General features: G+C 35.5%; 2 protein-coding genes across 2 annotated transcripts; both read left to right on the top strand.

Annotated features, from left to right (window-relative positions):
- Positions 1-24,269: 24,269 nt before the first annotated feature.
- On the top strand, positions 24,270-104,506 carry LOC134743567 (fasciclin-1). The gene is made up of 13 exons (XM_063677084.1): positions 24,270-24,509; positions 82,794-82,932; positions 84,414-84,592; positions 85,884-86,023; positions 90,111-90,207; positions 91,166-91,343; positions 92,473-92,633; positions 96,038-96,195; positions 98,371-98,461; positions 99,376-99,596; positions 99,871-100,033; positions 101,165-101,312; positions 101,898-104,506. The coding sequence occupies exons 1-13, from the start codon at positions 24,408-24,410 to the stop codon at positions 102,089-102,091; spliced, it is 1,971 nt and encodes a 656-aa protein (XP_063533154.1). The 5' UTR covers positions 24,270-24,407; the 3' UTR covers positions 102,092-104,506.
- A 6,816-nt stretch (positions 104,507-111,322) lies between these two features.
- On the top strand, positions 111,323-124,614 carry LOC134743350 (venom allergen 5-like). Its single transcript, XM_063676742.1, has 8 exons — positions 111,323-111,358; positions 111,846-112,045; positions 113,403-113,491; positions 118,984-119,102; positions 119,601-119,682; positions 121,671-121,852; positions 121,984-122,081; positions 124,467-124,614. Exons 1-8 carry the CDS (start codon positions 111,323-111,325, stop codon positions 124,567-124,569), a joined length of 909 nt encoding a protein of 302 aa, XP_063532812.1. The 3' UTR covers positions 124,570-124,614.
- The last annotated feature ends 13,885 nt before the right edge of the window (positions 124,615-138,499 follow it).

Genomic DNA, 138,499 nt, shown 5'->3' with positions numbered 1-138,499 from the left:
AAATCTGGCCCGATGGGAATTTATAAAAAACCGGCCAAGTGCGAGTCGGACTCGCGCACCGAGGGTTCCGTACTTTTTAGTATTTGTTGTTATAGCGGCAACAGAAATACATACATCATCTGTGAAAATTTCAAATGTCTAGCTATAACGATTCATGAGATACAGTCTGGTGACAGACAGACGGACAGCGGAGTCTCAGTAATAGGGTCCCGTTTTTACCCTTTGGGTACGGAATCCCAATATGTCCAGAAATGCTTGTTACAATACAGCCACGTTAATGAGGTGAATGAAACTTTCGTAGAATGAACCTATAGTAACATGTAGTCACGGCCGTCAATTGAATGTTGAATCTTCAATAGGGTATTCTCTTACTAGTCAAATCAGTTTCTTTTTAGGGTTCCGTACCCAAAGGGTAAAAACGGAACCCTATTACTAAGACTCCGCTGTCCGTCTTTCCGTCTGTCACCAGGCTGTATCTCATGTACCGTGATAGCTAGACAGTTGAAATTTTCACAGATGATGTATTTCTGTTGCCGCTATAACAACAAATACTAAAAAATACGGAACCCTCGGTGGGCGAGCCCGACTCGCACTTGGCCGTTTATTATAACTGTCAAAACGATTTGCTAATATGGAATAGAATTTATATGATACATTACACAATGACGTCACGGTCAACTCACCTGCTTTTTATATTTCAATTTTCTATCAGATTTATTAAATAGAACTTGTGTTAAAAATAACTGCTGTCTGTTTTCCTAATAATTACCTGGTACTTTATTTCATGCATGGTGTGAAATTATTTATTTAAAATACAGTCAAATCTTATTGTATCTTACGTGGGATTGGATTTCCCTATACTTAAATAGCTGAATTAATTTATATTAATTTGTTAATTTTTTGCCTTTATTTTTAACTAAGTCAAAAAATTGTAAAACAAATCTAATAGATGTGGTTTTATCTTATAGTTTCTGTCGTAGCATGAATGAAAGTTATTGTAGTGGAGATTGCCAGTTTGATTATTCCGTGACTGGTTGCAATTCAACATGTCTAGACAAGATTATATTGGTATTGGTAAAACAATACAGCCTTTCGTAGCATAGTACCAAATTCGCATAGTGCCAACGCTCGCATATATCCAAATACGCATAACTCCAATTTGGCAAACTACCAAGTTCGTAAAGTGACAAACTCGCAAAACACCAACTACGATACTTACCAACTTGTAATACGCATAGTACCAACTTCTCTACTGCGTACTGTACGTACGTACTGTTTCTTAAAAAAAAGCTTCTATTTCTGGGCGGTTTGCCCTTCGTGCATCTGAAGTCTGGTACCGGAGGGCGCGAAACGCCAAATGGCACTTCGCGAATTTGGCATTATGCTTAATGGTACTATGCGTTTTTGGTATTCTCAGAAACTGGTGTTTTGCGAGTAAAATAATAACATTTCGCGAAACGCCAAATGGCACTGCGAATTTGGTACTATGCTAGCAAACGCAATACAGTACAGGACTTTTTTTTATACCAAATATGGTAAGCAGTCACCGTATGTTGTGATATTTTACACTAGAATAATAATAATAATAAATAATGTGTGCGACTGATCTGTAGGTAGCTACTATGCTTATCAAGTAAATATACTTAGTAAATAACGACTAGACTTGGTTACTAAACGTTATCTTCCACCAGAAAACCGTTGTGCAAATTACTTGCACAAAATGACAACAGAACAAACTTTGCAACAAACTTTTAACAGCTAAATTTAACAAAGTACAAGTATAAACTGAATTAGATGTCATATATGTATATATTAAAGGAAAAGTGACGAAGCCCTCCAGTGGTAGGGTGGCCTAGGCGTTCAAGGCGGTGTATTGCTAAAGACGCCGGTTCGAATCTTGCTTTATCACTGGAGGGCTCTATCACTTTTTCTTTAATATATGACATCTATTTCAGTTTATAATTTATACCTATATAGTAGTGTGACTACTTAAAAAACACATCAAAATATTTAATAAAAATATTTGATTTGTTCCCAAAGTTGCGTACAAGTATTTTTCTATTTATAATGTTGGTTATCTCGTTAATGAAGAGTCAAGTTAAGGCAGAGAGGAGCTCGCGTCACAGCAGACAGGTGTGATATTCCAATCGCTTAGAAAACCCGCGTCAAACCCTCAGTGCCTAGCCAAGATAATCGTTGGTAGAAAACGCCAATCGAAACAAACAATGTATGGAAATAGTCACGTGACTTGTCGTAGCACCTGTCATCCCGGTACATTTATTAAATTCTATTCGTTTGGCGTTTGACGATGTATTTATGATTGTCATCTTGGATAGGCCCCAAGGTGATCAATATTTATTTACACACATTTTGCTGTGCTACGCCAGCAGAACATGCCTCTTTTGGGATACTTTTATTATATGGACTTAATTATATCTTTCATAAAAAGAAGGTGTGGGTTTAAGAAGTCACAGCTAAAGCGTTTTTTGAATACTTATAAAATATATATCGAATTTCTAAAAAAAAAATATTTTACTAAGGAATTTTAGTCGAATATTGCAATTGAACCATAACTAGCTAATTATACGCCCTTTTGACGTAGAAATGCAGAATTGCTGACTGACTGAGTCTTGAACTCGCTTGAACAATGGCAAAGAGCAATAACACGGTATGACGGGTCGACCGCGCCGAAATAACGAATTTTATGAACCGATGAAGTCTTTTGTCACCGCCTCGTCGGCCGTCCTTTGATCAGTGCGTGCAGCAAATGGGAAAATTGGTCAGCTTTTCGGGTTCACCTAAGCGTCCGGACTCTCGTTATCACGGTGAAAGACAAAAGTGATAATTAACTTGCAAATTGCTAACTTTTATTGCTTTAATTTGAGACGTGCAATTTAATTGGAGTAAAAGGTTTGCAACTAAAATAGTTTACTAAAAATAGTTTATATGACTTAATTTTTTTATCAATAACTAAAAGGAGTTTTTTTGGTTGTACCGGATATCATATTTTCATACTTATTGCTGATAAGTCAAAATCACAAAAATACCTATCTTAATAAGATTACCTGCTCATTCGTCCTGTTTTCAAACAAAAGGCAAACCTGTAACAAGATTTAAAAAAAACCGGCCAAGTGCGAGTCGGACTCGCGCACGAAGGGTTCCGTACCATTACGGAAAAAACAGTAAAAAAATCACGTTTGTTGTATGGGAGCCCCATTTAAATATTTATATTATTCTGTTTTTAGTATTTGTTGTTATAGCGGCAACAGAAATACATCATCTGTGAAAATTTCAACTGTCTAGCTATCACGGTTCATGAGATACAGCCTGGTGACAGACAGACGGACAGACGGACAGCGGAGTCTTAGTAATAAGGTCCCGTTTTTACCCTTTGGGTACGGAACCCTAAAAAACAGAAAATTGATTAAAGCCTTATTCATAAAAATTGGCTCAGTATAGTAGTTTCAAGGCTAACGAGATGAAACACATGTCATGACATACGTAGGTACCTATCCACTCACCCATAGGTATATCACCTACTTAGATCAAAACAATAACCATAACCCTTCTTTTAATAGTTTTAAACAGACGCAGATGTTTCTGCTTCATAAAAAAAACCCTAAAAATTAAGGATTGATTGAAACCCACCTACCTAGTTACGATGATCTGAAGTATTCCTATTTTCAGATAGGACATCACAAAAATCGTTGTTCTAGTTAGGACAAACAGTCACAACTTTAACCAATGCAATCTACGTATATCTCTCTATATTATATTTATGGACAGCTGATGTAACAAAAGCTTTATGACCACGAAGAAAACATTATGGTACATAACAAAACTGGAGTGACGCATCATGAATAATACATCCGATGCTCCCGTTCCAATTGGACTCGTATAATTGGAATGAAATCCATGACCCCACAAAAAGCAGCACCTAGGTACACATTGTGAACTGTACGATTTTTATTTTACTTATAGCTGGATTGTAATCGAGTGAAGTACAAAGTTAAAACAGAAATATTTTAGAGATCCTTACGGCTACCACGAGCTTGTCATTGACCTGACGTTCTTAATTAAAAGGTACCACATTGTCGCTTGCCATAAGGATTCTCTGACAGGTTATTCTTATAAAGATACAAGCAGATTTCGTCTTTATGGTAAGCGACAAAGTGGTACCTTTTGATTGAGAACGTCAATTATACGCTAGTAACGTCTGCGTAACTCACTTTCTATATATCTCGCTCGAGATGCATAGAAAGTAAGTTACGCACACGCTAGCGAATATTGACTGCCATAAGGCTACCTAAGTTTAAATCTCGATAATGTTAATCATTAAAGTGCCTGAGTTATGGATGTTTTTGTATTTGTTGTCTTGTTATACATATTCGTCGTCCAGTAACAACAACACGACTAGATTGATCTGTGTAAGAGTTTTCTATAGTCCCATATTTAGAGTAAGTCCCATATTTTTTTTAATTAATTTATAATTAATCGACATTACACTGTTTATAAATTTTATAGCTAAACTACTTAATTAATAGTATATATATAACTTGTGTAGTGTGTAACTTGTGTATTATTAAATGCGAGTACAAGAAAATATTCACATTAGTTTATCTTTAGTTCCGTACCTAAAACGGAACCCTTATAGGATCACTCGTGCGTCTGTATGTCTGTCTGTCCGTCTGTCACAACCCATTTTCTCCGAAACTACGGGACCAATTAAGTTGAAATTTGGTATACATATGTAAGTTTGTGACCCAAAGACGGATATGTAACGTAAATAAATGAATTTTAAACATTAGGGGGGTAAATGAGAAAAAAATCCCCCCCCCTTCCGAAACTATTGGGTCTAAAATTTTGAAAAAAATACACAAAATAGTTCTTTACCTATAAATCACAGGAAAACCTATTAGAAATGTGGAGTCAAGCGTGAGTCGGACTTAATTACTTAGTTTTTGAGCCCTACGGGTTTTTTAAAGATATTTCACTCACGTTTCACATACAAAATACATGATTTCAATTGTGTAATGTACGGAACCCTTGGAACGCAAGTCCGACTCGCACTTGGCTGCTTTTTCATTTCTACCAAGAATGTAATGTAAGAGGTAATACAATTAAAATTATTTGCATACAATAAAAAACCTTCATATATTTTCTTCATACGAGCAGGCCACTAATGATCACAAAAAACCGTAAATATTATATTCCTACAATGTTTCATTTCCTGTGGTATTAGTAATTTCTTGTAAACCCCGATTCTTTTCATTTCTGAATTTTTCCCTTAATTTCTTTCTTCATTAAGAATGCATCAGAGCGGATTTTTAGCGATTTGACTTTTTATTTTTACCATCGGTTTTTTAAGTAGCCTTTGAAATAAGCTGCTTAGTCTTCTATTGTGATAGAAGCAACCCATTTTAGGGTTCCGTAGCCAAAACGTCAAGAAAACTCTAACAGTTACTTGTCGCGTCGCCCAGCCAATGTAAATGTGACTTCTTATTTGAACAGCCAGTTTCTTTTTTATGCTACCTACTTAAAGTAAAGTGCGCAATAAAGGATTGCTAAACGTTTTAAATCGACTTAGGTACTTATTGCCAGCATAAATCTCGGATCCCGACGACCAGTCTAATCTAACGCCGAACGAGTAATATATATCAGCTTCTGTTCAGCCGATTTGTATTGCATTCTTGCAAAGCTGGCTTGTGGGAATAGTGATTTGCGAAAAATTGCTCTTCTTTCAAAACTTTCAATAACATTGTTTTGTTTCATTTTGTTTTTGTTGGGCATTAGTCAGGATGGAAACAGCTGAATAGCTTCAATTGGCGTCTCATATCTTTTGTAATACTTACCTACGATATTTCTCGGAACAATAACGAATATAAATGTGGTTCCCAAGATAAGATCGGCCTAGTTTGGGGACCACTGTCAAGTTTTCTGTGATGTAATGTTTTTTGCCTAATTAAACCTTTTTCATTTTTATTTTATTTTTCATTTTTTTTTCATAAAAAAAATGTTTAAAAACATTTAGATTAGGTATATACTGAATCAGATAAGGTTTTTTAATGTTCATTTAATGTGTAAGAAAAAATGTAGGTAAATACCAATCAACATTATTATTGATTATACATGTATATAAATTAACAAAATGTTACATACGATCAACAGCTTTGTAGATACGAGTAAAATGCAGGTCTATTGAAACTGTATCAATATTGTAACTGACGTTTTGACGAAGCGCTGGAGGCCTAACGGTAAGGACTTTCAATCCGGAGGTCGCGGGTTACAGTAATAACACTAATAACATATACTAATCTGTGGTCGCAGGTTCAAACCCCGGCTAGTACCAATGAGTTTTTCGGAACGTATGTACGAAATATCATTTGATATTTACCAGTCGCTTTTCGGTGAAGGAAAACATCGTGAGGAAACCGGACTAATCCCGATAAGGACTAGTTTACCCTCTGGGTTGGAAGGTCAGATAGCAGTCGCTTTCGTAAAAACTAGTACCTACGCCAATTCTTGGGATTAGTTGCCGTGACAACGCGAGGAAGAAGAAGATACTATGACGTTTTTGAGCCATATTTATACCCTTATAGGATTTACGCCCTTATAGCTGCAAAAGCCACCACGATCCAGATTTCCTAATCGGGGATTGTTCTTACTTAGTTAGTTAGTTATGCTGGGCATTTTCCGCAAATCGACATCCAATGTGCCTATTTTGCGTGAAACTAGGTAGCGCTACTCTAACCACCCCAGCTCCTCCACGAAGCCTAGCAAAGTCTTCAGGTTGCTAGTTGCCTCTTTTAGTGTGCATGGATTACCTAGGTATTTGCTCCTATACACTTCTACCTGTTTACAGTCTAGGAGAATATGTTTTGTTGTTTCTTCTTCTTCCATGCACGCTCTGCACATGGGGCTATCAGTTTTACCCATATTGTGTAGGTGTTTGTTTAGTGTGTTATGTCCTGTTATTAATCCTACTATTTTACGTAGTTGGCTTCTTGGTGTTTTCAGTAATATTTTGGTAAGCTTGTGGTTCAGTTCCGGTAGAACTTCTTTGGTTTGCCTGCATGTCTTCAATTCACTCCAGTACTTGTTGTGCAGTTGTCTGTGATGTTGTTCTAGCTGGTTGTGTATGTAGGATATTGGTAGAGGCATAATTGGCTCGGGTCCATATGCCGGTGTTTCTGAACCTTTCCTGGCCAGTTCATCCGCTGCATCATTTCCTCTTGACCCACTATGCCCCTTTATCCATTGTACTGTTACTTTGTTGCCTTCTTTGCTCACTTCAGTGAGGCTCCGATGGCATTCAAGTATAAGCTCTGAGGTAAGTTTGTCGCTGCATAGCGCTTGTAGTACCGATTTACTGTCTGACAGTATTAGTATGGTTTCGTGTTTCACTTGTCGTCTTGTAATAGCATTGCAAGCTTCTATTATTCCTACACATTCAGCTTGGAATACCGTATTGTGTTCACCAAGGGGTTTTGTGATGTGTATGTTCAGGTCCTCTGAGAAGACACCACATCCTGTCCCTTCGTTTGGTTTTGAGCCATCTGTTAATATTCTTAGGTTTGTTTGGTTTAGTCCTTCTTTCGGATCTTCTGTTAACGATATGGCGTAATCTTTCCAGAAGATCATAGTTTTTGGTATTTTGTCGATAGGCGCTTCCAGCATGGGCATTTTTGAGATCGTATTTTCATAGATCTTCTTGTGCGATGAGCTGAAAGATGTCCATAGGTTTAGATTCTTCAAACGAAGAGCTGTGGCAGCCGCTTCTTTCTGTATGTACATGTGTAGTGGCAGGAGTCCTAGCATTATTTCTAGAGCTGCAGTCGGAGTAATTCTCATGCAGCCCGTTGCAGCCACACATGCTAGTCTTTGTGTTTTATTTAGTTTGTCTATTACCTATTAAGGGGCTATTTATAGAAAAACTTTCAGCTTTTATACTAAGACGTAAGTCTGGCAGTCATGGGTCATGGGATCTTGTGCTATTATGGCGTTATTTGTAAACGCACTACCACCCTCAATTAGCTGTTAATCGTTTGTCATAAACTGTCATTTTGATTAATGTAAAGGGATAAAAAATAAATAAATTAATTGACGCTTGTAAAGTTTTATAAATAACAGGGTTAGTTGTTATAAAATATTGTCACGCTTTTTTGTGCTAACGGCAAATGATAAATAGGTTAATTTCAAACTCTATTCAGCATAACGCAGCAACATAACTCTATCAAGTTGTTGTGTCCCTTGAACGGAACCCCTAGTATACACTGTACATTTCATTCGACAGCGTGACGATCGTTAATGTACGCGTTTGCGTTGTCTTTTTTGTATGGGATTTTGAACAACGCGCCAAGCGGGACGTTTTGGAAACTCAAAATCCCATATAAAATGACACTTAACGCAAACGCGTACGTCAGACCACGCTACCGAATGAAATTTACACTAGGGGTACTGATCCTAATTTAGTTTGGCTCTAGTGTTAAGTCAGTGTCACGTCTCCGCTATTATCCTAACAAGATGGTTCTAATCTCAGCCTCCGCTGGAGCGATGTCCTTGCAGCTACATATCTGTCTATAAGCAGGGGGCGTTCCGATGGCGTCGCGAGTACGAGGAGCTGAAAGCTCAGCCAATCCAGTATACAGGATTGGATAAGTTTAAATGAAGTTTCATGAACAGAACGTTGCCTTAATGTACGAATGTATCCATTTCATATGCTCTACCCCGTAGACAAATCACCAAACGACTCTCAACAATCTGCCAGGAGAGGGCTCTCAGATTCTTTGGGCACATAATGCGATCGCCGCACCACAGCCTCGAACGTGACATCATACTGGGGCAAGTTGAAGGCAAGCGCGCTAGAGGAAGAGCCCCGGCAAGATGGTCGGATTCCATTAGACAAGCATGTGGTTCCATGCAGAGGGCAGCCCACATAGCCCTTGATCGCGTTAAATGGAGGGATATAGTTTTTGGTCACGATCCTCAGTCATGAGGGAACGACGAAGAAGAGACCCCGTAGACGCGGTTTCAATTACGCATATTTGTTACAGGCATTTGTTTATCCTATCGTAATTGCGCTTACCAAATCTGATATATGCGAAATTTTAATCAAATGAATTATTACCTTATGTATTTTGTTGCTAGGTATTTGTCAATCAAAAATCGATCATATACCAGCTTTAGAAAGCGCAACGACGCTATCTATCTGGTTTTTTTTTCGTTAATTTCAAGAGTGCATTCCTGAGCTTAAAGGTAGTAACTTTCTCAAAGACACCGGTATTGTAATTAACTCAATTTCGGAGATAATCAATAAAAAAAATCTGATAAGGCCCCATACGAGAGCGTGTACACTTGCCTTGGGGCCTGTTTACATATTGATTAGTGTTTAGTACGAGTTCATACATTTGCTACTAAACTTAAGTACCTCGGACGATTGATGTTCGAAATGACATTGATATGTCACAGTTTTCAGTTGTTTGGTTGTGTTAAATGTAATGCCCGTGTTAAAACAACGCTATATGCAACATTTAATAACTTTATATAAAATATTTTTTTTTGGAAATTAACTATGCCTTTTAGTTTTCTTAAAACCATACCCCGAAGTTAACGGAATTTAAAAAAACACGGTTAAGGGTGAACCCACCAGTGAATGAACGCCCCCCAGTGAATGAACAAATTCACGTTTTTTGTCTAAAATAAGAAATATAGCAATTTCTACCACTTGTCGTATTTTTTTCTTATAAACGACTTTATTTCCTATGCAATGGCAACCCCTGATAAATTTATTTTCAACCAGTTTGAATGTGACTGGCGTTTGAAGTTTACGTGTTTCTGGTTTTGAAGTTTTGTATGCAAAAATTAGATCCCAGATAAGAACAGTGTACGTTTGGAGCAACATATGAAGTGCTTATTTAATGTTTACCTGCACAAAGTTTAGTTATTTGGATAGATTAAGAGTTAAACCTTCTATAAATGCACACTTTGTCGGCGTATTATGCGATTAAGTCTTTATTTTTAGAGTTCCATTACTGGCTTATCAAATGTTTTGAAACCAGTAAATGAACGGTGTGTTCATTCACTGGTGTCGTCTAGATTTCTTTTTTTTTCTAAATTTATATGTAAACGAAATGGTATTGAGTTTGTTTTCTGTGATTCTGCATCTTCTTCCTCGCGTTATCCCGGCATTTTGCCACGGCTCCTGGGAGCCTGGGGTCCGCTTGACAACTAATCCTAAGAATTGACGTAGGCACTAGTTTTTACGAAAGCGACTGCCATCTGACCTTCCAACCCAGAGGGGGAACTAGGCCTTGTTAGGATCAGTCCGGTTTCCTCACGATGTTTTCCTTCACCGAAAAGCGACTGGTAAATATCAAATGATATTTCGTACATAAGTTCCGAAAAACTCATTGGTACGAGCCGGGGTTTGAACCCGCGACCTCCGGATTGAAAGTCGCACGCTCTTACCGCTAGGCCACCAGCGCTTTCTGTGATTCTGCATAGAAAAAAGATTCTGATTCATTCAGCCAGTATTGGAACAAACCAAATTTCTAGATTTTTCATAGTCCATTTACTAGATTTCACATGCCTATGTATGAACAGTACAAAATTTGGCTTGTTCATTCATTGGGTTTCTACTAATTCTATATATGAACAATGTAACCACGAACAACGGAATGAAAAGTCTATTATTTTAACCATTATTTGCTGAGCCTGACCTTTTTTCATCAAAATATGCACGTTGTTTCTTGTTTTAAATATTGATTCTCTTTTTCTTATTAATATGTAACAGATTTCTGTGTTATTGGTGAATAACCATGATTTTATTACATTTTTATATATTTAATATCAAATGGAGGGGATAAAAAGATATGAACGCTTTCGCTATACCTACTAGAATAGAGCTGGAAACGGGTTTTGTGTTAAAAATGTCTTTTTAATGCTGATTAAAAATATCGAAATTATGTTCATTCACTGGATTTTGCGGTATTCATTCACTTGTTTTCATGTTCATTCATTAGGTTTTTGGGTACTTTTTGATAAATAATGTTATAACTAAAAAACTATGAAAGTAATAAAAAATCGCAGAAATTACTTTCTTAATTATCAAATGAGGATTGATTAAATTGAAATTAATTATTCAAATTATTAATGAATGCTGAGAAATGATTTTTCAAACTTGGATAATTGCTTAAGTGTTCATTCACTGGAGGTGTTATCCTGTATAAATGCACGTGTCCTGACTGACATATCAACGCCAAACCGAAACTACAAAAGCTAGAAAGTTGAAATTTGCACACCAGGTTACATTTATAATGTGTACAAGAGATAAGAAGCAATTTTTAGAAATTCAACCCCTAAGGGAGTTAAAAAGCGGGGATGAAAGTTTGTACGGGGTTCAAGTTTTATTTTAAGGTAAGAATTTGAAACTAAAAATTCATCTTCTAAAAGGGCTAAAAAGGGGTTGAAAGTTTGTATGGGGTTCAAATTTTATTTTAAGCTAGGAATTTGAAACTTTGTTTATTAAAAGTGAAAAAAAAACATGTCAGCGTTTTTGAAAATTCATCTCCCAAGGTGGTGAAAGCTTGTATGGAGATCAAACATTTTTTCGAGTGTGGGACTTGAATCTTTGTTTAAAGGCATATTACAAGAAAAGTAATTTCAGCGTTTTTAAAATTCATCCCCTAAAAGGTTTAAATAGGGGTTGAGACCTTGAATACATTACAAATGCTTTAAAACTTTTACTGCTAACTTTTGCTGCATAATGTTCTATGCTTATGTAGAATGTATAACCACCAACATACAAATCCACGCGTACGAAGTCGCGGGCAACAGCTAGTATATGCATAGTTCTATCTAGCAGGTATGAGAGCGGGCCGCAAAAGAGTGATAATCCAAAACTAGTAAACTATCACATATCTATATTTATATCTATATTTTTAGTTCGCCTTTGTACACATTTACTGTATTCTCTCTGTGTTAATGTACCTACTTGTTTTGTGCAATAAAGTGTTTACTAATACTAGGTACTACTACCACCTATATTACCAACGAGCAGGCAGTTTTAGCAGGACGTTTCAGATTTGAAAGTCGAATGTGAGTTCTATGTGTGCGGATACAGGTGTTATCGTTTATACTACCTGCGAACTGCGTGCTAAGGTAACTAAAACATGAGTGCGTTTAACTTGGTCAAAATCTAGCTAGCCTCTCGTGTAAATAATTTCACTTTTGTTCTCGAGAGTTCAACTCGCCACGTGTAACCTTCAACTCAAGTTCCTCGTATCTCTCCAGTCAGTGGCACGCATTCTGGCGCCCCGCCAGCGGCCGGGTACTAACAACTTTATTATGCATTACTCGGCGTCCTGTGATCCTAAATAAGCAACAGTTCTCTTGCCAAGTTACGGCTTTACATTTTCATTAGATAACGCCTTAGCCACTAGGTATCGCCACGTGATTAACACGGCGCCGTTGTCATACATTATACATAAACTTTACTGTTAGACTTCTTTGAAGAATGTACTTATATCTAAACATCTACATTCCACAGAGTTGTTAAATGGTTAAAAGGGTCAAAACGCGCATATGAGTAATTTGTAGCCACCGTTTACGATCAAGGGGGATATAAAATATGCGCGTTTGCATCCGTCGTGGTAAAAAGGTGGTGTCTACCGTTAAGGTATCTAAGATAAAAAGGTGACTTCTCTTCTTATTTCAGCTCTTTCTAGGTTGCATATCTCTATGCAAAAGTGACTGCTATCTAATCTTCTAACCAAAAGAGAAAACTGGGTTTTGTTTAGGAATCAAGAGTAACTGGTAGTTGGTAAATAGTTATCAAATGAACTTTCATACACAAGTTTCAAGAGGGTCACGATTTTCGGTTTGAAAGCAGCACGTCTTACCGCTTGTTTAAAATTGCTTTGAAAATATTTACAGGTGTGTATTATGGAAGTTATTTAGATGTAATTTTGCGATTTTCAAGCTGTCACGAGGAGCCAGCAGCGGGAGAATGCCGCCTCGGGGTGAGATTAATTAAAAGATACAAGCAACCTTGTGGGCGACTCATGCACACGAGCACCAATAATGTTAGGAGAGAGTAGCTTCTGCCATCGGAAAACCTATGTTATTTTAATGCTATTTAACTTTAACTGTAATGAAACAATTTAATTTAAAGTGACTGTTCCTAGAGCCCTAAACCACTTGTAGATAACATAAAAATATGATTGTGCCCAATGTATCCAGCGTACCTATGTGATGAAAAATATTTCTGACTCAGGTACATATATTCGAGAAATGTATACATGCGTGCACACGGGTGGTGAAATATGGGGTAATTTAAAGTTAAGTATATAAAATTGCGACGTAAGAAGTTCAGTTGTATGTTGTATGCATACCTAATTATAAAGTATATTTATGAAATTCGCGAGGAAGGTATTACGATCCGCTGCTACGAGTAGGTACATTCTTCAGTTTAGGTACAACTTTACAATAATTCGTGTCTCCGACTTTACGAATGTTATTATTTTAATTACCTAACTAAAAGTCGGCGTTTCAGTCGTCGACAATTTGGTTGTAACCAACTTTCATTTAATTGTCTTCTATTTAATGAAACTTGGTGGATATTCATTATTCACGTTTGACATTCTTGTTTTATTTCGCAAGTCTTTGTATAAACAAGAAAGCTATTAGCAATGTGCCACAATGTTCGGAGAATATCTAGACTTGTTATGATTTAATTACCATTCGATGGTTGCATCGCATTGCTTCGCCTAGAGAGTTCAAATTAGAACCTACTGTATATGTAATAGAGTGATATGCATGTGTTATTGGTACATATTTTATGTAAAACAATTATAAGGTGAGTCGATTACCTTCTCAACCTACCCTGCAAGTTACCTACGTGAGTGAAAACTGTTGTGATTTCAATATACAGGACGTTATTTTAAAAATCCGTTAATTTCAGCGTTTTGCCATAATTAGATTTAATTTAGTTAGTTAATTAATATTTATTACATAGTTAATTTAAAGAAAGAAAAATCCTCATTTAGTCATTCAAATCGTTTTTTTTCATACAAATTAATTAAATCCTTCATCTAACGCTATTGTAAAACAGGCATTACAATTACTAGAATGAAATCTCAATATATTAAATCACATTTATAATCGGGTCTATCGCGAATTTATTTTGTTACCTTTATTTACCGACGTTTTGACACAGGTTTCACTGGTCGTGGTCGCGGCTAACTGATGTCCCAGCAAAATGTCAAAACAGAGATTTGTGTGACTACCTGACGAAAAGTGTATTTAAAGTTTGGGGTAGACATCACATTTTCAAATCACCCACTACACATAAATGTTAATTATTGTCAATAGTCCGACACAAAAAAAAGAAAAAAACAACATGCTCATGTGCTATCAAAAGCGTTGTAGACTTGTCTTGGTCTAATTTATTTTTCACGTTTATCGCAAACTGCAACTCGGCGGGCTGTCTAGACGAACTTTGACTTTCCCTTGTTTTAGCATAAAGGACTTTCATATCTTGACAGAGCGAAACGGGCGGTTGTTATACCTACATTATTCCTGTATAACCCGAGGTAATTATGAGACTAATGGATGTACATTCTGAAACTTAGTGGAAATAAATTATGACATCGTAGATACCTCTACAGATTGTACTGAACTCGACTAGAAGGTTGGACTCTGTGGCAGTTTGCCTTCGGCGCTCTGTAGGGCCGGTTAGCGGCTACGTTCTATAAAGTAGTGAAGACAGGGCGGAGGGTTATCGTAGCGGGTCTGTAGAGAACTGACTGGTCGCATGTATAATCGCTTGTTTACTAAAATGTAAAACAATTTCGATTTCGAAATGATTACATACTTTGTTGTATTATTATTGATGCTGAGTGCAACTGCATATTTCGGAATACTACAACTTTATAATGAGGGAAAAAAACACAAGGATTTTCGTTAGTCACCTGAAAGCTCACGGATGATGTTTTTCCTAACTCCTCTTCTTCTTCCTCCGCGCCTATTCCCGTTTTACTGGTTTTATTTTACGCCTATTGATTGTATTGGACAGAAACGAGGAATGCATTTTTTTACCGTATTTATAACGATATTATTTACTTAGTACGTTTCCGGGACTTTAATCCCGAAAAAATATGTATCGCAAGGTATCCACTTTATGACTTTGTTCTATCAAGTTAAGGTATTTATACTCTGCCTATTCCGATCACTGCTCATGATGCATTTGATATTTTTTTCGATTTGCAAGAATCATGTTACCAATAAATACCACCAGCGCTTCGCGTTCACAATAGATCTCATTAATTTGCTGTTATTCACATTGCATCTATCGCATCACCTGAAACGAACCAGTAGCGACTACATCGCAAAAAAGGAGATAACTTCAAAATCGTATTGTTTTTTTCCCGAGTAATATAATATAAGAACAGCATTTTAAACGAATCAATATTTGTTTGGTGCCCATTTATTTTCCTTGAAAATTTACTTTCCTTTTGAATGATTTTATTGACAGTATGTATTTGTTAATACTTTTTCTAATGTGGCAAGTAAGTAAGTAAGTAAGTAAATATTCTTTATTGCACCAAAATTATACATTTTACATACATGTAAAACTACAAAGAAATATTTAAAGAAAAAATAGAACCAGGTAACAACAGGCGGTCCTATCGCTAAAAAGCGATCTCTTCCAGACAACCTTACAAGTTTTTTTTTCTTATAGCGACAACGTTAATAAGCCTAATAAGCTGTGAGGTAGACTTTTCGGTAGATAGAAGGAGAAGGAACTGTTTTATATATATATATATAATATATTACATACATACATATAATATATTTACACATATATACATACATATATACATATAATATATTTACAACTTTTGCTTTATTCCCTTCCCTCGTAGCTTCTGCTCGTAATAACAAGGTGGGTCAAACACATATTCACACACATATTATTATCCTCGATTTTTTTATATTTTGACATCAGTGCAAATTTTATATCTATTATTTATATATATATATATATATATATATATAAACGTAAAAGTCCTGACTGACTGACTCACTTAAATCAACGCCCAGCCCAAACCGTTGGACCTAGAGAGCTTAATTTTTCACAATAGGTAGCTTTTATGACGTTAGTATCCACTAAGAAGGGGTTTTTCAAAATTCATCCCCTAAGGTGGTGAAAATGGGGTTAAAAATTTGTATGGAGATCATATTTTTTTTGAGTGCGGTTAAGTCCCGTATAAAGGCATAATATTAAAATACAAGAAAAGCGATTTCAGCGTTTTTAAAAATTCATCCCCTGTATGGGTTAAAAAAGGGATGAAAGTTTGAATCCATTACAAATACTTTAAAACTTCCTAGAAACGCATAATAGCCGATTACAAAAAAAAGTAAAATTGACGTTTTCGGAAATTCAACCCCTAAGGGGGTTAAAAAGGGGATGAAAGTTTGTCTTGTGGTTCAAATTTTATAATATAAATGTTTATTAATTATAATAAAAAAACAAGAAAACTCATTTCAGCGTTTTTAAAAATTAATTCCCCAAGGTGGTGAAAAAGGGGTTGAAAGTTTGTATGGAGATCAAATATTTTTGTGAGTGTGGGACTTGAATCTTTGTATAAAGGCATATTATAAGAATACAAGAAAAGTAATTTCAGCGTTTTTAAAAATTCATTCCTTAAAAGGGTTAAAAAGGGGTTGAAAGTTTGTATAGGGTCCAAATTATATTTTAAGCTAAGAGTTTGAAACTTCGTAAAAAGGTATTTCATTAAAAGAGAAGAAAGCTAATTTCAGCGTTTTTGAAAATTCATCCCTTAAGGTGGTGAAAAAGGGGTAGAAAGTTTGTATGGAGGTCGAACATTTTTTTAAGTGAGCGACTTGAATCTTTGCATAAAGGCATGTTATTAGAATACAGGAAAAGTGATTTCAGCGTTTTTAAATATTCATCCCCTAAAAGGGTTAAAAAGGGGTTGAAAGTGAATCTATTTCCAAAAAAGTTATTTCAACGTTCTTAAAATTCAACCCCTAAAGGGGTTAAAAAGGGGATGTAAGTTTGTATGTGGTACAAATTTTCTTTTAAGCTAGGAACTTGAGACTTGGTAAAAAGGGCATTATATTAAAATAGACGAAAACTGATTACTTACACCGTTTTTGAAATGTTTGTATTAATAGTTTCGGGAGCGAATTTTTTTTTAAAATAGTGGACTTGTAAATCTTCTAAGAGGGTCGAGAGGGAACAATTTTTTTCAGTTAGGGTCTTAAAACTTCGTAGTTTGTGAAAGACAAATTTCATGCGTTGTATAATTATTAACAAATTATTAACCGTCCCTACTGATATCTTTTGCTGCATAATGTTCTATATTATGCTCATATAACCACCAACATACAAATCCACGCGAACGAAGTCGCGGGCAACAGCTAGTCACCTATATTTATATTATTTTAAGCTTTTGTAAATGTTGCCTGTTTTTTTACAATATTTGCACGCCTGCATGCAGACTGAATGCACGGTTTTATTTTATCTTGTAGCACCTTCTCATAACTTCCAAATAAATTCTATGCAAATAAATTCTTTGAATCTTGAATCTTTTGAATCTTTGAATCAGAAAAAGTTCACGTCTAAAACAATACAATTTTACGACCCGAGTACATATTTATCAGATTTTTTTTATTTGTTAAGTAATGAAAAAAATTATGCCGTGAAGGGTGCATTAAGCTGAAAGCAGCAGAAATTAGCTTTTGATTCTCTTATTAACTTTGCGATGTCTACAGAAAAGACGTGAACGAGTTAACTATACAATAAAATGTGTATGACCCAGGTGGAACATGCAGCTAAAATAAAATAGCTATCCTGTGCTCTGTTAAAAGAGGCAATCACAGCTTCTGCAAGCACTCGTCGCATGATACGAGTGTCGGGATCCGGTGTCAAAATTCACGGTAGTGAATTAGGACTTCGTTGGAACAATCGTATTATGAGTACATTTTGACTGATTTCTTCACGCATGGCAAAATTCTGTAATAATTTAACATCCACGTTTATGGTTTTAATAACCATTTGAGTAAGTTTCATCCTGTAAAATACCTAAAAATAAGAAATGATTTATCAATATAATCGAAAACTTCCTTGCCAATTTTTGACGCATTTTTCGCCTCTTTTACGATGTCATTGTTTTTTATTTGATTTTAACTTGCATTTTTTGTCATGCTGCAACCACCTTATGTCATGGATACGATTTAAAAAGTCGAATACTCGGTTAAGTGAGAATATATTTATAAACAAATTTACTTGTAGGTAGACCGTAGTTTCTTTTATGTAAAGAGATATACGCGAACTTTAATCCCCAATGTCACTTGATTAATCTTCGACTACGTAGAACTTTGGTAGTTTGTTCAAAGGTTGGTAGGTTTTTATTTGCCTATTGTGACACCAACGTTACCTAAAAATATCGCTTGAGTTTTAACTTATCGCATAGCAATTTTATTTTGTCCTGGAGTCCCATTTTTATTTTTGTTTCTTGTTTTGAAATTGTTACCACTACTGGTCCAGAAATGTCACTTTTGACAGCTGACAGATCAAATTCATAACAGTTTCAGAACCAATAGGGGTTGCTTGTCACCGCCATCTTGGTGATATCGAGTCGTGATTAATTTCTTTGTTTTTGCTCATTAACGTTGTTTAAAGTGTAATACTGATAGCTTGTTATGCTGTAAACTAATGTGGAAGTGTGCGGATAATGAAGAATTAATCTAGATACGAGTTTATCCACCGTTGTGGCGTCAACGCCAAGTAGCCCCACGTGGCCCTTGTAAAGTCCAGCTATTAATCTGCTTACAAGAGCTAATAAAATCACCGTACACTGTCTTGTACTAACCGTACAATTTTAGCCAGTATTAAGCTTCTAAAATACCTTGATACTAGCGAAATAGTCCCACTGGACTGAAGCCATAGTTTTAAAAGAATGAATAAATGAATCAGAACCAATAATAAAAATCTGAATCCGGCTCCTGTGCTATTGAAATAATTAAGGCATTTTAAGCAGTTTAATGCTAGAATGCTGATAGAATTCGATTTATGTTTTTCTTATTTTATTATTTTTCCAGTTTTCAATAATGCTTGTATTGAGCACGGAGTACGTGAGCCTCCTTAAACATAAAATTTGACTACGAGTTTCAACGAAAGATAATTAATGATAAGCTATTATATCAAATTCTGATGTAGTCTTATTATAATTCTCCAATGGTGCATAATGAGCTTAATGAGGCACAGGACAGGAGCTATTGTTTGATCAATGGATTTTTCGACAACTTCGCAGACGAAGGCCTTGGCGGTTTAATTTGACATAATTAGCTCGCTGTTTGCTCAGTTATCCGAGACTTCCGGGAGCTTCAACATCGCTTCTGCCAACAACGCTTCCGACCAACGCGAGCTTTTCGATCGTGTAGACGGTGATTTGCCAGGGGCCATTCTCAAAAAATATGTCTGTCGTTTAAATGGTATAATTACCGCGACCCATATATTTTCATACATAATGTATGAAAAGAGTCGTGGCAATTAGACGCAACTCTAGCCATATTCTCAGAAAATGACCCCCAGTTGGAAGTTGGTTGATCACCGTGAGGCCATCCATTTAAAATTGTTTAAGCTGCACGATTTAAGGCGACTGCTAAACTCAACGACTTTAACTGTACAACAAGATCTAAAAAAAAGTCTGGTTTATATAAATCAGAGAATGGAAGCATTTGAAATGTGGTGCTGGAGGCGAATGGAAGGCATTCGTTGGAGAGACAGGATAAGGAATGAGTAGTTGCTAAGAAAAGTGAGTGAAAGGAGAGCTATCCTGAACACTATTGCAAATAGAAGCGGAAAAATCATTGGACACTTAATACGACACGACCACTTCTTTAAAACTATCCTGGAAGGGCGGATCTAGGAGGATTAGGAAGCAAGCGGGGTAGAGGAATACCCAGACGCAGCTTTTTAGAACAAGTGAAAGAAAAACTAGGGGTCGAGTCGTATTAAAAAGTCAAAGAGCTGGCGCAGGATAGGGAAAGCTGGAATATACTCCACCGACAAGAGAATAACTTAAGTTATTGATGATGAATATAAATCAATGAACTTATGTTTTGTAACTATATATTACATTATGCCATAGGCATTAGTTGTAAATAATGTCAGACAGACGGACAGCGTCGCACCATAAGGGTTCCTTTTGTACCTTTTTGGTACGGAACCCTAAAAATGGCAACTGCCGCCTAAATTTTCAACTGAAAGGATAAGTAATAAAACTTTTTGTGATCAAACCAGCTTCTAGTAAACTAGTAAGTTCCAAGAAACTTATTTATTGGCTGCGCGCATTAATCACTTGGCTATCGCTGCCTTGTATTTATCAGTAAAAATAATACAATATAATAATAATAATATATGATTTATAGTAACATGGACAATGTAGGTACTTAGGCATTTACGTTCTCTTTTAGGAAACAGTTGATTTTGATATTTTCTTATTAGGTACAACAATTGCCATCCGATATATCGGAGTGGCCGAGGTGCTCACAAGTATGTGAACACGTCTCTATTGTCAAGGCGCTAGAGTGCGTCTTCAGATATTTTTGACCACTCCGGCCGCTCCGATATATCTGATGGCGACTACTATTTCTTATTACTTAAATAAGAACTTAATTTGATATTTTACTACCTACCGTAACCTTTTGGAAGTGTCGTAACACCTGTGCCGCGTTTCCATTTTTATTTCGTTAAAATAATAAAGTTGAAAACAAACAAGTCGCCTCCAGACATCCAGTAGCAATCAAATTACGCACGGAATCCGGTTAGCAGAGGTTACAGTACAGCACCATAATGGGTTATCTTGAGGCTGTTCATTTAACAGTACTCGTATCTATTTTTTTATCAGATACGTGTACAAGTAATTGTCTAATAAATACTGCTAATCTTCAAATGTTAATGTAAAATGTAGATAAAATGGGTGCGTTACTTATTTATTAATTTATTTAAACATTATAAAAGGTGGACTAACACACGGCGGGTCTACCAACCTTTAGGCAAAACAGAGAAGCATAGTTGGTGTTGGTACTTAACCTCGTAAGGCCCACCACCTATTTTTCTAATTTGAACCTTGTTATATAGTAAATAGGTTGACTTTCGTTTGTTTTAGAAAACAATGAAACAGAAATGCTACCTTATGTAGTTTTTGAAAGGTTCGAATTAGATTGAAACAGAGTGTTTGTATTTGTAATGCACATTGGGCCTAAGGTTAATTCAAATTATTTATTTATTTATCGGTTATTATTTTGAGATAAATATGAATATTACCTATTTATATCAAGCAAATCATAATGTTTCTAGGCATTTGTCCCGGCTTTTGCCACAACACGCTAAGAGAGTTTGGGGCTTCTCGCGGTAATCTTCTATTGGTGGGAACGAATGCCATCTGACCTTCCAACCAATAGGGAAAATTTGGCCTCCGAAATTTGGTTTTGAAATTTGGTTGTTTGGTTCTCCTAATAAGGAGAAAGTCCTTTTTACATAAATTCATATCATTTTATGTGAAAAGTTTTATTACCTACAATCCAACACGTAGTTTTAAAATGAGAACGAAACTCCGTTTGTATGGGAAGGTGAAATTCGGCCGAGCTTGCCGGGGACTCTTAATTCGTTATTACATAACGCAGTCCAATTATCTTGCCACTGATAGCAACAAAAGGGTAGAAAAAGTGGGAGAAAGTCAAAGATGCCACGCGATAGGGAACAATGGGCAATAATCGGTTTCCGTCACGTCGCCGAGAGGCTGACGGCAGGTAAAAACAGAAAATATTCTTAAAGGCAGCGAGAGCGTTGGCGAGTCTAGTTCTTTAGTGGAATGGTGTAGCGTGGCCTTAAGATCCATAATTATAGTGCGTTATCTGAGAAAGCTAACTGCAAGCGATTTTAAACTTCTATGAAATTATGACGCTTATACTACCTTATATACGCTTATATACCCTTGCACAGCCTGTGCTATCAAAATCCCTGCAGAGTTAGCTTGGTCTGAATCTATTTATACTGATTCTTTTGAGCATTCGACTCGTCCATGTTTGGTATTCGTTGCGAATGACACTGGCAAATCGTCAAATCGTCGACCGTTCGCTCACGGTAGGCTATCCAGTAATTTTGTGATGAAAAACAAAATACTTGTCGAGGTTCTATTTCTATTTCAGTTCTATTTCACCAAATAGCAGTGTTTAAATGCAAATGCTTGATTATTAGATACATATAAACAAAAAAAAACGCTATAAATATCCTTGATTTGAGGAGTTACCTCAACTCCTCATGGAATCCATCATCAGGATTCGACCTCGACAAAAAAATTGCATGGTCTGCATCAGTAGTTCCACTTCTTAAAATATGAAATTTGAGGAGTTCCCTCGATTGTTCATGGACCCCATCAGATGCAGCATCAGAACTCAAAAACTGATGCAATATTTAAAAACAAACTTAAACTGTTACTTTTAGATAAAGCTTATTACAGCATAAATGAATTCGCAAGTATACGGTAGGATCATTGATCCAAAGCCGGTACCTACATATATAACAATAGCAACAATGTTATTATTATCTCCTTCTGTGGTCACTCCCTCATAACTGAGGATCGTAATTATCAATGGATCTGAATGTTATTATTATAAATTGTATATAATAAACACCTTTAATAAATAAAATGTAAATGGTAATTAAGTAATGAAATGACGTGTATATGTTCTTTTACCAATAAAGTACTGTATCACTGTATCACTAGATTTTGATAAAGATAGGACCAATTTTGAAGTCGGTTAATAAAAATGTAGTTACATCACACAAAAAATACACACAATAATCACACCTTACTTATTAATTACCTAAATACATAATACCTACTTTCTAAACATTTTATGATGTTTTAATTTTAAACATTCGCTTATTCATACTCTGTATATTGTCATGATACTTATTAAACGGGAAAATATTTATACCACGTTTTTTTTTGTCGGTTTGTGATGCCGTTCTCAGAAACGGTTCCTTGAAAAGTTTAATATTGAGCTTTACAAACGCAGAAATGATGTACATATTTTCGTTTCATAATCGAAAAATATTAGTTTTTCACAGTAGGTATGCATAGGTTAATATTATACAGATTTGTTTATGTCATAAATACTTATATAAATATCATAATCATCAATAAATAAGCCACCTAGTTATAATGATATTCCTATTTTTTTTAATTTACCTATCGTAATATAGTTACAAATAATGTTGGATGAATGCTCTAAGAACAAATTAAATTACTTTCTTATGAAAATATTTTTAATTAGTTTTTTTTTTGTTGACTGGAGGCCTTGGACATTTTTTAGGGTTCCGTACCCAAAGGGTAAAATCGGGCCCCTATTACTAAGGCTTCGTTGTCTGTCTGTCTGTCTTTCCGTCTGTCACCAGGCTGTATCTCATGAACCGTGATAGCTAGGCAGTTGAAATTTTCACAGATGATGTATTTCTGTTGCCGCTACAACAAAAAATACTAAAAACAGAATAAAATAAATATTTGGGTGCATCAACATTTTTGTGTAGTTATCCTGTCCCGTTGTCCGAGGGACACTATTGTTACAATTTATAAGAACCATTATGACCTTCTACCAACATGCTTAGCAGATGGTCCATTATGATTTATTACGATGGCTTATAACTATCACAAACATGCGTGTTTGGTAAAAAATACTATAAAATCAGGATTTTAAGAGTTGTCCAGGGGAACGTAACCATGGCAACGAGTTACACAAATAAGTTGATTCACCCATTTAAGTGGGGCCCCCATACAACAAACGTGATTTTTTTTTGTTGTTGTTTGCGTAATGGTACGGAACCCTTCGTGCGCGAGTCCGACTCGCACTTGGCCGGTTTTTCCTTTGTATGTGATAGTTATTTCGTTTGATGAATGGTTCAGGAGAATTAGGACAGCCTTGAAAACGAGCCACATTATGCGTTGGCAAAAGCATAACTTGGCTCTAAGTACTACTATTAGCCATTGTCTCAGTCGTTTCGACAGTTAGAGCACTAATCTTCGACAATGAAGTGTACTCCGCTCGGAGTGAGCCGGAGTGCCAATTTTGAACTCACAACGGCCACATTACGGTGACTGGAATGACCAGTCTGGGTATACACTAACGTAACGGACGAGTGGGAAGGAGGGGAGCGCGCCGGCTGCGGCAAGCGGCAACCGCGTCAGTACCTCCCGCGCTATTCCGGCAGTTACTTACTGCGGCGCGTCCTTCGCGCGATCCACGCCTATGACATCGCGAGTGTTCGAGTTACAGTGAAGTTTCAAAGTGATCTGGATAACATAAACGTAAACATGGGACCTCTAGTGTTGTTTTTTGTGATTTTTGCGAGCGCCGTGGCAGACAGGAGAATGAGCATAGCTGAGAAACTTATGGAAGATGCTGACCTCTCGCAGGTAAGTTAGGTTGATTCGGGGACCTTAGGTTCGGCGATTTTTTTCGAGCGTTAAAAAGTTCCACTAAACTTATAAAAAAAAGTTGTTTAGTTTTGCAATTAATGGAAGGAACTTGATCGAAAACTTCATGTGCCGGTACCAGTACGAGTAAGTTGTGTTAGTTCAGATTTCAGAATCTGATTAAATTAGAGGATGAGAAGTTGAAGTTTCCAATTAGGTAGGTACTTGGTGCTCCATTTGAACAGAGCAAGTTCTAGATACCTACTTACTAGTTATCAAATTTTGTGTTTGAATATCTGATAGTAAAATAATTTCTAAAATGTCTGAACTGAATAATCGAAATTCCACCACACCAGCTGGTAATAAGGCTCTCTTGATTGTTAAAAAACTGATAAGAAAGTTGTATTTTATTCACATGTGAGGCAAAGTAATCGAATGCAAATTTTGATTTGTTTTCTTATGTATGCTGTTAGAATTGACTTTTAAATGATGACTTTGAATGATACATTTTTAATAACATTCATTTTGAATCCTTTGATTTTGTTTGATATTTTACAGTTAGTATTTTCCTTGTGTTGGTGTGGTGAAAATTTTTGTTTCACTCGGTGGCAAAATTTGTTTAACCCTCGTGCCTTGAGATCCTCGCAACGCTCAAGATAATATTGATAAAATTGAACCACAAGCGTAGGGAGTACTATTTACCTTACCTATACCCTTTAAAACAAAAACTGATTTACCAAATCGGTCCGTCCGCAGCCGTGAAACCATACATAAATAAAGAAAAATCTGAGTTTTTTAACAATTAACTCGGTTAACTATTGTGCAGCCGTGTCACGCACAACTCGTGTATTATCTACCTAACTTTAAAGCACGAGTTTCGAGATAATTACGTTGAAAGTTTTAATGATTCAAATTATGTTATCGTTGACGACTTGTCGTAATTAATTTTTATGTAGGAAATATGGTCACAGAATAGGGTATTTGACTGTATTTAAAATAAATTATTTTACACCATGCATGAAATAAAGCGCCAGAAGATTAATAGAAAAACGTAGACAACTATAAACAGTAGGTGATTTGATTGTGACGTCACATGCTAGTGTTTCATCTAAATTCGATAGTAGCAAAATCGTTTTGACAGTTCGAAAAACTGATTTGACTAATCAAATATCCTAAAGGGGCTTTAATTTTTTATTCGTATAATTTAATAGCTTTCATTTTATTTGAGTTATGGAGTTCCGTATGACCAACTCCTTTATACTATATTGGTCACACGACGGCATGTAAGTTAACTTACATGACATACGCGTGACTTATTTTCTATGCATTTGAAAGACCAGTCATGATTCATCGGCCAGTCATGCGTAACTCCGGAAACTTAAGAAACAATAGTGAAATTTTAGTAAGGTTTTGGTTGAACCAGTCATGCATATATCATGCAGCTCAGGTTAAATGAGTTGTGCTTGACGCCATTGGCAAAAAATGAAGGTACGTACATAATAACATATGTCAAGCAACATCATTCATAAATTCTTCAATAGAATTAGTAGGCTTTTTGGACTGGGAACGTCTTAAGCTTCTTACAGAACAAAGAATGCTTGTTTTCCTCCTTTATGTTTTCCGGTATTTTATTATACATTTTAATTGATCTGTAATATTGGCCATCTCTACAGATGTTTAATTTTTTCGTGACGTGGATATTGACATTTCCTCACTTTGTTCTATTCAAGTCGGTGCAAAGTTAGCTTTGATGGACTCTATAGGCAGTCACTGGCAGTCTAATGGCTCCTCTACACGATGGCCCAACTTAGGCCAATCTAAGGGACGCATATGCGTTAGAGGGAGCAAGTGATATTGCTATCTCATTCCACCGCATAGCTGCGTCCCTTAGATTGGCCTACGTTGGTCCATCGTGTAGAGGAGCCATTAGGTCTACAATCAGGTATTTTTTCAGCACGGTTGTTGCGAAATATTATGATGGCTCCGTTATTTTCATATTGTCACTGATCACAATTAACATAGGTAAAAGGTACATCATGTAACTCATGCATGTTTTTGTATGTAATAAAATAAAGCGATAAACGAGTAAAGGACAATATTATTGTCAAGTTAATAGTGCGACATAAAATAGTAGAAATTAAATAAAATGGAAATTAAAATATTCCTATAATAATTAAAATATGCCTTTAGGCATTAAGTCCGCCATTTGTACTTTATTGGTTATATTGTGCAATAAAGTTTAAAATAAAAAAAATAAATGAATAAATAAATATTCCATACTATTTTGTTGCCATTTTTAAGCATTTTACGTCAAAAATGTGACAGTTACGTAGGAAGTGGCGCCCTTAATAATTCTCTACAATTTCTTGTCGGACTATATCTAGTGCTCATTTGTCTTTACAAAATATAGTTAAAGGTTAAAAGGTTGATTACTATCAGATATTTCAGGAGGCGTCAATTAGTATCTGCGGTATGGATAAAATATTTCACTGTTTTTCCTAGAAAATCAACAATTTCTGTATTTGTGTTGTTTTATCATAATGACAAAATGGACGCAACTCAAATATTTGGGCAATTAGAGCAATTTGAATTTCCACACTTGACTGCAGCATATGTGCACATTGCGATAATAATGAGAAATGGGCTTGGGTACTTATGTTGTTCTTAAATACACTTGGTTTTTTTTTTCAAGTGTAGTCATAAGTGTGTGTTTTATAAGTGCTTGTTGCTAGACATACATGAATAAAGTATATTTCAACTTATTTTGAACTAAGGTATTTAACTGACCAAAAAGGGTGCTACTAAGGTGGTCAAAACCGAGGCTTTCGCTTGCGATATTAAGGAAAGAGATATAAAATAGGAAATGACTTAACACACCAGATTAAACCGATGACTAACGCCGATTGTTCAATTAATCGTATCAGAGAAAAAGTAAATTAATTAAATATACAGTTCGTATAAAATTACACAATCCGGCAGCTGCATACAATTTGCAATGATTTGTAACCGACCATCTGGCTCCGTGTGTAAGTCGTGAGTCACCGTCACCGCGAAATGAAACCGTAGAACGTCATATTCATATGTACTATACAATTTATCTTCTCATTTTCCTTTTCAGTCTACTACAGTATCTTTACCTTGCCCCAAAACAAACCATAAATACAGATCTTTCGGTCTTTTTCTCTCAGCGTGGTAGGTCACCGCACGTTACGGCGGGTTTCTATAGTGCGAATAATAAATTTAGTGTGCGAACTGAAAAAATAGAAATAAAATTGCATGCAAAACGTTGAATGTAATTTTAAAAGCATTTCAGTTTAAAAGAAGGTACTCTGTAATTGCAGTGTTGTTTTCATTTTATGTAAATGTTTACAAAATAATTATCATGGAAATTTACGTCAAATGTGCCTTTCAACGAACTTGTTTAAATGTAATTATTATATGTACAGGTTATGTACTAAACCTGTGCTGTCCATCGTACTATATTCTTCCCCGGGGTCCCCGGCGGAAAGCTCGGTTCTCCATACAAACGTAGTTCCGCTCACATTTTAAAACGACTAGCTAGATTGCTCTGAAACTTTGTATTTACAATAGGATAAGGTATATCCATATCTGTAATTAGTTTATGTAGCTTCAGATACCATAGTTAAAAAAAATACAGCTAATTTATGTTTTTCATTCAAAACTCGTTTTTGCTCTATTTAGTTTGTTTTATAAACTGGAGCTATATAAACTAATTACAGACCTAGATATACCTCATGTCATTGTATGTGCAAAGTTTCATTACAATGCAACACGTAGTTTTAAAATGAGAGCGGAATTACGTTTGTATGAGAAGGTGCAATTCGGCCGAGATTGCCGGGGACTCTTAACATCTCATATTTATTAATTACGTATAAACGTTTTTATTGAATCATCGATGTAATAATGTTCGCCCAATATGTGTTATAATTATAACAAAATAAAATCGTCATAAAGAATGAAACATCTGTAAAATATAATTTAGATCAATTGCGCCACCCACTACTTGTCACATACGGCACCACACTTAATCCCAATTCCCATCTTTATGTCGGTCATTTGCATTCTAATGATAGGACATTCACCAAGAGAGGTTATAAGCCCCTATATTACTTAAGTTATCCTAGTGATCAAAGTGCAAATTGTGACAAGTCATTTAGAGGTTACATGTCAAACACGTGCTCCTATAGATAGTAAAAGAACATAGTGAATTACACCAAAGACCTATATAACTCCGTATAAGATAAATAAAGTCTAAGGAAAAAACGTGCCTCGGAAATCAAGAAACTTTGATTTGATTATGGGCTGCGTATTGCACTACAGACAAGGTAAACTTTAAATATTTAAGACAATTAGCTTTAAAATTAAATTATTTTTTATTCTTTTTTATGTTGTGTACTTTCCGTGCTTCACTCGTGGCCCCGACGGAAGACCAGCGTTGGCCTATCCAGGCTAACACCATGCTGAGTCGGGACCATTTCGTGGCTAATATCGGTCGTGTCATGTAATGTAATGTTAAATATGCGTTGTAATGTTATGTGTAAGTTTGCTTTTGGTTCTTCTTGTGCTATAATGTGCCACGAATGAACTATTTCTATTTCTAAACATTAAATGATTTATTAATGCATGTGGAGATATTAAAAATGGAGATTTCAATTTTTTTTAAGTGAAAGTACAATACAATCAAATATTTGTTAAAGATAAAATTCGTCGACTTAAAATCCCGTATTTTTTAATAGGAAGCAGAATAACTTAGGGTAATTTGAACGAAATCATCTAAAGAAGCAAAGGAAGGAAGGTCATTAGCTCTTTTCATTCTCTTAACAAGCTTAAGCACTTTTTGCCCTTATTTTCTCTGAATAAATACTCTTATTCTACTCATTATTGATTACGCTTATGTATGTTATCCGGACCTATTCGAACGTAACGGAGCATAAACGGCCTTATCTTTAGGTTGCGTTGACTTAAAAGTTTGATGTATTCGCTGTTCTAAAGGGTCGCAGACTTGAGTATTTGATAACTTCAACATGGTACCCTCCACGCGTTCCTGAGAAAAAGGGTCTTAACACACGTATACACGGACAACAAAGTGATGCTATAAGTGTTCCGTTTTTGCAGACTGAGTTACGGAACCCTAATAAGTATATTACGCTGTAAAATTAAACAATTCCGTCAAAGCAGTAACAAATTCCAGTATTTCGATAGCTGTCTGATATAGCTAGCTTTTTTTTTAATACAATACATCCTACTATGAAATTGGAATATTCTAAATCGAAATCCGAATTAGTTGAGTTATCAACGCTTGTCAAAGCCGCATGTTTGCTACCCTCGGGCGGTATCACATGTCAAACAACAAAGCAATTCCACAACAGTTAACATCCATAAGTCAACGAATCAGAAATTGAGATGTGATCGGTAGGTACCGCGACAACGGTCTTTGTTCACGTTGATTACAGTTTCACTTAATCGAGCATCTGGAGGGTTGCAGCTGTCTGTTACGTGGGTCAAATTAATCTCAATCCTGGCTCTTGAGAGTACTACTAAAGCTCTCTCCGATGAAACGTCTGGTTTGATATCGACTGGACACAATTTTTATATGAACGTAACAGTTGCTACTTTGCTACTTAACAATAGTTAAATAGATAGAAATGAGTAATTTATGACAGTTAATTGGACACTAAAAAATACACAGAAATGATTAAAAAAAAAGGTTTCAAAATTTTAGTTTTAATTAAATTTCGAATATTACAAGAAATTTGGTATCATTCCATTCCTTAAATTTTATGAAAATATAGATTGTAAAATTTGTAAAGCAACTATTTACCTACATACACGCAATATTTTTTCTTGATTTCCACACTTCAAGAAGTCTTCAACTCTAGGTACCGTTCTGTGTGACGTCATTTCTAGGTACCGTTTTCTAAGGGGCGTTTCGTGCGTAGAGTACGATTGTCAGACTAACTCTTTCTTTTTTTTGTACTGATTGAATGCAATGAACCTTATTATAAACATTTGATCCTCAAAACAAACCGCATTGACTGATACCATTAATAAAAACTTGTTATCTAGCCAATTGTTTTCTATCGAAGAGACAAATCTATTTATATTCTATTTTTCTTTGGAAACTACACAAGTCCTTTGGCATAAAATCAAATTAAGACCTTTAAACTCACCTAGAAACCCCCCATCATACTTAAAAAGTAATTTTCTGCGTCTTCAAAAACAAAAGGAGGTTACTAATTCGACTGTATGTTTTATAGTAAAGTTCATACGAGTATTTTAACTTCTTATTCAAAGTTCAGTGCTACCTATAAAAGAAAAGAAACTGAAGTCGCTGCAGGCCTTGGTTACATAATTGAACGCACGCGTCTCAAACGGTTGCATCCGTTTATGTTGGTTAACTTGCGCTGTGGTCCAACTTATTTCAAAGTTTTCTTATTCAGATGAGAATGCCGTTTCTATTTAGCGGTGTTTGTATAGGAATATCTTATCTTTACGATCGTATTTACGTTAAACACTAATAAGCTAAGGCATTGCAAATTAAGAATTGATAAAAAAACTATATATTCTGAGAAGTAATAAGGAATTAGGAATTAGGAAAAATGAGATAGGAAGTAGCGCTCATACAACGTTTTACGGTACATATTAGGGCCCTTTAAATTTTCGACATAGTTACGTAATGAGGTTATTATAGCACAGGGTGTCGTAATGGAGCACCTGATGTACTTAATATAGCAGTTTCATAACTGGTGACATAGGATTTGTAGGTACTTATACAAAATCTGGTTCTATTGATTGAATAATATCGGATAAATGTCATCCAATTTTATTGTTCTCACATCAGAACTTCAGTTAGTAGTAATGTATACGTAAAAATGTACCTACTATTTCATTTCGTCTTCAAATGAGTCACTCATTTGAACAGGGGGAAAAAATAAGCGAAAATAAAACAATCATCCGCTACATTACAAAGATGAGCGAGGGTTAAAAAGGGAAACACAGGATCGGCGTAATAGCAGGCGTTCTAGATACTTACACTCGACGGTGCATGGCGTGGTAATGGGTCAGAAGAAATGTGGACATTAACGGCACCAACCATTTCTACTCCACGGACCATAATGGCTCTCATTTAATTTTAAGCGATGAAATGAAAACACTGTGAATGAGTTAAATGTACGGTTGCTAAACTTTACCGCAAATTGTTTATATTTTGGTTGCTTCGAACAAATAATGTAATCCAAAGTCGGGTTTTAAATGAGCGAACATTATCAAGAATTTAACTCGACGCTGTCGGCATTTAAGTATCATTTCAGCATTCAAGATAATTATCTGTAGACGATGTAAAAACGCGTTGGAATAAATGTTAAAATTGTAAATTCTTGGACCACGCTAGTTGATCTCGTCTTACTCACTTCCTCTTAAAGGTAATTATTGTGGACAACGGATCCCTTCGTCGATCAACGGGCAGTTAAATTTCATTTGAGCTTCCTTTGTAGAGGTTGTTACTTATGATGGATATAAGGTTACCTAAGAGGAACTCATGAGGGTCCCGATTTAATAAATTAATGTGGACACATCAACATCACTTTAAAATGAACCAATAAAACCCGGGCTCAAATGTCGCTTGTAATTGTTCTATTTCTATTGAAAACATTTCGTGAATATATATTTTAACGAATATCTTATTATTATATTATGTTTATTTAAATCGAGTACGTACACAAGTTATGATGAGGTAATATTGACATGTATTTATAGTCTAATATAGGCCATTCACGTGTGGACAAGAGAATTGAGTGTCTATTAATCTCATGCTATCCACGCGTTTGCGAAAAATTGTCTTAGGAAAAAAATTGCGTGTATCAACAACAGCATTACTTACAATGGCACGTTACCCGTCAGAGAGTCATCTATTTAAATACATTTATCTCGGGCCAGGTATGCGCCTAAACAGTTCTTTGCGCAGAATGACATAAATAAAGGGCAGAGGATGATCTAAATGGATTGGCTCAAAAAGATAAAAAGGATTAACATTCATAAAAGTTAAATGTTTACATTTGAATATTTCTAAATCCACGTTAAGTCTCATACAACCGTGTTTTTCTCATTTCTCCCTGACACAAATTTTCCAAACGGTGTTTAAATACATAAACTTAACTACCAGGCAATGTAAAAGTGAGATTTAACAACTGAAGTTTGTTCCTATGCTAAAAAAAAAACTACTTTTACTCGTTAGTTTACTACCTAGTCATCAAAGTGGAATAGAGCAAATCGAGTCCTAGGTATATGTACATACACAGAATAAAAACTATAGGTAGTCGCATAATTTAATGATTTCTCAGATATATTATCCAATATCACCGTTGGAATTACGATGACATTTTCCGGGTGTATTTTCTACCGCGTATTTTCATTGTGTGGTTTCAGCCAGGCCTGTAGTAATTGGAATCGAGTGAAATAGGAAATTACAATGGTTTTAATGTGAAAGTTTAAGCAACGGCAAATTGAAACTTCTATTGGAAATACAGATGTATAATTTCACCTTTAACATGCATTTACTCCGCATGTTTAGTTGGTACTTTTTTAAGGGTTCCGTACCCAATCAGTAAAAACCCCTACTACTAAGACTCCTCTGTCCGTCTGTCTGTCTGTCACCAGGCTGGATCTCATGAACCGTGATAGCTAGACAGTTGAAATTTTCACAGATGATGTATTTCTGTTGCCGCTATAACAAAAAATACTAAATCTTAATTTCACCTAAGAATGGCATAAATTAAGTTAAATGTTGCTAACAGTTATTGTACGTCAACAACAAAGTACCATTTATAAATGCATTATTAACGCGGTGGGCGAGTCCGAGTCGCACTTGTCCGGTTTTTGCATAATCGTTAATAATGCGTTTATAAATCGTACTTTGATGTTGACATTTATTGTATGTTAGCAACATTTAACTTTATTTATGCCATTCTTAAGTGAAAGTAAGAGATTAACATTCATGTTAGCTGAAACATTAGTTGATGATTTTCCCTTCCCAGTTGGGTAGAACTGGTAGAAGCTTTGATATGGTTAGTTCATCTCTCAACAACATTACTCATCCACCTAAGCATGAGATGACAGATGACAGGCAATATTATCTTGAGAGGAAATTTAATTCTTTAGTATATACCTAAATAGCGTCCAAGTCCATTTTTTAGGGTTCCGTACCCAAAGGGTAAAAACGGGACCCTATTACTAAGACTTAGCTGTCCGTCTGTCTGTCACCAGGCTGTATCTCATGAACCGTGATAGCTAGACAGTTGAAATTTTTACAGAAGATGTATTTCTGTTGCCGCTATAACAACAAATACTAAAAGTACGGAACCCTCGGTGCGCGAGTCCGACTCGCACTTGGCCGGTTTTTATTTAACTCTTTAATACAAAGATATAATTTACTGTCTCTCGGGTCAAATAGGGTCGGGTCAACTATTGATTATTTAAAAATAGACGTTTTGAACATAAAACAGTGCAAAATGCGAATATATTTTAACGTAGTAAACGTTGCAGTGCTCCTAAGTCCTACTGCATAAAGGTGGCATTGAGCTCCATAAAGACCGTTAAAATATTTAAATTTAAATGTCTACACAATGTATCTGAAGTAACGATCAATTACGTGCTTAGAAAAATTGAATAAATAAACAGGTTCCATTGCGATAAATCACCAAATGTTTCCTGTTCTCGTATCCTGCGTTCCTGGAGGTGGCGAAGTGCGAGTATCATTTGGCGGGGAATTCAATAAAGACGATGGATGCGGGCCCTGCGCGTGACGCGCCTCTGTCACTTGTGTATTCTATCCCTGTTTGTCTCTATGTGGGTCCAGTCCAGAGGGTCTAGCCAAGATGACAGACATTGGTAACCACCAATCGGAACGTAAATAATGTATAAATATAGTCACATGACTTTCATGTACAGTACAAAATACATAATTCTGGCCCAACGAATAAGCACTTTGGAAAGAAAAACACTTCATGAAAATCTTGCTCTTAAATAAAGTCAGTAGCTGCAATAGGTTCACGACTCCAGCAAATATTGTTAAAAGAAGAAAGTTAGGTATATTGTATGTAACATTAACATTGGTCATCTACGGCTTCAATGAAAATGAAAACGTTGCTTTTATTTCTTAAGAGTATTTTATTTCACAACGGTCGGGTCGCCGGGCTCCGTTTCGTTTCGAATAAGCGGGCGGAATGCTCAAAGGCTTCCGTTGTTATCGAGTATTTTGACTAGTCATTCGGAGCTCTAATAATTACTAGGTACAATGCGAAACTTGGGGAGAATATCTTCAAAGTTGGACGTTGTTGGGATTTCTTTACGTAACTCGGCAAGGCGAGCTTCTCGTTGCGCTAACCGAGTGATTAGGTGTACCTTTGCTAAATCAATGGTTTGTACTAAGGACCGCAGGAGAGCATAATTTGACATGAATAATAATTATTATGTAGCTATACATGGAAAATTAAAGATGTGATCAGAAATCAGAGGACGTCAAGATGAAGTTGAATGGACACTTTAAAGAGACTACTTTCTAGTAAGTAAATAATATAATGTAATTTTATCAATAAGATTACCATTAAGGGTATACGTTATTTGTATTTTGAAAGTTTTAGTGTGACGATGAATTAATTGTTACAATGTTTTAAATACATTTTGACTAATATTAAAGAAAGTTAAATCACATTTACAATTGGGATGTCGGTAAATAAAGGTAACAAAATAAAATCGCGATAGACCCGATTGTACATGTGATTTAATATGTGTTCAAAACGCGAAAGTTTTAAACGTTAAAGAAAGTAATTAAAAAAGAAAAAAAGAAACTTGTTTTTTCATGTAATTACTGTTGCCGTGAAATAGCGATTTATAACTACAGTCATACTAAAACTTAATTATGGAAATTTGGTGTTCACTCACTACACTGCACTACGTCTTTTATAACGCGAAATATTCAAGTGTTGGTAACCGCGAAAATTAACTAAGTCTTTGACACTTCACATTTCCACTGTTACTGTACTCACGATTATCCTAGGTTCCGAAGGACCAATGTTTACTCACTACACTGCACTACACTTCCAACTTTTGTAATGAAACACTTGACAACTTAACTCATTTACTCCTTTTTTTACATAGTTATCAGAGTGGGCCGGATTTCGTCCGGCTTTTATTTCTGTTTACCCTAAAGGTCATTTATTCCGAAATCAAATTTATTATATAAGGGACTATGGAAAAATCTTAACAGCGCGAAGTAGCCAATAGAACGGCGACATCTACTGTGAAATTGGGCAACTATAAAAACTAAACATTATGTACTACATTCAACATTTGGAGTCAGTGTTTAAATGCGATAGTAAATTACAAACTCAATCAGCACTTCAACTACCCAACTAGTTTTTCCGTAGCTTCACAGACTTAATGTGAATCATTCCAAGCCATCTGAACCACATACTTGCTGACATTAAGATTACGGATGCCGCTGTAATAATGCTCCTAAGTTAGTTACGTAGCCCAATCTCGGCCTTTGTCCTACGTGACTGCTTCTGCATGCCTTGTGGCTTTGACTCAGAGTATGAGACTAGTTATTTGATATGAAATGAGTATGTGAAGATTTCTTGGTCGCATTTACATATAACGCATAGGTTATATTTAATAAATGCAACGACAATTATTATCCATTTATCTATATGTGTTAGAAGAAAAAAGTTTAACTATAAAACTATTTAATATGTAAAATATAATTAAACACAATTAAAAGTTGCTCTTATTCGACTAGAAGTTCGTTTCAGTAATACACTGATTATATTATTATCCTTCCAAAAAAGGAAAAGTACGTATTTTAAAAGAAATTAGCCCACGACTACCATATAGAACGCAACATGTGACCGATACAATTTACAATAATTATACGGTTTATTAATACGAATTGAGAAGGCACCTGCGCTGCCAAGTACGCACTTGTACGTTTCTTTTCAAACATTTTAATTTAATATGACATGGGTTGTTCCGGGAGTTTTGCCGTAGCGAATAAAGCCCGGAGCCACTTGACAGTGATGCGGGTGTCAACCGATACCCGGGATTCTCATTTGCTTTGTGATTTATGCTGCCGACTAACTTTTAATCGCTTTAATCGAACTTTACGGAACGCAGTTTGAGTGTTTTTTTAAAAGGGGCCTGTTATTGATTATTTTTTCGGACAAAATAGCATCGACAGCCTTTTTTCTTCCTTACTATCCAGTCTTTTTTCTTCCTTACTATCCAGTCTTTTTATTCCAGATTTGTAGCGCCTATTATTCAAGCTCTTAATTTACCTAACGCTGGAAAAACATTTTATACTTCAAGCGCGTAGGTAACTCTTGACGCTGTCATCAAGAACTTAGATTTGGATTCTCGTTTATTAACCAATTATCAAAATCCGCGCGTAGCATCTCAAGACGTAATGGCAGGCTGACGACAAACGAATGAAATCCAATAATGTTAGGTTAGCATTCCGGAAGCACATAACACGTTCATGTCACGTCACCCGCAGGTGGAAGCCCTTTATATTCAGAAGAGTAAACCGACATCGAGATGCGAGGTCTTTATGTTCGCTATACCCTATTATCTAAGAATTTCCATTTCCATTCTAACATCTATATTTAAAGTGTATTGTATTGCTGTACGCACGTGTCGATTCCTATCTGTATGTCAACGGAATATTAATAACGGGCATTATAAGGTAAGGTCGGAGTACTTTAGCCCTTACAAGTTTACTTTGTCCACCCATGAAAACCTATTTATTGAATTAATAAATTCTTAAAAACGACACTAAACGCTTACACAAAAACAGATTAATCACAGAATTATTTTTAAAACTGTTACCCAAATACAGCAGCGGTGTCAGCATGGTTGCATTTTTATCACCTGAATGCATGGTGACAGGCGATAAAAATGCTACCGTGCTAAGCTCGCTGTTTTTTATCGAGAGCCTCTAGTTACTTGCTAATCGGTTTAACTATTTAGTATTAACACATTACACACACACACACACACACACACACACACACACACACACACACACACACACGTACACAGTAACATAAACAGAAACACAAAACACTTTTTTTTTTTGCTAAAAAGCTGGCAGTTAAAAAGTAAAATAAATATAAAGGTACATAAGCAAAAATATAAAGGCTTGCTTCATTTAGGCGACTGATTCAGTTAAAGAATTATTAGATTTACTTAGGTGCTTTGGTGCAATTCAATAAATTGATGCCAACCCTGAAGTAACACCTAACCATCATCATTATTCTAATCCACCTATATATGTCCAACTATATAGTCTCTACACTAGGAAAGAAAGAAAAGTAGATACTGATGATTGATATATCAAAGTGATTTTAAATGGGCATTAAATTCGGAAAACCATTTCCCACTAGTTTCAGGTCCATTCGTTCACTACGCGGGGAGCACCCGTAATAACGCAGGCATTTGTCTTTTCTTACTCGACCCGCAGCGAGTTTAGCTATTTATGTATACTGTTAAAGTTTGGAAGTATTATATGTATACGTGACTGACAGTCTTGGATGACTCTTCGTAATGCTTTGTTTGTAGACATTAACCCGGCCACAACATAAAAGCGTAATGTAGTTTGAGTCCCAAATGTGTTGTTAGCTGCGAAACAGGTAGCGAGATAAAATTAATTGTACTTACACAAGGCAAAATCGAAGTGCTTCAATGACTGCTGGAGAAATGACAACCTTCAACGTCCACTTAAATGATAATTTTAAATTTTTAACTTATATTATATATAGTATTTACGAAAACCGACTTCTAAAGGCACAATTCTATAAGTAAAACATCAACACAAGATCCGATGTTTGATTTTTTTCGGGGTTTGTAATTATTTTATATTTATAAACTTTATCAAAGGTATATCACAAATAGTGTACTTTCTGATGGTAGTTGAAAAATTTCATATATCACTTACTGAAAATTATATACTATACTATACTATTTCGCAGTGAAAATCGAGGTTATAATTTTTCAAACAATTACGCAACATAATTACGTAACAAAGTGTAACAAAGTCTGATATTTAAATTATAATTGGTTCCCCGCGATACAGGCACTGCCTAGTGCGGAGACCCCTGGAATGTCTGTAACCTTTTGCTGAAATAAATGATCTTTATTCTTATTCTTTATTCTTTATATATTCATTTCGGGCAAAAAGAAAAAATCATGCATTTAAGGGTTAAATAAACTTTCGTGATTTGATGGTCTTATTACAAGGTAAGGGTATGTGATGTCAAGTCATCAAAAAACAAAGAGAAATTTTTGCCGAAATGTTATGGAGATGCAATGCAATGTTGTGTAGCAAGTAAAAACAAAAAGGTTGATTTATGCAAAAACTGTTATATCGGAATAAAACACGTCGCCACAATAAACAAGCTATGAATACGTTTATTTCGGGGCATGCGCGCTTTTAAGAGATTTTGCCTAATAAAAGGGATGGAGAACACGGGTTTAGTAGCAGTGTCAGAGCGCCAGCGATAAACGAGAAGCGGTTAGAGATTTTTACGATAGCTGGTGTTTTTTTTTTCCCAACAAAAGCTATTTACATTTTGTAATGCTGTAATTTTACCCCTTTGAATTCCATGTTTTACAAAAAAAAACTGTTAGACGCAAATATAATTTACTTTTTACAAGCTCTGGACTCAAAGTTGACAATAACGCATAAAAGCATACATTACTACAGCGGCGTTGATATCACCCATCAGCTGCAGTTGCTATCCGAACAACACCATTAGGAACAAAATAAAAAATAATTTAAAAAATCTATTAGTTTTTATAATTTAAGGGAATGTTACGCCTAGACTTAATATTTTCTATTGATTATGCATGGTAAAATTTAAACTAGAGTAATCTATTGCATTGCATGCTCTTTGGGTAGATTTTGCGCCCTAAAAAAATATATATTCTCATTAATGAAGACATTTTAACTTATATTTTCAATCGTTAATCGCTAGTCATTTTCTCGCCTTCAGTCGGACATGTGCCTAACGCGGATACTGTTGAGACGGGTTGGCAGATCTCGCGAGTCACGTGCTTGGAATCAACTCCTTGCTTCCGACCCTAAATTTTACTATGTGCCATCACACGCTGACATCGCCACAGAAAAATAAAAACAGTAGAAGTGCAAATGGCGTGCAGTGGCGTCTATACGCTCGCAATCTAGTATATGCTTTTAATACTACGTGGACATCTCAATCGGAGCTCTAAATGCCTACAGCATTTGTACATTAATTTATAGGGATACATTCATGTACACTCTACATAAATAAGTAGGTTGGTACTAAAGAACTCGAACCGCGTGAACAGAAAATTATCAACTTTATTTCCTTTACTAATCTCTTTTTTTAAACAAAGCTTATAATTTCTTCATATCTACATTAATGAAATGTGACGGATGTTTTAAACTGTTTACAAATTAAATTAATTTCTTAACAAATTTAATAACGCAAATCTCTTCGTTAACCTGATTAAAGTACTTTTGAACCGAGTTGACATTCGAATAATTTGAATAATCATCGTCTCAACTCTGAATGAATCATGTCCCTTGACGGATTTTAAAACGAACGCACGGCCCATTGGCTCTGTCATCGGAAGATTTATCGGCCCTACACCCTAGTAATAAAACTTGATGAGCCATGATCAGCGCCAAAACTTCCACAATGAATCAATGAGATAGTTTATTGCGTTTCTAACTTCCCGATGTGTCATCGACAGTTAATGTGATATTGGCTTTAAGGCAATTTTTAACTTTACCTCCAAAAATATGTAAATGGGTTTATATTAGACTATGTTTTTTCAATTTATGTAACGAAATCTTATAAACGTATTTTAAAAAGTGTGATTTTTGGAGGTTGTTATTTTAAAATTTCAATTTATAATTAATTTACCGGGGAAGGTTTATCTATTATAATATGGTTCATTAATACATTTCTCGTATTATTTAATATATTTTTTAAACTTTACATTTTACCTAGCTTTTAAATAGGACTAATATAGATATTTAAATTACAGGTCCATTTACAATTTAACTATGATAGTTCGTAAGTTGTATATCTGTTAGCTAGTTTTATAAGAATCGGTAGTGTAAAAATTAAAAATTATAAAGTTAGTTACATTAGTGTAGAAATAAGGTATTTTTTTTACTTAAACTCACTTATAAACCAATTTGATTGAAGCGTGTCCGATTTCAGTTATTTTTGAAACGCGAAATTTGAATACCTAAAAGCGATAGGGTAATTCGTCAATTACTGGCCACTGTTTAATAACTGGCCACCTTATACTAAAAATAAATTCTATTCACCTATAAACATAATAAATTTTAGTAAAAGGTGGGCAGTTATTGAAGGGTTGCCAGTTATTGACACCTTATACTAAAACGAATTCTGTTTAAAGGTTAATAGAATTCATATTTTTTAGTATTAAGGTGGCCAGTTATTAAACAGTGGCCAGTAATTGACGATTTACCCGAGGGTAAATTTCGCAGTAAATCAAATCAAACTTTTGTACCAACGGCGTATTATTGTAAGTTCTCGCACAAATTGTTTATAAATAGACTTGTAATAAAGATGCTTACTTGTTTAAACCATCAATCATCCCACAAAGTTGGGACTAACTTTACCGTTCTGAACTCGCCTTATATCAGCTTTTTACCAGTAATAAAGTATAGATACAATTTTAGCAGAGCCTCGGGCTGGCTCCTTTTCTATTCAACGTCGCAAATTCGACTTAGCTCAGACGATTTAGAGAATTTGCAATTTAAATGAACAGCCTGCACCGAGCAGCTCATGCTGTAACCCCTGCCGTTATTATTTTATCCTTATTATTTATTGGTAAGCTAATGAGCTTAATACTCTTGGACGTGCCGGATTATGTCACGTATTACGAATATTAATTTATCGCTTTTATAAATTCTTAAATAACACTGGTTTTTACTATTATCACAGGCCCCTGTGTTGTTTTAAATATTTTAGGGTCATGCCGGTCTGAGCAATGAGATTCTTTAAATATTAAACCGTTTTGTTCGTATTACATTAACAGATTTTGAATCAGAGCAGAATAAAACTTTCATAATAAAATAATGAACAGATGAATGAACTCAAAACCCGAAATAACTCAATATTAATATGTGTTACAGTGAACCAGTTCTCACATTCCAAATTATATAACGTATTAATTTTGAATAAATGATTCGGTACTTGATTTTTAGGGTTCCGTACCCAAAGAGTAAAAACGGGACCCTAATACTAAGACTCCTCTGTCCGTCTGTCCGTCTGTCTGTTACCAGGCTGTATCTCATGAAACTTGATAGCTAGACAGTTGAAATTTTCAAAGATGATGTATTACTGTAGCCGCTATAACAACAAATACTAAAAAGTACGGAACCCTCGGTGGGCGAGTCCGACTCGCACTTGTCCGGTTTTTTATTTAGTATTTTGTTGCGTTACAGGCGGGATTCCAGTTTACATTAAGGTCCGTATTCGGCACTTTTCTAGTAACAGAAGTATTCGACTTGTAAACTTTGCCTGTTAAGGCGCCTTGATACCAAAATTGTTATAAAGGGAACCAGCAAACGTAATTAATTTTGTAGAAATTTGGTACAAACTTCTGGCAATATAAATCCAACTAGATAATGTAAAGGTCAGGGACTCAAAGACTTACATATAGCTTTTAATAGATACAAACCATACCTACATTTATTTAGAAAATGCTAGGAAATTAAAGGAAATAGTTTATCTGGTAAAGACTGTACACGATGAAACCCGGCCATGCATGATGTGGTATATCTTTTTACCGAATGCACATATTCAAGCAGTTCTTTTATTTTAATAATCGGTAATCATTGTTATTTATAATAAAAATACAATCATATTACAATGTATGGGCTTCTGTGTTTTTTGCCAAATATATTTCATCATACCAAAAAAATTTTGTGCAGCGTTTTTTAATAATCTTCACGGGTTATTCCCACTAGGTACCACCAAGTTGTAACCAGTGTTAACTATACTGGGATTTTTTTCCCACCTTTTACCACCCTTTACACTAAAATTCCCCTAGGAATTTCACTAGGAATTATTTTTCATAGTAGTTACCACTGGACTTATATTGACCGGGATATAGACCGTGATTACCTTTTGTATTATTTGTGAGCTCCCGATATTTCGACGCAGTTACATGCATCATTCAAAGACAATTTTCCCCTGGAAAAACCTGGTGTATACAAAGTTGAGTGCAGCTGTGGTAGTTCGTACATTGGGCAGACCAAACGCACTATTGCCTGCAGAATTAAAGAACACATTGCTGCGGTCAAGAACAACGACGTTCGCAAGTCAGCTATTGCTCAGCATCTCCTTGAGTCGGGTACAAATCACTGGATCGAGTTGCATAGTCCCAAGGTTATTTCGACAGAACGCCACTATATACCAAGATTGGTAAGAGAAGCCGTTGAAATTCACAAATACAAAAATTTCAATCGTGAAGATGGGTTTAAACTGTCAAATGTGTGGAATCCTGTGATTTGTTTGTGTAAAAAACCAGTGATATCCGAATCAAACACGCGTAGTGACACCGTGAGTGTAGTGAGTTTGGACAGACCAACGATTGTGAACGCGACCGGACCAACAAGTGTGAATGCGACCGTTGGTAACGTTGAAAGTGAACGCAGCCGACGCGCAAGAATGAGGGTAGACAGAGCGCTGTCTACACAACTTTGACACCCACCTAGAGATGGGTAGTGAGTAAATACTCAAGAGTAAATACCGAGTAAATACTCAGTATTTACTCAATTTACCCGTATTTACTCGTTTATACCCAATTTGGTGGGTATAAACTATTTAGAGTGCTGACACTGCTGACAGGGTATAGAAATCTGAAATAAAGGTGTATTTTGTACTGGATTTAGTAGTCCAATTAGTAAGAAATATATTTTAAGAGGGGCGTTCCATACATGTAACTAAGTGTCACAATAAAAAAAATCTAAAACCACCAACGTGTGGCACATCATTAAATTGGTCTTTAAAAATAACTTCAATGTTATTATGCACTTTTTTCGATAAATTTATTACTTTTGGGAAAAAACCGTTTCCAAAGGCCAAAATAATGTTCATCCCTCTATAACTTTTGGAACAAAGTTTAATAAAATATGAAAAAATAGCGGGAGAATAGACCCTAGAAAACACTTTGAGAAAAAAATATTTTAAACATGATCGGTCGGGTCATTTTTGAGTTTTCATTAAAAAACTCTTCATAAAAGGACGTAAGTGCCGCGTAAACACGCAATTTGGCGTGTACGGGGATTCAGGATTCTAAAAGGCGGCCCTGTGGATTCTATTCCAGTCCTCAGTCACTTATTTTAATGGGAGAGTGGAACCCAGCGTGGAACGACGCTTTTTAAGCAGCAGTTGGCCGCAACTAGATGGGTAGTTAGTAAAAACCCACCAAATATTTACCTAAAATACCCGTATTTGCCGTGTACCGTAACTATGTATTTAGTGTGGTTAAAATATGATTTAATTATAGTCGTTAGTTTTCAGGCTGGCCCTTTCGGTTAACTCTTTGTCTATTATAAGTAAAACCGCACGTGCTACTACCTGCAAAAAAAAGAATCGCTAACTTTGACCGCGTATACTATAAGGCTGTACTATGTATAGTCGTTAATTTTCAAGCTGACCCTTGCAGCTAACTCATTGTCTATTATAAGTTAAACCGCACGTGCTACTCACTCAATAAAAAACGGTTCGGTCAATTTAACCGGTTATTGAATTACAATTTCTATGGAACTTGCAATAAGATTCAAAATGAACTACGGAAAAATTGCGAGGCTGTGTGGGGTCCCTCTACGGTTACTAAGTTTCGGCGAGTCGAAGGCTACAGAACCAGTCTAAAATATGTCAACGAGATGCGTAACAAAGGCGCGTTATCCGATATAAAATATATATTTATCGGAGAGCGCACTTACACTGGTTTTTGAGCGTTGGCCTAGGGGGTCATCCATAATTTACATCACACGAATTTAGTGACTTCACATTTGGCAATCCCGTTCCCTCTCGTGTGACTTCACATATTTGACAATTTTGTTTTCAAAGAAATTAGCAAATTGAATGAAATATAGTTATTTTAATAAAAATATTTTAAATAATAGGAATATTAGAAATTTTATGACACGAAACCGATACGATATACCGTTTCAAAAACTAGCTTATTTAGTTGTATCGCGAATACAAACAATCAAAACAATTTTCGACTACAAGTGAAGTTAAAGTGACGTCACAAAGTTTGTAACTCCTCTCCCCCTCCTCCCTAATTAATAGTTTTTCATTGTAATTGCCACGTATTTAACCGGTCAACTAATTAATCGAATTTGGGTAGTTTAAAAAAATAGAAATGGTTGCTTTTTAATTTTAGTTAGCCTACTTTGGTGTAGAATGCGTCCAAGTCGTTCCGCCATCTCCTTTTCAGTCTGCCTGAACCCCGGCCTGCACCGTCTATGGTGTTCCGTGGGTCCCACTCAGTAACCATTTTGGCCATGGGTACTCAAATTAATAAATTGGCAACAAAAACGGAGCCTTAAATTAATCAATATGAGTTGTATTTTTATAAATTTTGGCCACATTGCCAGGAAAGACAGTGATAACCTGGAAAAGCTGGTAATCACTGGTAAAATCGAAGGCGATAAGCCGAGACGCAGGAGCCCAATGCGGTGGACAGACCAAATTCGCTCAGCCCTTGATGTAACGCTCCACGGTGCCCTACACTCGTCGACAGACAGAAAGAAGTGGCGGCAAATTGTCCAAGAGAAGCTAGAAGTTACCTAGAAGTGACCACGACCCTCAGTGATGAGGTAACCGATGAAAGGAGGAGGAGGAGACCACATTTTAAATAGAAAACGGCTATATATTTGAGGCTCATATAAATTATGGGCGCTAAAATATTATACACAGCCAAATTATATTATTATATGCCCAATGAAAGTTCGTGTTTAATATTTTAGATTCCCGAATATTGATAAGCCAATAGCGTATTTGACTGTATTTAAAATTAATTATTTTACACCATGCATAAAATAAAGCACCAGAAGATTAATAGAGAAACGTAGACAGCAGTTATTTTTAGACACAATTTCTATTTTAAAGCACGTATAAAACAATAAAGAGTAGGTAATTTGATTGTGACGTCACATGCTAGTGTTTCATATAAATTCCGTAGTAGCAAAATCGTTTTGACAGTTCGAAAAAAGAAACTGAGTTGACTAGTAGTCAAATACCCTATTAGAATTATATGCCAATGACCGAACCTTTTTTACAGGTAGTAGCACGTGCGGTTTTACTTACAATAGACAAAGAGTTAGCCGTAAGAACTACTATACATACTATGTAACAATCGCCGCGCTATCTGGTAAGAGCTATATTGTAACGTATTTTCGTCGCAGTTTTATTTTAATAAAGAACTGGTTAAAAACTGTATAATATGTGAATCAGCTTGCAACATGCACTTATCTAGAACGTAAGTAAATAAGTAACTTTGAAAGTAATTAAGTACCTTCTTATTTAAAACAAAATTGTTAACTATACTTTATCACGTCTATATCCGCTAAATTCCAAATTACCTCTCACTGATAATCACCTTTTTGCCAAAAACTAAGCGTAATAAGCTTCTTATAACATAAATATCATTAATACACGTTAACACAATTAAACAAAAACCAATTTAGTACTTAAATCTCACTAAAATATTGAAATTTTGTTAATAATCGTTTTTACTCACCAAAATGAGTAAATACGAGTATTTACTGTATGCTTTGAGTAAATACTGAGTAAATACTCAGTATTTACTCACCCCTACCCATCTCTACACCCACCCGCTATCTTCAGTCACCCGTGAACATGATGCATGTAACTGCGTCGAAATATCGGGAGCTCACAAATAATACAAAAGGTAATCACGGTCTATATCCCGGTCAATATAAGTCTAGTGAAACTAACCGTGAATCATTCAAAACTCTAGTTACCACTGGTAAAAGGTGGGAATTTTTTGGGGAATACCCTATCTTCACTCGCTTCGTACTACAATACCGCAATTGTATTTATATTTTCATAAGCTGTTTTATGCTCATTAGAATGTCATCTTACCAAAAACATACTTTTTGACTCTTTTCTACTTGAGGTAGTCGGGAAAATTATCTACTCCAAGCACTGAAAGTTGTTTTTATATGGGTTAGTAAAGTTAAAACACCTCAGAACTATCTCAATCTGAGCACAATCAGAAAAATGTTTGGTATTGTGAAACGATAATGTAATAAGGTACAATTTAGTTTATATAATTAAAAATAATGAAATATTTTTAACTGCAAATTTTTGTAAAGACTGTCAGAAGACCGTGGACAAAAAAATATAGGATATATAGGTATATAATGCTTAGTCACAGACAACCTAGTTTAATATTATGTTTCTAATTTTATTATGTAGTTAAACCACAAATTACTAAGGGAAAAGTACTGCTCGAAAATGTGCATTCATTTAATAGATTTACCACATCATGCGTGGCCGGGTTTCATCGTGTACAGTTTTTATCATCCGTAAAATGTAATAGGTACAAACATTATTACCTAGAATAAACAAAAACGGTAATTTCTGTAGACCGTAATAGGGGAAGAACATCTGACCAGGCAATAAATTTACCTTTATGACAAACGCAGATAGCTCTTTCCGAATCCAGCGGCCATTAAAACATCGATACGCGAAAGTAAACACCATACGCGCCGCTAAACGCCACAAAAAGTACCCGCTGCAGTAAAATTCGGGTGTAATCCGCCTCTTATTTGTCATACGAAATGGTTTAACGTGCTAACGTGTTGTGAGCTCTGATTTTTTTAGGGCACAAAAAATTGGTTGTTGTGTAACATGGCATTGTGTATGCGTTAGTATTAGCACACGAGCAAGTATGTGATGGCAACGGACAATGATAATATTTGGGGTTCCATTGTGCTGCATAATTGAAAATGCGGGCATTATCCGTGTTAGGCTACTATAGATTATATTTTTCGAGCGTGTGTGCATTATGATAATAACGGTGCGTGCATAACACATAATAATATTATTTATTGTGAGTGTTTGTAAGTTAGTGTACCCAAAACAGCATAAGCGTATTGCAAATAGGTAACTTTTATGGATTAAAAAACGAATAATCAAAACAAAAAATGACGAAACCCATCTCAAATAAACACGCTAATACCTAGCTGTTTCAGAGTGAAATAATAAAATACATTCAATAAGAATTAAATTCAATATTCAGTAGGGGAGACCGAGGTGAGTTGTAACAGAGGGGAGTTGTGACATCGTCGATTTTTTGGAATCTATTAACTGATAACGAGCTCGCAATAGCGCGCGTTTGTTAGTTCAAGTTACTAGCAATAACTATCGCGCACTCTTGCGAGCTCGCTAACAGTTAAGAGGTTCCAAAAAATCGACAATGTCACAACTCCCCTCTGTTACAACTCACCTCGGTCTCCCCTAAACTGGCATATTTTTGTTTTTTAAACTTAATTATTATCGACATGTAAAAATAAAACAACTAATTGTTTTTATTTGTGTTTCTATTACACAAAGAGCAAGCAGAGTAAAACATAGTCATAAATGTTACATTTATAAAATAAGCCTTTTTAATTATTAAAAATAATCTGAATATTTAACCTAAACACATAAGAAAAACAATAATCTAATGAGGAGTATAATGATTACACGACGCGGGTGATTGTCAGAGCGCTGCGACCCGATTTCAAGATTTATTACCGAGCTGTAAATGCCATAATTTCGATCAAAATCATAATAATGGTCAGTCTAATTGACGTGGTTGTTATTAGTCAGCGCGATAGCGACACGTATAGATTTGTGGATAGTGTGCTAGGGAAGCTCCTCAAGGGCCGTTCCGGCTTGCGCCGTACGGCTTCACACCGCAACCGTGTCACCTGTGATAAAGCAATTAGGGACATGGCTATCGTGACTAATATCAGCTACCTATCCTATCAGCTACTTTTTAAGGAGTTATTAATTCATCAGTTATTTTATTTTACCACGGCAGACTGGCTGGTAGAGTCAAGTGTAAAAATATGGGTGCATACAATTTACTCAAAAATTCATCATTTTTTTACTCAAAAATGCTATAGGTTTTTGTTTGTGTCGTAGCTATAACCAACCAAAAGTTTGTTAAGTTAAAATAAGTGATATAAAACATGATTACTTATCTTAAATGAGCTGCTCTATTATGGGTTTTATCATGTTACGGAAAATAAATATCCCTTAAAATCGCAATTAAAGTGGGAAATAAATTAACTTCAGAGAAACTCTTCACTTTGAAAAGCAATATAACTTTAATTAAAATACTCTACACCGAGTTACTTTATTACGAATAATATTTCACTCGTTGTCTAATACACTTCTTGTGTACCCAAAAATGTCACATACAAAACGTTATCTTTTAAAGCAAGTGTCATGCCACTATTCATTAATTATAGGGTTATCCGTATAGTAGTTTCTAAAACTGAAACAGCGTTGTCCAGCGGGACATCTGTCACAAACGCTGCAGCGACATGAATGATCGCAGTTTTCAGAACTCCGCTTGTCTGATTTATATGGGTCCAGTGGAATCGATGGCAGTTCTGCTATAGAACCATCAATAAATGTTCTGAAGGCATCACTCAGCGAATTCGGCGCCCGTGTGATAACGGGACATGTCCGGCATACTTTCATTGTCATCGTTTCGGTACCCACATTAAAAGTTCATTAGGGACATAATAGTTTAGGGTGAAAGTGGATAGAAACACTTTAATCTTGTCATTATAGTAACAGCTAGGTAAGAAATTAGATTCTCTAGTTTGAATAAAATGAGATTTTGTACGAATACAAAAAATATATGTATTTTAATGCGAAGCTTTTAATGTAAAATATTTCGCTCTTAATAATCGAGATACAATTTCGCGACAAAATAACGTTAATGGCAAAAAAATACCGGTGATGTTATTGGGGCCTTTCGCAATATGTATATAACAATACCTTGGTTCTTTTGTCCTCGGGTAAGTAGCTCATATTAAAATGCAACCAAGCGCGCCGCGCGGGCAGCCATCGTATCAAAAGGTCTTTTACGCAGGAACTCCGCGCTTGGTGGTCTGATATTCATTTATAAGGCGTAATATCCCGGGAATAAGTATCTGGTTTCATCTCATCTGAAGAGCGTAAAGGCCACGTCTTTGAACTTACAATATTATAATTCCTATATAAGCAAACAAAGACGATACAAAAATGTAATATTCTTTTATTGAAAATAAATAATATTCTATTAAAAATAAAAAAGTATAATAGGTACCTATTATCAATTATAGAACCTTAGAATTATAAGGCGTAGGTACTATGTAAGTACCTACGTAATATAAGACGTTGCATCCAAACACTTTCGTTCTAATAACATACTCGTACTAATCGAAAGTGATAAGCAGCAATTTAAGTAACACAACAGTCAATAATACTCAATATTGGAGTCATCCATGCTACACAAGATGGCAGTTCTATTACATCTACTCGTACATTTATCGGTAGTAGCGTCTACTGTCTTGACCTTTAATATCAGCCCGCTACATGCGGGTTTGCTTAGCTGTAAGCCTAAGTAAATCCACTGAATCCTTGAGGCTAAAAGCTGAAACGGAGGTCGCACAACTGGATAAAGTCACGCGATACCTAGAGACTATCAATATTACATTTTCTGTATTCGCTTTTAAAGTTCTACTCTATACAATACATCATACAATAAATATTGCATGACGCTTTTACGTTCTCGTGATAGTGGAGATTATTTGTGTTTAAGTATGCAGGATGGAATTTTTTAATACCACCTGTAGGGAAAGTACTCAAAATAATGGAGATAGCAAATTTCACTTAAAAGAAAAATTCCTTTATTTTCGAAAATAAACAACAGGTCAAAACAGAGATTTAACTACCCGACGAAGTGTCCATAAAAAATTTTGGAGATAGACAAATTCAAACATCCGCGCATACATCCGAAGATACGAGTAGATTAGACACCTTGGCTTTAACTTCTGTATTACTGGTCCCCAAATTTGTTATAGTTGAAACCCAGACTGACTTGAGTCATTACAACCTTAGTAACATTTGTAACATAACCTGCAACTGACGACGTATAACTTCACTAATGAAGCAAGGATTAGCGGGCACTTGAAAAGCCATTTTCCGGCGATAAGTCTGCTGCGAGTATGCGGGTGCTATTGTTCCGCCGCCTACTATGTGCTTCAAGAACACCACTCGTAATATCCTCCTTCTAAGCGCTTTTACATATATATTTATGTACCTGAAAGAAAATCATAAGGTCACGTGCATTTTTATTTTTATATTTTATGATTATACAACAATCTTTAAAAAAACGTATAAATGTTTGTAGGCATAATGAAAAAAATGGGCATGGATAGAAATACTGTGGTTTGCACTAACTATACATATCAGTACATATGCCGAATGAAGCATAGATTGTTTGTATTACCTTGGAACAGGTGATTTATATATAAATGGTTACTTTTGTTTTCCATCTTTTTATACCACACTAGAGTGGAAACAACTAAAAAAATATTACAGTATTCTTTTTTTAAACAGAGCCGCGAAAATCCTAAGATTTTCTCGTTTCACCTCGTGGAAAACATTCTATTCCGACTTTTTGAATATGCCCGTAAACGGGTACGCGGAGCGTTTGCGGAGCATTTGCAAGGACTCTTAAACGCTCTAGACCAGGCTTTTGTCTATCTGTTACCTTTTGATGGAGAGAACTAACAAACTATAGCAAAAAATGAAACGGATTTGGAAAATCTATAGCTACGTTCCGGTTTCATGTGATTTGTTATTACCTGTTTGCGTCAATCACGTAACGTAGGCATGAATTCGAAATACTTATGAAAGTTATGAACTACAGGAGGAGGACCACGAACGCTGTAAAGAGTTCGAAACGTCGGGATGAATTATAAATTCAATATACGCGATATAATCCGTTTTCATAGTTTTATTTCATGAGTAACTATCGCGGTAACCGAAGACAATATTAACTACAGGATAAATTAGTTTGGGTATCTGTTTGGATTCCATGGATAGGGTACGTGAATTAGCGATAAATTGTTATTGAACTTTCGCTCCTGAATATACATGTACGTTCAGGTAGATATCACGCATAATTTGTAATTCAGTTATCCACAACAAAGGGAGCGATGGGGTCGGCAAAGTCAAACGACTTATGTTTCATTCAGCGAGGAAGCGCCCCGTAGTCCCCGTAATCAGCCGAACAAAGCTCCGGACGATTGTTCCTGCAAATTTAATCATTAATATCCGTACGATGCACCCTCGCGGGGAAAGTGGTACGGAATGATCTGTGCGTCGACCTTCTGTAGTCACACATGGCGGGATGGTTAAATATTTAGCCAATTTCTGGTGGGAGGATTGTTTTAAAAGTCTTCATTTTGAAGTTTTACTTACGTGGAAATAATCGCACTGTTTCAAAACGCGTGACATTCTCATAATATCATGAAATTTATTAAATCACCGCTTATATATATATCTACAGTGAGTAAATCCAATACGGGAGATAAATTAAACCAGACATACGAGTATAATTTATCCGTGTAGTCATTAATTAAGTTTTTTTTAAGTGACACTTAATTATGACCCCGTAATTATTTTTTGAAAATTTACCGAGCAGCAATGTACTGCAAATATTATGACATAAAATAAAATGACATGACATTAAGAGATACGTGCTTGTTGCGTTGACAGTTACTAAAAAAAGCTCATAATATCTCTTAACTTGTGTGTTGCTTTACACTGCGGGCCGAATTATTTTGTATGGTTAATAATTTCATTGTACCTATTTCTGAGCTATATTTATCTCAATATACTTCTTAGGTCCTATCCTATGTTAACCACCATTTAAAGAGTTGCCCATATTGAATTTACACACTGTACATATATGTACACACTGTACATTAAATACTATTTAGCAAAATATGTCAGTTCACTGGTGACATCGCCATATTGTCCAAAAATGCCATTTAGCCGATGCATCAGTCATTAAACAAACCGAAAACGTTCTTGTAGTATTCACGATAAATCAAAAATCACACAGTCGTTCATGGTTAACAACAGGGAAGAGAGTAAAGTATAAACTAGCATCGCAAAATATATATTCTCAGATCCCTTTGTTCACTTTAGAACCAAGCGTACCTCCAGCGAGTACGTTATGTTTTTACTATAGTTATTGTTTAAAACTCGCTAACGGCAAAACGAAAACAAACGAGGAAGATATATTATATGTTTGTAAATATTATTGTACTGAGTTTATATCCACAATAGCTTTGTAAGGTTGTAACACTTAAACTAGTCTCCGAGCGGCATATTAATATACAGGGTGTAAGTCACCTGCAATTATTTACGATGTGAATATAATATATACTTAATCAGGTCATAAGTTCTGTCACAAAGGTTTAGACTGATAAAATGTAATACAAAGCAATTGTTATAGGTACAATTGTTTATTTGTATGAACCTGTACTTTATTAGAACGTTATTTTCATAAGTGCTTGTTGCTAGGCCTACATGAATAAAGTATATTTGAATTTGAACTTGATTTCATCACCAGCATTAAGTTCTCATACAAGCCTGTACTTCAGCAGATTCCCTTCAAACTTAGGGTACTTTTCAGACGCTTATTATTGAATGCCATCCAACCAGTAGATTTGGTAAAATATGTACAATACAGTTGCAATTTTGGCAGTCCAACACACATTAATATATTTTAAAAAAGATAAAAAGATCCAGCTTATGTTTTAAGTAAGATTCAACCATGTAAAAACGAAAAATAAATAAATAGGGATCAAAATCACCTTGAACGACGCGTACCTATTTTTTGCATGTTTTTTTATAACTTTTTCTAATAATATTGTCTTCGGTTACCGCGACAGTTACTCATGAAATAAAACTATGAAAACGGATTATATCGCGTATATGGAATTTATAATACATCTCGACGTTTCGAACCCTTTACAGCGTTCGGCGTTTCAGCGTTAAAGTTTATAGTTTATGATGGTTCATTATTTTTGTATGTGGGTATTTTTGCACTTGGTAGCTTTTCCTCAGTCACCCGTTGACCACGAACGCTGTAAAGGGTTCGAACCCCGAACCCTGGAGGGGGGAAACTTCGGGATGTATTATAAATTCCATATACGCGATATAATCTATTTTCATAGTTTAATTTTTTTTCGAATATTACAAAGAATTATGCAAAACTGAGAGCAAATTACGTTAAATTCTATTGTAAGTAATTCAGCATTAAATAAGCTTTCAACCCATGTATGCGCAGCGGATGAATCTGCGCATGGTAACTGCTCGCGTACTTACTTGTGTGAGTCGCTGCGGGCAAAATAAATAAAAATGTCTACCAACCTACGCATATGTACATATTTTTTTGTGTTTATTTTGCTAAAACTTAATAAATTAGCACTTAGTGTTAAATAACAAATAAAAATGTACTCGTCAAGTTAATTAATTCTTAGTATAAGTATGTTAACTCATGTAAGTGAATTTGTAATATTCTTATGAGTAATAAAATTCTTTAAACCTATATATGAATAATAAGGGATCTGTAGCTAAACTTTTTTATCAGTAAAAATCTTTGTGACAGAACTTATGACCTGACTAAGTAGGCCATATTGAGCAACTTTTAATATGGGGCCATCCCCGAAGTCATGAAAAAAATATTGGCTCTCCCGTAAAAAATGTCAACGTCAGCCCAGCCAAAATGTATAAAACAGCCAAATTTTTTTTCATGATTTCGCGGTTGGTCCCATAGTAAACCACAAAAATAAGTCAATTGTGCTGTAAATTAAATTCAACAGATAGCATCGGCCGAACTGTTAAAAGAGTTGTTGCAGGAACTAAGCTGATCCGCATACTCATGAGCCCATGTGACTTCAGTAGCTAATCATGGCCTGCAATGAATGATGGGTACCGAGAGCATAGCAATACACTAAGTAGTACTATTTAAAGACTGTAGGTAGACGGATTTAAAAATATCTCATGTACTTTCCATCGTACTTCGAAACTATTAACCCTCAAGTGAAAGTCAATGCCACCTGTTGACTGTCAAGTTTATCTTTTCGCATGCATATAAAATTTTAGTGGACAAATCACCAATAATGTCGCACGTATAACCGCAAAGTCGTGTTAAAATAGTCGAATGCTGCCTCTTAATAGGGCAATAGTCGTATTTTGCTAGTGCGTTACGCGAGTGCAATTAAAGGTCGTTAGGACAGTGACCCCGGGTGAGTGTCGTCTGGTGCCAACATCCCCTGTTGGCGCCATCCTGGCTCCGCCGGCGCGTCGCACTGGCGCCAAATTTAGGGAAGTAGACACAACTTTGTTATTCAACACTCAGCTGAGTCAACGCAGTTTGTGCTCATGCCAGGGACCTTATTCTTCAGTGTGAATCTGACATTAAAATGGCATTGAAAATATTTTAGTTTGGGGTCTTCGTTCGCTGAAGAGAGCAATTTTCATGTTTATATTGAACTGATTTTGAATGTATTGCAGTAAAACAAATACTTCTGCACAACACGTATAATTTGATAAGCACTTCCGAAAGTCACTAAAAAAATCTACACATGGAATTTAAAAAAATAATATAACCAAAACAAATTGTTTTTCTGACGGTCCGCTTTCCGCACTGGCGTGAACTGGTATACGTGCGAAAGATTACGGCGTATAAATTTAGCTGTAGAAGGAAAGAAATGGATTAATGAGATAGAGATTATGGACGACAATGGCTGTTTCAACGGGTGATAGGTACCTAAATTTATTGCCGAATATTAGTTTCGCCTGACAATTAGGGGCAATTAGAATTTTAAAAATAATGCCTTAAATAAATGCGGAATACGGATAACAGCGGCTTTACAGAATTAAAATAAATATTGCACAAAAAATAACAATGAACCGGGAAAAAAGATAACAATTAAACGGGAACCGATTCCAATACGTTAAAAAAAATATTCAAGCTCCGTAGACGATGACAATTTGTTCGGCCAACCGAAGCTTTACCGTGACCTATCGAACCGCGCTGTATGCGGGCTCGTGTCCTCCGTGGGTCTGCTAGTTCCTTTCCAAAGCAAACGTTCGGCCAACCAACGCTATCGAACCACGCAGTATGCGGGCTCGTCTCCTCCGTGGGTCTGATACCTGACCGCTGACTGATGGGGTCGACGACCATCCACTGCCGACTGCACGTCGGCGGCTGCGCCCTGTCGTTGATACGACCACCACGCACCACCGGAGCACTGCTCCACGGTGGCCTTAAAAAAGGTCCTGTTGCAGGCAACTGCGGCCAACAAGGCCGCGGAACGACGGGAAGTAAAGCACACTCGAAGTTGTTATTAGCAACCTCAGAAGAAAAACGTTCCTTTAGTAAAAGGTTAACTTTGACAAAAAAAAAAACCAGGAAAAAATCTAATATATCACAAACAGATCTTTACACGTCAATCCCAAAATCCATCTGAAGTACCCCGAAGAAAACAAATTTCTCTTTCCGAATCAGAATTGAAATTCAAAATTCAACGCAATTGTAACCTGCCAATCTCGAAAATATCATCGTCCAAAAAAGGTTCCATGCGTTTCTTTAACCCTTAAATGCATAATGATGTATATATGCATCGTATATTTGATGGTCCGTGGCTCAATATGCAGCTATCCAAAATATTATTCCCTCAATCTATACAACATGACACATCTATTTCAATTTATTAAAAAGTTATACAAAAAATCATGCATTTAAGGGTTAAACCGCCATCTAACCGTAATTGCGTGAATCAATTCACACTATACGACACGACTAAACAAACAAGCAAACTAGACATGACTGACAAGCAAGTAGTTTCCAAAACAAAACGACAGATGTAGCGACATGCTACAGTATCTATTGTGAATAAAGCGATCAAACATTCTTAGCCATCACTCACTCCAGACTAACTAGGATATGTTTATCTGATTACGCATAGTTTTAACGAATTTCAAAGATGAGTTAAATCGGGGACGAGCTAATCGTCGAGACAAAGCGCCTGTACTCCGACTTAATTTGATGACATGTTGTCAGGAGCAGGAGCGGCGCTAGAAATTTAATTAATATTTGATTTCGATATGACGTTACTGTTATTATGTTAATATAAATGTAGATCATGATCATTTACGTTGTTTTCATGTTCTCAATACGATGAAAAGAAAGCCATCCATCCGCCTTCTGATCTATAAAGAGAAATGTATTTCTTGCAGATAAACTATTCTATTGTTTGTTTGGCAATTATATAATTATTTATATTTACCTCTTCAAGGAACCGATTATATAGCTTACATTTCCCTATTTGCCAAAGAACAAAACTATTTTATCGTTCGTTCCATTTTTTATCAAGTTACAAGCGATAAAACGTGTTTATACGTTATAGAGAGCAGTTGAACAACATAAAAGAGTTTTCATGCACAGTTTTATTAAATCCAGGTGTACTTAAGATGTCGGCCGCGCGCGGGCGATCTTATTTCCTGATCGCAATATCCCGTGCGTGAAATATTTGTTCGGCGGTGATTTGTTTTACGACCCATCGAGATGCGTGCCGCTCTGCTTTCATTGATCTTTATCTGCCGATATAATACGATTTACTTACAGGTAATGAAAACGGTTAAAGTGCTATTTGTTACTTTGAATAGAATAGAATAGAAATAATAATAATTGATGTTTTCAGTTCTCGAAACAAATGTCGTTCGCAAATTTGAGATAAACCTTTTTAACATTTATGTTTCTAAGCAGAATGTTTAACACGAGCATTGTATTTGTGTATGCATAGCTAGCACATTTTGCCGTGATTCGCACGCGAAGAACATATCGGCGTGGCTTGATATGTGAAGTCGTACGAGTTGCGGTAAGATACATATGATAACTGTCTTGTCTATGGCATCACAGCTCGCAAAATGATGTCTGTACAAACGGCTAATCTGGTTTCGATTCGTGTTCTTTGGTGAATGATTTACGATATTTAAGAATGTTTGTTTAATTAAACACCTGTTTATTTAGTAGTTTTCGACAAAACTGAACTAGATAATTTCTCAAAATGCACCGTGAAAATTTAATCTGTTACATTACTACATAGTATATAACAAAGTCGCTTCCGGCTGTCTGGCTGGATGTCGGTCCCTATGTATGCTTAGATCATTAAAACTACGCAACAGATTTTGATGCGGTTTTTTTAATAGATAGAGTGATTCAAGAGGAAGGTTTATATGTATAATACATCAGCATTGCACCCGTGCCAAGCCGGGGCGGGTCGCTAGTTAATTACTAAATCAAATATTTATTTTGCCAACCCTTACACACCATATGGAGCTGCGAGCTGCGAGTGTACGAGGAATATCCGCAGGGAAGTTTGACGTTGTTTTTTGACAGCCCGTTATGAAATCTGTCATATTTCCACGTCAACTGTCTATGCCTTGATGCATTGTTTACAACCAAATCCGTTAGCTGTTTCGATCAATGTTTTTCCAATAGGTATGGAAACCTAATTCAAAAACACATTGTTACACCCGTGTAACGTGTATCATACAAAATATCGATGGACTGTAGAACACATACAGTTGTAGTTGTATGTGTGTGTGTTCTAGTTGTATGTATGTTACATGCAATGCCTTAAAATTTAAAAACCACGAGCTAAGCACGCAGCCGCCGTGCCTCGGTGCCGACAAATGAGCTTAACAAACTGGAGCATTTCCCTCTACTTTCCCTCTCATTAATTTACTGGGCTCTAACTAGGATTCCCTTCTTGAGAATGATTAGGGTATTAAAATGAGAGAAATAAAATATCTTATTAACTTATTATTTTTGCCATTCTGTTCCTGTTTTTAAGGTTTATTTTTAAGAAAAATATGTAAGTACCATGCTAGTTCTAGGCAGCTAACAAGTCAATTCTGTCATTACATACAGGTCAATATTGTAAGTATTGTCTACTCACCTTAAACTTTCTGGTATATCAGATCTGTAGATAATATCTACATCTGATAATGTATACATATCATGTATATATTATCAGAGCTAATAATCACCTTGTTATCACAAATCACTACCTACGTGCTTTTGTGTCCGTGTTTTAATCTTTAAGTTTCACATTTCAGAAATTCTCAAATATAAAACTTACTTCTCTGCTACTGACGAAATTGCCCAATAAAAGGGAGAAATATTGGCATTAAAAGCACCTTTGTATTCATCCCTTATTCCGTTTTCGTAATAAATTTTAATCAAATTAACAACTTTTCTGAAACAAAAGACGTGCTTGCAACATTCCTTTGTGATTTGACAATAGGGCGTGGTTGAATTTGAATTTGAATAAGACACTTTACTTCTGGGTTTAAGAGACGTCAGAGGTTTTTATGGTTGACTTTTTTCATATTAACCGAAACAAGAAACTTATCTATCTAACGTTCGTAACTTATTTTGCTTTACAGGGCAATTCGAACGTACACTTACATTAGAATTATGTCATTTAGTAATCGTGCGTCTCGCTGGCGCCAATTGTGACACGGATAAGTACGAGCGAAATGCACGATATCTGAATGACATAATTTCAATTAAATGTCATTCTCTCATTCTGATATAAGTGTACGTTCGAATTGGCCTATTAGCCCCTGTTTCCAAAATATTATTGAGTCTTTCGGAAACTCCTTCAGTCAGAGTGTCGATAAATTGGCCATAGTCTATAATAGTTTAAAATTTAACTGAATAAATCAGGGTACCTACATATATGGCAATACATTTGAATTCCCCATTTCAATTTATACTAATGTATTTTTAGCTGTGCAGTATGCTGATATTGTTATCTGATGTCTGCGGATGAACGCATTATCCAAAACAAATTGCTATTTGTATTTTAATAACCTGCGTAATAAATTTGGCAAGTCAAACCTTAATGAGAAAATATTGTTTATCTCAATACCGGAAAACCTTTCACGATTATTATCCCTTAGCTTTATGAAGTCATTATTGGTGCGACAGACTGTATTTCATTATAAAAACGTAATTCATAAGAAGTTATTGTGATTATAATAAGTGAAATATTTGAGTTTGATCATAATTACGGACCTCATTTTGTTCTTCTGTCCTCGGCAGTTACCGCAAATGCTGGATATCAGCAATTTTATAAACACATATAAAATATAACTTTATTGTTACTTACATAAAGATTAGTTGTTCCATTTTATTAATTTTGGTACGGAAACTAATTAAATTAGGCCGAAACTTTTGGCAGTGAGGCGATATTTTTTCAAATCTGCGTATGATCTATTTCCCTTCTTTTTATAATTAAACATAACACAGTAAAGACAATGGTAATAGTAGATTATGTCACAAGGGAGCAAAATGACATATTTACGGCGAGGGCGTACAATTGAATCTAAAGGAAGCGAAGGATTCTATAATAGAATCCCGAGAGTAGCGAGGGATTCTAAAGTAGAATCCTGAGCGTAGTGAGGGAATTAAGTGTGTTACGCCCAAGATGGAAATAATTTTGCTACCATGTGACACATATTGCTTTTCACATCACCTGTGAGGTAATTATAATGTAAAAAAATATTATTTAAGCTAAAAAAAGAATGCGCAAAAAATGTAGGTATAAACAGTGTCCTAGAACAGAAAAGAGTTACTTTGATCCCTCCTAGCAGGGAAGAAAAGTGCCACTTTGTTCTCTCCTAGCAGGGAAGAAATAGTACATTTCGATTCTAGTGCGGAAAGTATGTCATTACTCCACGAGTACCGAGATATCTTGCCACGAGCCGTAGGCGAGTGGCAAGACTCGGGACGAGTGAAGAATGACATTTCCGCACGTGTAACGAACGACGTTTTTTAATACAGTTGCGAAAAAATAATAAAAACAACAAGTAAGGAATGAAAACTTTGGAAACTTAAAACGCCTCTTCTTTGACAGGCGTTTCGGCAGCTATTCCGTTCCATTCAGACAACTTATTAAGAACGGTTTTTCAATATTCAATATTAAAAAATAGAAAATATAGAAGGTTTTATGTTGATTACGTCGTTTAAAGGAAACTAATATTAACTCATCTCAACACTCATCAATAAGTAGTCATACAACAGTAGGAACAAGTATAAATTTAAAAAAATTGGAAAAGTAAAAAGCACTAGTTCGCGAAAACCAACTTTCCGCACGCTAAACAGCTACGTAAAGTAGCACTTTTTGAGCAACTGTATTAAAAAAACCATTTTTCGAATTGATGTGAAAAATTAATTTGAAACCCATCTTATTCTAGTATATATGTGATACATGTATACATTTATGTATGTAGCAGTTGAAACGAACCCGAGGGCCTACCGCGAACCACGTTCGACGTGTTACCTCTCTGTCGCACTTGTAAATTCGTACGTAAGTGTCACAGGGAGGCAACGCGTCGAACGTGATTGCAGGTTGCAGCACTCTAGCTGTCGTTGGAATTAAAATCAACGAGGAAATAGGAAATGCCTCCGGGCCCGAGTGAGAACTGCAAATACTTAAACTAGGATTCCTGAAGCTTAAACATAAGGCTTCTCTGCGACCTCATTCGTAAAGCGGCTTTGACATTGGAGTAGAATAATGTCAGAATAATGTTTCAGTTATCATATGTTATCCGTTATCCGTACCTCAAAAGGAAAAAACGGAACCCTTATAGGATCACTTTGTTGTCCGTCCGTCCGTCTGTCTGTCAAGACCATTTATCTCGGGAACGCGTGAAGGTATCAACTCAAGTCTATAGTCCCTTAAAGCTGTGAAAAAATCAAACTTCTAAGTTAACGTAAAAAAAAGAAAGCCGTTTATGCCGCAGAAAACGTATATTTCGAATCAAAATTTATTGGGTACTCATTGAAGTAATATGTATACTAGAGGCGGCCTCTCGAAGAAAATGTTCCCACACCTCAATGAAGTGCATGCACTTCATTGCGTTTAGTAGGTCACCGACTACTGCCAATGCCACACATGCCTTCGTGCGTGCTTAAAACTTGTAAAAATAGTACAAGAAAATATAATAAAAGCGTAGTAACAGTGGAGTAACATTTCACCGGTAAGTAATAGAAAAACTGATGATTTACGATAATTTAGATTATCACGAAACGTCACTTTTGAACATTCGCGGCTGGAAGCCATTTTCTTGCGCGCATAGATTAATTTTCTCAGACGTGACACATTGGTTTGTATACGTTGTTGGTTATTAATAGCACAAAAGTTACGAAATATATATTTTCCCTGTTATTTATTGAATGGTTTAGTTAAAATAAATAGGTCATACTGAGCATTTTTAACTACGGGACCAACCCCGAACCCCGTTTCATAAACTTTGGCTGGTCTGATGTTGAAATTTTCTATGGTAGAATCCATTTTTTTGCGTTTTCGTGGTTGGTCCCATTATAATATTTGTTCAGTATGACCTATATATTCACGTCGTACAATATTGCAAATCATTAAAAAAACAACCCTGTATGTAGGCAGAATATGAGCAGTTGTCATAACAGTTCCGCCTCTGGCAGTTGCGCTTATTCTTTAGCTTAGTGACAGACGTCAAACGCAGAAATGGCGGACACCTCGCGGACACAATTTGGTCTCGCCAGCTTGTCTATACATATAAGTCAGTGTGTGTACTTCCCGTTGAACTATGAAAATTGGCAAGTAATATCGTCTTACACTACAAGTAGAGGTAAAAATCACAAAAATATAAATTTATAAAAAATAAAAAAAATATATAAAAAAGTTAGATTTGTACGGAACCCTCGGTGGGCGTGTCCGACTCGCACTTCGCCGGTGTTTTTTTTTATTGATACTGTCAACTAATTACTAAATGTGACGTTACCGCGCAAAGGTAGGTACCCTATGGCGGTTGGCACTTACGTGGCGTAGCACCGCATTATTTAGTATTGAAGCGTCGTTAATAATAATAGCTTAAGCGCCGACCACCATAAGGTACCTTTACCTTTGGAACGTCACAAATAGTTCATTAAATAAAATAATAAGATAATAACTCAGTTCAGATATTTAAGAATCCAAATAGTTCGTTAGTTTATCATCATACACATAATAATCATTCTAATGTTAGGGTTCTCTAAAATAATAACGCGTGCAAACAAGTGTACGATTCATCTGATAATGTGCAATGCGAATAAATGCTTGATAAACATGAATTCAATAAACATATTAAATTATTTTAAAGCGGGTCACTCACGTATTATTAACATGTCGAGCTATTCGACTTAATAATACGTGAGTGACCAGCTTTAAAATAATTTAATGTTTGAGTCTCACGGGAGTTTTATAGTTAAAATGAATTCAATAAAATTTGTAGGGAAGACCAAGGAGAATTAAAACAAATTTTACTTTGTTGGTCATAACTGTTCTATTGGAAGCTAGATTTACGAAGTCTGTAAGTATCATCTGTCATTTACCACCCGAAACAAAAACACCATATTGTACTGGGAACAATTAAAAAAAATGTTTTCTGCATCAATCCAATCTGTTTCAACTCTCCTCAATGCCGAGGTAACTCGGCACTGAGGTAAGTTGGCACACATCTGTGACATTTTCAACCCACATTGTCGCTTGTCAATAAGGTTGATTTCAAATTGAAGCTGTATGGAAATAGCGCCTTATTGACAACTGACAATAAGTACTATTTATGAATTTTAACAATAAATAGAAAACTAGTGTCTGTAAAATCCTTTTACAGGTAACAGCAGCTCGATATAGAATTTTAGTTTTCAGTTTCGTCTTTTAGCTGGTTATAATTTTAAAAAGAAAAATATGCTACTTTAATCAATACTTTTGTCGAATAAACTAGTTATTAGTGACTGAAGGATTATGAAATAACGTATTTTTCAACAAGCTATCAATTGGTAACCAGTGATATAAATAAAATTGAAAAATATGATTTCAACAGTCTGATATTGAACAGCCTCTGCCAAACTCAAACAAAAAACCGGCAAAGTGCGAGTCGGACTCGCGCACCGAGGGTTCCGTACTTTTTAGTTAGGTATTTGTTGTTATAGCGGCAACAGAAATACATCATCTGTGAAAATTTCAACTGTCTAGCTATCACGGATCATGAGATACAGCCTGGTAACAGACGGACAGACGGACAGACGGACAGACAGACGGACAGACGGACAGCGGAGTCTTAGTAATAGGGTTCCGTTTTTCCCTTTGGGTACGGAACCCTAAAAATTGACGAGGTAAATTGCAACAATGTGTTTCAACATACCTCACCCTTGTATTTTTCAGATGTTTACACTTCTTTGCACTTTTAGTTTACAAGACATGGACTTTACTTAAAAACGTTGATAAATCCAAATATTTGATTTAGCACTGCCAGAATGCTTCAAACATATATCGGAAAACAGCCAAAACTGATATAGAAATGGCCTTCAAAATGTCGTGAAACTTACTTTTAGCAATATTTTAGCTCTAACTGCTGTAAAACCTCCGCTGCTTATCTGAGGCCTAAACCATGTATGATGAAGTTGGTTAGAATGGAAAATGACGCATTGTTTTTCTTGGGAGTCATACTTCTTCTAGCGTCTATACTTTGCGAGATATGGGACGCTGTGTTAACTTATCTTCTCGGTCTCCCCTACACTATACGATCACCTTCGAGCCTTCGACTCTTCTTTAACTCGTCTGTCATCACGGCCGTCCCTTTCTAACAAGTATGGGCGTGCGAGTGACGCATATGATGATATCCTGTCCATGCATTTCTGTACCGATGGAAACCCAACAGATCGTTTATTCAATAAATAAAAAATACTTTTTATTTCAGAACAGTTAGAATTTAATTATGTTTGAAATGATATTATCTTTCCCAGTGAAAGGAATGTTTAATCATAAAAGAATTCGTAGCTTTCGGCTAAAGCAATATTTGAAGTCCAATTTTCATTGTTGTATTATCCCTTGACACAGATTTAGCGATGCCCGAACAGAATTCGTTACGCCCTCCTTATCCGAGTAGATAAGCCCCTTGTATTCGCAATATACATATAAACTAAATATGAATTTGTTAAATACTTTTCCTTTCACCATATTAGCAAAGTTTTTGTCGTAAATGGATAAATTCGTCGTCTATTAGACTTGTGCTCACGGTCAATTTGTATTATCCCGATAGGGATTAATTATTGTACACTTGTACAGCTTCTTCTTAATATATAATGGAATCTGATGAGATCTCTGAAATCTAAAATCTCCTACGTTATCACCGAATGAGCTTTTACTTGAATTTGAACCATATAAGTAAGTAAATAGAGCCGCTACCTATCTAAGAAGTTAGTTAAAATATTGTGCCTCTAACTTTTTCAACCAGGAGTAAAGAAAAATTAAAAAATATTCAGAAAATTATTTTGAATACCTATTCGGTTAATGTGTTTAAAAAAATTATATGATAATATATTACTAAAATGGCTTAAAAGCTGAGAAGATACGCTTTTTTACTTGTATGGCTTTTTCTACTGTATGAAGGTATGGAACCCTCCATTAATAGGTATGCGTGGCCCGACACGAATTTAGCGAGTTTTTGCGGTTAATTCATCAAAGTCGGTTCAATAGTTTAGCCGTGAAAAGGTAGCAGACATTTTTTTACTTTTCCATTTATAATGTTCCAACCAGCCAAGAACATTAGGAGTAGAATTACTTGGGTCATTAGGTATGTATTACCTTAATGTTCAAAACTTTCGATTGTTTATATCTTAGACTAAAAAAAAATTACAAATATTGGGATTTATATTATAAATATGTATATTTATGAAAATTTAACAAAGCATTAATCACCTACATGCAAAGCCTAATCTATAATTTTATAGTAACCGACATAAAAATGTGATTTCTTGCTCTAGCTTGGCAATTTCTTCTAATATCAATTAAATTCAAATATAAATTATCAACTCACATCTAACTTGCATCTAGGAAAGTTTCTAGATGTGAGCTAGTGACGGAGTTAAATGAGCACGTTACCACGTTTTCTCATTTCAAGTCCTACATCTCGGCAGAATTTAGTAAATCAGATTACAAATATGCAATCTCTACTATTATTATAAATGCGAAAGTCACTGTCTGTCTGTCTGTCCGATGAACCGAGTAGTAGTTGACATTTTTAAACGGCTTCCAAATCTCAAAAGGAGGAGGTTATCAATTCGGTTGTATGTTTTTTTTTTGTATAAAATACTTGAGTCCCGGGGAAGGCTATAGTTAGAAATAAATTTCCACACAGGAATTGAGTAACGGTACCAATAAAAGGTAACTGATGTTGCACGACTCCAGCCTCTACAGTATCGCCGAGACCATTAATTTGACAATAGCCAAGATAGTGTCGGTAAAGCAATTCACTCTACCCTCCATGGGCGGGCCTTTGATTTCAAAAAATGTCATACACGTCTCCTGCCGCGCAAACACAATATATTAAATCTGATTAACACTCACTTTTAACAACGCTTTGTGAACGATTTCGGATCAAGATTAGGGTGTCACAATGTAATTCTTTACATTTGAATTTGGTGACAATGGAGCGCTTAAATGCGAGTGGAAATAAACAATTTCACACGTTGTTATCGGGGGGTTGCGCGCGTTTTGATTTTATCGTTAAATGAACGACAACAAAACTGCTTTATGTGAAGTTTTGGGTATTATTAGTACTTTTTGGAGCTGCCTTGATTTACTAACTGCTGCTGGAAAGCCTATTTAGTGGCAGAAATCTTGTAACTGACGTTTCTAAAAAAATAAACCTTTAATGATTATACCTACAATGAATTTAAAACTTTATTGCATAGTAAGAATATAGAGTGACAAAAGGCGGACTTAATGCTACACGGCATTCTCTACCAGTCAACCTTTAAGCCAAACAGAGAAGCATAGTTAATCATGTTTGATGACATCCGAAAACGTTACGTCATAATAACTGTTTTTAATAACAAAAGTGTCAGACCCTCATGCGGGAGGAACGCTAGACAAATAGAGCTTGGCCTCTTTGTTTTTAACACAGTTACGTATTGCAATTAAATTTTATCACAATTATCGTAAATTTGTACTAAATAAGCGAAGATAGTCACAGTAATTTTGTTACGGACAACTATTTTATGTTACCGATTCATTGGTAAAGAGCAGCAACCACAAACCGCCGCCGATAAGTATTGCAACATGCCTGATGCAGATTAAAGCTCTCATAAAACCCCATTGGTGGCTATAATGGCTGGAACCGAAGTTCTCAAGTAGATTGAAGTGAGATCAGCAGAGCAACTGTAATGTAACCGCTGACCTATGAGAACTGAGGCACGCGCACTTCAACTTTGAGGATTCTAAATGTGATTCCAGTGAAATCGCGGATTAAGCCATCTCTTATGAACTGAACATCGTTCGAAGAATACAGTTAAAATACTTACGATTAACCTCATAAGTCCCAGAAGCTTAAGTTTATTTTTCAAATTTGGAACCTTGTCTTATTTAATAGTTAAAATAAAATTTTAGAATTTATAGCTTTTTAAGGGCGTCTGGGAGGTAAGAGCGGTATTCTATATTTTAAAATAATAATATTTTTAGTTTTTATAATATGGTCGTGCTTAATTTAAAAACAAACTCAACATAGACTTTAAAAAATAAAACAGGCAATTAAAACAGGAAAGTGATAAAAAAATAAAGTTCAAGAGATTTCGTATTGAGATTGCAAACGAAATTGTTATTTGTACAAACTAATTAGTGACTTTATCGCATAGCTGCTTGTTGTATTAATTTATTACAGTTTCGTTTCAGTGAACCTGCCTGTTTTTACGTTGCTCTTTATGATGTTACACTAGCATTTTTTTTAAATAATCAAATAATACCTACACATATGTACAATTTTAAAGTCATTACTTTAGTGAACCTGAGAAACGTTTGTAGACTTCTAATTTCTATTACACTCAAACAGCCATTCTATAAAAAAACATTCACACATTAAATGGAAAGGTATACCGCTGCTCTGTCCAAATTACTGTTAACAATTTAATAAAAATACAAATGTGGATGTGTAACCCCAAAAAAACTCTTCTCACTTCTTGTCATTCGGTACTAAGTAATATGCAGTCGGGTGTGTCTTCACGTATTGATACAATTTATATGCTTAGCTACGTAATTGCGTATTCCTCGCGGCTAACTGCAGTCTGTATCTGTCTACATCATCCATAATATACGCTGTGACTCACTATGCTTTCAGTGCTTTAAATGTCATTCCATACATAGGTAACTTGCATTAAGGTGCTCCCTGTTTGTTTAATGTCCGCCCTGTCCTGCACCTCTGCTTTATCAAAGTGACTCGTGACTTGCACAAACATCGCTTGTTGATGTGTCGATTGCGGCGGTGCGGCGTGAGAAATGGTAACTTGATTCTTGTTTGCATAGGGAAATATTGTTCGTAGTTATAATGTTATAGGTACAATACACAAATTTGGCCATTTAAATTTAACAGCATATTATCATTTCTAGACGTCTCGTATCTGACGTCATTCAACTAAAAAATTAATTTAATTATAATTAAGTACAACAGGCAATGCTTTATTACTCGTGACACACACCACAAATAAATAATTAGGGATCTAAAATACCAAGATTCTTTAAACAATCATTAAAAATAAACTTATAAGAAAATCTGTGACCCGAAAAGCATCATTGGCCCATTGCCATCTGCTACACCCTGAAACTACACACAAGTCCCAAGAAAAGAAAAACTGCTACCCAAAAGAACATTCTCGTGCCGTGTATTTTGCATAAATCAGTGTACTTTTTGGGGTTTGAGATCGCTATAAATTTGACAAACTCGTTTTCCAAAAGTACGCTCTTACAATTTTATGGTGATTTGCGAGTGTCCCTCAACCTGGTTTAAAAACATTATTCGCGAGGCCCACAGCAGCTCGGTTTGGAACCGCCTAACCCTCGGACAAGTCAATAAGGTTACTTCAAAGGGAGAAGGTTTATTATTAGATTTTCTGTTGGTTAAGTGTAAAAGGAAGTTAAGGGATTAGGCTCTTGTGAACTTACTAACTCTATATTTTATAAAACTCGGAGTTTGGGAGGTTTCCAATGGTCTAAACAAGTTCGGAAATTTCACTAAGCCAACTTTAAACGCGCTCTCTGAACATTCGATTAAGCTCGACATTTTCCATTAAAACTATTTTATTTCATACCTATATTTTTTCCCAAAACAAAGTTTAGTAGTAGTAGTAGTACCTAAATCACTTTATTGTACAAAAAAATGGTTAACATGAAATTTAGGTACAAATTTAGGTAGTTTAATCGAGTTAAAAAAATAAAAACCGGCCAAGTGCGAGTCGGACTCGCGCACGAAGGGTTCCGTACCATTACGGAAAAAAACAGCAAAAAAATCACGTTTGTTGTATGGGAGCCCCATTTAAATATTTATATTATTCTGTTTTTAGTATTTGTTGTTCTATAACTTTAACGTTCGGCAACAGAAATACATCATCTGTGAAAATTTCAACTGTCTAGCTATCACGGTTCATGAGATACAGCCTGGTGACAGACGGACAGATGGACAGACGGACAGCGGAGTCTTAGTAATAGGGTCCCGTTTTTTTTTTACCCTTTTGGGTACGGAACCCTAAAAAACGAGAAAAAATGGTTAACATGAAATTCATATAAATTTAGGTACTTTAATCGAGTTTTTGTTTAAAGTTTAATGATTTCTGTTTTTATACATTTCATGAGAAACATGTTTACTAAATACACAAGCGTGGCAATTACGTGAAGCGACTTAAATCATATTATTAATATTAGTTTGTGTACAAATGAAGGTTCGATATGAGCGAGCCGTATTTGACCTTTTAAAATCTGATCTTAATTTTATTATTAATGTCCGTGCATCTTGTTCGTACCCTTATACAACATAGAAATTATGGACAATATACGTAGAATAAAGTGCACATTAAAACTGTTTAATGTAAAACTAAGAAATGTCATGTCTTACACATGAAACGTCATTTTAGTCTAGGGAATAAAAAGACAATCGACATTTATTGCAATTGTCGAATTTGATTAATGAGTGACTATTGTAAAATTAAAAACTAATTAAGGTTTATTGGTAAAATCAAACAGCGAGTTATTCAATTGAAATTCAATTTGGTTACCTATCCCTCCATGATTTTTTAAAATATCACGACGGTGGCAAGCGAGCCGAAGCGGATACCGTAGCCTATAGGCGCTTCAAAAGTAGCACATGCACATTGCTGAACATATTAGAGTTAACTGTGTGACCATAAAAGTTAGTTGCATGTTGAAGGATATGCTACTTTAAGAAAGCTTCAATATATGTAATTCGCTTTGCTTAATTCAATTTCTCAATCGCTGCTCTGTGCTATTCTCGCAGAAAACGGTGCCTGATGCCTTATCCAATTCCACTATGCCTAAAACTGTCGTTGCCAGAGCCGGTGTATTATTACAGGAGCTTTTGTTTCAAATCCCATACCATTTGTGGTTTTCCTCGTGTAATCGCATGCAGGGCAGGCTGCGGCGCTATTGCGCTTCCTAATTAGAAGGGCTCGCCATGTTTGTACCTACGTATAAGACGATGTCGTAAGTACCCGAGGTTTGATTGTTATGGGCAACTTTTTGTTCTAGGGGGAAAACTATCGCCGTTCGCAATCGCCGCTGGCGGGTAGACAATGCATTGTTTACTCCTAGTTATCTTACTTGGAAAGAGCCCGACCCGACTTATTCGTATTCAAGCAGGAGCTGATTCTGAAGGCTATCTACTGTTACAATGAGACGTTTGTATGTCGGATGAGCAATAAAAATGCGACAGTACAGAAAAGCATTGCTTTGGGGTAGATATTCATATGCTAATTTATATTATGTATTATTTTTTATTTTGATACACTAGCAGCTCTTGGAGCTGATGCTTGTATATTGAATCACTTGTATTTTATTTGGCACTTTCCAAAGTTCTAAAATGTGTGTCCAGTTTATTTTTGAAAGTGTTCACTGACGGTGCACTAACAGTTTCTGGTAGAGAGTTCCACAGAAGTGTTTCCTAGGGTTGCTAGCACACGGGTTTGACAAGTTTTTTAGTGTCCTCTCAACCTTGCATTCTGGCTTGATATATATAGGTCTTTAATATTTGGAGTATTGTAGTGTCCAGACAAGATTTTGTATGTCTCAATAAGATCGCCTCGCTTCCTTCTGTCCTCCAATGCTGTAAGACCTAGTTCCAGAAGCCGTTCTTCATATGGATTATCATTCAATGAAGCAACCAATTTGTAGTAATTAAATTGTTTCCCCCAATAAATTAGTTATACTTACTTATATTTAGCTTAGTTTTTCCAATGTTATCTGTACGCAACAGATTAAAAAAACATAGTACCTACGAGGTGTCTACTTGATACACATTCAATAAGCTTGTATTTTGAATAAAGTTATTAGGTAGGTACTTTTTATTTGGAAATTTTAATTAATAGGAGTAATTAATTATACAAATTTATAACAAAATAAGTAAAACTGTGTTTTACTTATTTTGTTATAAATTTATTTAACTAACTCTACCATCTACTGTTAATTAATTAATTTATTTATTTTAAAACTTTATTGCATAGTAAGAATATAGAGTGACAAAAGGCGGACTTAATGCTACACGGCATTCTCTACCAGTCAACCTTTAAGCCAAACAGAGAAGCATAGTTAATCATGTTTGATGACATCCGAAAACGTTACGTCATAATAACTGTATTTAATAACAAAAGTGTCAGACCCTCATGCGGGAGGAACGCTAGACAAATAGAGCTTGACCACTTTAATTAGACATGATACTTATTAACTTAACTACTAGGTAGTTAAAATCGTTGTTACCAATTCTAGCTATAATTACTTTAGAACAGTCTCCCGCATACTTAATGACCGTTTACTGATAATAATAATAAGCTTTGTTTGATTACTAATAACTTCATAGAAAATTATATGACTTCTCTTTAACTAAGACTATGTATTAAGTACATAATTTAGTCTTCGTAATCTTAGGACAGTCAATGTTTCTTTCACACAATGTTTATGTTTTAGTTCTAAATTATTCTTAACATGTCTAATTATCTATGACAATTCAATCGATAGACACAAATTAACATATATAACAAGTGCCCATGAATGTGGCGGGCGTATTGTGTGCTGTCATAAATATTATAATCTCTACTCCATTTTATATTCTTGGGATATACACATTTTATTCACATTGGTACCCTACAGATTCTGATTGCCTTTCCGCAAGGCGCCGTAAACATTTGGCAGGCAAACAAAAGCACAAAAGGGCAATAGTCCCAGTGAAAGTATTGGCAGTTCACCCACCCCATGGGCAGTGCCCCAGCTGCGGCTGCTTATTGAAACACCGCCATGGCGCCAGGCAACCTGTTACAGATATTTCTAAGAAAAGATATAATAAACTTATATTAAATAAGAAAATAAGGGCACTATCACAAAAGCGTGGAGTAGCGTAGAGGTTCTACTCCATGCTTTGAAACTATGAAAAGTCAAAATGTAAGATTAGGTAACGCGTATTTGAAACCTTATTTACAAACGTTCTTATGCTACGATAACCTCTTGCCAGCAGATTAAATGCTTATTTAACACCGGCACAGAATAACATAGCATTATCATACCTCAGGTGTGATGTGATAAAAAGGAAACAGAAAATCATCCCAGAAAATCTGGAAGAGATCGCTTTTTAGCAATAAGACCGCCCGTTGTTACGTATTTTGTATTTCGCTTTCTGTGTATTTTTTAACTTTATGTTGAACAATAAAGAATATTTACTTACTTATTTTCTAATGTTACTAATACAACCTTAAGCTTCATGTTGAGTTTTTTCGTGTTAGGTTATTGCTTATTGAGTAGATTTTGTTGAATTGGGTTTTAATTTTATTCATCATGCCAATGTAAAGTTTTAAATCGCGTAATAAATTTACTTACGATTATTGAATTTCGATGAGGGTCGGCAACGCGCATGTAATATCTCTGGTGTTGCAGGCGTCCATAGGCTACGGTGACTGCTTACCATCAGTCGGCCCCGTATGCTTGTTTGCCACTGACGTGGTATAAAAAAAAATCTAGCGCACGATTTCGACACTCGAAAGTGTGAAAAACGGCGAATTGATAATTTTGAAAACCGAGCAATAAATATTGGGCTAGATACCCAATATTTATTGCTCTGATATTGACCACTCGTTTTCAATTCTTTTAGTAGAATTTAATTGCCTAATAGTGGAGATATATTCAAAAGAAAATCACGAAATCGAGCGCTCCAAATTCGAAAATCAGGTCCCAAATATATATATTTACCTTTGTTTTGGATTCGATGTTGATGACTCAAGTCTTAAATGCATGAATACGAAGAGTGTGTCCGCTTAAGAAGAACTAAGTATAAAAGTTTTCAGTTTAACCGCACCGTCGTGATTGATGTATTTCCGAATCCGACTACTATACATTACCTTAAAAGGCCACAGCGCACAGAAGAAAATACGTTGTAGAAGTATTGATTTAAACTTTCCCTACTTTTACACATTGTTATTTACTTAAACGGAACTTAATCGCGTATAAATTAATATGTATAATTAAGTATATATCGCGGTATGTATAATTATGGATTTAAAATTTCATCCACATGGAATTTAGTCATTTAAATGTAAGCGAAAACGTGCTGTGTGTTGTGATGAGTGTCGTGTGTCAACCGAGTGACATCCCTATAGACAAAGACAAAGTGCGACTACCATTTTTTTATAATTATCTATACTCTAATTGGAATTCTAAAACTAAAATGACAGTAACTAAAATAAAAATTGACTTACCCAGAATGAAGAATAAGCCATCTTTCAAGAGACAGGATGGAAAAACAGGTTATGTTACCCGCCAATATTGTTCATAACTAATTGGTTAGGTGCTCAAAGCTGAGTACTTTGTTAGTGGATCTGTCAACACCATAGCGCCGTGATAGTAAATATTGATGTTGTGTGTAATGGGCATAATATCTCACGCTAAACGGCTCTATAACTCAAACTAGTACTATCTCGTGTTGGCTTTCAAGGATAGCCGAGGGACTAGGATAATGGTCTAGCGCAGTTTACTCCTTGTATTTTTCTTTAAAAATACTGAAGCATGCAGATGTTCTACAGACGTATGATCTAATCTCCATTATATATTATAAAATATGATCGTAATGTTCTAAAGAAAAGCGTGTGCTTAAAGTTGCTCTCACTGGAATTACATATTACATATAAAGGTAGACAACATGCCAACATGCGAACGAAACGCAACTGTCACTGTCACACTAATATGGAAGTGATAGAGACACAAAGCAATTCGATAGCGAAGCGCAAAGAATTGTCACATTGGCTAGGCCGCACTCGGGCTTAGCACGGTAGCATTTTTATCGCCTGTCACCATGCCTGTCACGTTCTAACAAGTATGTAAATGCGAAAGTAACAGGCATACCGACAGGTGATAAAAATGCAACCATGCTGACACCTCAGTACTTAAGCATCAATGATTATTAAACCTAAACAAAGCAACCTACCATACAACTGACAAAGGCAAAATCCGTATATGTAGGTATACATATAAAAAACGAAACGAATACTACAGGAAATTGAGTCATGTCGCTCGAAAAGCAATCATAGTAACAAACATTTCCATTTCCTAACTTCTGTGACTTTTATAATATAATGTTTAAGGTGCCTTCGCACTTGACTTTAATGATTATCGATTTTCACCCTTCCTGATGGTCTGATTGTTTAGTTATTAGATTATGGATAAATTCTCAAAAACTCGTCTGTACCTATACATTATAGATACGGTTTAAAAGCCGCACGCATTACAAATACTTTATTATTTTGGTAATAGGTAATCTTATAAAGCGCCTCTTACATGTATTCGTTATGTGCAGTTTACATAAATTTATTAAATAAATTACATTGACGTTGATAACAATTCTTATAGTATTTTGAATGAAAAAACATTATATTTTAAATACCTATTAATTTAGGTGTTCCAGACTTTGTTGCGTGTAGGTAATAGACTAAAAATAATGAGTTGTCTACGAAAAAGGCACGTTGCCAAAAAAGGGTTAACTAAGCTATGGTAGACAAAAATTTCATTGTGATGTAGTTCTACTTAGTAAGGAGTGGTGGCAAGGTACGACCTGTCCCCGTTAACGTGTCCCGCAGGTCTCCGCACGCCTTGCATACTTAAGTAATTCTATTTGCAAGGACCGTCCCGCGCCCGCGTGCGAACGCTCCCGTAGCCATTTGCTCGTTGTTCTGCAACAGTCGCAGGAATGTTGCGTAAGAATAATTATTAAGATGGATGCAGATGTGCATTTAAAATTGAAGGCATGTTTACAAAAACAAAATAACTACACTAGACATGAGTTTACAGGAAACGAAAAAACTAAATGTCTTCTTATATATTAGTTATTGGACATAAACATTGTATAGGTGATTTTAGTAAGTGGCCAATAGTTGCGAAATATACGCTTACACATTTCAAAGACCAGTATTTTTGAAAAAAAAAAAATTAAAAATAAGTTCGTCACTTATGCTGTTTTTGTAAAATTTTGTTAGTTATGTTCTTTTTTTAAGAAAATAAAACAAGTTTCTATAGAAATTATGTTTTGTATTCTATGAGAGAGGTACAGATTTATCTTACTTAACTAGTATAGGTATATTTTTGGAGACTGATTTTGGACAATTGGGGTCATTTTTGGACACAAACTTTTGCTCTATGTTGTTTTTTGTAAACATGCCTTCAATTTGTTCATGTAATAGTTACAACCTTTTCCCGTCCTTTTTTGTGTCGAGACTCAACTTATTTTCTGTGGTTAAAAAAACCAAGTCACCGATTTTCTTTATTGATAAAATGTTCTGCGTCGTCTTGCCTTCTCTCTATAGTGAAACTTTACATAAGCTATAGTCGACTCTTAATCTTTTAGATCGTTTTTTTTTTAGTTTAGTCGTGAGAACGAAACAGATACTGACAAACAGCTTGATCAAGTTATTTTCGTATGTTACCTATACTCATTTGGTCGGTATAAATACTCATATAAATCTATTATCGGCTTTCAGTACTGAACTCTCTCCACTTTATCTATATGGCTTATCTGCTAGACGTACCAATCAATCAAGTGAACCAGCTCACATCCCTGCTGACTAAGATTTTCATTTTCATGCTACTTTGTTGCCCTGTTCGCTGCCACATTTTTCCTGACGCCCAAAAAATAATCATACTCCCTTGACTGGTTAAGTTTAGCAACTGACATTGACAAGAAAAAGAAAGGGCTACAACCATTTCCACGCAATTCAAATGTATATATATTTTTGACACTGTTTACCGCCCTTTTTAGGGTTCCGTACCCAAAGGGTAAAAACTGTCACCAGGCTGTATCTCATGAATCGTGATAGCTAAACAGTTGAAACTTTCACAGATGATGTATTATCTGTTTTCGCTATAACAACAAATACTAAAAACAGAATAAAATAAATATTCAAGTGAGGATCCCATTCAAAAAACGTGTTTTTGTATTGCATAATGGTACGGAATCCTTCGTGCGCGAGTCATACTCGCACTTGGCCGGTTTTAGGGTTTAGTTCTTCTTCCAATGTCATGGTCGTTGGCCAAATCCCAGTACCGAATTACATTCAGCTCACTAATAACATTGCTAACAAAATCAGAGATTAGTCATGTAGTCAAAACAAATAGTTAATTTATGCAGTGGATATACCCAATCGTATTGTAGGCAGCGCTTGTAATCATTATTAATGAAGGCTTTAATTGAGTGAGTATGAGTATTGTGGTTAAATATGTGTCTCCGGGGCTTAGTCGCGCGGCCGTAATCCGTTCGTGCACCTGCGCCGGCATTACTCTGCCTTTTTACCGGCTAAAGTTAAACGTGAATTAAAAAAAAAAAATACTGACCGTAGCGCTCTGGCTTGTGTCTGCTGTCTTATATATTTCAACAGTTATATTCAAACAAATAACATAACTTGAACTATCTACTAAGAGGTGTAATATCATAATAGTTTTTTCTGGTCAATTATTGTAGTCTGGTTCAATAAATTATTATTTCAGATGTTTCAGACGCATATTATCTTACAAAAAATTGTTTTGATTGGATTGATTATTATTTAATTTAAGCAGAAACTTTTTTGCGATAATAGCATTGAATAATTAATAATACAATTAACCATGAATAAAATTTTGTGCATTATCCTTAAGGCTCATCGTTTAAGTATTTCCTACAATCAGCCAAACGCTGCTTAGAACTATTATTAAGGTTCCCTCTATATATACCTACGGGCTGAATCTTAAGTGACAGAACAGAAGGTGCTACCGATCTGATACTAAAAATCTCTTTGAAGTCGCTCCCTTTTAAAGGGATTGTTTGAGTTTGGATAACGAAAACTTCCATTCGGTTTATCCGGGATTCCAGTAATGTTAGCGGGAGAACAACCAAAAACACTTTCGCTGCTCTAGTAGCGAACAGATTTCGGTACTAAATCTATTATTTCGTTGGAAATTTATATCGCCAAAGGTTTAGTATATCATATGCGCTGGAGCAGTACGAACAATGTATTTATTTATAACGTAACAACGCTACACGTACAAGTTTTGTATAATTTCAGTCAGTCAGCATCAGCCCAAGTTCTATATTAGAAATCCTATTTACGTTTTTCTTTGAAATCTGCAACTTCATTACTAAGTTCCTTAAGCTACAATTCCGTGCTAAGGGATGCGATGCGGGGCTTTTTATTAAATGTTTCTAGCTATATTCTGCCCTTGAATAATATTCTGAAATGAATATTGCACTTTATAAGCTACTATTTTACATGCATTTTTCTTCATACCTCCTTATCTATATTTTTTCTTAAAAAATATATGTTACAATCCCTTCCTGGTATTCGTTTACCAGACCTATGTATGCTGAACTTATATGTAGCTATTTTAAAGTTTTAGTTATAATTTTTTTGAAATAATTTAATTTCTAAAAGACATGCCCCTTGTTTGTCTATTCTGAATTTGCCACGCGAAGGGTATAAGTTATCATATATATTATATAAGGTATCATAAAACCAGTCTAATGAATAAATGTGACGTTTTCAAGCAAAAGGTACCACAATGTCGCTTACTATAAGGGCGAAAATTAGTAGGTGCTATCAGCGTGCCTTTGATCATGATTTTTAGAGCAATAATTCAGAGTAAAAATAAAAAAAAATCAACGAGAATTCACACTGGATCAGATTTCCGAACGCACACTTCCTACTTCCCGCCTTAGACATCTGTCAGTGTCACCTCATTTAGTTTAGAGTACAAGCCAAGTACTTTCACTGCCAGTGACCTGCTAGGCGGATTCTCTATTCTTAGGCGCTTGTCGCTACAAAGCGGAAAACACGTGTTATCAGCTTCGCTCGTAGCTCGCGCTGGCAGTGAACATACCAGCAGATATAACAGCTTGGCCCACAACTCAGCAAACCCAATAATATCTTAAACTTTTACACTGTTAGAATCCCTGGTTGTCGCAGGACAACGCGGGTACTAGGTGGGAGGGATCATCATTTCGAAGTTTGTGCAGCTAATATAATTAGAATCGAACTTCACTTACAGGTAAGTTCGTTTAATTCCTAATTATATCACGCTGCACAAACTTCTTCAATGATGTATAATAACTTGTAGATATTTAGAGTAGATAGGTATTCAAAGCTTGTTTTGGCTTTGTATTGCAACAATGAAATCAATTATTAACAATGATTTATGATTTAATTATAAAAAGTAGGTACCTTTTCAGTTATCATTAACTATATTTCCAATATGGATATTTAGTTCTTACAACATTATTTAGGGATCTAGCGAGATCATCATTTCATCAAACTACCTATTTATCATATGATAGTTGAAACAAAAAATAATTTGTTCCTTATTAATAGGTATTTCATTAGTACTACCAAGTACCACATTAAAACTTAATTATTATAGGACTAATATTGTCTTCGGTTACCGCGATAGTTACTCATGAAATAAAACTATGAAAACGGATTATATCGCGTATATTGAATTTATAATACATCCCGACGTTTCGAACTCTTTACAGCGTTCGGGTGACACCCGTTGACCACGAACGCTGTAAAGAGTTCGAAACGTCGGGATGTATTATAAATTCAATATACGCGATATAATCCGTTTTCATAGTTTTATTTCATATTATAGGACTATCAAAAAAATTGAAGGATTGCATGAGATGCAATTTTTTAGCCAATTCAACAACTGTATGCAACTCTTGACAGTGTGTTACTGCTTACAATTTATAGTAACACTTATTTTCTTATTAACTAGATACTAAGGATCTAGCAAAATTATTGGATGGCAAGGTTATTCGTATAAGGATACAAGCATCTTTTTGGAAAGCGACAATGTTCCTTTCAATGATCCTTTTGCTTGAAACGACACAAATGACGAAGACTAAAATTTCCTACTAATCCATAATGCTAAATACGGGTGTGAAGTTTGCGACCCGCATTTGGTCAACTTGATGCCTAAACCCCAAGCCTATAGTTTTATTTCAGGTAAGTAGCATGTAGATTAACTTAAACTATTAGACATAAATACCTAGTGATAGTGATAGGATATAATGTAAATAGAAACCAATACAAATTTGTAATGCAAATTTGTTATAGTTACGGTACGTTTGCATAGCAGGTAGATTATAGCGACGCTCTTAGTGCCGTGCGATTTAACCACCACTCGTCACAGAGCTTCCGTTAATCACGATAAATGTTGCCAAATTGCGCGTGTTTACAAATAGGTGCCATTTGTAAACGCCTCCCTAAAGTTTGACATATTCACTAGCTTTTGCCGGCGATTTCGTCTGCGTAGAGTTAGTAATTTGGGTAGCTTTCTTTTATGCAATCTGCTTTTTATCGATTCCCCATGCAAACTTCAACCCCCCCATTTCCCGTAAAGAATGACTTCTGGGATAAAAACTACTAAGAGGTAAGACAGACAGACAGCCAGACAGACACCCTTTCGCATTTATAATATTAGTATGGATTTGTCATATCATTCGTATCGTGTCGTAAATTAGTATATCTTTAGGTTAAGTAAACTCAGCATCAAATATTATAGTGCCGAGTAAAATAACCAAATATATCGAGATGCACTATTATTTCCATGACAACAAAGGCGTGAATTTGGCCGTCACTATCTATTTGATGCTGACTGTACCTATTTATATATATTTTATATTTATTTAAGTAATTACAACAACAACATCTAACTAATTTACAAAGTATCGTTAAACCCGTAGGCGTAGGTTACATACAGCAAACGGTGAGACCATTTCGTGGATTTTTTTCTTTTTTATGTTTCTCTGTTTTGTATAATTTTCTATTTGTGTGTGCTAACGAATAAATTATTTATATTCTATTCTATTCTATTCTATTCTATTCTATCCTGTCCTATCCTGTCCTGTCCTGTCCTGTCCTGTCCTGTCCTGTCCTGTTTTGTCCTGTCCTGTCCTGTCCTGTCCTATCCTATCCTATCCTATCCTATTCAAACCTATTTTCCTCTGAATAAAATAAATTATACCAAAATGGAGATCAATTTCCTCTCAAAATTAATTGGTACCTGAAACTACATTTTGTAACATAATCTTTAGTTTTACCTTCGTTTTAGAAAGTAATTAAATACTATGTACTATTAGCAACATGGTCATGTACCAGCCTTCAATAGTGTATGTAGCTACATTTTAAAACTTAACTAATGGAAAGATGGTTCAACTCCATGTAGTTATTATTGGACATGGCGGCGAAAGTTTATTCTCAGGGGGCTCCATTGTTGAGCAGCGCTCTAGAGACGTAATTTCTATTAGCCATTTCGAGTTTTGCCCACCTTAAAGCCGACCAGGCGACCGATTTGGCTTACTTGTACAGAGTGAGCAACCCGTTTGTGTCGGATTTAATCGTTAGGGAATAGATTTCATTACAACTACGCGGATAAGAAAATCTCTGCGGGATGATACTTCGTATGTGCAATAAATGCCTTGTGGAATTGAGGTAGGTAATATAAAATTTGTTTACTGAAAGTCGGAAACTAAGTAAACTAACCAACTTCTAGTTTCTTTAGATTTAACATTTTAAGGCTTTAAATATTCACCACTACCACAGGTATTAAATATTGATGCGGAAAAAGTGACAAAAACATTTACACACAACACACCACCCGTGTCGATATTTAATATCTTGACCGTACAATTAATAGCACGATAAAAAGGATAGGCGCTCGTATTTCTATAATATTTAATTTAAAAATTTGAATACTTCTGATTACTAAAGCGTTTTGAGATAACAATTATGTAGCTAGCGCATTATATTCATATTATATACACATATTGTGCTCTGACCTTAATGTATTCAGCGGCATGAAATATTCAGAGATTACAACTGAAAATTAGTTGCAAAAGTGGTAGTAAGTACCTAGTTTTCATAACACTACCTATTCCTATTATTTAACCTCATAAAAAAATAACGTTTTATTATTAGTATTTATGTATAGTTTAAATCACCAATCCAATTTATAAAATGATTTGTTTTAGCTACCTGGAGAAATATAATTAGGAACTATGTATTAGATAGGATTTAGTATTAATGTATGAATAGGAATTATCCGTATAAAAATTACTTGTTTATTGCTTTTAATTGTTTTTAAAGTATGTATATCTGTTAATAAATGCTCTAGTTATATTTTAAAACGTGTTTTATTTATTTCGAGAATTGATACCCGAGCGTTAGCTCCTAATGGAAGAAGGTAGTATTTGTTCAGGGATGTTGTTTGAACACCTGCTCGTATTTGCTTGCAAATATCGTTATGCTGTCATTTTCTACATTTATGAAACGTTAACATCTTAGTCAGTTAAGTCTTAACTATTAGATACAAATTTAATATGTGTCGTGCGGAAGCTTTAGAATGTTATCAGTGTTTATGGAAATTGTTTATGCTCGTGGTCGTGAATATTTCGCATGTACCTTACAAGTACAACATTACTAACAAACAGCAGTTATACACGCGGTTTTTTTAACTTCTTTAATTTTAAGGGTGCATTCCTGAGCTTAAATTAAGTTACTTTCTCAAAGACAACCGGTATTATAATTAACTCAATTTCGGAGATAATAAAAAAATATATCTAATAAGGTCCCTGTAAACGTGTACAGTCGAAGGCAAAAATATCGATCCAGACAAATGGCTCAAAAATATGTGAACATGTCTAAGGTTTAAGAGCGTACACTTATTTTTGAAATTTTGGGAATGTATATATATTTATGCCCTTGACTGTACACTTGCTTTAGGGCTTGTTTACATATTCATTAGTGTTTAGTATGCATTTGCTACTAAACGCAAGTAATATCACGGACGATCGATGTTCGAAATGACATTGCTTATCCATAACCCTAAGTACAAAGTTACACTGTTGCTGTTACACTGTTGTACTGTATTTCCATCTCTGTCACGCAAATAATGATAGAATTAAAGGAACTTAAAGGCAAGGTCACATGTTCAAGAAGTTTGCCGGCACCTTAAGTATAGCTCAAGAACAAGAGGGCTAATCAGAAGTAGTTTCTTGTTGTGAATGAAACGGTTATGGATTTGATCTGTCAGCTGTCAACCGTGACATCTGTGGTTGAAGAAATGTCACTCTTGAGAGGCGACAGATCATATCCATAAACGTTTTAAGATTATAAAGTTTGAATCGCCCTCCAGGTGTATTTATTTGAAATGGTTTCTTCTAAAAATAAATAATTCGTTTTATTTAATGTTATTACTTTAACTCACGTATTTTTCCAATCATCAAAATTCTTAGTGCTCGAAAATGGAGCTTTCCGAAATATGTAAAAATACGAGATTTATTTTATACCTTATACCTTAAAATTAATTTAATGTTAGTTTGATCTACGACTGTTAAAACTGAATAACTGTGCTGTTTTTTTACCATCTCCTTTTTTCATACGTATCGTGAAAGTATTATATCTAATGTGAAATTTAATTTGTTGCAGTTCCTGGCCCTGTTGTCGCGCAACGCGGTGGCAAACACAAGTCTTCACTACCGGCAGATGACGCTGTTTGCGCCCACGAACGAGGCCTTCCAGCGGTACAATGGAGAGATGGACGACAATCTCGTGTTATACCACATCTGTAAGTATATTTATATAAAACCTACTTATAACGCTGAATATCATTATTGATTAGATTTAACTTAATTTTTGTGGTCAAATCACTAAAAGGTGATCGATTCAAATTGTGTCAAATAATATGAAGACTTGGAAATTTAAAACTAACTTACAGTAACTTGACCACAAAATTTTGTTAGCCGCTTACATTTAAAAACTGTAGGTAGGTAATCAATTAAAAGTACGGAAGGACACGTCAAAATAGAACACTAATATTATATCGTCTTGATGCCCTTTACATACTGGTATGTAAAACCGACAATTCATTACAATAATCTTACAAATTTACAATTAGACATAACAACTGAAATAATATCTTTGAAACCTTATAAAAGATTACACAGTAGTTTATAGCACGCGAAGCTATAATGCATAGTCATAGGCCTGCTCCAACCGAGACCTGGCTTATTGCTCCAAATGTGTGTTTAAGCTGTATTTCCATGAACGCTTGTACATTAATTTACCCCGATTATTTCGCCTGATTTGGCACAGGTTGCCAAAAAGCATTGGATAAATACAGCTCTGCCTGTTGATAATATAATGGCTAATATTGATGTCCTCGCAGATTTATACAGTGTGGCGGCAATATAAATACGTGTACACGTTAGAAAGATACACATTGTTAGGGTGAATTGCAAAAAAAAGTGTAGTTTCCACAATCAGAAATGTCTTCAACATAAAACTATCTGTAAAAAAAATATTGCACATACAATCATTTTAAACACTTACATATAGTGTAAACATTGCTTAAAAAAATAACGAAAATGTTGTATTTTTTTCCCATACAAATGTCCTCGCAACACTCCACTGTAAATAAAAATTCATAACTGGTGTAAATTGGCTCAGCGTGTTTTTTTTTAAATAACGTCTTTTATACAAACAAAAACTTATTATCAAAATGTTTGTTAGACGGTTTTAGCGTATATTTTATATAACATAATCTTGTATTGAAAATCGGGGACAGATTTCATTCCTTTGTGTTACACACCTGTGTTACGCTATTTCAGGCGTTTGAAGGAAGAATATGAACGCATGCGTTTATTATTACTTCTTAAAAATTTAAAACCTACGCCGGCGCAAACGCACGTGTTGTCATTTTTACTATTATATTGTTTTATATTTTGTTTTAGTTGTCAGTAAAATCTTGCTCTGGAAGTCAGCTTTTTCGTTTTGCTCTCCTTAGCTATCCTAAATTTATTTAATGTCCACAATTCCCGGACAATTACTAATATCTAAAAAAAAACAAGCAATATTGGGCAGCTATCTCAAGACCAAATTGGACTCATTTTGTTGTAAATTTAGTCTGCTTAAAAGTATTCCTAATAAATGCCGTAAAATAAGTCATTAGTAGCAAATATTATCAAAATCCAAAAAAAGATTCGACGCGCCAATTTATCTATGCATAATACCCGTGAAAAAGCAGTAAAGGGTTGTTTTTATTTGCAGCGAACCTCGCGACAACGTTAACCAACATCGACTACGCAATATCGTCAGAGCTGGATGGCAACCCGCCTCTGTGGGTGACGCGACGGCGCGACTCCACGCACGACGACCTGTACGTCAACAACGCCAAGGTGCTCGTGGCGCGATCCTACCAGACCACCAACTCTAATAATAAACGGCAGGTCAGTGCCACGGTATTCCATTTACAACGATAGTTAGATAACACTAGTACATATTATTTAATTAATGTTTACTGGAAGTTTTGGAACTACTCAATTCCGAAAATCCTCTTGAAATTGACCTAATGAACCTTTTTTTCTGAACGATAATCGGAATTAGGCACGAATTGTTTACCCTTAATAATTTTATAGTAACAATCATTTAAAAACTATTACTATTGGATCAAAACATTCGATAAATAGTTTATTGTAATACATTTAAAGATATATGTAAATTACCTACAAAAAAATAACTATCTAAAAGAGCAAAGTGTAAACAGACCTTGGGAACGTAGCAACTGTAGCAAGTCTAAACAAACTGTACGTTCATTGCTATAACGTGTATTATTAACTTAGATTAATCAATACTCTGCATGTTAATTAAAATATAAGCACAGTTTATTAAATGCAAAAACTGTAAAGCTACCGATTATGTACATAAAGTATTTTTAAATTACCACTTTAGCTTACCATTTTACAGTTCATCGAGCTCAAATAATTTGACATCCCATTAGCTGAAATTGGCTCAGAGGGTTGGGTACTTGGCGGTTCGACGTTGAAATTGCTTACATTGAAACCTACACCCATACGGCATTCGAAGAGTAACTTTGCTCTCGGATTAGTGTTAAACTACTAATTACTTACTACTCGCGCTTTGAGGAAGAAAGAAATAAACTTGAATCAAATATGTCAAATTAAACCTGGCTTGCAATGAAATATGAATTGAATGGTCATTCATTATTTCTCTTTTTATAACATTGGATTACGTTTACGAGAATTTAATAAAACCGATATTTTTGAGATTGTTAATGTTATACCTATTTAAACTTTATTTTTTCTTTCTTCAATGTGAAATAAACTTAAATAAAATAATAATAATAAAAACTAAATCATTATTGTACTACTAATTATACTATTTTAGCGGAAGGCAAATTGTACTATGATCAATTACTAAGGAAATCAATGCACAAAAATAGCCAATTATTAAAGCCGCGTAAACCATTTCCCGGCCTCTGCAATAGTTCATTATTCATTTTCTTTTTTCGTGAAATAAGCAAGTGACGTAGATTATTTTGTTTATTCTTTTTATAAGATCAGTACAAATTTTATTCTGAAAAAATTCAAAGTTGATTCACGGTTGTTAAGAACCTCAGTACAGAATATATATAACGGTACTGTTTTATATATTAAGGTCTCATTCAGCTAATAAGTATTTCTGTTAAAAACGGTATGTAATAACTACAGTTTCTTATAGGTCCTACACGTGATAGACCAAGTGTTGCAGCCGCTGCAGCCCCACGGACCGGGCTCCCTGAGCTCGCCCGTCTACAGCCCTAATGCTTACCAGTTCCTTGAACATTCCGACCTCTTCAACATTGGCCAGCACAGACTTAGGTAATTCAATGGTATTTTTTTCTCAGTGTTGATTGTATCTATTTGTCCCTAGAACATGCAGTATGTGGAATGAGGTAACTCCTGAGGTATCTCCTTTGCGTTATGACATTGGGTTCTTCAAGAAGTATTCAGGGCTCTCAAGAGTCGTCAACGCGAAAGTGGCTTCTGACAGTTCTGATGTTGCCTATGTCTTATGTCCATGGGCGACCGCTTTATTTATGGTGCAATAAACTTAAGCAATTGAAAGAGAATGTAGCTCTCGAATGTCGTAAAAAGAACATGCTCTCATACTTTTAAATTGAAAACAGTGGTGCACTGGGTTGGGTCTATATCCGACACGCGAAGTGTTTGAAAGTTTAGATGGACTCAGTTCAAGTGAAAAGCTTTACCTCTGGAAGTGTGTGCATTCTACGTACTCCAAAATTTGCTTTAATATCTCGACGGTGTATTTTTATATGGTGGTTTTGTAGTATTTAGGAAATATACTGCTTTAAGTTTCCTCGTACGGGAAATATAAATATAAAGTTTAATTCACTATTACTACTTAGTAGGTAACTTTCACTAAGAAATTATCTGTTTAAATAAGAGTCGACGCTTATGTTTGTTGCTGATGTACTTGGCTGTGTATGCCGAATCATGGGTTTTTGATTGCGAGTAAGTACATAGTAGGTACATAGTGGCGTACCATAGTTTATCAGTTTAGTTATGTTTAACATTTGTAATTGTAACATTGAATTTATTTCCTCGCAAGTGTGATGAAAAATAATGTGAACTAGGAAGGTAAGAATTCGAAAGAAACAAATTCGAGTCATAAGAACCAACTGCTCGCGTAGTGCTTCCATTAGATTGTCGTTAACAATGTTACCCCCCACGTTTCATAAAAAGCCTACTATTTTTACTTCAATTTGCCTAGTTGTTAAAAGTAACCTAATCGTAATTCATCGAAACTTTAATATTGCAGGCAAACTGTGTAGTGTGTCATATTCTCGTTATGAAAATTGCTGTTTAACAACTTGGGAGTAGCAAGTTAATGCTAACTACATACTCGTAGTAGCTTCGTCTTCCGTGCGTTCGCTCATTGTCCTCCGCCGCGTCAAAGGCCCCGAAGAGCGGGGCGGGTGCTGGTATTTATCCTTTGCATGTCTAGTAAAAGCCGACGTTATTATTTTAGAGCGTATAAGGCATGTAAATATTTAGGTGTACAGTATTTTTTTTACAATTTTTTTGAAACGTTTTCAAGTTTTATTTTTGGGAATACTCAAGTCCTGCCCAAGACCGTTGGCGTTACTACATGTCCAAAACTTATTATCCATTGGCGCCAAGTTTTGTATACATAAAAAATATTTACGTTACTACATAGTACTAAAAATACAATTCTGAAACAAAAAAATTAGACGTAAATATCTTATATTACATTAGCAGAAACAATAAAGATTTTATTAGTATTACTAATAATACTATATTAGTATTACTAGTAATCAATTACTAATTTAGTAACAAATAATATTATTAAGTGTTTTACCGCAATTTGATCCCATTTTGTTAAAATAACTGATGTGTTAAAATCATAAAAGGCCTTTAGATAGTTCATATTATTTGAGCATCAGAAATAATATTGGCGAGATTATAGGGTGTGTTCCTTCAGTCTACATATTTAACCTTGTTTACTAACTTAAATAAGCTGACGATCGGGATATAAAATCCGTGAAAATCGTGTGAAGGGTTATTTATTTTCGCAATTTTATTTAATTCACATGCGTTAGCCAGTAATCACTTAAGCATTTTAGGCATCGAATCAAAGAGAACCATCAAAAATGCATGAGCGCTTTGTGATAGGCAGGCGATCAGTGTTATAATGCTAGAAATTCGGACCTATAATGCACTTTTAGGTAAATTATACGGGATACCAAAAAACCAGCAGAAAAATGACTTTTTATATCAATTACTGAAAACGTTGGTGTCGTAGCGGTATGACGTTCAACATCCAAACCCAAAATCCGTCGCTTTTTGGTGAAGGAAAAACATCGTGAGAAAACCGGGCTAATTCCAATAAGGCGTCGTTTCCTTCTGTATTGGAAGTTCAATTGGCAGTCACTTTCGTGAAAACTACTTAGTGCCTGTGCCAATTCGTGGTAAGTAGCAGTGGACTCCAGGCTCTCCATGAAGCCGTTAAAAATGCCGGGACAACGCTACATGATCTAGGCTGATTTGATTGAATTACCGAGTCATGTGTGCCCGATTTTTATTTTGTTTTATTTTAGCCGTAACAAGCTCAATTTCACCGAATATAAAAAATCTTCCTCTGAGTTACGAAAACGTATGGTACTTATTTTCGGAACTCAATGGAAAATTACATAATTTTGTTTTGTCGCATTTTGCCCGCCAAATTTTATCCAAATCTAGGTATAAAGTCAACAACAAAATAAAAATAGATACATGTACGTTTCGGTTACGTACGTAAAACGTACACGTATCTATTTTTACCTTTCGTACCTAGGTAGGTACTTTAAAATACCAAAGCGTATAAGAACGGACATGTGATCACATTGTTCTAACCGGCACAATGTATGCAGACATATCCTAATTGACTTAGGAACTTTCACTTCGTGCAAGTTCGAGATTTAAAAGGCCCGTGACGATTTTAGTCGCAAAAATGTAAAATTGATCGATTTAGTGGGTGAAATTTTACACTTTTTGTCACCTAAATAAAAATAACAAATACTGGTTTCTATTAGCACGTCTTCTTATCTTGCCTTTTAATAGATACTTTTTTTAAACTTTTTAATATAACTAGGATACAACAGCAATTACCCGTGCGCCGCCTAACTAGAGTTTCGCGTGTTTCAATACTTTCAATTACTGCGAAACACGACCGGTTAACTGCGTATACAACTCTCATTCTACTTTTTGCTTTCGAGTGAATAATGCCTCGGAAGATGTACTGTCTCGTTCGAGTCTGTTATGGAAAGCATAAGTGATCGGCTATCATCAATATAAATCGCAAAACCTCGACCGACTATACATCCTTGTTAGTATTATTTAGGGTTAAATTTTAAGAGCTGCTTTCGAAAACTAAGTATATCATTTAATTACAGTTTTAAAAGCAGGCTTTACAACAGCTATTTTTAGGCTACAAGTTGATGAGTATGTTTTTTATTAAAAACGAGTTGGGATAGCTAGGTTGAAACTTATATTTTATTGAAATGGTGCAGCAAAAGCGCTGTAATCGGAGTTATTTATTCAGCCGCACGTTCGTTCGGAGATAACCACATACATCCTGGCCGCGCGGGAGCGTCCGAAATATCCACCACGATGTCCTCGATTCAAATATAAAAGTCTATTGCACTCGAATCACTCGATCCCGTTCGTTGCCGAATATTTCATTAACTTCAGGATCTCGACGCGACACACAATTTACCAAGTTTGGTGTCGGCACCTACAAATTGCTTTAGAAGCAGAACTTTTCAATGAACTTTTAATTTATTTACTCTGTAAATAGACCGCAAATGAGGGCCTTGGCCTAAATGGCTGCTGAACAAATTTCGTTTCGTGAAAGTTCTAAAGCATTCGTGTTATGTTAAAGCAAAGTAATGACGTTTCGCCCTGTAAATTATAAACAAGTACAAAATGAAAACTGAAAGTGTGTCTGACAGGAGCGCACCCGTTCGACCCTGGTTCGCTCGCTAATATTTTATGGGGAAGGGGAACGCAAATCCGTGACGCTAACTGCTAAAACTTTGACCTTCAAATAACATGACATGTTGGCGCATAAATATTCATTGCCCTCATAGCCGTTATCAAATTACTGTCGTGAAAGCAAGTCATAAAATGATAACTTCCTAGCCTTATGTATGAGCGCGCCAACAACTTAACTCTATTAAGGCTTCTTAAGGGATTTCGCACAAGGGCAGAAACAGCTTAATTATTACTTAACTCATACATCGCAAATAAGTACTTAACCTGACAAAGTAGGCCAAATGGGTAAATTGTTACACAGCAAGTTGTATTACGAGAATACTTAAATAAGTGGTTATTAAAACCTCTTTTATGGCGGATAAAATTATACATATATTTTTCTTTAATACAGGTCATTCCGGCAAAAAGTGAATCAACTTCACAAGAAAGAAGTTTTTAATGCCGACGGCAAGCATACTTTCTTTATTCCTGTGGACGAAGGCTTTAAGGTTTGTAAATTAAAAATTCATTGTAACGTCTACATCTGTACACTACGGTACATTTTGTTGCGTTTTAGCATAATTACAGGAATTAACATTCTTGAAAGGCAAGGAAAATTTTAGATGATGGATTTGAACAACGGCGCATCACTTTCCTTTAGGACGGGGTAGTTGGCTCACTTTTATCAGCGAAGAAAATTGTACTGTGACACTTTTAAAATTGTATTACTTTATAATACCTACATATACTATATATAAATATAATATGTTTTGTATTGATTATGAGTTATCAATTTATTGGTTGTAGGTATAGTAAAAATATATACTAATCTGAATAGAAGTTAAAAACGTCTCAACTCTTTAAAGTTAATCTCGACACATTGATACCTACAGTTCTACACAAGGTTTTTGCTACACGTAAACGTACTCTTTAAAGCTACGGGCTACGACGCCACGTAGCGCTCCAACCAAGCTTAGTAGCGAATCCGTCATTTCCATACGCATTTTCACCAACTTGCTAATAATTATAAGTTTTGAGAAACGCGGAACATTTATTCCAAACGGTATACCTAATAATTACCAGATTTACTAGAACTCGTATTCGAACTTTAAAAGGTAAGTTTATAGCTTTATTCATTTCCAATAGCACTACGGTTTGGAATTACAAAATGTGTTTCAACTAAATTACCTTGCAAAGTTTTAATGAACTATAAAATGTTTCTGTATAAATTCCGAAAACATGATAATTTTAACGCAGAAACCGCCTTATAAAGCTAAAATTGGTTCTTAAATAAATTATTATTTAGGAGCGGCATTCCAATTTTTAAATCTCATATTGTTTGGATACTATTAATAAATAAATAAGCGCGAGCGAGATGCATTGAGAACATCATATCAAAATCCAATAAATATTGTGAAACGCTCCCGTTCTTATAATGTCATCAGTAATTCTGTTATATTATTTTAGCCAACAACCCGCTCGGACCTGATAGACGCGAAGGTGGTGGACGGGCACGTGATCCCGCACCACGTGCTCTTCACGAAGGCCACGCCGGACACGCGCGAGTTCGAGACCCTGGCCTTCGGGGACAACGTCAAGGTCATCATATCCTTCAGCACCGCCATGAATGGGAATGAGGAAATCAGTAAGTTGTACACAGTATTGGAGTTTGTTAGTTACCAGGTATTAGGTAACTTTTAATGCCTTAACTAATCTATAGACATATTGGGGAAATGAAATAACTGCTTGATACATATTTCTATGTGCACGAAACAGTCCAATAAATCTTATAATAGGTATTCATCCTTAAAATTATTTAATTTTGTTAGTCGTCGCTTGAGAACAATACTATTTTAGTAAAACACCTAACGTAGAGGTACCAATGACCGACAAGAACCAATAACCGACACTTTTTTTGACCTAAGAAAATAAGAGTAGGAAACCGATTTCATATTTTCGCAACACTGTGCACTAGACAGCGCACTGTTGACTGGCACCCGTTGAAATTCGAGCGAAATCTGTCTTTTTGTTTGAAAATGGCAGCGTGAAAATCCAGTGCGACTAGAGATCTGGTGAAAATAACAGAATTTCTTAAAGAAGTGAGTACATATTTTTGTTAATAATCCTAATTTAATGTCATTTACTCGAACTTGAAGTTTTTCACGGGTTATTATAAGAACTATAGGATTTATTTTTATTATAAAGGAAGTATAAGGTATTTTGATAGAAATTGTTGGTGTCGATTACTGGTTTTCAAAAACGTGACTGTTCCAATTATCGACACGTGCCGATAATAGTCTATAACTGGGTGTCGATTACTGGAGATTCAGTGTCGATATGTTATACACTTTCCATTTTTCGGATTTCTTCTAGCCTGTGTATAGTTAATAAAAATAATGCACCCTAGATAAGTCTCAAGAATATACCTTATCATACTCAATCGTTACTTTTGAAAATTAATTCTTAATTTTATAGAGAACCCCACTATCTTCTAAAAGTGTCGATCATTGGTGCCGCTACGCTACCTACTTTTAACTTAAAGTGTTGTACTTATATATTTACTAAAAATATGTTTTAATCAATACGTCCATGTAAGAATAAAGGTTTCAATAGATAATGAAAATTGTTTCCCTGTTTTTGAGATGTGTGCAGGTGCCGTTATTTTTCCACGCGGCTATCCGTTTAGGAACGTCAGGTCAGGCAATATATCTTTGACCGAGCTAACCGGCTTATCTTATGATTGAAACTGACAGCCTGATATTACCTTTATACAGCTTACGTAAAATCCAACACGGTTGCGGGAGACGCGAAGCACAGCCGAGGGGTCGTCCTGGCGGACATCGTGCGCGCCAATATTCCCGTCAAGAACGGAGTCGTCCACCTCATCCAGCGGCCACTCATGGTCGTTGACACAAGCGTTATTGACTTCCTCAAGGTACTACGACAATTTCAAATCAATAAAATACACACTTTACTACCACATAAACTATTCATACTGCCGATCGAAATTTGTCGGTTCCAGATATAATCACAGAGCACGCACATTAAAATTAATTAAACCAACTGTTACACTGTGGTGGAAGTCTATCTTCAAGGACTTGAATGTTTGATGTTAGGGGATACGTATTGCTTTAAACTTGCCGCTATCCGTTTGATCTGGGTAGGAGCTGTTTAATAATAAAGGTTACTAGGTATTTAAATTGCTAATACTTATGATAAGATTTTAGCTATATGCAGCTGATGAATCACGTCATGCTTTCCAGCAACCCCACATTGCATTTTGGCACTTTTTAATATATCAGGATTTAGTACAAAATTGGTACTGAATTTATACTTACTTGAAAAAAATTGTACCTCTATAATTTGGGAGTACAAGCCAAATGAAGTTGGGGTTGCTGTAGATCATCTCTACAGCAATCCCTACTGAATTCCAACATAGGCTCTAACTTTTCCAGCAAATAAGTGACTGGAATATTTTGTACTAATGATTAAATTTTATTTTATTCCCATATAAATAAATTTAGTCTAGTTTCATACCTCGTGGTTGCCAGGAAACTTGCAAATAAAGTCAACTCTCGGCATTGGTTTAAATTGGTTGTATCGTGGTACCACGAATTAATAAACTAGTGGATGTGAAATGACTGAGTACGTACAATCAGCAACAAGAATTCCATACTTTAAATCAGAAATACAATGAAATATATTAATTATATACATGAACGATAAGAGTTAGAAATATTTGTATATGTATTTTTCTATAAGTACACCAATAATTGTTAACCTCTAGATATCATGCCGGACGTCGCCGTAATCATAACGTACATTGGCTGTCATGGCCTAATAATTTTTTTCATTTTTTTATGATAATTCCGTCTCCACGTAAGCTTCTTACGTTACATATTTCATAAGATGTTTATGATCAAATGTCTATTATTTACTGGAAAATGCCATTATTAAACTGTTGTATACTATCATTGTATACTTTCCGCTCCATTTATGACGGAACCAGGCAATGAAGGTAAAATTAAAAGAGTAATTTATTTCTTCTAATTATCCATTTTTGTGAGTGTCCCTTTACTCCATTAAAACTTTTTCTTTTTGTTGATACTGTTCTTTATTTTACTAATTATTTATTGAGCACGTTTACCTTTGAAATGTAGATTATTCTGCCGTACATTGAAGTGTTGCAAGTATTTTGATAGAAAACGGTAATTACGTATATAAAACCTTTGAAGTATATTTGTTGAATTTGAATAAATCATTTTAAGGTCGCCGTAGCAAATACCTAAAGTAAAAGTTGAGTAAGTAGCATTTCATAGAAACCATTTGAAAACCTGTGTAGACACGCTGGACTTTCATTCCCTTGGTACCAAACATACAGAAGCTTTCCACCTCTCCCTGATTTTCACCAGTGAATCAAGGCGGTAATTTGATTTTCAAATTATTCGCGATTATGATTACACCAATTAGTACAAAGTACAAATCAATGGCGACTGTATGAAATAGTCATGTCTTGCTTCGTCGGTGAAGAAATTTGCAAACGCAAATAATACCTATTTAGAAATATTAAATATTAAAATTCAAGAAAGTTCTTTCTAAATCAGGGATGTTTTTGAGTTAATTAATCTCAATTGTTTTATATTTACTCCTAATACCTAAACATGAAACACATTCATATACATCTGTAACTATCATAAGTGTATCACGTGGATATTTCTATTTGTAAATCTATTTTCGATAGTTGTGCCAATGAAGCAATGTTTTTCTCTTTCGTATGTTTGTGCCCGCCCTGCCCGCCGCGGACCCTGCATGACTTACCACTATTCTAGGGGATTGTAAGTATCCGGTAGCGTCGCATGTTGGTTGGCTTGTACCGTACTCGTTGTTTCCTCACTACCTACCTTTTCTTATGGTTGCATCTACCCTATGCTATTTATGAATATTAACTACATTTTATTTGTTACGCAACGATAAGGTAAATGGTAATTGACTATCTATTTGTACTTTAAGAACTAATTACATCCCATGTTGCCTAGTGAGCTCTTGTAAGTATAAACTAACTAATAATTTTATCTTTAACTAAAACACTAATTTAGTGTGTCGTTACGAACATGTCGAACAATAATAATTTAGCTAAATAATATTTTTTTATTGATCCTAAATATTGTAGTATTGAATTAATATTTTTAATTTAACCATCCCGTGTAGTGTTACTGCACGGGACTTAATTGCGTACAAACTTACGTTTATTTATGGCCTGACGTTTCGAACGTGAATGTGAGTCCCGTGTTACTTTTAAAATTATGAGTTAAAATCGTGTTAGTTTAAATCAGTATAATATTTTTTTAATGGTGGTTTCATATTCATAAATATAATATCATTCTAATTAATAAATAACTCCCTTAACTAACCGAATCGATATCTATGATGAATTGATGATAATATATAGCACTGCCTATCCGAATATTTCGTTACGAAACTTATGAAGAATATTTATTCCGTAAAAAAAGATTTTCTCTAAAGTCGTAAATCTTTCATCTTTTTAAAAAGGTCATCATTAAACTTCGCCACGTGGAGGCGTATTCAGAAACGTAAAATATGAAACAAGTTATTATACTCGTATTGCACTTGCTCGATCACACGAAGAGTAAGTTCACACTTTGCTCAAAAGTGAGCGCGGTTTAAAATATAATTGCGTCGCTTGTAGGACATGCATTCATGATAACAATTTGTAAAGAAGGCAATGTAACGTTTGACCACGTCCCTAAGTTAGGTTAAGTTTATTATTAAGCAATTTCAAAAACTTTGTGGTTTCGCCAATAACATATATATACAAAAATAGACTATAGAATATACAAATAATAAAGAATAAAGCCGCATATTGCCACATTTATGGTGTAGAAGTAAAAGGAGGAAAATCTTTATATTTGAAATAATGTCCTAAAAAAACAGTAAATAGGCGGCGCCACCATACACCGAAGTAACTAGACCATACACCTAGTACTTTATATAGATGTGCGCCAAAATTATAAACACGTTTTAACATTCCTGACAACATACCAAAATCAACCTACGTAATTTGGTCGGGTTACTTGTTGCCCCTCCCCCATTTCATCTCTACATTATTATACTTCTATGGTTCTTGTCATAGAGTCTCCTATATATTACAATACTCTTTGGCCCAAGAGCCTAGCTAGCGCCACCGGAAAGATTAGGAACTATTATTTACAGCTGAAAGCTGGTCACTTTTGCAACAGTTCTGCCATAAGAGATTGTCGTCCTTTCTATACCGTCCATACTTATATTCCTCACATTCTAATAAGCACGTTACTACGACAGGAAAAAGAGGACGGCCCGCTGTGCAAGTTCTACGAGGTAATCCTGGACCTCGGCAACAACAATCAGTTCCTCAACGAGCTGAACACGGCCAAGGACATGACGCTGTTCGCGCCCTCCAACGAGGCGTGGAACGAGCCCAGCGTGCAGAACATCGTCAGGTATAGGCTTTTCACATGATTGGTCGTGAAGTAAAAATCAATATTGACTTGACACCTGCTATTTTATAATCAACAATATATTTTGGAGACCACCCGTAGAAAATAATAACAAACAAGATGTATTTTTATTCAGTATTGTGCGGCATTTTATTTTAGTTAATAATGTCAAAAAAGTTGACAAATAATAAGTGTCGAAGTGTGAAGACTGTAACTTTAAATTTACATTGAGCTGTATGTTTAAATGAAGAAGTTTTACACATAGGGATAATTAGAGGGTGACTTGGCTGGAATGGTTTTCTCCTGATACAGAGGAAAGTAACTTAGGACAAATTAATAATCTTAAAATATTGTCTGTTATTTTAGACTACTCTATAACATATATATATATATATAAATAAATCAAATCGAAGCCGGGCAGTTGGGTGGCCTTCCTTGATAGGACGCATGTCACGCATCCGTAGTTTTTATTTATTTAGAGACAAACTAATCGGGGTCGTTTGCCTATCGTTCGATACAAATTGACATTTGCTGTAACAAAACAGTTAATCTTAATTATTTACGGATTTTGAAGGCATCATAGAGGGTTTATGATATGTGTGTAGATAAATACTATAAAAACATTTCTGTATTAGCCAAGCATGAACTTGTGATTTAAATATATTTAAATTATAATCTTAAAAATATGTCAGTAAATTCATTATAAATACGAAGGCACGTAATATACGAGTTTCTTTTCTGTTACTACGCTTCTGTGTTATAAATATTGCGTCTTCGTCAATACATTACTCAAATGCATAAGAACACAAGAGGTGGCTTACACAAATCCTCATTTCAACCGAATAAATCTAATAAGATCCCCGGAAAAATTTCGCGACGATGAAGGGAAAAGAATTGGGAAACGGTAATTGAAATAAATATAATGTGGGTGGATATAGGTATGCATCTCTGGTACTGCCGTGGGATCTGGAGGCCGATGCTGATTTAACGATGTCTTAAGCGTCACACGAACCCGCCGCCAAAAAGCCGCTCCCGTATAATTGAAGTTACGCTCTCATTCTAACATCATTGGCATGACCATATCTACGTAACACACATCAGTATCGTTGCTAAAAATTGTTACACAAAAAAGTATAGCGAGTAGTAATTTTGTAAGTAAAACTTCTACTCGCTTTAATTTCTTTGTATTTTAATTTCTAGTAACGAAAACTATGTAGTAAGCTAACAAGTTAACTAACAGACATAGATATTATGTTACTTATCATGTTATATCAGAATGTCGTTTTAAAATGAGTGTAACTTCGACTGTATGGTGGCGGTTAGGTTAGGATCGTGTCTCTTAAAGGGGCCCACTGACTATCAGACCGCCGGACGATATCGGCCTGTCAGATGTTCGGAACTGTCAAATTTTTGTTCTAACTGACAAGCCGATATCTTCCGGCGGACTGATAGTCAGTGGGCCCCTTTAGGCTTTATCTTATTTTTTGACTCGTTTCTTGATTGCTAGTACTGATTGGTGTGAGCGAAATCAAGCATCTCGCTCGCACGTATAGGTGCGCGTCAGGTGCCGTATGACATCAATAACAAATGGTCAAATCAGAACCGGCCTTATTCTCACATCTACATGAGAGAAGTTAAAAAATTAAGTGTGTTAACCTCCACGCATGGCCGCGTTCGTTTAAAATGACGAATAATCAAAAATTTTACTTGCTTGGTTGACAGGGGTAAATAAAATCAGTATTTTAGACGTAAAATTTAAATCCATCCATACGCCATCTAGTGAGTTTATTTGAGATAGTTTAAATAGATGAAGCTTTCTATTGTTTTCCATACTAAATACCGCCAGATGACAACCAAAACTCACTAATTACTAAATAAATAATGAAACAAAAAAAATACACTTTATCTTAGTACTAATACGGTTCACTATGGCTGTAAACTAGTAGTAATTAGTGAATTTTGGTTGTCACCTGACGATACCATACCATCGTTATTATTCTGTTGTAGTTATGTTTCTGCGACGGTGGTCAGGCATGTTCAATTTTACGTTTTACAATCACAGTCAATAGTAACGTGATCTTTAGGTTGAAGTTGTGAGGTTGATATTATAATCTTTTTCAATTTACTTATCCCTGGAACTTCCTAATGACTTTCTTATTGAGAATAGAGTGTTTTCAGGAACCACCAGAAACTTAAAGAGATCTTGAATTTGCATCTAGTGCGGGAAAGACTGGCTATGGATACTATAATACACAATAATATGAATCAGGTAATATTATTGCTTATGTTATTCGTATGTTGCAGCCTATTTGCGCAAATTAGGATTAATCGGTAAGAAAAAGTAAGGACAATGTTGGTATTACTTTTATAAATTTGTAAAATATCAATTAGCATTAACTTTCATTGAATGTTTTTCTTCTACGAACGAACCCTAACTTGCGCAACCGGACAATCTTCTATTTTGTGTATTAATCCGGATTGTCTCGAAAGAGGACAAATTAATTTAGTAAAAGGATAATCTATGAGAGAACGAAAATAGGACGCAACAATAAGTATCTCATATGGCAGAAAGCAATTCTATTATTAACATTAATCTTATGTGTTGTATTTTATTGTGGTTCTGGCTGCGCGGACTCAGCTCCCTGGAACTGTACGTGTAATATATGAATGAAAATTTAATATTGTCGGACGCATTAACAAAAAAACAATAATTCCAAAGCTTTTGTGAACTTTTGTTTCCCTTTGATTCGGCTCCGTCAATGTTAGAAACAGCATGTTCTAATATGACCGAAAATGTCTATCAGATTTATAAAAAAAAGATGGAATTACGCCCAGTACCTATACTTGATTTTTTTGTTTATTTATTTCTTATAAATTTGCTCACTGGAATTAAGTTAGATGCATGGCCGTTTGTTCAATGTACGTAGATGTTGATTTATATGTCATTATATGTGCCAGTTTAATGTCAAAGTCCATTATTAGAACTTTGTTATTCCCTTAAGTGTGCAACGTAGGCAATGTAGGCAGGCATGGCACTGACAGAGTTATGTCGTGTAACCCTGTAACAACTCAACTCAAAATATAAGAGTTCAGGCTTAAAGCATTAAACCTAGCCCAGTTGGTGGTTGGTGGTCCATTATTGAGCCATGTATGGGTCGTATAAGACATGTTTTCATGTTTCAGATCTACCAAGCCCCGACAGCGATGCACCGCAAGTACCTCTACTTCAACGTCCTCACTCACAACAACAATCAGACGCTAACCGTGGAGGGGGGCGGAGTAAACGCCACGGTGACCTTGCCCAACATCGCCGCGACAAATGGCTTCGTTCACATCATCGACAGAGTTCTGGGAGTTCCTTACACTACTATATTTGAGAAGTTGAAGACTGATCCTATGCTGAAGTAAGACATATTTTAACCTGTTTGAGAACATTTACTTTGAAACGTATTTAACTCGTTTTAACTTTTTTGAAGGGTCACGAAAAAATAACGTAGACAGACATGCCCTTTATTAGGCCTACATCAGTCAGCACCGTAAAACAATAAAATGACCTTAGTGTAACAGCTTTAAATTATATATACACTCTCTGTATTAGACTCAAACTGATGGCTTACTTTGAGCAGCAATCGTTTTTTTGACGATATAATCGTAATCGTGTATTTTAATTTATCGCAGCATTACATACAATCTGGGCAAGCGGGAGATGTTCAACACGCAACTGAACGACTTGGAACACCGGTACACATACTTCGTACCTCGCGATCATGCATGGCTCAAATTCCAAGTCCGACACCCCTCAGCGTTCAAAGCGCTGTTCAAAATGGACTTCGGGTATTACGTAAGTTTATTCATTAGTCACCATGTAGATATAAAAATATCATTTATCTTAGATTCGGACACGGCTTAATATCGGCCGTTATCCAATGTGCTTTATACTGAATTTCTGATAGTTATATTACGCTAGCGTACCTAATACTCGTCACGATGCCCGACACATTCAGACAGGTATTTACGTTAATGACGGCTTGAGTCACATCCGTTTTTAGTACGTCAGCTAAATACTTGGCATCGATAAATGTATAGAATCCCAAAACCATACATTTAATGACTTTAATACGGAAGGATATGGACATACCGACCCCGAATGCAAATTATCGTGGTGAAAGACAAGACGAAAGTAGAGGACCCGTGCGAAATCGCCTTTTCATACAAACGTAGTCCTCACTTTCCTGTCTGGATATTAACATTATTAAAAATATTTTGATACAATTTGTTGTATATCAACTACAGCCATGCCCTAAGTTTGACTTTTTTCAAATATTTAATTATTATAAGAGTTAGGAGCATTTAAAAATTTGTATGGAATCTGTTTTACGCTCCTAATTTTTACAATAATCAAAAAATCGAAAATAGTGAAACGTAGGGGCAGAGTTATGATTAGGTAATATACATCAAATTAACTAAAAATATTTTCCATACTGTCAATATCCATGGAGGAAAATGGGGATTACGTTTGTATGGAGAAGCGGAGTTCCCCTTTCCTCTTAACATTCCTATATTTCCATTTTGGACATTCCGAAAGTGCTGGGGCATATTTCCGCCTAAGGCAACGCGAGGGTTCAGTTTAATGTAGTCCTTGTCTCTGATATTAGTATAAGCATTTATTTACTAAGAATTTAACGGTAAAATTTAGGAAATCTAGGGTAAAATGTTTGATATAATGTTTGTCCCAAAATTATCTTATTCATATTAGGTATTAGGTACATACATATATTATATAACTTATGTTTGGTGTACTCTCTATGGTTATTTGGTAGGTATAATACCGCATCATTTTTCTGTTATAAACTTAGGTACAATCACCATAACTTCAAAGACACTAACGCTACCAACGCAAAACTACTTACTTAGGAACGGCAAGACCACACCTATTCAATCATAATTTAAACTTTACTGATCGGTTCCACAGACGAAACAAATTCTGGAGAGGCACGTGATCCGCGCCAGTCGATCGTACACCATCTCGGATCTAAAGCTTCACGCCAATGAGACGCACCCGTTCGTGATGCCCACGAGCCGCGACCCGCTGCGACTGCGTGTCAAGGAGTCTGACAAAAGTGAGTTAGCAGATCCTAGAACCGTGCTGCCTGCCGCTCGTACATAATATTATCATCTCCAAATTGAAAGTTTGGACAATCGAGATGCATCAGACAAAATTTGCATCAATTTGAAAGGTAGGATCGGTCACAAGTTCCGAAAATATTCACTTTATCAAAAAATGATGTTGAAGACCCCTATTCGTTTTGAAAGACCTATCCAACGATACCCCACACTGCAGTGTTGAAGCGAAAAAAAATTACACCCCTACTTTATTAAAAAAAATCTTTTTCTTAGGTTTTATTGTACGACTGTCGGATTTATTGATTTATATATCCATAGACTTCAATATATTGACCGGGATATAGACCATGACACTAACGATTACGGAGCAAAGCCTCGGACAGACAGACGGACACACAGACGGACATAAGGGCGAAACTATAAGGGTTCGTAGTACGGAACCCTAAAAATGAGAACGAGAGAAACAATTCTGTTAGGTACTCGCCGAGTTCTTTTAAACCGCAAAACAATAACTCTTTACACATCTCCATCGTTAACACGGCAAAAGTGTCTTTGACTAATTCAAATTCCGTTCTGCCCAGACTACTACGTGGAATGGAACGGGCACTGGATACACGTGTTCCGGCCGGACGTGGAGTGCACGAACGGCATCATCCACGTGATCGACGAGCCCTTCCTGCTGGAGAGCGACGTGCGCGCCACCGGCGCCGCATCGCCGCTCGCGCATGCAGCTGCTATGCTACTAATCTCGATCTGTATTACAATCCTTCAATAAACCACTGAGGTTATTTAATAGAATTTTATACAGCTTGTGACATAGTACATTTTGTAGAATTCTTGACCAGAATTCAATCAAAACTATTAGTAAAATGTATAAAATGTCCACTTTAACTTTATGCATTCAGGAAAGTATTTTTGTGGTAAAATCTCATTTATTAACCAAAAGTCGCAAATGGTCGCTTTGTCACTAGCTGTTCATAAAATAATTCGAACTTGACTTCAATTTAGGTACGAGTAACCTGTCGGAGTGTGACAAAAGAATAATGTTCTTAATTTGACACTAGTGTTCGATTCGAGGATTCGATTTAATCTGTGGACAATCAAAAAAAATATTTTATAAAAAACGTAAGTAACATGCAAAAAGTTGACAAGCAATCACGCTGCGCTCCGTCGGGTGTACAGTCAAGCGTAAAAATATGGGTTCATAAAACTTACTCAAAAATATGTCCCATAGTTCTTAATTCGCTGACATAAGAGCTATGGGACATATTATTTTTGAGTATGATGAGTGCACCCATATTTTTACACTTAACTGTACCTACAGCATATTTAGGTACATACATTTTCTAAATCGCATTAGATTTATTTGGTTGCCAAATTTAAAGCTGTAATATTTACAGCTTAATTTTTAACAAGTTGAACTTGTTATATGCTTTATTCTAATTGTTTTGATTTCAACTTTAGTGAGATATTAACTCAACGGTATTAGTTTTAATATATAAGAGTTTGTACATGATGGTATCTCAGTATCTTAGTGTGGTAGTTAATTGGTATACTTACGAGTTTGAAACTTAGTTACCTTAGGTTTGATTGTATATTTTTGAATTGTGTACGATATGGAGGGTATTGGGCATTGAAATATATTTTAACTGCCACATTAAAGCAATTAATTAACACAGTAATATCTTGATTTTAGATAAATTTACTATAATTATGTATAATTATGTTTATAGTTTTACCTTTTGAATAAAATAAATAACAACAAATGACCAACATAAAAAGATAATTTCACGTGTACAATAACAAATTCAGTTATAATAATGATATCGAGAGTAGGCTCTTTATTACCCAGTATTGATGTAAGTAAAATCGTTTACTTTATTTGAGAATTTTGGTCCATCGTGCCTTCTTTGGAAATTAAATAATTATTTATTTAAATCTATCTCCTAGAGAAAATCTTATTTAATGTGAACATCTTCATAGACTACATTCCATGTTATCTGAAAAATCTATTTAGTATATTTAAATATTATTAACAAATTTATTAATGTTATCATTCCATGACAAAAATATTCTCGTCATCTTTTCTTTTAGTCAAATAATTTAAACCTTTAAAAAGTTAAGCACGGTCGGGAATTAAATTTGTAGTAATAAACATGATGCTTAAATAAAAGACGATTGTCAGTGAATATTTAGAAACATTTAATGGATGTGAGTGTATCCAATATTTATTGGATTGCTAAAATTGTATTTAATGAGAAGTATAAAATTCTAGTTATTATTGAAAGGAAGAGGTGTGCTTACAGTACGGTGCGATTGTAAATCTTTATTTTCGATAAGCAGGTGTAAATAATTTGTGTAAGTTTAATTATAGTCCATTATAATTATCGTACTCTAATTTATTAGCTATTACTTGAATGCGACTGAAAACTTAAACATTATCACACCTAATGCTAATAAAATGTATCAAAATACTTTACTGTAAAAATGATGCTTTTTGCTTTATTGAAAGTTTTATATTTCTTTCAACGAAAGAAACTGATGACATGTGTACTGTAGTTGTAGCAATGTTATAATTCCTGATAAATGTGAGTCCACTACGTATTATTACGTATAAATGTAATAATATCATAATGTATATTCGCTGTTTCAAGGAGGCAAAAAGCAACATTTAAATAGAAAATAAAATCGTTAGGTAGAAGATAACATTGGTACTTATAGGGCACCTACAGTATATTGGTTTTTGCCGATTATATCTAACATACCTACTGATAAAAACATAATCTTTCGCTTAATAGGGTTTACATAATATACAAATAGGTAAGTTTTTAAAAGCCAAAGCTTAATGCTATTTCAACCGGTTCCAGATTATATGAGTAATTGAATAAGATTTTACTGTTAAACTACAATAAACTATCAAATGTAGTCATTATCGTAAGTCGTAGTATTACCTTTTGAAGTATATACCTGTATACAGCGGATTTTTAAAATAGTAGTTGAAGTAAACGTTAATTGGGACGTAAATACCCCAGACAATATACTGTGACCAAATATTGAACCAAATATTTGGTGAGCGGCGGCACTGGATGCCATCGAAGGGGTGTTCGTCGTATTCGGATTATGTCAAATTAGGAAAAGTAACAAGTAATGTACGTGTTGAATTAATAAAGAATTTACCTACAAATAAGAATTATATTTCATATTTTATTACCCTTAAGTTTCATTAACTAATTGCCCGTCCGTTATAAAAAAAATAATTCACTTGCTCTAGGTAGAATCATAAAATGATGCCACCACTAAAAGACAATAATTATCTTATAATAAAATGCATGTATATTCGTACTATAACGTTCTAGGTAGGTAAGATTAACACACATACCTAACTATAACCAGGATCTTTGCTATTACTCTTCTTAATAATTCTTCAGAATAACGTTCATCGAAACTTTAAAATCGTCAACATTTTTCGTTATTGCTTAGCACGACTTGGAAAAGTTGTACTGATTTTTATTGTACCGGTAGCTTAGTTTATGATGACTGTAAAAATAAAGAGCAGCGGCTTCTTTTTATCACGAATAAGGTTATTTGCCTTGTTTCGCCCTTCCCAAGTGGAGCATACGCAAAGGTAAGTAATGGAGGATGTTAGACAGGCCGACGACTTAATCCATAAGGCCCGTGACGACGGACCGAAGCTCTTATTGTAATCCCTTGATGGATAGGAATCAAGCTGCGTAGATCTATCTCACGTATTTGCGGTATTAAGATAAAAGATCCTTAGATTTACTTTTATTTTTATTTACCCAAAACTTAACAAAAAATGTAAATAATAATGACACGAGTCAGGCGGAAGTAAAAACTAATTTCAATCATTTTGTTTTGGGCAGCGTTAATGCTGGCAATGTCACAGTTAATTTTCTTTTAAAATTGCGGTATCTATTGACTGACGAATTGGTGTCTCGATTACAACGTTTAATTCATCGCTCTTTTTATCAAGATTGACAGTAACATTGATCGCGTTAACGCTGTAGCAGCATCGCGAAAAGTTTCAGATTTCAGACCCAATCAGTATACAAATTACTTATCCAAAATTCAATAGGAAATATCCGCCACCCAATCTAACAAAACGGTTAACTAAAATTTTATAGGTGCAAGTGTTTAATAAAAACATCAGTTGGATCGATCCGCTAATTCAAACACGTAGCCTTCACCACCGTGGTCATACCGTCAGTGCGGGTTTGTGGTCTGTTGCCGCTCATTCCGAGATACCCCAAATATGTTACCTTAAATATTATTAAGGGTCCCTGGCAAGCTCGGTTCGGCTCGGCTCTTATTTTAAAACGAGTAGCTAGTTTGCTCTGAAACTTTGTACTTAGGATAAGGTATATCTGTAATTAGTTTATGTAGCTTCAGATACAGCGAATTTAAGCTTTTGATACAAAACTTGTTTTCGCTCTATTTAGTTTGTTTTATAAACTGAAGTAATATAGACCTAGATATACCTCATGTCATTGTATGGGCAAAGTTTCATTACAATCCAACTCGTAGTTTTAAAATGAGAACGAACTCCGTTTATATGGGAAGGTGAAATTCGGTCGAGCTTGCCGGGGACTTAATATCTATCTGATGACAAGGTTATTTTAAGGGCGCACCGTAGTTGGTTTTCCTCCAAGCACAGTAATATTATCATCGGTTTCAATTAGGATCGATCCAAACCATTGGTACGAGCCAGAGTTCAAACCCAAGACCTCTTTGTTTGGAAACCGCACGCTTTATTTACCGCTAGGCCACCTGCGAGCATTAATTAAAACTTTAGAGCCATGTAAAGAGTAGAAAAAATAATAATTTACATGCCTACCCTATCCCCTTATTCATAAAACTTTACGAACCTGATTTAGTTATGTTTAGTCCCTTTCGTACAAATACATAAGTCAAAATTACAAATAAAGACAAACGATTCATAGCTAATTCAGGCCATAACGCGATTATGAATAACGCCACTAGTTTTAATGCAAATTTCTCGTTATTTATGTTTATGTGTATCAGTACCTCACATATTTCATTCCTAAGCATCAATAAATCAATCGTACTTTATGATTTACATACGAGATACTTTTAAGTTAATATCCCAAAAGAAAAGCTGAGTGGGTTAGAGCCCAGTTGAATGTTAATCGCGCCGCGAAAGTTATGTTTCTGGAGGGCCTACGCGTCGTTTCCTGAACCCAACACATTTAAGGTCATTCTGAGTAGGGTTAGTCAACCTATTTTCAACCCTCATTTGAACCGAGATAAATTTATATAAATGAAGATTGCTCCCTCAATATTTCAACTGTTGTACCTGTGTATCTCGCAAACTATGAAGTCATGTATGTTTATGTGGCATACTTTTTCACGAATTATTTATGTTCTTATCCAAGTCGTATTTCTTTCATAACCAACCTCTATTTTTCTTGTGAATAGACAAGTATTGTATTCGCACTTACGTAAATAGACGTACGGAAAATTGAACGACAACAATAGTGAATTTACGATAAATTCGCTGTTGGCAAATCATGAAGTTTGTAAGAGTACCTACTATTATTAGGTAAGTTTACAGAGAAGCGAGAAATGGAATTTTACTTCCGTTCGTTGTGTGGCCCTTGTTAGAGTACAATTTTGCCGTGGAAGATAACTCTGTGACCGATTTTTAATACCGGCAGTGAAATAGTGCAGTCTACCGCAAAAGAGTCAGTCTAGCGTGCGCTGAATCTCAGTCGAATCGGGTGAGTAAATAACGGCGCGATTCTGGAAAAGAATTAGAGATTCACTAGATATGAAATAGTAAAGATATGTGACGTCCCACGGGTAAAGGTACCTTATGGCGGTTGGGGCTTACGCTATTATTAACGCCGCTTCAATTATCTAATATTGGATGGCGCTTACGTCGCAAAGCGCCGCAATCATTTGCAGCGCTATGCGACGTAAGCGCCAGCCGCCATAAGGTACCTATTGCCGTGGAACGTCACATATCTTTACTATTTCATATCTAGTGAATCTCTAATTCATTTTCCGAATCGCGCCGTAACTAAGCTGTAGGTATTGGAAATTCGATTTCAAAGTTGCAACGTATATAAAGAGCACAACACAACGATCTAAAAACAAGAAAACCGCCGTCGCATCGCTCGCTCCGAAGCTTGAGCTCAAAAACCCAAAATCAAACCATACCAAGTGTCCAGCACAAATAGAAGATCGTCTGTCAACTCCAGCCTATGAGGTTGCTACATTCATCATCGAAGGAACAGGGGCCCCTGGAGAAAGTCTAACACGTCATCAGGTTAGTCCCAAATTACGGTCTATGCTAGGCTATCAACTACATTTCTCCAACATACTTATCGTCTTATACGTATCGTAGGTACTGATAGGTAAAGATAATAAACTACTGGTCAAGATTTTGACTGTTATCTAAAATTTTAATGCAATTCATTTGATTTTGATATTCATTTAATTTTGATTGCACCAAAGAAACGTTAAGGCAACGCAAATTGATTGTAGGCGGTTCGGTGCTATACGATAATATGAGCAACATATATAACATAATATAAATGCATAGGTAGGTCCATAGTATATTAAGTAGTATAACATTAGAGATTGAACCACTTCACGCTGAATTAATTTAATAGAGTAAAATCGTTTATCTCGGGCTGTCAAACACTTTATAATAGGTGCTCTTAAAACATAGCCCTGGTGCGTTATTGGCTAAAAAGCATTAAAGTTTAACGTTAATTAGGCGGTGCCTTACACATAAACGTTTTATCACGGGCGCCGTCTATTATATTTAATATCGCTCACTAGCAACCTCACAAATAAAATACGAGGGATGCGAAATATACACCGTCGTACCGTACCGTACACACGGTAGGTACCTTTCTTCCCAAATCGTTTATAAAATAAATGCAAGCTGTTACGAAGCCTACTCCTAGGTGGAGCAAAATAAAAGTTTTTACAGACTCGATTTATCTTCGCGCCTCAAGTGGAAGTGGTCTACGAAAAATAACTCCCCGGCAGCGGATGTGCCCACTTTTTTTGAACAGGAATGCTATCAATCTTTTGTGCACATAATTCATTACTTCACCGAGATAATCATTGTTCTCTGATTCTAAATACTAAGCTCAAAATCCTTTTAAAATAGAAGACTTTTGTTACCTAAGTCCTATTTAGTTTCAGAACAACAATCATTATTGAAGTAATTAACTTCAGGCAATCTGAAATTGAAATCTGGAGTACTTAACAATAAACGGGTAAAGATTGCTTAAAGCATTCCTTCTTAGCAATAATTCGTTGTAAAATCTACAAAAATATCAAATGGTATTACGTGTATTTCCATTTGTCTCCGCCCCACGTGACCGCCGCCATACATGAGGTGGGTATAAATTGAAATAATTTATATAAAGTGCCTATTCCCATCTGAACCCGGCGGGGACAAATGGAAATACACCTCAAGGTGGTACCCTCAAGTACAAAAAATTATAGAAATTACACATATCTCGTTTTCCGTTCCCCTAAGCGAACCTCATATTGTGACATTTGTGACACAGAATAAGCGTTAATAACTAACAACTTATACCCTGTGGTCCAGCTTACACCGTTCTACCCTAAACACTGGCAAAAATTCTGGTCGAAAAATGAGAAGTGCGTTGGAGTATGTAACGCAAGCATTACATCTGCCCTGTAGTTTGGCAGAAAAATAAATTGTAAAAATAGGGTTTATTTCGCCAGATTACTTCTTTATTATTAACATATTAAGAGCTAAATACATATTTAAAAAGTGCTGCAATTAATTTAAAAATATCCCCGATCGCGCAAGTCCGCATTTTATCGTGGGCAGTTAGTATAAGTAGTTTAAATCACACGTTCATATTTTACGACCGATTCACGGATATTTATTTGGCTTCTTCTTAGCTTAACTTGTACAAGTTAGGTACGTGCAACTTTTAATGGCCGAACTTGCGCTGAAATAGTTTCGGACGTAGTGAACGGACATTATTAGCGAAACGATGTCCGTCTGTCTGTCCATTCGTAAAAAGGAAACGTAAGCTGCGTAAACGTAAGCGTATAGTGCCCTAACCCTTAACACCCTAAACCCTTGGGGTAACCCTTTTTATGTGCAAATAAATGATTATGATTATGAGTGATAGTTTTTTTGTAACCACAATAAAATTATATATTTATAATATATATTCATATATTTAAAATTATATACATTGTATATTTATGCTATGAAATATGATTTAAATCAATTCAAGAATTCGGCAATAAAGCACTAACATACGATAAGACTTATAATCAAACTAGCTGCTTACTAGCTCATAGTTATATATTATATAAAGTTATATAAAGTTACTTACGCGTACAGTTCAATAACAACTAAGTACCTGTATGTGTAGTAAGTGTCTGTGTCTCACGGAAGTTTTGTTATTAAAACAACTAAGTACATACAAATAAGAGAGCAGACACTTACTCAGGCGCTGGTAATCGTAAGAGCGTTTTCACATTGTCCGATCCGATATCGGACGTATATAGGATCCTACATCCGCGTATCCTGTATCCGCGCGCGGCCGAGCGCCGTCTTTAGCGGTCACGCATATTATTACAATAAGCATTATGCCTACATATACGCACGCAAACAAATATTATCAGTCCGACAGCAGAGCTGACGGGCGGCTCTGACATGGCTAAATTTATCGGAACAACCTTTCCGATATCGAATGTCAGAAGGCGCCTATAACGAAAACAGCTGCAACAAACGTGATTTTTTTGCCGTTTTTATAGATAATAGATAAGGTTGACTGGAAGAGATCCCTTATAGGGATAAGTCCGCCTTTGTACATTGTATATATTTTTGTTCTTTTATTGTGTTTGTAATCTGTCTTTTGTACAATAAAGTGTTTACATACATACATAATGGTACGGAACCCTTCGTGCGCGAGTCCGACTCGCACTTGGCTGGTTTTCAATAATAATGATTTATTAAATGCATAAATAAATACAGAGAAACACATATATCTTACATTTTACTTCCTTTCGACATTCCATATCGGATCGGACAATGTAAAAACACTCTAAAGCAAGCTCATCATTCCTTATTTCCGCAAATACTTACGCGCAAAAGAGGATTCAATCAAAACCCATGCTTACACAGAAATACGGTGGAGCTAAGTGTACGTGAAAAATAATTGAATTCCCTCGATTTAAATAAGAACCGACTCCATTGAAAATCACAGCAAAATCTTAAGGGTAAAGAATAAGATAAATCGTGGAGGAAATGAATGGAAGTCGGATTTGCAATTTAAATTCTAAGCTAAAAGAGCGATCAATATAATCAAACGAGTCCATCTTTTAATATTGCTTAATTCACGAAAAGTAATAGTGGAAGCCTTGTAATTTAAGATGATAATTGGGAGACGGATGGCTTTTATAACTTTTAATAAGTTGCGACATTATTCTCGGAACCGCGACTTGACTTGAAATTATTAAGACTCGCTCATTAATTTATAATGTCGTTACGAGATTCTAGCCAATTTTCTAACACGTGTAATAAGTTAAATTGCCTTCTAAAAGTAATGAGGAAAAGTACTTGTAGGTATAAAACATTAGGTATCTCACACACTTAAAGGTTTTTTAAGGTTCCGTACCCAAAGGGTAAAAATTGGACCCTATTACTATAACCACTCCACTCCACTGTCCGTCTGTCTGTCTGTCACCAGGCTGTATCTCACGAACCGTGATAGCTAATAGACAGTTGAAATTTTCACAGATGTTAAAATTTTATGTGTACAGAAACCTCGGTGGGCGAGTCCGACTCGCACTTGCCCGGATTTTTTTTTTAAATAAAGACAACTAAAATAACATATTACATAAGTTACGTACCTACTTGAGTACGCAATTATGGGACACTTAAGTAAGTGAGGGACCACATGAATAAGTATGACAATACCTGGACAATTAATGATGATATTGATGATATGTAATTATGACGAGTGATGCTAAGAAGGAAAAGAGTAAAAAGGTAAGAAGTTAAATGTTAGGAACCTACGTAAAGGCTATAACTTGGATTAAACTGTACCAACAATGTAAGCCATGTGCTTAACCAAAAGCATACGTGTAATATTTAGCAATAGGATAACACAGCCTCGTCTCTGGTACAATTGTAATTCAGATCATTAGAGGCATAACTAGAGGTTCTGTAATGTGTGACGCCATCTGTCGGCTGCGGCAAACAAGCGGCGATAACGAGCCTCCATCAGGAGCTGCACGAGTGGAATCGGCAAATACCGCGCGAGGCTAACAATTTTCCAACCAACTCAATTCTCTCAATGATAACTCACAGCCATGGCAGCATAAGCTGCATAGCTCGCAGGTTTGCTCACTGCTCTAAAGAAGTCAGTCAGTTTGTTCAGAGCCTACTGTACTAGTTTCTACACCAGCAGCCTGTGGGCAGACTATACGTATAAACGGTAAAACGCTCTGCGCGTTCAATATAACAACGCGTACAGGGTGCTGATGGGGTTGCCCAGATTCTGAGCGCGTCAGGGATATTCGCGGAAGCGCGGGTAGACTGCTTCTACACCACGATGCGCAAACGGGCCACATCCCTGATGCGGACCAGCTTCAACAGCATCCTGACCATGATTGCGGACGGGGTTGATAGCCTGTATATAAATAACTGGTGCATGATTCATGTGCGCAGGAATAGGTAAGTAGGCGGGTTTTCTTTAAACTGGTTTTTGAGAAAATCTGCTTATTTATTTATTTTAGAAACTAGAATTTTATAATAGTTAGCTAGGCAGTAAATAATTATGTATATACTAACATTAGCCTTAAGATAAAACTGTCACCAAAGAGGATATAATAAGATAGAGCGGTACTGTCAATTATGTAACCACTGTAAATTCACTGCCATCTATCGACATACTTTAAAACTAAAAATGAAGATTTATAAAAATACGATAAAATGTATTTAAACATGGATAAATGTTTTTTAATTTGCATTAATTATTTTTATATAATTTTGACCCATGTTCTTTCACTGATCTGCGTTAAAATTATAAATAACAAACGAAACCGTCAACGCCCTCTAAACGAGAATAGGCCAAAACTAGTGGCGCCATCTGATCGAGATTCAAATTTTCGTGATTTTCGAGGCACGTTTTTTCCTTAGACTGTATCCATCTATTACGGAGTTATATCTATCTTTGCTGTCACTAACACAAATTGATCCAAGTTGGTCTTTAATACTTAAATGAATTCATTTATTATATAACTGTAGTTGTTTTTATGCCACTTACGCAAAGCCTGAAGGAAAGGTCATGATTTTAAAGCCTACCTTATCTCGCTTGACCTTTATTATTTATTATTTGGTATTTCTTGCCTAAGAAGCCTTGAAGCCTTAGTGAAATGTACCCAAATCGTATTATCGTATCGTATTAAGTATTATATTACGCAGAGGAAATACGCCTGTTCTCCTGAACGTTTCTGACCCTTGTCTCGCGTCATACTACTGAGCATGAGCCGGTTTAAATCAATGAGGTATCAATTAATTCAAATAGTTTTACACGAAAACACCATAGTCGGGTTAAAGTTTTATAACTTTTTAGTTTTAAACATATCTTAAACATTTTTCTTTCCCTTAACAATTTTGGTTAACGCAAAGTTGTGGTTTTTATATTGAATTGTTACACGTATTAATTAAGGGCAAATGCCATTAAAAAATCACACGGAAAACAACTTATATTTGCAAGTGCAATTTCTAACCAAAACCTAAATAAAAGTTGGCTTGATATTTAAAAAAAACACAAACGTCTAATTTTTATAACCGTTTTTTTCCTAGCTCTACATAACTCTTATGTAATTGTTTTAAAAGACTTTTTGTAAGTGTCGACCATTGACCGTGACATAGAAAGTTAAAAATAAAGAGGTTGAATTCCGAATTGTGCTAAACAAGGATTTGTTTGGATTGACGAGGAAAGCATATTTTTATAAATAAAATCCATTTGTTACAGTAACCGTAACATTTTCCAATTCACATTATCCAACGCGTTATCTGTCAACAGCAGCGGGCACACACAAGTGGCGATAACGAGTGTCCACTGGGAGCAGCCGCGTCGAAGCTTCCTCGACAATACTCGGCACATTCCAGAAAGTAGGTACATTTTTTCAAATAAAAAAGCGATTAAAACATGACCAAGTCCTGAGACAACAAATATTAAAAACACAATAAAAATAATTAGTATAAGAGCGTAAGTAGAGTTATTAGATCGAACGACATGATACCTGGGGACCTACTGCGAAAACCGAAAATCGCAAATTGCGGGGATCTTTCTCTTTTACTCCAATGAAGGCCTAATAAGAGTGACAGAGAAAGAGAGCCGCAATTTGTGAACTTCGATTTTCGCGGTTATAGCCCTGGGCGTTTTCTAAAATAAATATTGAAAACCTGATTAAAATAAAATAAAATAAAAATTAATAAAAATAAATTTTAAAGTCAGTTATCCAGTTTAGCTGGCATACTTCACATTCCCCCTGCCGGAGTTTACGCGCAAACTAACAGGCGTATTCTGATATTAATGACAGGATATAAATGAGATCTGGATTAGTTATGGATTGACTGACAGATCTAATCCATAACTACTTAATCCAGATTTAATTCATAACGTTATTAAAAACAGAATACGCCTGTAAAAATGATCGTTTTTAAAGTAAAACTTTTTTATGCGCGACTATAGGGTCTCAGATTTTTTTTGACGGAAATAACACTCAGTAGTGACACACGCACAATAGGACACACGCAAAAATTGCTAACATAGCGATAAACTTCAAAGAAGTTTTACTTCAATCGCGCGTAAAGATTACACGCACACACTTTGTTTTATATTATCTAAAAGTTGTGGCAAGATGAAGCCAATACGCATTATTAAAATAAACTTTTTCTAACAAACATCTAATCTTGCTCTAAGATTGTTAAATTATATTTAAGTAAGTAAATATAGATATAGAAGACAAACCAACTAGAAGCCAATCTAGTTACAACTCCTGAAAGGGTTGATGATAGCAAACGAAATTTAATATTTGCTATAGTGTCGGCGGTATGTTTCCAAACCAATAATTTGCTTGCAACAGTGGCAACTGGTTGATATGGCGAGGAATCAGATCTGCTATTGTTATAACTCCAATGGGTATCGAGCGCTCACCTAATCTAAACCAAACCAGGATAAGGTGCTATCGAGATCCATAACAACTTCAATCCCTATTTTTATCAAATTTAATCCTTACTGTTAACAAAACAAGCTTCCTTTCATAGTACATTTTAAAACTTGTGTGTTTACTTGCCATCCTGTCTAGTTAACTGAAAAACAACGTATCGGAGTGCCTTATGGCACATTCTGTGACATCAAGTTGAGTGAGGATATTTTAGCACGTCTCACAATTTTTATCTTAAGTTTAATTTCTATAGCCTGATGACAGTGATGACAGCTGCCAAGCAAAAGTCGGTTATAGCAAAGATAGATATAACTCCGTAATAGATGGATACAGTCTAAGGAAAAAACGTGCCTCAAAAATTAAGAAAATTTGATTCTCGTTCAGAGGGCGCTACTAGCTTTGGCCTACTGTCGTATAGATGGCGTTGACGGTTTCGTTTGTTATTTAACAATTTTAACGCATATCAGTGAAAGAACATGGGTCAAAATCATAAAAATAATTAATGCAAATAAAAAAAAATCATTTATCCATATTTAAATACATTTTATCGTATTTTTATAAATCTTCATTTTAAGTTTTAAGGTGTGTCGACAGATGGCAGTGAATTTACTGGGGTTACAAAATTTACTATGACAGTACCACTCTAGTATAAGTTACTCTATGGTTATAGTTAAATACAAATTATTACTCGTATTATAAAACTTGATTTAAACTCGATTGAGAATCAATTTTAGCAACGGAACGATTAAAGCAAGGCCCAAGATTTTGGCAGCATTTTACTTGTTAAATATATGTGTTATATAATATCATTACTTATCGCCAGACAACTACATAGCGGCGCGGCAGGTTTGGATGGTATTTGCTCAGAGCACTTAAAAACTTGACATCTATCATTGCGGGAGAGAGTGACCTAGCGTAGATACACCATGTTTGAGACCTTTCCTTTCCACAATGAATTTGTATTTGCTTAATTATAATCCCTAGGTACTACTAGGTATACTAATACTAGTTCTTTGAAGCGATATTTCGGTAAGCGACATGCACACACTTAGGATTCAAGTTTGCTCGCGTCTCCGGAAGGAACCGCCGGAAGCGCCCGCCCTCAACTTCCGCCCTCACCAATCTATCCGCCCTGCCACATACTCCCAGCGACCCAGAGAAATTAATGCCCATTCAACTCATATTTAACGTGTGCACTGGAAGCGCAGCGCAATGAAATATCAAAAGAGATATTTTCATGATTTATTTTTATCGACGTTCGAAGACTAGGTACGCTAGTTCGAATTTGAATCACTAATATCGAATTCTAATAATGGACTAGGTATGAGTAGCTGTGAGTTTTCCATACCTTTTATCAAATACTTTTAATTTAGACTGCTGGCGACACGCTTAGTGCCAGTTGCATCATCCGCACCTGACAGACTGGTTAATGTCATCCGGCGCGCCGCGGCGGTTTACTATAAAACTTTCCATACAATAAAATTTAGCGAACTATTTAAAGGTGACAAACAGTTTGGTGCAACCGACACTTAGTATAACAACAGCATGCATTTGAAAACTAGTTCGAACATGGCAACTACAGGTCGCCATAGATATTAAAAATGAATGAGGTTTTAACTACACATGTTATGACTAAAATTAGCACAGCAGGATTAAAATTTGATGAGTCAAAAATAAATTAGAGTACTTTAAGAGACTTGGAGGTCAGTCGCTCGTGCGTCTCGCTCGCGCCAATTACATGTACGGAAGTAGGAGTGAAATGCACGCGCGACGGTTATAATTTAGATATTACTAGCTACCCGCCCCGGCTTCGCACGGGTTACACAAAACCTTTACAAATTATACACTAAAACGTTCCTCAAGAATTACTCTATTGATAGGTGAACACCGCATCGAAATCCGTTGCGTAGTTTTAAAGATGTAAGCATACATAGAGACAGACAGACAGCGGAATGCGACTTTGTTTTATACTATATACCTAGTGATTTTGGTGACAGATGTGTAAGTTGCGGAAAGTTTCCAAGGAAAAATTTTAGAATATTTTGAAAACGTCATTTATCATCCTTTATGCATCAAAAAAGTTTTCTTCTACTTTTTCCTAATCAGAACACGATACCGAATATGCCCTTAAACGTTAAACGGATCTCCACTATTTTTGTTATATCCTGTATCTTGTGAAATTTTCCAAAATATCCGAGAACTTTTCCAAGTGTTTGGTATGTGTACCTAGTTAATTACTGTATTATGAGTAACAGATGCAGTTACTTGCTAGTTTGCTTGCCAGCACATTTTCCGCGCAAGTTATTTACACAATTGGATTAATAATTTACAAAATGGGATATTATTTTCAATTTAACATTTCATACCAGCGTTATCAAACGTTGATAACAGACATTATTATTTATCTTGCTTACATATTAGATCATCAAAATGTTATTGTTGCTCTTTTTTGTGTTTTCGTCTTCCCTTTATAACTGTGATAGTGCAAGGCCACAAAGTAAGTTACATTTATTTATTTTCATACTCAAACTAAATTGACTATTTTACTGAAAAATATTGTATTTGCTTATTAACAGATCTTACAGATCATAAGAAAATAGATCTAACGATGACGTAATAAAAAACATAACTTGGAAATATTGAATGTATTCTAGAAATTAAAACTTAAAAAAAAAAAAAAAAACAATCTATTTATGTCACAATTCAAGTATGAAGTGAAAACCTATTTAGGTATTTAAGCAATATAAATAGGTACTCGTTTTAAAACGTAACTTCAAATTGAAATTGAACTGAAGTGAATACTGAGACCTCGTTTACACAACTATTTATTTACTGCGAGTACTTATTAACTCGCTACTTGCGGCTAATGTATGAACTCGTACTAAACACTAATCAATATGTAAGCAGACCTTACCTAATATTTTAGCGACTAAAATCTATAAATCTTTATTTTGAAGTTTCCTACTTAATTATTGGTCCAATTGAACCCTTACCCTAAACGGAAACATGTACCATAACACTCGTACAAAATGTATTATCCTCCGGGTTAAATGCAACCGCGGCTCATGACAATGCAAATCGAACGAAGTTCGTGCAACATGCAGTTTAAAACCTGAGGGCCTACCGCGAACCACTTCGTTCGTTCGTTCGTCGATTTGCCTCTCTATCGTTCTAATATGCAAGGGTGATTGAGAGGCAGATAATGAAATTACGATTTACAAATAACGAATTTACTATCCTTGTGCCCTAATCTCTCAGCTCCGAGCGCTGCCCGATAGCCCGTGCCCCTGGCTTAATTGAACATTAACTATACATAGGAAAATTCTTACCCCCTTATTCATAAAACTTTACGAGCCTGAATTACCTAGTTAAATTATGTTTTATCCCTTTCTTACAAATACATAAGTCAAAATGACAGATAGAGACAAACGATTCATAGCTAATTCAGGCTTGTAGGTAATGCATCATTGAATGATGCCATTAAAATCCGAGAAGCCGCCTATAACGAAGACGGGGTATAAAGTATAAAGAAAATGTAGAAAGTAAGATGGTGCCCGTATTATTTTTAATTTTATTTTAGGGTTATATTTGTAGCGGAGCTCCCTGAGCACGCAGAGGTTAATATAACACAGCACTATTTAAACATATTAAAATATATATATTGAATAACGTGTATCTTCATGTAAACAAGATCGAGTTACATGATTATGTCAAGCAGACAAAAATCATAACACAGGCGAAATATAAAATTTAAATATTACCATAGACATACTTCATAGTAAGCCAGTGCCAAACTATTTAAATATAAGTAGTAAGTATACATATAAATACACATTACATTTAAATCTAAATCTAACAACATTTAGTTTAAAGCCATTGGATCATGTAAAAAATCGGGCAACCGGATTTTTTTTTATTCGGCGCGTTTCAATAAATGGCAACGTTGGCAACCCTAACGATTGTACAAAATTCATTACCCGCCGGGCTTAGTGCACCCGCGGCAAATGACAATGCAAATCGAGAGAAGTTGGTACCGCTCTTCAAAACGGCCTATTAATCTCGCAGCTTTAGCCCGATAGCCCATGCGGTTTGTTTGTTACTAGCTAATCTAGCTATGAGCGACACTTAATTATAATGACCGCGCTTCCGAGTATGTCCAAAATACTTTGCGATAATTGCGGTTTGGAGAAAGAATGTAAGAGCCCGTTGAGATTTATTAAAATATGCGAGAAGCTTGTCGAGAAAACATATTTTAATTTTTCTTTGATACCTGTAGGATAAGGTGCTAAACTCTTTTCAATTAGGCAAGCGGTTGGTAATCGAGTTCTATCGACGCCCCGCCTACATTAAAAAGTGAATTAACTGAGAATCTCAGTGTCTGTAATTCAATATGATTTATCTTTAATAACATTTGACATTTATCTTTAATGTCAGGGTTGCAGCTGTCATGTGCGCAAATAAAGCAGTTCGTGGACGGACATAACGTGCGCCGGCAAAGGGTGGCGCGCGGCGTCGTGCCGCGGCAGCCTACGGCCGCCAACATGATATACATGGTGAGTTGAAGAGGCATAGCTATGGTAAATTTAAGTAAAAAAAATTACTGCCTTGGGTGATACTTGAACTCACGGCCTCTGGACTTCAAGTCTCACCCAAGGCAGTATTTTTTCCAATTTTAAATTTATTCTAAGCTTAATAGCATCGTTCGCAGACGTTTCTGCTTGTTCAAAAATAATTTTCCATAATGTCGATATCCCAAGGAGGAAAATGGGGACTACGTTTGTATGGAAAAACGGTCGTCCAATATCCTCTTAATTGCTTAAAATTTTTAGATCTATTTTCTGTTTTGTTGTACGTATGACACCTTTTAGTTTGACTCTATATTAAAATAAACTGCTAATATACAGAACTAATTTTGAGTTAATGTTAATTAATGACGAGTACCTCATTTGCGTCAGCAAACAGCTGTGTGAAACTGAAACAAACAACATTGTTTCCATACAACCAAAACAAGGTTAAATTAGTATACTAAACTAAATGTATCATATTTCTAGGTGTGGGACGAAGAACTGGCAGAAAAAGCAGCGAAATGGGCTGAAAATGGAATATTTGGCCATAATCCAGTTAAGACCGTTGGTAATTACACTGCCTGTTGATTAGTAATGCGCCGAATACAGACTTCACAGAATCGAATATTAACTGGAACATTCGGTTCTTCTATTGCCGAAATGAATGATTTCCTGAATTACTATTCGATTCAGCGATCATTTCAATACGGACCAATCAGCTTTCTTCAATCCGCCCCGTATCGAACTAGTGCCACTGAATAAGTAATAATACTCGTATCTAGGAACTTATGAAAGTTCTCAAGCAAGTTTGATGTATTGCTACTTTGTTATTTCGTTATTGTCGTGAAGCCGCTTACCTGTAAGGAAGGTCAATTGGTCAATGATTATGCCTCTCGCGTCGAATAATTAATTTTTATATGGAGAAGCAGTCACGTTAAATATTTGTAGACATTTTTGGAAGTTTAGCACATTAATTTGTTTAGAAATGTAACATTAAAGTGATAAAATACGGTAAAAATACGTTTATTCTATTATTTTTTTAAATTAAGCCCAATCAAAAGAGACGTTAAAGAACTGTCATAGGGACCATCAATTCGACGCGAGAGGTAAAACAGATAAAAACCGACCAAGTGCGAGTCGGGCCACGCATAATTTTTTTTAACTTTTAAACTTACTAGTAGCGGCTCACAAAATAGACTTACTTAAGCTTCTAAATTCTAAATTTATATTTAAACATTACCTTAAAGTTTTTGAGATAAATGACTGTGACATACCTACGGACGGACTGTCGGACAGAACGAGTTTCATTTTTGCCATTTTGGCTATGGAACCCTAAAAACGAGTAAAAATGTAATAAATACAAATACAATGCGTTTGTTGAAATACTGAGAAGATCGATTTTGATAGTTATAAAGCCAAGTGGACTGTATTGGTTGTGTGCTATACTAACCCAAAGGAACCTAGCTTGGCTTACCGATGGCTGCGGGTCCTCGTGTTGGCAGAGGCCTATGCTGCGGGTGGCTGCTTCCTGGTTTTTTCTTTACATTAATAATTAGGGAACATTTAATTAGTTTGCTTTTTACGGAATATTATTGGGAATTGTGATATAATTCCTCTCGTGATTCGAATGACACTGATGGTATGTCAGTTATTGTTTTTCTAGACCTTTTTTGTGTCACCGGCCAGTAGACGCGCTACTTCAGATGAGTTGAATACTAAACACTTACCTATTGAAATACTAGCTCCCGCCCGTAACTTCGTCTACGTGATGATTTCCGCTATCTCCATTCCAATTTTAATCTATATCGGCTAAGCGAAAAACAGAAAAATACAGAAAGACAAACAGACAGGTGACGCGTGACCATGAGGCCAATTGAAATGAAATGAAAAATGAACACTAATGAATTAGAGCGTACATTTTGATATCTGAATGATGTCATTATGTTGTCAACACGTGCATTTCGCTCGTACTTTTTCGTACATTTATATTGGTGCGGACGAGACGTACGGGAAATGATATTAAAATGACATCATTTTCATATCAAAATGTAAGTTTGAATTGACCTCCATGTCAGTTTGGACCTTATTAGTACGGTCGCGCATTTATTCGTAGAGGTATAATGTGAATTGACAATTGGGTCACGCTTGCTAAAATAAATGTCTTAGGTATTTTGTTAGTCAGCGAACTAGGTCATTTTTATAAATCTTACTCGTTAGACTTTATTCAGCAATAACACCTATAACACTGTTACAACTACTGTTACATCCCTTAGTAGAATAATTGTTTAGTTTGATTCTTATAACTAATCGAATTGAGGAGATATTTTTATTTGCTTATCTTCTTTAATATTTTTAAAATTAAAAAAATATAGTTCACGTTTATATTAGAGTTGTAATCAGAGTATAATTTTTAATACAAAATCTAAATATGGGTAAATTAGCAGAATTAGGCTGTACACAACAACAGAATCTGTGGAAAATCGAATATATGAGCCGAATGTAACATTGGATCAATGTGAACAGGTCCTCCCATTTTAGCTTTTTTTCTCTTTGTAGGCTCACAAAGATGGGGCCAGATTGGTGAAAATGTCTTTATATATACGTTGCCGAGGCCGTTCAATGTGCCAGTTATTCCGAATATCGAGGAAGCCCTGGGCAGCTGGTTTAACGAGCACGCAAATTACGGATTTGAACCATACAGCCTCGCTACGCCGCGACCTATTGGCCACTACACACAGGTAATGGATAATACATACAGGTTGTCCCAGAACAACCACGTCACAGTGACACCGGAGGTAGGTCTACTCTGGTATAGTAGGTGCCTATAAATTATTATTATCTGGTAGGTAAATATACGTGCGGTTTTCAGATGGTGTGGGCCGAGTCCACCCATGTCGGCTGTGGGATCTCACAGAAGAAAGAATACGGTTGGACCACTACGTTGATAGTTTGTAATTACGCACCCACGTAAGTTACACCTTTTTAGTTATAATATGTTTGATTTTGTAATTTAAGCAAAAAATACAAAAACAAATACTCAAAAATGACAATTATTTAAACCTTAACATGACAATATAATTTTCATATATAAATGCAAGTGTCCTGACTGACTGACTGATTCATCCCTTGGCTGGGCTGAGCTGGAGGAGGCCGCAATGGACCGTGGAAATTGGAAATCCCTTAAAATGGAAATCCCTTCTGAGAGCTCTATGTCCCTGATGAAGGATAACAGGAAACCATTATCATCATCAAAAGCGCGTGTGAAGCGCTTCCAAGCCAGCAAATTCCAAGTTACATTGTTTCCTGTTTCTTTTATTGTAAAAATTTATCGTATTCTACTCTACAATATGTTATAAAAACACTTGCTAATGCAATAGCAAAGTGCCTTACAATTCTATGCAAGCAAATGTAGGCAACTGTTACTGTATTAAGAGCGTTTGCAAAGGGAATTCTAAGCGGAGCTTACCTATTAGAAAACCCCGTTGTTTTCAATTTCGTTTTGACTGTGAAATATCTCGTAGTAAACTGTAAACAGAATAGCTCAGCCGAAATAGGGGTTATTCCCAGTGGTAAACATGGTGAGGTTTATGTCACCAAAAAAACTTTGGTGAGATTAGAAATCAAAGCTCGTTAGAATCGGAATGACAAAGTGTGGAAATGCCATCATTAATGTCAAATTTCTACGAAAATATGCTGTTAATAATAACACTCCTCGCTTTGTTCTGTTCATGTCGGAGCAAAGATTATAATATGCCGTTTATAATAACCCTCCTCATTTAATTAACAGCTGTTATAACTGAGTGACACATAACAATTATAACAAATAACCTTTTTAGTGCATAATTATTTACCATCGTTTTTCACAGAAACGTACGAACGCGGCTTGATATTTTAGTCAGTCTCGATACAAAAAGGACTGAGGTTGACTGAAGTATCATGACCAATACGAACGTTTCCGAGAAAATACGATGGAAAACAAATATGCACTGCATCTGTATAAATTATAATTCCACTCGTCCACGAGATGGGGCCATGCCCAGCAGAGGGACATATTTGTACAGGTAGGTCGATAGTGATACATACTCGTACTAGAAACAAAAATCCCATTAACAATTTTATACGCTCTTGGGAATAACCCTAAACTAAAAGTAAAATGCGGAATCAGAGGGAAGTGCAGGATTGGTCTGACGTATTGATCAATAGTATCCATGTATTGATTGGTTTCCATTGATGTTTCAGTTCAGTGACATGCGTCAGCCTTGATCACAAATAGGTTTATATAGGTTGTCAAGGAAATATGCAGGCACATAGGTTGTTTTTTCTGCAGTACAGTAGTTTCAACACTTTCAACTGGGATAACTTACTTATATACTATATGTATATATAAATATAATTAATCTTAACAATTTTATAAGTTGTTGACTGATGACTGGTGATGGTTGAATTTAAAAATTTAACATCCCTACTACTACTTACTTGGCTGGCGCGATGACCCAAAATGAGTGTTGGCCTCCAACACAAGAGCACGCCACTTTGCCCGATCCAGAACGATATCACGCCAGCTTTCGCCGACACCGAGCTCACGGAGATCCGCCCACAACACGTCCCTACATCCCACACCCCTAGATGTTGAATTTTTCCCTAGAAGAAAAATATTTTCTGACGGACAAATGCCTACTTCAGATACTCCACTCAGTATAACTATAGGACGACTTTGAAGTGAACGCATTCTTTTAAGGAGTTAATACTAATAGTTTATTTGAAACAAATACTTCCCGATAAACCAGTAGGCAAAAATTAATATTTTTCTGACTTGCCGTCAAAAAATCGAGATATTTGGTACATTTGTAATACTTTTCTAAAAGTTTAATAAATACACTATTACTGGATAGAGTAGTTGCGTGTATTCAATATCCCGCAATCAATGTTTTTCTTGGGTAAGGCCCCAATTTCATACAAGTCAAGTCAGATATAATTTTAAAAACGCATTAAGTATCTTAGAAATCATTTGTTGTTGACCCCCGGTTAATATCGACATAAGATTTGCAAATTAACTCTAGTAAGAAGTCGCTCCTTAAAAGAAAGCGTCAATTTCAAAATCACACTGTGTATAAGGGGTTTATAAATTTTCCTCCCTCCCTCTTTATTCTCAGAAACGAATCACTCTTGTGGGTAAAATGCAACTTACTCGCTACAGTCGCTACGCTTTTGGTTTTATGTTGAAATTTTTATTAAAACGAAATGCACGAACAATTTGGCCCCCTTGTAAAACAATTAACTATTCTATTTTACTTAATGTAACAACTCAGACATTGTTTCAATGCTTCCATCAAAAGTGCATTTCCTTTTCAGGGGCAATTTCCTTGGGCAAGTTCCTTACTACAGCAGCGGGGCCGCCGGCTACCTCCGCTGCGTGAACCGCACCTGCCACAGGCCCTATGGAAATTATTGTTAGGAAAGGTAACACGGGAAAATAAGTGATAATCATCCGATGTATCATTTTTGGATGCTTTCCAACACAAAAGTGTCCTTAGGTAAGCTCCATGTGTCTTAAGATCTTTTTTCTAAATTCTCATGCACATGAAGCATAAGAACCCTTGATGGAAAGCCATATTTATTGATTTTATAAACATAATTTATTTATGCCATGGTTAACTGAAAATTTTAAATTTATAAAGAGATTAAAACCCAGAAAGCTAATTAAAGTAACTCAAGAGTAGTAACAAAATAATTTTTATTTAAGTAATGCGATAACCGCATCGCAGACGCACAAATGAACAATAAAAGGAGAAAGAAATAAACAGAAGGAATAAGAAGACGCTTCAATTTAATATGTGTTCCGATGATATTGTACTCGATTATTAGTATTTTTCTAACAGCTTAGGTATGGTGACAAATGTCATCTCAATACAATTTTGCTAGATTTTACATTTTTAAGGTAATAAACTGTATGGAGATGACAACCAGCACCTTACTCAAGCTTTAGGTACTTTTGCTTTTGCTTTAGGTATTTTTGTAAGTAGATTTTAAGATTTTCAAATTGTATTTCTATTTACTTTGTAATAATGTAATTATAATTGGCTTTTATCTTTGTAACTTTTGCCTTCTTGAAATACTTAGGTACTTTTAAACAAATAAAATATACTTGATGTAAATATCTCTATATTGCCTACCAAAAATAATTCATGCAATAGTCACTCGACGTAAAAAACCGTTATAACATTATTTATTATAACATCGCAAGACAAAGAAACATTTGAGGTACGAAATAAGTATCTATTTACAAAGGGTCCTTAAAACTCCACAAAACTGGAAGGTTATGTATCGGATTGTTCGAGATCTCTTAAAATCGTTCAACTGAACAAACTTCACAGAAAATATATGTTACGAGTAGTATCCAAAGTCAAGGGTATAATTTACTTAAGGGAACTAACACGGATCACTGAACAAAACCGGTCATACGTTACTTTGTTTGTAGGTGCTTTTAAGTTGTAACATGTAAGACAATTGTCATATTTTTTATGTATAGTCCTTTTAAGCATAAAGGTTTGCACCAGTTTCATGCGTTCAATTGAAAAATTAAAATGAAATTTTTTTATTAGGTTAAACATTATACAGTTCGAAAACATTTGGATTTTGGTCCTCCTAGTGTATCAGAAAAATCCGCTCTTTTTATTTACGTACATAATATTAAAGGTAATAGTTAGAGACAAGAGACAACTAGCAGATACCGCATAGGGCTGGTACACAAATCACGCGAGGTTTATTCGGCTACTTTTTGACCCCCGGTTAACGGTTTTTCCTGTCTAGTGCTATTAATGCACTCAAACCGCTTTCAATTTATAGTTTTAAGTTTTGAAATATCTAACCTCAATATTTTGGAAAGTCCGTACCTTTTAAGGTATTTTTGGAGGTAGAGTACCTCTTATAGTGAACAATATTTTATGCCGAGTATAAACATCCTATTTGTGACAGTTTTTGGCTTATGAATTTTTAATTTTTTCAGGTTATTTTTTATTGTGTTGTTATAAGGGATTTGCTTCAAATTTCGAAATGATGTTATTTATTTCGATTTGCATCATCACCCAAAAGACTTTTACTGATTATCAGTAAAAAAAATTAAAAAACAAAAACAGATAACAGGTAATATTAAGACTTAAAAAAAAGGTTTTGAACTCCATCTACATATGCCGATCTTACCTTAAAAACAGAAAAATGCGTGTAATAATATGTTGAAATTGCAACGTTATTTCCCTGTATAGCAAACAAACTTTTCACTGGTATAAAGAAAGATAAAAATTATCTTGAAGCAACACCATTAATCTATCTAATTACGCGTCAATGCGCACCAGACGGACCTTACCTAGCCGCCGTGTTAAATAAATACCTTATTTTAAACGTAAGTTTACCTTCTTATGCCAATTTATTATAACAATATCGTAAAGTACAGTATTGATTACCCCACAGGATCATGTCGTTTATCCTAGTTATATATAATACCCTAGTGTTATCCAGTCAAGCTTTACTTTAAATAAAGTATGCCGGTGTTCCCCGCATTGACCTTACCATAGCAAAGGGTCTAAAATAATATTATAGTTTTGAACACAGGGCTGTTATTATTTCAGTAAACGATTTTAAAACTAGCTCGTGTGTCCATGAATATGCAAATGGAGCTTTTTCGATTCAACGCGGAGTGATGTTTGGTCGATAAACGAATTTTCGCGAATATACACAAAAAGGCAGCTCAGTTTTACGCAGCTTCCGATTATTTCTGAAAAAAAACAAACACGAGGAAATAATAACGATCTGATGGATACTTATAGAATATAAAGAATGACATCGTCGTGAGAGTTGGAAACTTTCTTGCCTTCAATTCATTTGTGTGGATTTTAAAAATGCTATTTTAGGTGTCACATGCGTGTTATTACTAAACCGGTAACATAATACTTCACACTATTTTTTATTGCACCAGAGATATTTTGGCAGTCGAATAAGAGAAAGCGCCGCCGTTCGAGGGTGAAATGGGTGCTTTCACCCGAGTTAGTCACTATATTTTCATTTCGACTATGAGGAAAGTAAAATACGTATTATGCATTATATTCAATGTAAGAGATAACAATGGCATGAACTTGTAAGTATTACGTCTTGTAGGTATAAATATCTTTTATTGAAAAATTAAGGTATGTTAATTTCATTTCATTTCATTTATTAAATAAAGATAACAATGATCTTAGATTTTGTTAGTATATTCTTAAAAATAATGTTAGTACTTAAAAATTAAATTAAATTTTACATTTAAAATTATTTCATTAATTACAGGACAACACACATGATCAGCAATCATCTTTAGGATGCTGTTTGGGCTGTCCCTCGTTCTGCTCAGCAGAGACGCTGCATTTTTGCGCAAGATTGCTGCAAACCCATCGGTGCGTGACTCCGCGAACATGGTGGATGCGCTGCAGAATTTGGGCAGGCCAATCAGCATCCTAAAAGCATTGTTGTACTGCACCCTAATAGCATTGTATGACTTTTGGGTATATCGGACCCACAGGCTGCCAGTGTAAAAAGACGAGCAGTATGCCTTGAAAAGCGTAATTTTCACTTTTTTGAACACCTACCAAACCTGCGGGCCAGCATGTTCGCCCTCACACATCGTCCTTCAGATCATCAGTAACAACGTGGCCAAGATATTTGAAGCGTGTGACTCTCGTGAGGGCGATGCCGTTTAATTGGACGGGAGGTATAATTGTGGGATACTTGTTTCCAGCCTTAAAAATCATTATCTCACTCTTTTTCCCGTTATACAACAGACCGTGTGAGGAGGCGTAGGATTCACATACAGCTATAAGTTTACGGAGCACCTCAATGGAGGGAGCCAGCAGTACCATGTCGTCCGCGTAACTGATGTTGTTTAGGCATACGCCATCAACATGGCACCCGACATGTGTACCGCTGAGCTGCTCGACAAGTGCGTCTACATACAGGCAAAAAAGTAAAGGTGAGCTCAATCCACCCTGACGCACCCCGCACTCAAGCCTGTATGGTTCCGTAGCCTCACCTGCCCACCTCACACGGTTTTCCTGGTTTAAATACCAGTACCTGAGAAGATGGATTAACTCTGGCGGTAACCCAGACCTATGCAACTTAGCCCACAGAATATCATAAGATACAAGGTCAAAAGCTTTCGTCAGGTCCAAAAAACAGGCATAAATAGGCGTTTTTCTGTCTGTGTAATATCTGACAGTGAGCTTTAAACTGAGAATGGCCATCTCTGTTGACAACCCAGCCCGAAAACCGAACTGAGCGTCGTGTAGTTTAAGCACACTGTCAAACACTTTCGCTACAATAGTCGCTAATAGACCTGGCCAGGCCTGTAATTTGTACCATCCGAAGCATCACCGGTTCTATTTTTAATGATAGGCTCCACCAGGGTCTCCATCAACTCAGGCAGTAAATAAGAGTGACTCAAACACAAGTTGAACAACAAGGCTAGTACTCGAGGTAGATGGACACCGGCATGTCGGAGTTGTTCGACGCTTAAGCCGTCATGACCAGGCGACTTGCCCCTTCTCATTTTATTTGTTGCTATTCTTACGTCTTTAGCACAAACACAAATTGACAAGTCGCCCTTCAGAGCTTCGAAATTCCGACACGACAGGCTTAAGGGTGAGCTAATTGTAAATCTATCTCTAAATAAGTTGGCAATTTCTTTAGGACTTGAAACTCCATTGATACTCACAGGTACGCCGTTCTTGGGATTTAGTTTATTTGTAGCCTTCCAGAAAGCCTTAAAGTCGCCACTGGAGTGATGGGATGCCAGTAAGTCCATTTTGATTTGCTTTTGATGGTTTTGGCACCATCTGAGCCTCCCTTTAAAGATCTCACGGGCCTCGACCATGTCAACATAAACCGGTCCAGAGCCCGGTTTCCCATACAATTTCCATATATCATATGCAAACGTTAGGCTGTGAGCGTCACTTACATGCCTGTTCCAACCTGTTAAGCGCTGTTTACGTCCATTCATACTATTTTTATGAGTTACAGTAGCCGCATAACATGATTAATTTTCTGCATCCTTATTTTATTTTATGATATCAGAATTGAATAGGTGCCTACTTTGAATAACATTTCTGTTGGAAATCGAAAAATTATAACAAGGACCTGCTTAAAGTGAAACTCCCTTGTGTAGGAAAATAAATTTTCAATCCGGCTATCTACATATACAAGGTGGCCTAAAAATAAGTGCATTCCCGTTGCCAGGGAGGTTTTAGGATTATAATGAGCAACTTTTACTATGGGACCAACCCCGAAATCGCGAAAAAAAAATTTACCCTTCCATAGAAAATGGACCAGCCAAAATGTATGAAACAGCCAAATATAAAAAGTAAACTTCCCAAACAGCTGCTGACTCTTAAAACTTAGTACAACTTGCACAGTACCACAGTCTATAAAACAATACAGTCATTCGACGAAGCCGTCTTGATAGGGCAATCTTGCGGGGTGCGAGGAGCGAGAGGTGTACCGCGCGTACCCGAGCTGCATACATTCGTCATTGTTAGCAGCTCGGTACACGTCAAAGTCGTCGGTCCACTGTATATTTTTTACACTGTGACAGCACCAAGTTGTCGAACCAGTTTAAGCGAAGCACTAGAAACAATACGACGAAGCTTCATTTAAAAGTTGTGACAAAAAAGAATGGACATCGTGCCCCTTAGCGTGTAGTTAAAGTTTCCACCGGAAAGTTAGAGACCGGCTGTGTTGTGTCTCGGTATGCGCGACACTAGTGGAATGCGAGTAGGTATCGTTCAGGTCGAAATTTACCGAAGACTTCTTGTACTTGCAATGCCACTCTGAACTATAGGAATGCTGGTATTTTCATCACGACAAGATTAAGGGTAAGTGCTGGTTTTTATCAAGCGATTGACATCTTGAGCCGCTGTAATGAAAACTTGTAACTTGTAAAACTAGCAGAAATCTACTAATAAAAAAAGTAAAAAAAAAAACAATTTTACGGTCGGTTTCTTTATTGTAAAAAAAATACTTAATATATATTTTTGTTATGCTAAGTGTACAGAGGGTGGTTCAGTAGACGTGACGAGCAGATCAACACTGCGCATTTCGTAAATTACAAGTAACTGTTTCGTATCAGTATTAGTGAGATTAACGTTATTTTTTTTGTCACCTTGAAAAAAAAGTTATTAAGTTATTTACGACATGCGTGGTCGCCCTACAATTAGAATAACTACTAAACTATCGATATTCTTCGTCAAATTGAGTTATCACTTCAGCACTGTCATCAGAGTCTGGTTACTTTTGACAACTCATATCCCACTCAATCAAAATGCTGTCATTATGGTTAAAGAAGTTTAAGTTGTGCAAATTATTGTAGAGAATTAAATTGGTCCTCACCAAAAAGTTAAAAAAACTGAAAAAGTGTCGTATGTTTCAACTAAATACGACGGTGATCGATCAATCAACAGTTACTGAGTGTGTAGGATTAGTCCTGTCCACGTCTCATGAATCATCATGTATATGGAATCAACCGGATGAATTAAGGATTGTAGCTTAGGACTAGGACAACATATCTAAATACATATTATCCTATCTTCCTCAACAGGTAGAACAACACCACAGTCCCAAGAAATGTTAGAATAATGGAAAATGAATCCTTCTTTTTGCGGCTGCTATTTTTGTAAATAGGGCTATGAAACTCCAACTATATTAATTTGTAAGAGAAACGCTGAACAAACAATTATTCTAACTACCGTGAGACATACAAAAATTAATTAGACATACAAAAGCTAATTTTCCGGTTTCACTCACCGGTATTATTTTTTTCACTCACGTGAAACACGTCTTACGTGCTTCACGTGAATGAAACGCTAAAATTAGCTGTTTTGTTTTTTCAATTAATTCGCAAATTATTCCGGCTTATAACCTTTTCTTTTGATTGCAAACAAACAGACTCCGTTGATCGGTTGCTAGTAAGTTATTTGGAGGTCGAGTATCATCATATTACTGTACAACGAACCGTATATAATTTAATAAAATATTTTTCCTGATGGGTAGTTTATTGATTTGAAACAAGATGAAGTCACCTGCAATAAAATCATCCACAACGAAGCGTGAAAACATTACATGCTCTACAAGTAAGATTGTGTCAGATAATTTAGCGCGCTTATATTAGTTGTACCACATAATATATAATTATAAAAGTATCTTATTATATATGTTTGTCTGTACTTGTTTATTATCGGCAGAAGTAGATCCAGATCGAGACTAGAGGAGTGAAAGTAAATCAGCCACATCTTGAGACATCATATCAGCAAAAAGACGTCCACGGCTGGACTTAAACATCCCCCAGGGATCTCCAAAGCGACTGCCCTCAACCATCGACTCCCGGCGATCGTAACGAGATAGTCGGTCCTGGATGTGGGTATTTTCCAGCTGCATTTTCCGGATCGCGGAACCTATTTCAAGCTGATGAAGAAGATGTCACAATTCCTAAGGCCTTTAAAATGTAATAACCCCTTTATAGAATGCAAGATAAAGTGTGATTGTGGTCATTCATAATATAACATATATCTAATAAAGGAATAAGTAAGACAGAGGATTGCGAAATCATTAGGACTGTGTTGAACGCTGAGGACATTTTAGTACCTATACAGTAATGTTAATTAGTAAAATAGGTAGTTGTAATGCATTACTGGCTTTATGAGGCTATTTGCATGTATAACCAGTTTAGAGGAACGGAGCTGGGTGAGGAAAAGGTACCGTTGACGGGTAGACAGACTGATTTATTCCATCATAACTAATTGTTTTATATACATCATGCTATCTTAACATCACATCTCTAATGTGCGGCGATACAGACATTATCTTAACTGAATCGGCGCATGCTGTATTGAGATCAGTTGGGTAATTATTGAAATTCACCCGTGATAAAGTATCCCCATGCATAGCTTACTTTGCATAAATTATTTCTCTGTAAGACACGAACTTACCTACTGAGTGAAATAAGAACGAGAGGTAAACAAAAACATTGCATTCTTATACTTAACAAAGAACTATTGACGCTTTTTTTAAACGATAAACTGTGAAAGGAGCAATTAAACTCATAGAAACCAACCAGTTATTACAGCCTCTACCCCTACTAACACGAACATAATAAATTGCACGCGGGAATTTTCTAAAGGCATAAAAGTCAACTCGGGTAAATGAATTTACATACCTGCCTCAGCGGTAAACAAGATCGGTGTCTGTTAGCTTTTTATTTTCTCAGTAATTGGATTCTGCTTCACGTTTATTGGTCGAAACCTCAACCAAAGAGAATAATATAAAATTAAAATTAAGAAAGAACTTCTATTCAAATATATACAGCGGATAATATTGAATATTTTCATTGTAAATGCACTTAAATTTTAAGTGGTGTAAATGAAAGTTAAACGAAATCAATTTTCTCCAGAAATTACTTCAAAACAAGTGACAATTTCTCTGAAAATCGACTTAAATTTAACGTAATATTGATACTTACAATCTACAACATTTGCTGAAACTGATAATTTTGACAGTCAGTGTACATTCGAAGTGGCCTGTAAGTCTAATTCAAGAAATTTCTTAGTCTAATAAGGAAATAAAAATATGTCCAATATATAAACATTTTATCTACCTACCTACCTACATATTTTATTCCACAATGTACGAAATATCACTCATGTCAGTCGCTTTTCACTGAAGTTTCCTTCACCGTGAGTAAACCGGACTAATCCCAATAAGGCCTAGTTTACCCTCTGGGTTGGAAAGTCAGATGGCAGTCGCTTTCGTAAAAACTAGTAATTGCGCGAATTCTTGGGATTAGTTGCCATGCGGACCCTAGGCTCCCATGAGCCATGGCAAAATGCCGGGACAACGCGAGGAAGATGATGATGATTTATAAAAAGTGAAACAAATCTCACACTTTTCACTAAAATAACCGAATTGAATTAATTAAATTAAGCGAGCACATGTAGGTATATGTACATTTATAAACAGTACGCAATTTAGTTATATTTACTCCACTTTAGCCGCCTCCATTAAGCCGCCGTCGAAGCGCTAAATTGCATCAAACGTGGTGGGAAAAGCATATCAACTAAGCACACAGGATCAATGCTAATGCCTGGTTCAACTGACAGTAGCGTTAGCATTTTATCGATTTTATTTACAGGTAAATATTTATTATTAATTTTTATACCTACGATCTTAACATTTCAAGCTTAAGAGGGATTAATGCACGCCACGGCTCAGCACTGTTAGTGCTTGGAACTCGAGCCCTTAAGCTCTCCGAAACGTAAAAATACGTAAGTAAATCAAACCATAAAATTAGTTTAAAATTATATTTTGCTATTTGTCGAATTACCTGTCTATATGTATTGTATTGTATTGTCATTAAAAGTATAGTACATTGCAGGAGAGGCCGGAAAAACTGAGCCGACACGTTAGTCCATCTTTAGCGTTTCCGGCTGAGGCATTACATAGTGCTTTTCACGACTACTGCGAGGAAATAAGAAAACATTTGCATAACTATAAGTACTTTAATAGAAATTAATATTTATATTGGCGTGAGGACAATTGTTGAAAAAAGCGATGTATTTTTGCCGGGAACATTTATATTTTCTTCACTAGAAGAACTCATTTTTATAGCGTGGATACGTGTTTCTTGTATTTTTTAGTCAAACACAATTTACACTATCCAATTCAGTAAGTATTTTCCGACCCCGCCTTTTTTACTTTTTTTATCACTTTTAAGAGGCGTTTTTCTGTTGTTTGCTTCAAACCGACTCTAAATTTAGAAGCGTTTTTGCTAAAAAACCACAAACAGCTACAAAAGTAAAAACGCCTTAAGCGTGAACTGATTGACGTTTCTTTTTTTTAAACAAGTAATTGGTCTTATAAATAAATTAATTTTATTTTTGAAGGAAAATGTTGCGCCAAAAAACGACCTTTTATTGATTTTTATGTTTTAAATATTACTCGTTGCTGTAGCATCTGAACCATTACCAATGACAGATGATGATAACAATGAAACATTGTAGTAGTGGTGGTTCAGGTGCTACAGCTATTGCCTACTTTCCACCTTGATTTTAGACCATCTATTGCCACATTTCCGAACCACTGTTCGGAAATGTGGCCACTGCGTGAAAATAATGTATTGAGATAACAGATACAAACGATGAGTCAAGTTATCATTTCCTTACATTATCTTAGTTTCAATTTGTGTTTCCCATAATTGTCACTTGAATAGGCCCCTACAGCTACTATTCCCGTCGCATTCTAAGCGATGCGAGCAAAACATCACATCCACGACGATTTCGAACCATCAAACCATTTTAATCGAACGAACGAAAAGTCAGGCTAACGAACGAACGAAAAGTTCTAAATACGTATAACAGTTACAAATCAAGGGTTCGAAGGTATCTTACTACTTCTGTAATGCATAATATGTTTAAATCATAATATAATTGTATTTCAACGTCTAAACAACCAACAGCATAACTAAAGCCAAATATAATCCCATCCACAATTTGAAATCAGTAATCACTTGTGATTTGATATAGGATGAAAGGCTTTTAACTCAATGTTGAAGTGCTAATACTAAACGCTAACATTGTTACATCCATTATAATAATTACATACTATGTATTATCAAAGTAACAATAGCTACTTGCAAACCCGCTCTGGCGCTGATTACTAGTCAATTATGATGAAAACAATGTTCATTTCACCCATACACAATGTGGTTTAATGCGGCTTAATACTAATTATAACAATAAAATATAACACGTACACAATTCCGTAAATATAACAAGTTTGGATTTGTTTTTTTTTTTTGTTTTCCTTACAATTACGAGTGCCAGATTTTATTGTAGCGCTTTTTCACTGACTTTTTGTACGGCCCATCATAAAAGTGACAGTTTGTAGTTTTTTTAGTTAATAATATACTCGTACCAATCCCAAAATGTAATAGTATTAACAAAAGGATTTTTTATCTGAAAACCTTGTATAACGATTCTGAAAGAATTACTACACTCATGGGCAAATTTAGAAGGAACGCAAAAAAAAGTTTAATTAGTAATTTTGGAAGAAGTTTTGGTGATGTAATCCAGTAATTAAACCATTTTTTGCGTTCTTCTAAATTTGTCCATGAGTATATTAAGTATTTAATCATAATATTAAACCTAATGGAAAATAGCGTCAGATGCTGGAGTCATAACCTGGTCGTAATGAGCGAATTTTACGATACATATAGGTAACATAGGTAGGTATGCACCTTCGCACCTATATATTTATAGTTCTACTAACTATTCTTAATGTATGAATTTTACTAACAATAAATAATAGATAACTATGTAATAAAGTCAAGTGTATGTAGATAAGTGTATAAGCATAATCAGATAAATCGTTAATATAAGCAAATATTTGGATACTGGCTTATAATTCTAGCTTAAGTAGAGGATCATCTCTCTCACCTACAAATTATAAGAGTAGGTATCCCATTCCACATTTTAACAATGCTGCCCAAAATGTACCTGCCTATTAATTTTAATTGCTTTTTGAGATGGCAGTGACATTGGACCAATTAAGAAACAATTACTGAAACCCAACAGCTTCAGCGAAACCAATAAAAAAATATTTTACAAATATTCTTCTATCCATACCAATCATTATATTCAACCATGATTGAAGTTCTTTTTTCTACTTGAAAAAGTCATTAGGTATTTATTTTCATTGAAATATTTAATCATTATTTACAGCCTTAGTTCTAAACAAGTCACAGCTAACAACGACGCGGGATAGACAGAGCAAATTCGAGCTTGGTACTTCGAATTTCTCGTGTGGCTTATAAATATTTGAGCGGCAGGCCCGCGGCCCGCGCCGGCTACAGTCTACACCTACAATGAGAATAATTCATTATATCAGGGCAGGACCTTACTACACTACTATTTCAGGAATGCCAAATATGCTTCATAAGCATTGTTTTAATCCGTTTAAAATTCTACGTTTGGTAGCGGTTCGTAACTTGGAACTGTTTTCGACGTTCCGCGCGGAATATTTTTGTTTACCTCTGAATACTTCACGGGGCTTGCAACTCAGCAGAAATATTCGTACGGCTTCTGTCTGTCGATTTACAAAACATTTTCTATTCGACTGTTGGGTAGTTGCTAGTCTACATAAATTGATCTCTTGATTATCTCCGTATGTATTGCACATTCGAAAACAACTTGTATGGTTTCCTCAAGCTATTTTTAGGTATACAGTCAGTTGTAGAGATGCCTAAGGGCCTAGCCAAAATGAAAATCATACAATACAAACGAAAAGTAAAAATGTATCATTTACATAAACATTTCCATTAATATTGGCCCCCTTATCTCTAAAGCTGCTTTACCTATAATTCCTATGAATGACAAGTTGACAACCTTACAACGTATCTGGATAATAGCTCTTTCTATATTTCAATGTTTTCTTTCGTTTTGTTTCCTTTATGCATTATTCGTTATAAAGTCAAACACCCATACTGAGTGCAGGCGCACACAAGGCTGTCTACATACTAATCCTAAGCTCAAGCCGGGTGACGCTATGGCATTATCTTATGGGGCCATAGTACTGATACCCACGATCTCCTTATAGCTCAAAAAAATGTGTACGTATATTAACAAACATACAAGAAACAGACAACTGCAAATCATATTTCACAAGCCTTAATATCTTAACACTACGCTCCCTCTACATATATATTAGAACAATCCATTTTGTCAGAAAAAATACCGAACTATTTGAATACTGTAAAAGCACACGCCAAAAAAATTAACTCATAGCCCCGGAACCAATCTTAGAAATGTACAAAAAAGGCCCGTATTTCAGAGCAATACAGATTTATGTACAATAAATTTCCCAACACGATAAGAAATATAGAGAAATTAAACTTCTTCATATCAAAACTACAATCACTTTTTATAAAGAAAACATACTAATATATACGAGAATTTATGGAAGATAACTTTACTTAATTTGATATATTAATTATAAGTAGGTATATATAACATAAGTATAAAAACGAACTAACTTTTATCTCCCTCATAGGTTTTATAAAATGTAGTATTTACCCAAGTCGCAAAAGTTTAACTGTGGCTAAAAAATGTACGTGACAACTAAAAACAATGTGACAAAATGAGTAAATTATATCAACAAACTAGTCCTACCTAGCTATAAGAATACTTGCTATACCCTTTATATGGTGCCATGTAATTCTATGTTTTTATTGTAACAACTACGTACCTTCGTTCGCAATAAACGATTTCTGATTTCTAGTTCAATGTCTATCTATACAATACTAATTGACGTTAGCGAAGGTTTCCGTTTTAGCTTGAGCAAAAATGCTTTCGTATTTCCGAATGTTCTCATGTGCAGGTTTATCCGCATTTCTTAACCTTTATCCGCATTTCTTAACCCATTCTCGTAAATTTTTTTGAGCAGGTTCGATAGTTAGATTTTTTCTGTCGTTTGGTTTTTTTTTTAAATGTTCCAACTGGCGGAAATTGGCTTAAAGGACTTAAGCTCCAGTTGGGTTCATGGCACTTAATACTATTGTGAGTTTGATACAAACTATTGTGAGTTTGATACAAATTCAACGAGGTTATTAATTTTTTAAGTTTATCGCGAGGTCTACAGCTCACAGAGCCACTGCTTGTAGTTATATCTATACTAAATGTAGGCGCTAAAAATATAATTGTTACTTACCTACATAAGTATTGACAACAGACCCTTTAGAAATTACTTCGGCGTAATTGAACCCACACACAATATTGACTACTAACTATATACTAACTTAGTTAAACAATGAAGTAAGTAATTAATGTAATGATATTTATGACTTACTCCATATTAGTTAATGTTATATTGGGGCGCTCCACGGGTTAAAAAGCCATGCAATACAATGTTGTCAGCTCTCAGTAGGAAGTTTATACATAAATAATTAATGCCTCCTTCCTAGAAGGCCTGCGTTACAGCTTTCACTTACAATAAATACAGGTAGGTATATTAGTAATTCAGCTATTATTAGCTTAATAAGTTCCTTGTTAAAAGAATAGCATAATATTTGAAAATCGTAAACGTTTAAGATGAAAGTGGAGGACCCGTGCGAAATCGTCTTTTCATACAAACGTAGTCCTCACTTACCTCTGGATATTATTAGTGAAAATATTTCGATACAATTTGTTGTATATCAGCTACAGCCATGCCCCTACGTTTGACTTTCTTTAAATTTGTAATTATTATAAGAGTTAGGAGCATTTAATAACTTGTATGAAATCCGTTTTTCGCGCTTAATTTTTACAATAATCAAAAAAATC

The sequence above is a fragment of the Cydia strobilella genome, chromosome 8, assembly GCF_947568885.1.
Source record: "Cydia strobilella chromosome 8, ilCydStro3.1, whole genome shotgun sequence".
In the NCBI taxonomy this organism is placed as follows: Eukaryota; Metazoa; Arthropoda; class Insecta; order Lepidoptera; family Tortricidae; genus Cydia; species Cydia strobilella.
Note: the sequence above shows the minus strand (reverse complement) of the source record. Positions and strands in the feature narration are given on the sequence as shown.

Coding starts and splice junctions, on each gene's coding strand:
- LOC134743350 (XM_063676742.1), top strand. CDS start 111,323: ATGACGAGTGATGCTAAGAAGGAAAAGAGTAAAAAG. Junction 112,046..113,402: donor ATTCATGTGCGCAGGAATAG/GTAAGTAGGCGG, acceptor ATCTGTCAACAG/CAGCGGGCACACACAAGTGG. Junction 113,492..118,983: donor TACTCGGCACATTCCAGAAA/GTAGGTACATTT, acceptor CTTTAATGTCAG/GGTTGCAGCTGTCATGTGCG.
- LOC134743567 (XM_063677084.1), top strand. CDS start 24,408: ATGGGACCTCTAGTGTTGTTTTTTGTGATTTTTGCGAGCGCCGTGGCA. Junction 82,933..84,413: donor TCTCGTGTTATACCACATCT/GTAAGTATATTT, acceptor TTTTATTTGCAG/CGAACCTCGCGACAACGTTA. Junction 99,597..99,870: donor AAGACTGATCCTATGCTGAA/GTAAGACATATT, acceptor AATTTATCGCAG/CATTACATACAATCTGGGCA.